At 46.6% G+C, this 119260-nt stretch overlaps 3 protein-coding genes and 1 pseudogene across 7 annotated transcripts; 1 reads left to right on the top strand and 3 right to left on the bottom strand.

Annotated features, from left to right (window-relative positions):
- Positions 1–1377: 1377 nt before the first annotated feature.
- On the bottom strand, positions 1378–70555 carry PPFIA3 (PTPRF interacting protein alpha 3). The gene is made up of 31 exons (XM_066631426.1): positions 70420–70555; positions 59674–59993; positions 44346–44447; positions 39133–39297; positions 38216–38290; positions 37200–37280; positions 35778–35996; positions 34070–34216; positions 33231–33365; positions 31893–31976; positions 31057–31188; positions 30461–30523; positions 30188–30267; positions 29096–29240; positions 25355–25539; positions 23757–23979; positions 19838–20004; positions 19240–19255; positions 17936–18050; positions 16896–16989; positions 16370–16451; positions 14686–14886; positions 14492–14554; positions 13528–13554; positions 10392–10567; positions 6964–7061; positions 6664–6839; positions 5970–6038; positions 5708–5879; positions 4934–5008; positions 1378–2848 (listed from the first exon to the last, which is right to left on the bottom strand). The coding sequence occupies exons 2-30, from the start codon at positions 59908–59910 to the stop codon at positions 4950–4952; spliced, it is 3588 nt and encodes a 1195-aa protein (XP_066487523.1). The 5' UTR covers positions 59911–59993; positions 70420–70555; the 3' UTR covers positions 1378–2848; positions 4934–4949.
- A 21751-nt stretch (positions 70556–92306) lies between these two features.
- Positions 92307–102857, bottom strand: LIN7B (lin-7 homolog B, crumbs cell polarity complex component). Its single transcript, XM_066628220.1, has 6 exons — positions 102795–102857; positions 102126–102244; positions 101532–101603; positions 98445–98654; positions 97167–97330; positions 92307–94808 (listed from the first exon to the last, which is right to left on the bottom strand). The coding sequence occupies exons 1-6, from the start codon at positions 102829–102831 to the stop codon at positions 94787–94789; spliced, it is 624 nt and encodes a 207-aa protein (XP_066484317.1). The 5' UTR covers positions 102832–102857; the 3' UTR covers positions 92307–94786.
- On the top strand, positions 92804–92923 carry LOC136655076 (5S ribosomal RNA; annotated as a pseudogene).
- A 2421-nt stretch (positions 102858–105278) lies between the features above and the next one.
- On the bottom strand, positions 105279–118910 carry SNRNP70 (small nuclear ribonucleoprotein U1 subunit 70). Of its 5 annotated transcripts, none has more exons than XM_066627636.1 (10): positions 118738–118910; positions 116986–117142; positions 116756–116818; positions 116469–116523; positions 116080–116144; positions 115817–115879; positions 114695–114776; positions 108100–108201; positions 107008–107095; positions 105279–106171 (listed from the first exon to the last, which is right to left on the bottom strand). In XM_066627636.1, exons 2-10 carry the CDS (start codon positions 117130–117132, stop codon positions 105517–105519), a joined length of 1320 nt encoding a protein of 439 aa, XP_066483733.1. In that variant the 5' UTR covers positions 117133–117142; positions 118738–118910; the 3' UTR covers positions 105279–105516. The 5 variants fall into 5 exon arrangements, with proteins under 5 accessions (XP_066483733.1, XP_066483731.1, XP_066483730.1 ...); XM_066627634.1 differs by having other exon boundaries at positions 118765–118910; XM_066627633.1 differs by having other exon boundaries at positions 118785–118910.
- Positions 118911–119260: the final 350 nt, after the last annotated feature.

Below are 119260 nucleotides of genomic sequence, written 5' to 3'. Positions count from 1 at the left end.
TCAAACCAAGCAGATGGCACACTTCTTGCATTATGGACTGGAGAAACTCACTGTGGGTTGAGCAAACACAGCCTTAGTAGCCACTTTCTATAGTTTAGAGCTAGCTAAAGTGCCCATCCTCATTTTGGTGGGAAGAGTGTTAGTAAGGGAAGGGCCTGTAGAGAGCCTTGCAGAGAGCCTGGGGTGGGAGGGTTACAGAGTGCTTCTGTGGGTCCTGACAGAGGAGACCAGGTTCAGCGCCCTTTGCAATGCTATCTAAAGGGACACAACTTGCTTTTCTGAACACAGCAGCTCAGAGCAGGATTGAGGAGGTTTTTAGCAAACTGCCCTCCAAAGACTTCAGCTTGCTCTGCGCACCATCACACTTAGGTCCACATCCTTTCCTGCACTGACACAGCAGTGCCAATGGGGCATATGCTGTATCCTACAGTTGGGTGGCAGCTACGGAGGCCTCCTTAAGATAAAGGGATGTTTGTTCCCTTACTTTGGAGCTGCATTGCCCTTATCTTGGTGCTGGAAAGTTGGTTAGGATTGCGCCCTAAGGCTGTGGGCATATGAGGTTGGCCCAGGGAGTAGCAGTGGCCTCAGCAATCACCCAACCCCTCACAATGGCCCTGTAGCAGCTGTTCATGAATGAGGAGAAAACAGGGGTGCACTCAAGAACACCACAAGGGGGGGGGGGTTGAAACTGGCCCTGTCTGAGCCAAGAACGAGCATCGAGCGTTGCCTTCGCTCATCTGTGTCCCAGAGGACAGACTGTCTCCCTTGGAATTCAACAGGTGCTATTAAGAATGGAGTCAGAAGCAAAGCCTCATCCTGGCTTCAGTTTCTTGGTGCAAGGCAAGAATGCACGAGACTCTTAGGCTGTGAAAAGTATGACAGAACAAGAGGGAGATCCTTCAGTCACGACTGCACGGTGGCGACCTCGGCCTCAGAGCGCTGTCAGTCAGAGAGCTCACATGCTGTTGAATTACACAAAAATCTGCAGATCCTAGAAAATGTTTTCAAACTTTGTTTTTTTTTTCCTTTTTTTTTTTTAAACATTTCCTATCACTCCGCTCCTGTCCCTCCCTCTCCCTTCACCTTGAGGCAAACTGGAGCTGAGCTGAGCAGGCTGGAAGATTTGTCCTGCTGCACCCCGGCCTCCTGCCTGCCCCTCACAATCTGCCTGATCGAATTATTTTTTTTGTCAAGATTGTATTTTTTTTTTCTTCCCCCCTCCCCACTTTCATGCAAAACAACCCCCTTTGGTTTGCCCTCACCCCCGCACACCCTCCCCAGAAAAAAATAAAAATAAAAGAATAAAAAAAAAATAAGCCCAGAAGGCGGAAAATATAAACATCAAATTAAAAAAAAATATATATATATATGGGCGTGCAGGGGAGAGGAGGGGGTGGGGGAAAAGGACACATTATAAATTAACAGAGAACTTGTAACGGCGGTCAAAAAAAGAAATTCAATTTACACAAGATTCCACAGCACAGATATACACAGAAAATACAACTCTTATATTACAATAGTCTTGGAGGGAGGGGGGGGGGTCTGTGTGCCATATCTTAGAAGTCCAGAGCTCTATTGCTCACCTCAGGCTGAGAACTCCCCCTTCCCATTTGAGTTCCCCAAACCTGAAATCCCCATTCCCTGCTCTCTTTAGAAATAGGGGGAGGGAAAGGCTCCAAATACTCCTATAAGATACAGGTTTTTTTTTCCCCCACCACTGAGCCAGATCTATGATGTATTCACGCTTCACCCCACCCACACACACAGGGGACCCTCCCGAGTGTGATTTTGCACTTCATAAATCCAGGCCCTTCTCTATGGTGGGAAAAGGAGCTACATCCGGGGGGCAGGGGAATGGAATTAGAAAATGCCACATGGGGTGGGTGGGTGAGGCTGTTTTGAAAGGGAATCCTTATTTGTGCCAAGATGCAGCTGCTTCTAGACAGAGGCGGTAGCAGCTGTGTAGACGTACACAGTCAGAGCTCTGTGATTTGGCCCTGAGGAGCAGGCTGCTGCAGGGGACGGGCATGGCTCTTCATTCAGCACTTTTCCTTTCACTCCCCAACATGAGTTGGGAGTTTGTAGCGGAGATATGAAAACAGGTCCTCTCTTACCTGCGCTCCCTCCTCCACCCTCCTTGTTAAGGAAGAGGCATGAGAAAGGGATTGGAAGAGGGAGAGAAATAGGGTTGGAGGAGCAAGCCCCTTTCTGACAATCATGAGGTGAAACAGGGCACACTTTGTAGCAGCAATGCAGTAAAATAAAATAAAGTGCCAAGAGAACATTTAGCACCTTGGGATGTTGGGAAAAGGAGAGAAGTTACCCAGGCTGGTTGGTCCAATCCGTGGCAACAGGAAGGCAAGGTGAGTCGACACCCCTCCCTGCCCAGACCCATTGGGGACAGGGAAAAGGGATGGGAATATCAGACTGCAGCGGAGGAGGGTGGGGGCGTAGTATATTTTCATTCACATTCTTATGCCCCTGCCCGGAACAACAACATCAATAAATAGACACCGGAGTTGAAGCCCCAGTTCCCCTGCACAGCTGGGGGGGGAGGCCCCCCTCCTTAGTTTTAGTCTTTTGAGTTTATCAGTGACCACAAGCCATTACTGCTGGGAGGAGGGGTGGGGAGGAGCTCTTTCTCCCTCTCTGTGTGTGTCTCTCTCTCCAGCGTCCCCATGTGCTCCCAGGTTCGGTCTCCTCCACTATAACAGTGGTGGCGATGGCAGCTCCTCACAGTCTGGGTTGGAGCACATGATGAGGAAGGAGGGGTGGTGGCAGCAGTGGTGGCGGCAGCAGGGAGTCTTCCTGTCCAAGGCAGGGTAACCAGACACACCTAGGACAGCATCTGTACAGAAAAGTGGGCAGGCAAAGAGAAGAAGTATGAGACAACTGGGCGGTACAGCAGTTAGAGCAGTGTTTTTCAACCAGTGCTATTCAAACCATGGCTGGTACTTGAAGTGGTGTCCAGTGATATGTGCAGGACCCCCAGACACCTGGCAGAGAGACCAGCAATGCAACACAACCATCAGCAGTAGGAGGTGAGTAGAGTAGGAGAAGTCAGCTCAGCAGGTAGAGCTTCAGAGTGCACTTTTTGCATCCTTGAAAAAGCCCTCCCACCCACCCTGTGCCTCTTACTGGTGTTTGTTACATTGCACCTGGCCACCCAGTCCAAAAGTAACTGGCAATGACATCATCACCAGTTACTTCTGGTGGTACTTCCAATAGGTGGACCATGCAAAGTGGTACGGTGGAGGACAGATGTTGAGAAGCTCTGAGTGTGTTAGACTTGTGGCCCAATCCTATTGGCTGTTTATGGCACCACTTCGTTCTGCTGTAAATGGTGCACTGCCACTAAGTGCATTGGAGTCACTGGCTGCTTTTACCATGAGGGCCACTGACAGACCTGGCCCCAGCCAGAGTAGGTAAGAAGGCGGAGGGCTGTGGGCTGTTTGGCGGAGGTTCGGGGAGGGCAGGAGCTGAAGTGGGTAGATCCCAGAGGCAGCAGAATATGCTGGGATACTATTTTTTTGCAGCTCAAGTCAGCCCTTTCCTCTCCTTGAATTTACACCAGCAAAATACCTTGAATAAGTCCAAGGAGACCCATAGGTGCCCTGGTGGCCTATAAAAATTTTTTGCTTGCCTCTTGCTGGTTGTCTGGTGTCCCCGTCCCGTCCCCCCCCCCCGCCCACATATCATACCATTCATGCTCCATTGGTGGGGCTGAATACTATGGACTGGCCAGGGATTGGGCTGTAGGAGAAGTTAATGGTTCATAATCCCCATCAACCATGAAAGTTCACTTTGGACAGTCACTCTCTCCCAGCTGAGCCTACTTCGTAAGGTTGTTGTGTGGATGCAATGGGGGAAGAATTTTGTATGCTGCCCTGAGCTCCCTGGAGGAAGAATGGGATATAGAGGTAACAACTGAAGAAGATATATCTCATTTGCTCCAGATTAGAGATGTGAGTAAGTAAAGAATCACCAGTATTGAGAAGTGCCTACTGTGTGATTATTATCATGGTTGTATCTGCTTTAATCCTACTCTTTCTCTATGGTAATCAGAATGGCATATATGGTCTCCCTTCCCTATCTCAAACAGCCCATCCACATACCCTCATCACTCCTTTCCTTGTTGTCCACACACCTTGTCCATCTTGTAACTTTCTTGTTACAAGAAAGTTGCTCCCTCTCTTGTAACTTTCCGGTGAGGCCTGAAGACCCTTCTGTTTAGACAAGCCTTCTGAGTTCCTGGCCTTTTAAACATCTTTTTAACATCTCTTAACATTTTTTAACATCTGCTCACAGGCCTGATCCTTTTCTAATTTGCTGCCCTGTGCTCTTACCTGATTAGTTTTTACCTGACTACTGTTTTTATGATATGTTATGTTTTAATTTGCTTTTAAATTATGTTTTTAACTTGTTTTAACTTTGTTTTGTAAGCCACCTTGAGTCCCTTCGGGGAGAAAGGCAGGGTAAAAATTAATAATAATAGTAGTAGTAGTAGTAGTAGTAGTAATAATAATAATAATAATAATAATAATAATAATAATAATAATAATAATAATAATCATCATCATCATCATCATCATCATCATCATCATCATCATCTTGAAGCCAAACTAGACATTATGTGGCCTTAACATCCCATTTTTGCTGAGATAACAAGGAACGTAGGAGCAGATGGGCAAACAGTGGAGAGATGCACAAATCCAGCTTGCTGATTTTCCCCAGTAGAACCCGGCCACCCAGCCCTTGCATGAGCATTATGAAGGAGACACAGGGTTGGGAATCTCATGTTTTCCCAACATCTGGTTTGGCTGACAGACAAGAAGTCATTAGGGCAAGGGCCATGTCCCTTCTGTGTTTCTGCACAGTGTCCCATGTAATGCGGGTACTTGATCAATGCTAGCAGTTCTAAGCACATACTGACCTCCGTTGGCTTGGCATTAACAGGAGTATGTTCGCACTGACATACTGTCTGCCCGTTGGCTACCTAATGAGTTCCCTGAGAAAAGAAGAGAGAAAGAGAGAGATCATACAATGTACCCCTTTGCCCTTCACAGCTCTGAAAGAAGACACACTAGCTAGCAAAGTGGACAGCTGAAATTGGTCACATTGGGAGGTCCAAGCATAGAGGACAGCTCCCTGCTGCTTCTTGGCTCCTCCCACCTGCATTCCATGCTGACACACATAATGTTTCTCCCATCCACAAGTCAGCCATGTTCTTGGTGGTTTTCCTGCTGGATAACAATGTTCAGTAACATGCATTTATGCAGCACTAAGACACAAGCCTGCCTGTCAGTTAACCCCATGTGGTAACAATTAAGGCCCAAATCCTAACCAACTTTCTAGCACTGACACAGCTGTGCCAGTGGGGTATGTGCTGCATCCTACAGTTGGGGGGCAGTCACAGAGGCTTCCTCAAGGTCAGGGAATCTTTGTTCCCTTACCTTGGAGCTGCACTGCCCTTACCTTGGTGCTGGAAAGTTGGTTAGGATTGCACCCTAAAAGGCATAACTGTTCAGTGATAAAGATATTTTGCACTTGCTCAGAAACACTCTTCTGCCAGATTTAAAGAGAGAGAAAAAACACATTCCTCCTGTCACCAACAAGTCCTACCAACAGAAACTGGTTTCTCTATTTTCCGCCCTGCCTCAGCACTCCAGTCCAGGCAAGGGTTTCCCCACTACAACACTTTACACACCCTCTGGCTGCATCTTACGAAGTTGCACCCCGGGTGAGGTAATGGAGGCCACGGAGGCTGTGCGGAAATTGGCTGGCAGCATCTCGGCCGAGTCGGGGCTGACACCGCGGAGGTCCTTCTCCCGGAACATCTTCCGCCAGGAGGGGGAACGACTGAATGTCTTGGCACTGTCCTGAGAGGAGGCACACAAAAGGTGTTGGGCACACATGGTAGGTCAGTTAACCTTCAAAAGCCAGAGCCTCTGGATGGAGAAGAGACTCACCTCATCCATCCGCCGGTCTGTTCCCATGCTGATGAGGTTCCCAAATTCTTTTTCCAAAATCTGCCGAGCCTAAATAGAAAAAAAGACAATTTTGGGGGAGGGGGGTGAGAGCTCCCCTTGCCCCCCTTTCTATTCTTTCAACCTTTGACTCCTCAGTTATTCCACAAGGTACATTTCTACCATACCAACTCCTCTCACTAAGTACTAAGGAGAGAAGAAAAGAGGTCCGGGGACCCACCTGACACATCAGTGTGGTCACAGGACTCTTTCTAAGAACATAAGAAGAGCCCCAATAGATCAGGCCAAAGGTCCATCTAATCCATCTTCCTGTATCCCACAGTGGCCCACCAGATGCCTCAGGCAGTACACAAGTCAACAAGATATCTGCATCCTGTTGCTACTTCCTTGCACCTGGCATTCTGGGATAGCCTATTTCTAAGACCAGGAGGTTGCACATACCCATCATGCCTTGTAACCTGTGTTGGACTTTTCTTCCATAAATCTGTCAAATCTCCTGGACAATCTCTAGGCCAGGTGCCATCACCACATCTTGTGTGTGAGTGGGTGGGCTTGTGAGCCTCAGTGACAGCCTCCAAGCACGGCCAAGACTCCCCCTTCCTCCCCCCTCAGAGTTGCTCTGCAGACTCCGGGGCTCTTCCCCCCCCCCCCCAGTCATCCTGCACCTGCTCCTGACCTGTGTGTTCTGGGTAGGGATCTGCAGCAGCAGGGCCAAATCATTGCAATCAAAGGTGTCATCCAGGGCAAGGAGGGCCCCGTGTACCCCACTCTCAACCAGGTTGTTGGCGAACTCTTTCAGCCCAATCATTTGCACCCAACACATCACACGCTCATTGGACCAGACCATCACATCTGAAAAGAGAGAAAGAGAGAAAAAGGAGACAGGCTTACCACCAAGTCCCTACTTCACAACCCTGCTTACTTCCATGCTCCCTGGTTCATTTCTGGACACCTTGCCTCAGCTCCGCACACATACCCTTGATTTGGTTCTGACTCTCTTCCCGTCTTCTCTCCAGTTCCTTTCGGTCATAGTTAAGACGCTTCAGGCACATAATCCCATAATGGAGGCTCACCCTGGCAGATAAAAGCAGAAGTTATACCTGAGAAGCAATGTAGCATAAAGGCTAAGGGACAGAGTTGCCAGCTGGTTGTTCTGGGTTCAAATCTCACTTCTTCCATGAACTCACCAGGAGGCCACAGTCAAATGATTCACCTTCAGTACGGGAAGGAAATACTGACCTAGCTTACTGGCTAACAGGGATCACTAAAATAATGCATAGGACAAAATTATTGAACACTCCAACACAGTAAGATGTGATGGATGTGTAAGATGTGACAAAGGCAAAACAAAAAATTGTTTTTGTTTCATTTGCTTTGTTTACTATTTGATTCATTTTGTCTTTATTTGCTTTCATTTTACATTGATTTCAGGGGTAACCCACCCCCAACATTTGATGCATATGGCATTTTCCAGCCAAATTATGTGAGATGTTCAGGATTTGCACTGGAGTCTGCAACCATCAGAGACGGGACACAAGGATCCCATCTTAGCAGTTTATAACCACATTAATATAACATCTCCATTCATTTTCATTTTTTACATTGAGTTCAGCAGAGACCCGCCTCGCCTTTTGATGCTTGTAACTTCAGTGCTTTCAGTCCAAACAACACGACATTGTCTGTTACCACGCGATGCAATTAACAGTGCAAGCCTCTGAACACTTACTCAGAAGTAAGTCCCACTGTGTTCGATAGAGCTTACTCCCAGGAAAGTGTGCATTGGTTTGTGGTCTAAAACGTCATTTCTGAAAATGTTTATAGGCAGTGGATATAAGGACACAGTTTTAGAGGTAATTTTAAGAAGGCACACATTCGTTTAAGTTTTGTGTTGAATTCACTATCAGAAATTGAGTAGCAACTCTGCTGCTTCAGGCTGCATTGTTTTCCAGCGAATCGGTATGAAATACTCAGGTATTCTATCTTTGCTTTAAGGCAACATAGCTGAAAAAAATCAGATGTTCAGGGCAAGAGTTTTTTAGTCTACGGGCAATCAAAAAGGGCGCACATCTAGCACAAGCTTTCATTGGAAGCATTGACATCACTAGGATCTGTGTCACCGGGTGCAGAAGGCCAGCGTATCATCTCCATGATGGACCTCCTTCCATGAGGTAGGTGGGGCAGTGCCCCAAGCAGTGGGCATGGTGATGTACCACTGCCACCCCTGTTAGTTTTTTTTGGCTATAACCTTTTATAGAATAGAGATATTTCAACGCACATTGTTTCATTGCATTCTGCATGAAATTACGCATTGCATGATATATAACATGATGGTGTTATTCAAAAATACCAAGATTTGAAAAATTTTGGCCAGTAGTGGTGTCACACCCTCCCCCCCATGTGTCTCACCTGGTATAGCCCACACCCCCTTAGCGACACCATTGATTGGAAGAAACCCAATAGCCCATTAAACCCAATTTTAAATAGAAGTAGAGCCAAACTGAGATAGGATTGAATGAGGCATGCTCTTTACTGCAGCTCCCATTTCCCCACTTGTTGGGAGGGATAAGACAGTGGAGTCTTTCAGCCACCAGACCTGGCAAATAACAGCACACCTTCACAGGCCTCAGGCCTCTGGAGGGTTCATGTGGGGCTGACCATGGGTTCGGGACTCATGGACAGTGAAATCCACCGGTCCCAAATCTGTGGATACAGTGGGCACACTGTATATCTAAGCCTTTATTTTTACAATAAAGGAATTTAAGAATAAACAAGTGAGGCTTTGTCAAATGGCCAGGTACTGCAGGGGGTGGAAAAGCCTTCTTGCACTTTGACTACATGCCTCCCTCTGCAAAAAGAACTAGCCCCAGATCAATGGCAGCAGCACACCAGAGATGAGCATATCCACAAGGACATACTATATATAAAAACATAGGCAAAGAGTGGGTTGCGGGCAAGCATCCCCAGACACATAGCTCTCTCCTCCTTGCTGAATTTCTGTGGTTACTTGATGGAACTGCACTTTTCACATACTTGGAGTACTTTTCTTTATCATCCATCCATCAATCTTTTTTATAAAAAGAGCATTTCCCCATAGGTTTGCTTCCACTTATGTTTAAGACAGGAGCATTAATGTGCAATATATTGTTATTCCTCTTTCAGGAAAATTACTCTAGGCTGGGTTTAAGATGCACTGCAACTCACAGAGATCCTTGCTATATACTTGGACCTCCTCCAGCCTCTCTCCCCTACCCACAACCTGGCTGTAATGACAGATATTACTTGGGAATGGGATGGACATAGTTGTGTCTCTCCCTCTAAAGGTGAAGGGGCTGGGTGAATTCCTAAAATCTCATAAGCCAGGGGTGTCAAACATAAGGCCCACAGGCCAGAAACAGCCTGCACAAGCTCTTTATCTGGCCCATGTGATAAGTGGGTTCTCCAGGCACCACTATCAGCTGCAAAGTGACACATTGGCAGAAGTGGCACTGCTGAAAAGGTAGTGCTGGAAGAGTTCAATTACCATGTGGGCCATGATTTTAGTAGTGCAGCTTCTGCCAAGGCGCTAGGAAGAAGAGATGGAAGGAGACCTCAGAAGGCAAGGAATGGTACAGAGGAAGAGCAGACCAAGAGGGGTGTGAAAGGAAGAAGGGAGGCACTGCTGAGATGCTAGGAGAGCCCAATTATCACATGGGCCACCATTTCAGCAGTGCCACTTCTGCTGAGGTGTCACTTTGCGAAGCACCTCTCATGCTTTGATAACTATCTCATGTGTGATAATTAGGCTCACCCATATCTTGAAAATACTATCATGATTTGCATTATTTTATCTTCTGTTATTTGCATTTAATGAGTTTCTAGGCGAGAACAAAGTACTTATTACTGGTCATCACCTGCTTAATGACATCACTTCCTGCTTAATATCACTTCCATCCCTCAGCAGGCACCATGAATTTGGACTGCTGTTTGAAACCCGTTTTGTCACTTCATCTTAAGTATTCTCAGCAGCCTCACAAAAACGATAGTTTACAGAGTCCTCTGTAAGAGGATAGAGCCATTACAAGTACATACAACTGAGCTACATTTGCAAAACAACAACAGTATTTACAACAACAACAGTATTTATATACCGCTTTTCAACAAAAAGTTCACAAAGCGGTTTACAGAGAAAACCAAATATCTAATGGCTCCCTGTCCCAAAAGGGCTCACAATCTAAAAAGATGCAACACCAACAGACAGCCACTAGAAAAGACACTGCTGGGGTGAGGTGGGCCAGTTACTCTCCCCCTGCTAAATAAAAGAGGAGCGCCCACTTGAAAAAGTGCCTCTTAACCAGTTAGCAGGGGTTATACAAAATATACATAACCCCAACAAAGGGGTGACTCAAGCCCTTTGTTTCCCCTCACCTGTGGAAGCTGTCCACCATTTTGAGCTGGCCCCGCAGTTCCTTCTTGTTGAGGTGGTCCAGCATCCGAGCATCCACTAGTGACTCCATGAAATAGCTGCGATACTGGGGCAAACCCAAGCTCGGCAGCCAATCGTTTCCCACCCACTCATGGTTCATATCGCCATATGCCAGGATCTGCAAAAACAGAGAAGGGAAGACACTGTGTGAGGGAAAGTGACAAACAGATGCACAAATAGGACTCACATACCCTGGGTCATTCATTTTCCCAGCTCTGTAACTTCTGGGCCTTCACTGCTTGCCACAACCTACCTGTGCACATGTCTCAATATTCCCATCTTACTTTGCAGCATATCGCCTATGACCTATTGTTCCCATCAACCAAGCCAGGGTTCATATCAAGCCCACCGAGCCTTTCTCCCTCAGCATTCTGCCACTTGCTCTCCAGAACCAGAACTGGTCTTGTCTCCATGACCTTCTGCCCTGTTACTCCTTGCAGACCCAACATCACATCCTTGGCGAGATGCACAAGTTGCATGTGCATTTGGAACATGAGCCTCACTACAGAAAAGTTGCTCAAGTTTTCTCTAAATCCATGTCACTGTAAGCTCAAAAAAGCAAAGTGCTTCTTCCTTGTGCACTCTCTTTCCTTGTCTTCTGGGTAATGTGCAAGACAGCACTCAGATACAACGTCTCACCTCATCCAGTCACAGATGGCCTCCCATAAACCCAGAAGGCGTAGAAAGAACAAATAGATACCCACCCAACAAGGAGAGGAACAAAAAAAAAGAGAGAGAACAACCAGATTGTAAAATAGATCTGCAGGCTTATTTTTCTTCCCTGATACTGCTGCCTCTGATGCATGACAAGGCCCCACCAAATGCACCTGTGCTAATAATCTTATTCATACAAAGCAACAAACAGAATTGCCTCGAACAAGCAATAGACAATAGGCCAGCCTTTCACATTAAGGGGGGACGCCCATTGGCTTCAATGGATTTGCTAGTTCAGTCACAGACTAAACAGCAGAATCAACATAATGGAAAGAAAAGCTCCCATTCATTCAGTGGCATGACAGAGTCTCATCAGGAATGAATTCTCTGAAGCCCCATCAAAATATGATGAGATGGGAAGGCACAGAGAGCAAATCAGCCCAGCCTGACCAGAGACCTTGATGCAGGGTCAACCAGCTTCCTTAGGTTTTGGTCCTCCAGAAGGGGGCTGCACAGACTTTACTCTGCACACATATTCTACCTTGCCACATATGCCTTTTACAATGACTGCAGTGCACCATTACTTTGCTGTGCTACCTATGCCCTACTCAAGCTTGGAAAGGAAGAGCATTTCAGAGTTTTGCCCACTCTGCCCACACCATCAATACAGAAGCCAAAGAATGCTACTGACCCTGCCTAATTCAGTACGTGGGATGTATTCATGTTGCTGAGTGTAGGGAGAGTGAGGTCATAGCTCCTGCTTTGCATGTAAGAGGGTCCCGAATTCAATCCTCAACATCTCAAGGCAGGGCTGGGAAAGTTCTCTGTGTGACAACATGCGGCTAGATGGACCAATGCTCTGTTCAAGGCAGCTGCATCTGTTCATAGGAGAATACTGAAAACCCTTTGTTGGGCATATACTGGATCCTCAAGTTATGGATGTTCAAGTTACAGTCATCCTGAGTTATGGGTGGCCACATTGCAACCCACGTTGCAGCCCAACTTTTGCACAGTTGCAGCCTATCTGTTCATGTGCTTTCACCTGTTCCAACTTACAGCACTGTTACCACTTACATCCATGCCGATTTCCAGACAAACCTCCGGAAAGGAACCAGGACATTCAAATCATGCCAAGAAATAAGGTGGGGACTTAGTGTACTCACATCAGCCTGACTGAGCAAAGTGGGACAACAACCTAAACAATCTGTCCACTCTTGGGGTTGGGGAAGGCAGGCCTGGCCCAAGATCCTCTGGTGCCTGGGCAGCAGTGGCGTAGCTACACGGAAGTAGAGCACTAAGTACTGCAGGTGCCGCAGTGTGCCATGTAAGTGACCCCTCCTACTTGCTGACAGGGCCACTCTGGGCAGCAATGCCAATGCACAGGAGCGTGTTGCCATCGCTGCCCAGAATGGTGCTGATGTTCAGTGGTAGAGGTAGCTTACACAGAGCATTGTGGCACATGCCGTACTTACCGCACCACTCTCCTGTAACTACGCCATTGCTGGGTGGCACACCAAATGCTCCCCCCCTTATCTGACAGCACATCCTCTGCCAGTTCTCCTCAAAGAGGAAGGCTGCAATCATATCCACACTTTCCTGAGAGTAAGCCCCACTGAACAAAATAGGGATTACTTCTGAGTAGACCTGGTTAGGATTGTGCCCGAAGTGTGCAGGAGAAATGGGCTAGTGTCTCCTCTTCCATTGTGTTGCCTCCTTCCTTTTCAAGGAGGAACAGTGGCAGAGAAGGCACCCCTTGCTAATCTGCTCCTTGAGAAGACTGCCTCAGTCAGCCTCATGGATGGGCAAGTTCTGGGAGAAGAGGATACCCAAGCCAGTGACTGGCCAAAGTAGCCTCAAACTTGGTTGTGTGTAACACATGAAGTAACCTCATGCCAATTTGAGTATGGAACTACTGTAAGCACACCGAAAAGCCAACCTTAAGAAGATATTTGCTAGATCAGACTAAAGGGCCATTAAGTTCAGCATCTTCACTGGTATTCAGGGGTATACTGTCTCTAAACCTGGAGGTACTATCATGGTTAATGGTCACTGAATGGCAGACCTCTCCTCTATATGACAATGTCTAATCCTAAAGTCCTCAAACAAGTGGACATTCTGTGGCAGTGAATTCTGTACGTTAACTAAGCATCACTACAGTCAAGGATAAATCCAAATCTGCTTTGAGAATGCCCCTCATATAAACAAGCATGGCAGAAAGACCTGTTTAGAACGAGCTGTAATAGTGCAGTGGCTAAAGAGTGTGAACTTTGAATCAGGAGGCTCCCAATTCAAATCATGCCTTGCACATGACGAGACAGCCTTAAGCAAGCCCATATTCTTCAGCCTCAGCTCAATTTTAATTCATACATGCACACACACAGGCATGCAAGGAAAGAGAAAGCCAAAATGCCCTCCCTCCCATACCTGCTCCCAGCTGATTTCCTTTGTCTCCTGGACAGAGGTTAAATGTGAAGCAAGAAGGAAAGCAGAAAGGAATGTTAAGTCAGGATTAGATACAGTCTGTTCACACGCAACTGCCAATAGTTCCAGGAGTAAAAGTCAAGGGCCTTTGTCATTATAAAGAGTTTACACTTTCCTGGTAGTACTAGTTTGTTGTGAATGTTATGAGTGAGGAGAGTCCCAAGGAAACAGTGAAAAGGGTCCCAAGGGAAACTAGGATTTAAAAAGTTTAAAAGGGATTTGAATAGAATTAAATTATTTGAACTAGGCTGCAATCCTATTCACACATACTTGGGAGTAAGCTCCACTGACTATAATGGGACTTACTTCTGAGAAGACACACCTAGGTCTGGACTCCTATTGTCTTTTCTTCCAAGAACAGCAAAGCCGCACAGAGAACAATGATGGATCCTTAATTCAGATTCCAGAGAGCACAATCTAATTATGACATTTTGGATCTGGCAATCCTGGAGTAGTGCTTAAACTAGTGGGGGAGGCAAGCAGAAAGGGTCTGGATCCCCTATCTTTCGTGGTGGCCCCCTTTGCAAATGTTTTTAAAAAGCTACAAGGGGCTATCACTTGATTAAAAGCGGGATAGCCATGAGGTGGAACTTGTGGGTTTCATTAAGAGCCCTCTATTCCCCCCCCAACTGTATGAGCCACAGAATCAAGACTGTACATCTGGCAAACAGTATTAACTATTTAGGTTCTCCTGGACAGAAATAATAGAGTGCCTTCATCAAGTACTCCTGATATGCCCTTATATAAGGGTGTACAGATTCCTCCACCTCAAAACAACCCGATTAAAAGCAGCCACTTGTGTGGTGAAGGATCTAACAAGCTTCCAGAAAAACAGACAAGGTCATCTTCTGACTTCCTGATAAGGACACATACACACAAACACAATAAATACAACAGCACCACTTACTGGCTTTGTTGTGGCCGTGAGAGACTCCATCTCTTCGTGCGTCATCCACACATTGCCGGTAGACTGACAAAAGGAGCCGGGGCGGGGGGGGGGAGAGGAAACAGAAATGACTGTCACGTCTTCAGAGTGGATGAAGCCATTCTGGCTCCTCCAAGCCCCACAGAGGGAGGCGTAAGAAGCAGGCCCTCACTTACCGTACGGGAGGTGGCAGGGGCTGAGGGACTGGTAAGTGACACCATCTCCTGAATTGCAAGGCGCAGCTTGAGCCGGTGCAAGGGGTTGCTGATGCCAATCTCTCGCTGGATTTCTGTGTCCGACAGGTTGGCCATGATGGCACCACTCTTGACGTTGGCACGGCAGGCCGCCACATACCAGGCTGGCATGCCAACCCACAGCTGCCAGAGAGGGAAAAACAATTCTAAGGTTATGCAGATACTGTGCCTGTGCAGGCCTGGGGGGAAATGGAAGGCCTTACGTCATCATCTCTTGTTCTGCACCACTAGCACTCCTCTAGTATGACCATCTGCCTCCCATTCTAGAAAATGTCCCTTTCACATACTTAAAAAGAAAAGAATTCACCCAGGGGGGTCACGTAAATCATCATTAATAACTTGGGAGCTTTTGCTAGACTGGCGTCTAGCCTAGACGCCTTTAAAAGGGGATTGGACGAGTTTCTGGAGGAAAAATCCATTATGGGGTACAAGCCATGATGTGTATGCGCAACCTCCTGATTTTAGGAATGGGTTAAGTCAGAATGCCAGATGTAGGGGAGAGCACCAGGATGAGGTCTCTTGTTATCTGGTGTGCTCCCTGGGGCATTTGGTGGGCCGCTGTGAGATACAGGAAGCTGGACTAGATGGGCCTATGGCCTGATCCAGTGGGGCTGTTCTTATGTTCTTATGTTCTTATGTTCTTATGCTGTAGCTACTTTGATATCAAAAGACACAGACTGAAGCAGAGCCGATTCCTACAGTTCTACTCAAATACCTACAATTCAGTGAAAGGCACATGTAACATTTTTTAGTCCCATCATACTTATTCCTCTCCATGGATGGAAGTTTGCAAAAGCCACCTCTGCCAATCTGAAGCTGAAGTTGGCTGTGAGTAGCACTGACTGTCTCTCCCCCCCATTACCAATTCCCCTCCACAATCCCTGCAGCAATTTTGCATTTTTTTTTAAAAGGAAGCTTTTTAAAGTTAATAAATGGCAAATGAATGGATAAATGCATGAGTGTTCATGCAAAAAGCAGAAAGACTGCCTGAAGCATTGAGGGAGGGAGGGCAAGGCCAATGACTGAGCCAGTGTTCATTGGCTGGTCTTAATGTCTGTCATTTGAGCAGCAAAGCTGGGCTTACTCTGCAGCTGATAGCTATGTTGGGAATTCTCTTTTTAGACGGCATCTGTGTTCACTCTTTGTGGGGTGGCCGCTGCGCTCTCTCTCTCTCTCTCTCTCTCTCTCTCTTATGTAAGCATTCATGAGGATGCTTGGGTTCTGTGTGCTGCCATTTTCCAGGGGCTCTAAATTGCCACCCCCCTCTCAACTTATTCACTCCTCCCTCCACCAAAACAACTCAGGATCTGTATATCAGTTGTGCCAGGTTGTCTAGGTTCTGTGACAAGAGTCCTCAAATGGGCTGTTTCTTTGCTTCTCCCAGGACATCTGGCTTCTATGCCCCCGCTGAGCAAACTTAGGGATATCCCACGCTGCACCTCAAAGATACCTTTGCATACATTGAGGCTGCATACACATTAGATTTAAAAAGCAGAGTTTAAAGTATGTTCACTGTGCTCCTGAGCCTCTTTTGGTATGCATGTGTGTTTATACCATACTAGCAGTTTGCTTCCCCGAAGCCTGTGCAATAAGCCACTCTCATTACCTCCAACCACGACACAACAGTGGGGCCATCCCAGGCAGCAAAAGGCAGGCCCTGCCGGCAAGCTTCCTCGAGCAGCTCGTGCCTGGGGGGGAAAAAAGCAAAAACAGATGGAAAGGGGAAGGAGAGAAAGGCCTCAAAGTCAGGGGATGTCTTCATTGGATTAAATATTCCCTTTCACCCTGGCCATGAAAGCAGACTTCCTTGGCTATTTCCATCCTTTTCAACCCTAGAGTCTTTTCCCCCTTGTTCATTTGTACATAACAACGCTGAGAATCACATCACACTAACTCTCATTTTATTGGTGGAAAGACAGAGGCTAGCGGCGTGTGGATATGTGTGTAGCTTTGCCTCATGTGGTCACAATGACTTCATGAATTGAGCTGAGCTCTGAACCCAGATCTTGAAAGTCTAAGGAAGCTCTTTGCCCTGCAAACATTCCACAACAAACTCACGTCCCCATCCTCGGCCAGTAACCCTGCATTCCCATTCTCTCCCCCCCCCCACCATGCCCAGTGACCCTTCTCACTTCTTTTTGTTCCTGCGATCCTTGTCCACAGGTCCTGACAACTTAGAAAGACCCAGAGGGTCTGCCGGAGACATCTCATCAGACGGCGTGCCAGCTACAGAGAAAGATGGACACATTACGCACACACACACACACATAAAAAAATATATCAACTCTGTTATCTCCTTAATTATCAACACAGAAAACTCAGAAATACTGGCGCACCAGAAGGATCAAAGGCAGCAGAAAAGGTGCTCTGTTCCTGTGTGCTCCTATGGCACAAAAGGAACTTTTGCCACCAGCTCCTGACTTTTTTTTGGGGGGCAGGTCAATCCTCAGGCAAAAGATGCATCAGTGGGCCCCCTCAATCACTGAGGGACAGAGAGGGGAACAAACTGTGAAGTCACCCACATAGCATCCACCCTTGTACTCTCCAGGAATCCCTGTGCAGCACAGAGGCTCTGAGGGAGAGCACCATTCATAACTGTGTGCCAAGTGCCTGGAAAGATGGAAGGCCTTCCCAAAGGCCTCATAAAAAATAATAACCTCCATTTGCAATGAGTGTCCCTTGCAACATGCAGAGGATGTGTGTGTGGATGGGGGGGGGGTCCTCAAGAGATTCAAATTTATGAAGACTGTACAACCTGTGGCATAAAGAGGGGGTGCAAACCACTAAGTTTTGCATGGTGCTTTACCACAACATGCAAGCGGTCCCTTCCCCTGGAGCCATTCTTGGGCTGCTAGAGAAAGAAGCTGTAGCAGCCAGAATGGCTCCAAACAAGAGGGGAAGGGGCTGCTTGCATGCTACAGTGAGACACCATGCAAAACTTAGTGGTTTGCACCCCCTCTAGCTACACCACTGTGTACAACTAAGTATATGGGGCAGTGCAGGATTTCTGGGGAGGGGGGGCTTGGGAGGTCTGTTAATTAATTTTAGATGCAGTTTCCTAGGAAGCAGAATAATGGGTTCTACAGAGAGAAGCAGAAAATATTTTAAAAGGGAGAAGAGCAGCAGGACAGAATAATAAACAGAAGTCCTGCTCTCAGTAAGGGAAGCATACCAAGCGAGGGGGAGTCACGGCCCAGTTGCCCCAGCCTCCCTTTCTCCTTCTTGCCAAAGAGGCGCCCAATGGAGGATTTGATGCTTTTCTTCTTGGTGGATTTGTGCAAGGAATCCTGGCTGCTGTTAGTGGCCTCTGCCCCCATGCTGTGCCCAAAGAAGGAAAAGGAGGCAGAAGAAAGGGTGGGGGTAAGAAAAGCCAGGTTTTAAAGTCAGGTTCTCTCTGGTAGAAAGACCCCTACTCTAAATGGACATCTTTGCCTTTGCTCACACCACCCCTTGTCAAACAGATTCAGTGCTCCAAGCTGATGCCCAGTCAACAACTCAACTGCTCCCTATGCCCAAATTCTGGATGAACATCCTTCTCCTTCCTCAAAACCCATCTTTTGGTACTAGGGGTTTTGTGTACTAGATGATTGTGACCTGGTCAAATGCATCCCAATCACCAGAGTCCCTGGATATTCGCATCCAATTTTTTTGGGTCCCTATCATTTGCATCCCACTAAGAAACTATAGCAAGACAAACTATAACTGGGCAACAAATCACATGTTATATATCCTAAGCCTCTTATTGCAGCCCTAACCCTACCATTGCATTTTAAAAATTAAAAAAGCACATCTTATAAATATTCATACATTGGGACACAAATATCCAGGATGGAGAAAGAACGGACGCAAGCGTCCAATTCTGGAACACATTTGACAAGGACACCCTTGTCCAGGATGCAGTGATCCTATCACAGCATATTCATCCCCTGTTTACCCCATGCCTCTGTTCTCTCTTTTGCAGCCTTTTTTCTCAGTTGTCTCTCTTTTTTAAATTGCAAGTTCTGTGGTGCAGGTACCTTTCCCCTTGTACTTTTTAAGGCACCATGCATGCTGATGCTGTAATATTTGATGATGAGAATGAGGAGACAGAAAGTCTTCCTTTCAAGCTCCACATCTTGCCTTTTGACCATTTTCTGACTCTCAACATACTGCAGCAAAGAGCCAAGACGGTCCCTCCCAAATTTGGTCTCCCTTCTGCTCTCACACTCTCTATCCTTGTGTGGCCGCCACATTCACAGAGCCAATCTAACGCCATACCTTGTGAACATGTTCACAGCAGTATTAAGTGTCTCCTGGCTATTGGCCCTCCGGGTTAAATCACCAGAAAACACATCTGGACATTGGCTCATGACATTGCCTGTTTCTCCTTCCCTCCCCCATATTCCCCTAATACCACTACCTTCACATTTGAGAATTCTCCCTGCAGCCAGCCTGGATGGAGTTCACTGCCAGCTAGTGTTTGTTTGACTGTATTACAGGACAGCTGCCCTGACTCAAACCTTTTTTTTTTTTTTTAATGCAAGCCTCTTGCAGGGTTCTTGCTTCTTTCCCCACCTTGACTTCCATATTAGCTCCAGAAGCAACACACCCCTTGGGAGAAGCTGAACGAGGCAAAGGTTCTCCCTTTCATGTAACTCCTACACAATAGAGATCCTGCACTTTCAGAAGCTGCACTGAAGGACACATTATGCATCCTTGAGCCCGGAGGTGCACATGTTGCCTTCCCCTATCTTTTAAAATGGTTGGCCTATTCCTTAAGTGTACCTTTTTTTTAATCAGAAAAAAGAAAATAACTAAAACAGGATATGGTTCCATTCACAAAGGAAAGGCTCTCTGCACATGCTCAGAATCGCTAAACTGAACTTTTTTTTTTTTTTTTTTAAGATCCATTACCCTCAGGGGTAAAACATACTCATAGGCACTTTGCCCTGCATGCTAGAATTTCTAAAATTAAAAAAGCTGGCTGCTTTACAGACTTCCAGTAATAATAATAACAAAAATATTCAATACAACAAAAATACTCAGACCTCAGATTCTTACCTAAATTTATGTCCTATCCACCTGCGCTACCTACCTTGTCCTCAGGTCCCTCCCATCTTCCAGGGATCCAGCCTGCAGAGCCAAGGCTTGGGTCATGCGCTCTAGGCGCATTGTACGAGGTGTGGAGGGAGCCGAGGGTTCGCACAATGCCAGGGCCTTCTCCTCAGATACTCGCCCTTCTTCCTTAGCAACATGGTTCTGCTGTGGGCAGAGGACACAACAAAACAGAGAGATTTAAATGGCACTGTTAGGAGGGGAGGCAATGCTTGCAACTTTGCGAGTCCCTCAAGTTGGGTGCGTGTGAAAAACTGCGAGCTTTGGAAGTGTTGCTGTGAGGAAACTGGCTCTCCAAAGGCATCTCATCACAGAGCTAAATTACACCTAAAGACCATCTAGTTTCAAGGTTGGTCCTCCACTGTACCACTTCACATGGTCCACCTATTCAAAGTACCACCGGAAGTAACTGGCAATGACATCGTCATCAGTTACTCCTGGGTTGGGAGCCCAGATGTGATGCAACAAACACCAGTAAGAAGCTCAGGGTGGACGGGAAAGCATTTTCGAGCACGGAAAAGCATGCTTTGGAGCTCTTCCCAATGAGCCAAGCTTTCTACTTCTGCTTGTTGCATCATGTTCCTGGTCTTGAAGCCAGACAGCAGGGGTCCAGGGGTCCTGCAAGTACCACCAGACATCACCTCTAGTACCACTGGTGGTACCCATATCACTGATTGAGAAACAATGATCGAGTTCTATATATTATCTCCTGCACAAACTGTCGGCACTAGGCTATTGACTCTCCTGGGACAAAGTCCCACAACAGCCCACCCCCTGCCAGCCCACTGAGCACTGCTGCTACCACCATTACTGAAGTTTCAGGGGTGGACCCCTTTATGGGCATGGGCCTTCAGTCAGCCTATGACCTGACCAACCTCTGATGCCACCCCACATACAGCAATACTTTGACTTTCATCGCTTTGTTCTTTCAGCAGTTTCAATTATAACCACATTTCAATCCATCCATGCGCTTTCCTGTTTTGTACGATTTCACCCAACTTTCCACAATGTTCATCAATGTTCTTATGTTTATTTTTCTTTTAGTTCTGTTAATTTAGGTTTCTCATGTTATACAGTTAGTTATTTATGTTTTTTGCCAGCCAAAATAAATTTGCAAGCTAAATGAGGCTATGCTTTGACATTCACCTATTTTTTTTTTTACTTTCATCCATGCTCTGGTCCCTAACCAGATAAAAGTGCAAGGTATTGCTGTGTCAATAGATGGATCAAAATCCTGGTATTTATTACAATAAGAAGAGATCAGTGTGAATAAGGGACCTCGCAAACAGAAGTACCTGGACAATTCAAGAAGCAGTTTGGCTGGAATAAGCAGGTCAAGCCACATTCAATGGGAAAGGCATTTCACACAGGAACATAAGAGAACAAACAGAAGGGCAATCTGTTGGATCTTACCAAAGAGGATCCATCTAGTTCAGGATCCTGTTTCCAGCAGCAGCCAACCAGATGCCTTCATAAACAACTGTTTATATTAGTATACAAGGCTTGGGGGCAAAGCACTTAATGTGGATCATTATGACAAGCTTGTAAGGCAGGTATTATTATGTCTGAATTGCAGCCTGGGGGGAGTTTGCCTAAGTTTGCCTTTCCAGCACTGGCATAGCGGTGCCAATGGGACATGTGCTGCATCCTGCACTTGGGTGTCACTCACGGAGGCCTCCTCAAAGTAAGGGAATATTTGTTCCCTTACCTCAGAGTTGCATTGCCCTTATGTCAGTGCTGGAAAGCACTGACATAAGGGGTTAGGATTGTGCCCTAAGTCTATCTAGCGAGTTCACGGCAGAGATGAGACTCAAACCAGGGAAGTCCTGATCAGCAGCTCAGCCATCACCAGCTAATAAGGTTCCCTACTGAAGAAACCCAGGCCTCCCCCTGCAACTGCTCTCCAATGCCGTGCTGTTTCTGAACCTGGCAGCTTTTCACGGCCATCATCTCTAACAGCCAATTATAAACTTATCTTCCACAAATGTTTCTGACCCTTTTTTAAAGCTAGGGGCTATTGTAGCAGGGAAGGCCATGCTAACTGTGGATTTTGTGAAAGAGTGCTTCCCCCTTGCTAGTTCTGAGTCATCTGTCAATCAATTTGATTGGGTGAATCCAAGTTCTAGAATAATGAGGAAACAGGAAAAAAAAAATGTCTCTCTGTCCACTCTCTCCATAACAACATTTTCAAACTTTATCATAATGATTTTCAACCTTTTTCCAGGCTCTGGCTCCTCCCACTCTCCAATGCTCTAGCTCAGCACTTTCTTTCCCTCCACATTTCGTCTTCCTCTCTGTTCCCCTCTTCCTTTTCCAATCCAGGGAGCAGAAGGAGGAGGAGGAATAATGGAGGCATGTAGGCAGACAGAGATGGGTTCCCTCCCCCCCATAACAAACTGCTGTCTGAGGTGATTGCTTCAGTTGACCTAATGGATGGGCTGTCCCTGCTCTTGACCTGTGCTGGGGATGGTAGCCAATCTGCAACATCCTGGGAATTAATGCCAAATAACATAAGAACATAAGAACAGCCCCACTGGATCAGGCCATAGGCCCATCTAGTCCAGCTTCCTGTATCTCACAGCGGCCCACCAATGCCCCAGGGAGCACACCTGATAACAAGAGACCTCATCCTGGTGCCCTCCCTTGCATCTGACATAGCCCATTTCTAAAATCAGGAGGTGGCACATACACACCATGGCTTGTAACCCCTTAATGGATTTTTCCTCCAGAAACTTGTCCGATCCCCTTATAAAGGCGTCCAAGCCAGACGCCATCACCACATCCTGTAGCAAGGAGTTCCACAGACCAACCACACGCCGAGTAAAGAAATATTTTCTTTTGTCTGTCCTAACTCGCCCAACACTCAATTTTAGTGGATGTCCCCTGGTTCTGGTGTTATGTGAGAGTGTAAAGACCATCTCTCTATCCACTTTATCCTCCCCATTCATAATTTTGTATGTCTCAATCATGTCCCCCCTCAGGCGTCTCTTTTCTAGGCTAAAGAGGCCCAAACGCCGTAGCCTTTCCTCATAAGGAAGGTGCCCCAGCCCAGTAATCATCTTAGTTGCTCTCTTTTGCACCTTTTCCATTTCCACTATGTCCTTTTAGAGATGTGGCGACCAGAACTGGACACAATACTCCAGGTGTGGCCTTACCATCGATTTGTACAACGGCATTATAATATTAGTCGTTTTGTTCTCAATACCTTTTCTAATGATCCCAAGCATAGAATTGGCCTCCTTCACCGCCGCCGCACATTGGGTCGACACTTTCATCGACTTGTCCACCACCACCCCAAGATCTCTCTCCTGATCTGTCACAGACAGCTCAGAACCCATCAGCCTACATGTGAAGTTTTTATTTTTTGCCCCAATGTGCATGACTCCACCGGGTTTCCATGCAATGGATCCACCTGGTTTCCATGAAAAAGGGTTTTCTTTGGCATGGCCTATAAAGTATTATTTATTTATTTATTTATTTATTTATTTATTTATTTATTTATTTATATTCCGCCTTTCTCCCCGAAGGGCACCCAAGGCGGCTCAGCCAAACAACTCATTTTTAGCAGCAATGGTCTCCAATATCCTAGAATGAATGGGCCATGGCAATCCACATTCAGTCCTTGGCACCTTCAGTTAAAAGATCTTTGAAAGCAAAGCTGGGAAGAACTATTGCTTGATGCCTTGAAGGGACACAAATCAGAGTAAACTATACTGGATCAGATGGACTCATAGCCTGACACACCGTTAAGGCAACTTCACGTGGAAGAACCCAAGCACTGGTGGGGAGGGACAGAGATGGGACACCTTTCAAGACACTTGGTGAGGCATCTCCAAGCACAATACCACGGGGAAGCACACAAAGTTCATGGTTTCTGCCCATCCTCATTCATTACGCACCATTTTTTCTCCATCACGAGCAGGGCTGTGGGGTGCTAGGCGGGGAGTGGAATGGCCACTGCTGGGGGGAGAGGGGCTAGCCAGAGTGGAGCTGGTGACCGAAGGAGGAATAGAAGCGCTTGAGCGGTAACGGCCCAAGGAACCATCCAAGCTGGCACTGGTCACCCGGCTCTCGATTTCCTCTGCTCGCTGTTCTGTGGACTCCTTTTCCTCCTGGATAAGCCTTGCAGAGAAAAACAAAAACAAAAAACCAGTGTGAGCTGCTTAGGGATAACAGAGGTCATGTGTTTTATATGATCTCGTTGTTCAGAACTCTTTGATCAAGAAAGTCTTCTGTCAGCCAGTTAATAGCCCAGTCCTATTGGGCTGGAACGCTGGGGAACAAGTGTTCCACCAGCAGCAATCGCTAAAGGGCTTCCAGCAGTGCGTGGAGCTGAATGCTTCTGGCCTGCCACCAGAGAGACCCTGTGCATGGCAGTGGGGTGCTGGAGATTCACGCAATAGCTTCACCCCTGCATACTGGAGATTTTTGCAGGATATTACCATAACAATGAGGACTGGAAGTTTCCCCCTGCCCCCCCCCGATAAAATTATTGCACACTGAAGCACTGAGTTCAGCAGCCCTGAAGTGTTTAGGCTGCTAACAGCATTTGGGGACTCTCAAAGGTTGAACAGTTCCATTTGGCAAAGAAGACAACAGATCAAAAAAAGGGCAACTGTTTTGCATGGCTGATTCAATGTTTGTATATGCTGTTGTATTTTATTGCTAATGTATTTATTCTTTATAAGCCACTCTGGATGTCCTTTAGGAGGGGGGTGGACATTGCCAAATAAATAAATAAATGCGGGGTTGGTGGCTATAGACCTGGTCAATTTATGCAACAGAATGAGGTGCTAAAACAGACTGTACCATTTCGGACTGCAGATGGAGGATCACTCCTTGCAACAGAAAATCAGCATAGCGGCTGAAATAGAACCCATCTTCCTGGTGTGCTAGATTTCTCTCTGCAGAAAGTTTTACATGGGAGAGCAACAAAAGCAAAATTCCCCCATTTGCAACAGTCCACACTACCATCTCACAGTTTGACCAGGTCAATTCCACCACATTCTTCTGTAAGTGTAGCCCAGGTCTGTGAACAGGGGAAGAGAGTCAAGGTGGTGATCTGAGAGTTGGACTAAGACCTGGAAGATCCAGGTTCAAATCCCCACTCAGCCATGAAGCTCCCTGGATGACTTTGGGCTAGTCACTCTCTCTCAGCCTCACCTACCCCACAGGGTTGTTGTGAGGACAAAAAGAGCGGAGAAATCATGTATACCACCCTGAGCTCCTTGAAGGAAGGGCAGTATAAAGATGTGAAAAATAAATGTGAAAATAAATAAGATGGGGTTTCCACAGGATGACAGAACTCACGTGTGCAGTCTAGGGATGAGTTCAGAAGAGGTGAAGAGAGTGAGCTGTACTGGGGAAACAGTCAAATCTTTGGAATGTTTGCAGGCCTGAGGGAGATTGGCAGGTTGACAGAAGCAAGAAGAGGTGCCTCCTGGGAAGGCACTTGTGTTTGCCTATTGCAAAGAAGCAGCTGGTCAGGACAACTCACTTGATTTCTTTGTTGATGGCTTCCAGCTGCTCCTGTAGCATAATGGCTAGGGTTTGCACATCCGCCTGCCCACTGGGGGAGAGCAGGTCGGCGGAGCTGAACAGGGGATCTCGCTCGTCTTCATCCGAGCCGTCCAACCCGCCCTCGAAAGGGCCTCCAGCTGCCTGCTGGGCCTGCTCCCACTCCTGAGAAGGCACCACCTGTGGGGGAAGGAAAAAGAGCCGTGACAAGGTGTGACCCAGCTTGCATGGGGCGGGTGAGAGTTTATCCTAGGGGCAGAGGGAAGTCCCTCACTTAAGGCCCACTTCAGGAAACAGCGACAGGTCTGCTACTGCTACCACTGAAACCGAGACCATGACTGTCCCCTGCCACCATCCCTAACCCCTGATACTGCTCTGCTGTGAGGGCAACCCAGCCCCCCAAAATGACATCAAAAGGGACACTCACCAGGTGGATGTCCAGTGAAAATTGAATTGGAGAAAGAAAAAGAGAAAATATAGTTATGGGGAACAGAAAGGAAAGGGACAAGATCCCTGCTAGGTTCTATTCACTCCACCACGTCCAGCCCCTCTAGCTCCCACATCTCAGCTATGACCTAGTAAGTCTCTTTGTCTTAGTCCACTCTCCAGAGGCAACAAAAATGTCCTCTTCAGTCTCTCGTTACACCTGAATATCACTGGCAGCTCTCAAGCCACTGAATAACTTCAGCCTTTCCCTTCCATTTTTCATTCCTCGGTGCTTTGTTTCCCATTAACTACCTTCAGGAGTCTTTTTCCACAGTGTCTCCCACCACAATCACCATGACCACACACTGCCAACTCACAACATACAGATCTCTGGGTGGCACACACCCCACCAGAAGTGCTTCCTCTTACCGAAACCACTGCCCTCAAACCCACCTCACCATTCCCTTTCAATCCTTGCAGTCTTTAGAAACACAAAATAATTATGAGCTTTCCTTCATCCAACAACACTTCCAACACTCTCCTGCCAAAAGTCACCTTGCACGTCACACCTCTTGGCCTTGTGGGCCACACTTCATAACCAAGCATTGCCTATCTGACCTCAGTGGCGTACCTGGGGGGAAGTCCAGACATGATCCCAGGTGTCATGTCTGGTGGGTGCCCCCCAGCCATGCTGCCCCCCCCCACTGGTCCTGCCTGCTGTCTCCCTTCTGGAGGCCTCTTAAGTGCTGAATAGACTGCACATGACCTCCCCAACCACCCAAAAAAAGACCCTTGGAGGGACAAAAAACATCACTTCGTTTCTTGGGGAAACCAGAAGTGACATTTTTATGCCCTTGCTTCTGAGAGCCTACCCAGTGGGGGGGGGGGGGGGCACAGCAGTTTGCAGTCATGGCACAGGAGCCAGGATTGTCACTGCCTAACCTCTTAAACTCAGTGGGTCTGAAATGCCGAGGTAGAAATAGAAACATAAGCTCTGTTATTTTTCTAGAATTCTGCATATCAGCTTGGATGCCTACACTTAGTTCATTTAGAGACTATACTGTTTTGGGGTGAGGTTTAAATGTTTGTTCCACTGTTTTGTCCTGCTCTGTGGAAGAAGCATGAAGAGCCCTGGGACACTGCCATGCTACAGCCCTTTGGTATTTCATCAAGTAGCATTTTCCTATGACTTTGCACTTGTTTTTGTGTCTTGCTCCCTTAATATCCCGCAAGTTCTGTTCCCCACAATTTCTAGAAATGGGCAGTACACTCTGGCCAACACTTCTTTTTGGAGCCTTGCAAGACATGCACATGATTGATAATGCGCATGTCTACAGCAAGACTGCTGTAGAAATCGTTACAGCAATGCCTCCAATAGTGCTCAAAATACAGTCCCCTAAAGTTGAGTGCTGCATGAAACTGTGCTGCTGGTGTTGGTGACAAGGCAGGAAACTGGCTCTGATTGGCCTTGTGCTACCCAGAATGCACTGCTCCCATTGGCTATAATAGCTGTTATCATACCCAGAATGAACAGAGCTGTGGCAAAACAGCACTACAAGAAGTGGAGTTATGAGAGGTATTACAATTGGAAGTGGATTTTTTGGATTTTGTCCTTCTGCTTCACTCAGATGTTCCAAAATCCAAAATCTCCATGTTCTGGTTTTGCTGTTACTACTATTACAAACCATATCAGTATAAGCAATTGCATGCTCATGTACCCAAACAGAGAGGGATGTCAATTCACCTGAGTCCACAGACAGAGTGGTCTTTAAAAAAAAAAATGGTTGAGTCAGCAAGGGATAATGTTTTTGAACAGGAAATGGAGAAGAGGCAGGGAACCGAGAGAGAGGCAGAGACCCACCATTAACTACCATGTCACAAGTCACATTCACAAACTAAGTGCTGCAATAGCTCCACATCTATCTACATCTCAAATGACAGTGCTGCAGCTGAGATGGAAGCTCCGACAATTAATGACAACAAGGGACTGGGAAACATGGACAGACACCTGAAGAAGCAAACTAACCTGGGAATGCCAGCCATGGAAATGATGCTCGGAGAAATGCCTGGATACTCTGCAGCAAATTAGTGAGTGACTTGGTGACTGGGGGAAACGGCTACTATGGAAGCACCCCTACACTTCAGGGGCACAGAAAAGGAACTGGCAAAGGGCAATGGTAAGTCGGTGGTTGCAGAGAAAGTACTACCCACTGCTGAAGAGTCCCCTGTTGGTTTCTAACAGGTTCCCCAGAACCAGGAGGCCTAGAAACTGTTATTTATAGTATTCAGCGGGGAGTTACAAAACTCTACTTTAGGAGTTACAACTGGCGATGGTAGCAACAGAGACTTCCAGAGCAACAGCTTACAGGCCTCTTTGTGGTTGTACACCCCTCCCTCCCATAAGTTATTTCCCTGCCACCTCGAACCTGTGATGCTTTCATTCCCCAGCCATGCCAGAATTGGATAGGGTGGAGGATGCATGACTATTGCCAAAAAGCAGCCTCACGTTTTGTTCTCCATGGGATTGTTTAGTGAAGGGGTGCCGAAGCTCATTTCATACAGTGGGCCAAAGAGCATTCACGATGCCTGCTGTGGGCCGGAGGTGATGTCGTATAGCAGGAAGTGATGCAATTAAACCCAAATGTGTACACATTTGATCCCGGTTGAGTATATGCCATGTTGGGCAGAAATGGCTTAAGCAGGTCATGACCAGAAATAAGCACTTTTTTTTCTTCACCTAGGAACTCATTAGCTACAAATGAGAAAATATCAAAATCTTGACTATATTTTCAAGATATGGGAGTGCCCAATAATCACACAGGTCACCCTTTCAGCAGTGACACCTCAGCACAGCGCAGCAGCTGAGAGCGCTGATGGGGGGTGTTGAGAGAACCTGAGTGCTGGATAAAGAACTTCTGCGGGTCAGATCCAACCTGTGGGTCTTATGTTTGACACCCCTGGTCTAGTGTACAAAATGCAAGCTGTGACATCATCACACCTACTCCACTTCACTGAAGCCACTTGCGGGGGAAGGGAAACTTGGAGTCCAATGATGTCACATCTCATGCTTTGTACTATCTGGGAGAACAAGACTTGTTATCACTGAGAATGAGACTCAGGACTACTGCTTTTACAGGCAGTCATGCACACTCAAGAATGTCCAGTTCCAGACTAAGACTCCCTATTAATCAAATGATGCAAACCCTAAATCTTATCACTGCCACCCCACACTCCCCACTGACTCCTTCAGTGCGGACGCTTTGTTTTCTGATTGTCCAACCCAGGAATTCCGTACCTTGGTAGCTTCATCCTTGACGGTCCAGCGGCCCTTCTTTGAACGTCTTGCCACACCAGCACTGCTGTAATGGTCCACGTGGGCCCCCACGGGCAGCGTGGGCGCCTGGGAGTAACGCAGCTCCAACGCGCTGCCCGGAAGAGACCTCCGTGGAGCAGGAAAAACAAGACCGTGAGCAAGAATGATCAAGTACAGGAGGAGAAGGCCCCCAGCGAATAAGTCAAGGGGCCCTTTCCCACCAAACCTCCTCAGTTCAAAAGTCATACTCTTCCCCCCAGTATAGCCCTTCTGGGCACTTAATGTTGGGGCAATAAAACAGACTTCCTTGGAATCCTGACAGAGATGGGTATCACCAATGAAAGCTGGTGGGAGAGGCATCCTAAGGCATTAGGATGACTTCGTGGCAGGAGTGTGCCAGGAAGGGAACTGAATCTCAACAAGGACCTTACCCCAAAAATCAATAGCGGGCACTACAGGGTTTATTACTATTATTTTTAATGAGGGGGCACACATCTGAAGCTATTTTCTACTGAGCTAGACCGTTGGTTCCAGTGCCAGTCTAGACCATTGGTGCCAGTCTCGACTGTTGGTAGACAGTGCCAGTCTGCACTGACTGGCAGCTGCTCTTTGTGGCAGGGACAAGCAGTCAAGGGAGGCAGACCTCAGCCTCCCCTGTGATTGCACACACGCTCCACCAGGTTCTGAGTGGTTGTATGATCATAGGGGAGGCTGAGCTGCCACTGCCATACGCTATAGTCTCTCTGTGAGACTCTACAAGATTGTCCAAGTCTCTCTGAAAGAATAGAGCTGTGGCATTGGCAGCTTAGCCTCCACTGTGATTGCACAGGCTCTGGGGCTTCTGGGTAGCCTCCAGAATTCCATGGCATGTGATGTCACCCAGGAGCTCCGTATGCTGATCCTCCCCGGACATGAACCTCACCACCTGCCGTTGCTTTTCAGGGTTTCAGCTGAGGGTCTTTCTCAGCCCTAGCTGGAGATGCTGCCAGGGCTTGAACCTGGAACCTTCTGCATGCAAAATATAGGCTCTACCACTGGGCTCCTGCCAGTCTCTACAGAGGGGAGCCCTCTTACCGGGAGTAGGTGGAGACTGGACACCCACGTAGTTGGTCTATTTCCATTTGCATTCTCTCAATCTCAGCCAGGAGTTGCTCCTATAAGGCATGTACACAGGAAGACATTGGTATTCAAACGTAAACGAACTGAACTCAAAGCTGTCACCACGCGCCTCAATCCTACTTCCTACTTGCAACTCTCTGCCACCTCAGCCACAAAGTCAGAATACCCTCTCCACTTCTGAGTTCCATCACACCACTCTCTCACTTGCAAATGCTAAGTCAGTCTCACCTTGTTTGCTAGTAGCTCATCCTGAACCTTCTTCATGTTGGCAATTTCTTCACTCAGTGTGTTCTGGAAGAGGAGGAGGATGGAGTGGGAGAAGCAGAAAGACAGTAAGAACATCAGGATAGGCCTCCTGTCAGGATCTTCCTCAACCTTTCTCTGCAGGCTCCATATCTTCCCCACCCACCCCAGCAAACGGGGAACCACACCCAAACTGGACCCAAGGCCTTCCCCACTAACGAATCAACACTGTAATGAAGAATTGGCTGAAAGAGTCTGCTGCATCATTCCAACTCTTGTGTTTTGCTGTATGTCCACCTCTTCTTCGCAGATGCCTACGCTGACACCAACTACCCCATCCACAGCCAATGCCACCCTGGAATCACAAGTTGGCGGCCATTCAAAAGGTCTAGGCAGCCTTCACATCCTTTTTCTCCAGCCAAAGGGTTAGAACTTCAGAGACCATTGTCCACTCCTTCCCTTGGCTCCTTCCCAGCTTACAGACATAAATGTAACAGGCACAGTTGCTCTGAAGAGCACTTCTCTGCAAACCCCAACTCATTACTGCTTGCTTCATCATGGGGCACAGCCCAGACATCTACCTTTTCCTCAAGGGCCCCCATTCGTTCCTTGAGGTGCAGCTGGAGGCGCTCGTTGGATTCAGACAGCAGCTTGTCTACTGTCTCTGAGAGGCGCTTGTTGTGTTCATCGTTCATTTTCTCCCTTTGGCGTGCCTGTTTTTCAAAGGAGGAAGCAGAGGTTGAGAAGGGCAACTTGATGCTCTTGTTAGCTTGTTGAACTTGTTAGCAGTTGTCAACAAGCTTCTGCCCTCCTTTCCCACTTAACTCCCAGAAATCAGCTCCCTCAGTCTCCTGCTTGCACCTAGTGACCATCTCCTTCTTTCTTATTTTTGCTTTACTCCCTTTACTGCTTTACTCCCTTTGCTCTCGCAAAAACCAGGCAAAATAGGCTGCCACGTTACAGATTTGGGAGCTACAGAACCTACTCCTGAGGTTGTCCCACTGAATCTATAACGTAAATATGTCAGATCTCACTTCCAAAGACCTGCCTACTACCCAACTGATTAAACCAGTAGTTTCTCATGTGTGCTGTTCTTTTCGCCCATGCCCAGCAGAAGAATCTCCCCTTCCAAGTCATAAAACTAAGTAAGTGACCCAATTGGAGAGAGCTATCTAATAACCCAATCCTATCCCCCACCACTGACAATGATGCAATGCTGATGGGGGGGGGGGCAACCAGAATGGCCCAGCAGCAGGGCATTATTTGCATCACTGCTGGGGCTTTTATGACAACATATCGGGAGATACACTATTGTAAAAGGCCCATAGGATTGGGATGTCAGTGGCAGCTTCTTCCAGCTGCTGGAGAACCAGCCACCCCTACCAAATTTTGTCTCCATTTCCCATCCTGCACTCACCCGTTGGAGCTCTTGGTTTTTCTCTTCCAGCTGGGCCTCAAGTTGACGCAAACGCTCCTCGAAATTCCCATGGCGTTCTTCTGCCTAGAGAGGCAAATGAAAAATCAAGTTAAGCCATGCAACGGTGTTGTTAGGAGAGTGCGGAGGTGCGTGGGTTGCACCAGGTGACACGCACAGGTGACACGCACAGGGAGGTGACAACTCTACTGGCCAAAATTTTTTAAATCTTGGTATTTTTGGATAATGTCATCATGTTATATATCACTCAATGCAGAATGTAATGTAGCATGCAATGAAACAAACCCCGTTGAAATAGCTCTAATCCAGTGGTATTCAAACTGGGGCATCGCGATGCCCCAACCTGTGGGTCCTGGCCTCTGCCCCCTTAAGGGGCGGGGGCAGCCAGGAGACAGGGGGAAGGCAGCGGCCTGATCCTGCGGATCGCGCCGCTCAAGGGGGCTGCAGGTGCTTGGGTGCACTTGCCCAAGCCTCCTGCAGCCTCCCGGGGGTGCAGGGAGCCCTACACAACCTTTGGCAGGGCTCCCCAGGTCAGGAAAAGGGAAAGCGGAGCGATCGCCCCTGCTCCGCAAAACCGGAAGCGGAGCACGATCGCGCCGCTTTTCCTTCTGACGGGGCTGCAGGGACTGAGGTGCATCCTCCAGTACCTGCAGCAGCCACCTGTGTGCGGGGAGCCCTGCGCGCGTGCCTGCAGGACGCCCCAGATCAAGGAAAGGGAGAGTGGGGCGATCGCGCTCCGTTTCTGCTTTTGCGGAGGCAGAGCAGATTGCTCCACTCTCCCTTTCCCTGACCTGGGGTGCCCTGCAGGCACTCGCGCAGGGCTCCCCGCACACAGGGATGGCTGCTGCAGGGACTGGAGGGGGCATCCCAGTCCCTGCAGCCCCCTGAGCAACCCGATCCTGGGGATTGCGTCCCTGCCTTCCCCCTGCCCCTGCTGCCTCCCCCCCGCCCCCACAAAGACTTACTGCGGGTTTCAAACTCCCAGAGAGTTTGAAAACCGCAGCTCTAATCTATCAAAAGTTATAACCCCCAAACCAGCTGGTATGGGGCAATGGTGCATCACCACTCCCACCGCATGGGGCATTGCCCTGCTCACTGCATGGGAAGAAGTCCATTATGGGGGTGATGTGATGGTCTCCCGCACCAGGTGATGCAAACTCTAGTGACACCACTGATGCCATGCCTTCTTTATCCTCATGTTCCACCTTCTTGAGTCCACTCTGCCCCACTTTCCACGCCTCCTGTTTCAACCCACCCACTGGCCACTTTCTCTACTCCTCTGCACTACCCACCAAATTACCCCTCCACAATGTGTAGTACCTTGTTGAGGGCAGCTACTCGCTGGGCCAGCTGAGCCTCAATCTCAGGCAAGGTCTCAGCCTTCTGAAGGGTCTGCTGAAGTTTCTGCTTGGCATCTTCCAGCCAGTCTTGTAGCTGCCTGTTCTTTTCTTCACTCTGCACAGGGGAAATTATTAAATTCAAAGGCCTAATCAAGGAACGAAACCCCAAGCAATTGTCCCAAACCAACAGTGAGGTATTGGACAGGTATTATGCCAGATGCAAGGGAGGGCACCAGGATGCAGGTCTCTTGTTATCTGGTGTGCTCCTTGGGGCATTTGGTGGGCTGCTGTGAGATACAGGAAGCTGGACTAGATGGGCCTATGGCCTGATCCAGTGGGGCTGTTCTTATGTTCTTATGACAGGGGACTATTGGAACTTAAGAAAAAACACACAAAGCCTGGATTGGTGATAAGGGAAAACAAATCCATCTCAACTGTCTATAGTGCTATAGAAGGTACTAGAACACTAAGGAACCCTCCAAGGCCCTATGAGCAAGGATGAGAGAGATGAGAAAAGCTAGCAAATGATTGAGAGATGCTAGGAGATAGCCAATGGAGCATCTCAGTCATTTAGTCCTCTGCAGCTATGAACTAGCACATTGAATATTGTAGGACTTCAGGAGAAATGTTGGGAAAAGTCAGAAAAAATGAGGATCAAGTTAAGATACCTTTACAACTATCTGTATGCTAAGGAAAGTTGTGGGAGAGTGCTAGGGAGAGGCAGATGCTAGCAGGGAGGTGCTAGGAACAGCCAAAGTGATCGGTCTGTATAATATGGGGCATCAGAAGATGAAAGACATGCAGGAAACGGGAACTCACTTGTCTGTACAGGGATTCCTTGCTGGCCAATTCATTCTCCAGCTTGTCATTGACATCATGAAGAGAGGTCGCTTCCCTCTGAGCACTCAGGTAGCGTTTCTCCAGCGTAGTGATCCGCTCCTCCATGTCCTCCCTTTGGGCTAGTGCCTACCACCCCCACCACACAAGAAAGAAGGGAACAACAGAGAAGTGACACATGGTAGGTCACACAGACACCACACTCCCTTCCGTTACTGAGAGAAGCACACGTAACCCCAGTATAGCCACTTCAGGCGCAGACTATGGGAGACTAGACAATTCCCTGTGACGTGTACACTATCTGCCCAAGCATTGCAATCAACTTCTGCTCACCACTGCAATCCTGCCCTAAGGGCCTCTGTTGTAAAATGGATAGTAGGTGGGTAGAAGAGAGACAGGGCCTTTTCTCATGTAGTGACAAAAGTTTGGAATAGCCTGCCGATAAGGTTTGCCTGGCACCACCACTTCTCACTTTTCAACAGGCAACACAGCATTTTATTTCAGCTAACATTTTTTGGATGTTTGCCCGTGGCCTCTGCAGGCTTCAGAATGGCCCCGGAGTGCAAAAAAAGTGACTTCCATTTCCCGCCAGAAACAGGAAGTGATGTTTTTGCCCTTATAAGGCAGTCTGAGCCCCAGGGAATCCCTGCCGGGCTTCAGGATGCCTTAAAAGGAGAAAAAATGTCACTTCTGGTCTCCTGAGGGAAACCAGAAGTCACTTTTTTGCACTCCGGGGCCATCCCGAAGTCCGCAGAGGCCGTCCGTGGGTGGACAAGTGCAACCTCTGTGCGCTTCAGAAAACCTTTCAGAACCCACCTTTGGAGGGTTCAGGTAGGGTCACGTTTGGCTCAACGTGGGTTCGGGGGACCCGCATTGAGCCAGATCCGTGGATGGAATATCCGTGAATAAATAGGCTCAACCTGTATGTGAAATTCCATGTATGGGTGTGGATGCTACTCTATTGAAAGGAAATACAGCTGCTGCTCAAACGTTTTGTTTTCTCTAAATCCACTGCCAATCAGTTTCATTCAATGACTCCAATGAAACTGTGGTTTTGGAGTTTTGAGAGAGAATACTTGTTATCTATGCACTCTCTCCATACAGTTCATAATTTTATAGACTTCTGTCATCCAAACACATCCAAACTGTGTTGGATCTGTGTTGACATCTGTCATCCAAACACATTGTGGTCTAACACACGGCTTAAGGGGTGCATGCGCACCATGAGGCCTCTTTTGGTGGCCCTTGAGAACCCTGTCACACCCACCCCTTCCTCCTGCTTTAGTGGCTTTTCAATCTTCCTGCTGCACCATTCCAGAAGGAGAAGCCGGAACAGTGTGGCAGGGAGATAGAAAAGCTCTGCTACACCAACTGCCTTCTCCTCCAGCTTCTTCTCCTGCCACCCAGCTCCAAACCCAGAAGTAATTGGTAGTGACACCATTACGTCACCGCCAATTACTTTGGTATTTGCACCCTTAGGAGGGCAGCGTACTGCGGCCCCCTAAGCGATTAGAGTTGAACCGCCCTGTCCAAACAGGAGTCTGAGATTGTATTCTGCTGCACAAACCAAACCAGTCATGAGTAATGAAGCGCAATGACATGAATGGGGCCTTCTGTGAGTCAGTGGTTCCCGACAGAAGCTCAGGCAGAACTGTGGAATAGGGAGATGGCAGATTGGCACTGCTGCTACCTCCTTGAGGTCCCGTTGCAGCTTAGCATTGATCTCTTCGGACTTGATGAGGTCCCGTTGGGCCGTCGCCAGTTCTTCCTCCAATTCAGCCATCTGCCGGCAGAGCAAGGTCAGCCGTTCCTTTAGCTGGGACAGCTCCCCTCGTTGGCGCTCCAGGACTTCTTCTAGCTCTGATTCTCGACCACCACGTCCCAAGTCAAGGGAGCCTGATCCATTGGCCTGAAGAGTAAAGGGGAGGGAGGGCAAAGGGTATAATTATATCACCCTTCCTCCCCTTCTCAATACACATGCAACCAACACCAACCACCAACACCCCATATAGGAAGGCCTATAAATCTGCCTTCCTAACCTTGCATGTGAAGGTCCCAGACTGAATTCCTGGTATCTCCAACTCAAGGGTCTCCAGTTCAAGAGTCTCAAGCAGTGGGGATGGGAAAGACCCTTGTCTTAAACTCTAGAGAGCTGCTGCCAGCCAGAGTAGACAATAAAGCCAGGTTATATGGACCAAAGGAGTTGACTCTGTATCTTCTTACCTTCCTCCCTTTGCAGAAGTGAACTGCAATGTCCTCTGAACACATGCTGAGTCAGACTACCGAAATGCTGAGTCAGGTCACTACCTACACTGGCTTGCTGTCATTCTACAGGGTTTCAGAAAGGTCTTTCCATGTTTCCCAGCCCTACCTAGAGATGCTAGGATTGACCTGAGACCTTCTGCTTACAAAGCACGTGTGATCTACCATTGAGCTACAGTCCCTGTGGTTAATTGGATATCTACTGCACTGTCCCTCCTTCTAAAGGGAGGAGGAAAGAGGTCCTTTCTAATCTTCTTTCTACTTTCCAAACGATTTTTATTTTTTAAGAAAAATACAGTAACACAAGGTTGCCAGGACTACTCAAAGCCTCCTGGACTCTTCAGATTTGAAAACAGCAGGAAGGAGAAATTGAGACATAACTGAGTATGGCACCATTCTAACATGAACTTGATGGGCTGGGAGGGGTCTTCCTGCATCGTAGTTAAAGGGCTAAAGTGTTATTTTGCAGTACCAGCACAACCTCCATAAGTCTATGGGGAAACAAGAGGTGACCAAGCCAGTTCAGAGTTTTACAAAGCCAGTTCAGAGGGAGGGAGGGAGAACCAAAGCTGGAATGGGCAACAAATGGAGATGAGCTGGGCAAACTTTGGGGAGAACAACATGGAAGTAGGAGACTGTGAAGGAAGAAGGAAGGGACACAAGCTGGAGAACAAAAAACAAACAAATGAAAAAGCAGAAGACAAAACAACAGACTGTTTGTCCTAGAAGAAACTTCTACATCCCAACAAATTGAAGTTTGTTCCCTGGTTCTACATGGGGACACTCAGAGTGCACGCGCCTGTTTCTGGGTCTTCCTATCCCCTTATGTATCCTTTTCTATAGCACTTACACAAATCTGGGCATCCCCCTCTTTGCTGGGGTCATCAAGACCAGATCGACGTCGGGCGAGCTGCTCTCGAAGGGAGAGGGACTGCAGATAGGAAGTGGGCATGGAAGGAAAAGAGCAGGCACAAAAGATGTAAAATTAAACTTGAATTGATGAACAAGATGCAGGACGCAACTGACCTGAGTCTTTTCGGTAGTACCAGGGAATCTTTTGGGGAATATATTGGCAATGTTAAATATCAGTTTAGATGGTGAGCCCTTTTGGGACAGGGAGCCATTTAGTTATTTGATTTTTCTCTGTAAACCGCTTTGTGAACTTTTAGTTGAAAAGCGGTATATAAATACTGTTAATAATCAGTTCACCAAGCTACACCAAAAGACGTTATATCCATAGCATCATGTGTTGCTACCCCATTCTGTGGTTCAGCAAGTCCTCATACCCAGGCATCCTGATTCGCTTTCAACTGACTTCTGGGAGGACACAGGACCATAGATCCAATAACTTTGAACTGGTTCTTGAGGTGAGAAAGGCTGGGTTTAAAAGTACAGGCTCTTGTTCAGGTGCACCCCTCCTTAGCTGATGAACCCCACAGAGCTGAAGTGGATCAAAGCAAGGGGAATAAATGGTATTGCAGGAACTGGGGGTGCGAGGTTTGACATACAACATTCTTATCCCACAATAGTACTCCACATGCTTGACTCTTATACCTTGGGAGCCCCAGTCTCCAATCTTTTTGTAAGGTAACCAATGAATAATATCACCAACCCCAGACATCAGCCTGCAAATCACATCCACTTCAGCCTCCACTTCCATTATTCCTGGGGACATCTTTGACCACAGCACGTACTCAAATCCTCCCACAATTGTCCCATGATCCCCTTGCTGGTTTCAATCCACCATCAACTGGAAACCACTGCTCGACTGTTGCCTAGGGCTCATGTGTGAGGAACAACACATGTCCCTACAAATCTCAGACACGTATGTTATTATTGCAAGCAGAGGGAAACCTTCCTTCATACCTCCTGATTGGACATTTCCAGCTCTTCCTCCAACACTGCAACCCGTTCCAAGGCTACTCTCAGCCGTTCTCGAACCTGCCACATATGGACAAAGTTGAAGAGTTAGCACCAATTGGGCAATACAGACATACTCATTCTGCTCCCTTAGGCCTACAGTTCCTGTCTCCCTGTATACAGAGTGGGGGAATGCAATTTTTTTTCCAACACCTTCACGACTTCCTTAAACCATTTTTGCCTAACATTGCATATACTCAACAGGGATCGAATGTATACACCTCTGGGCCAGGCAAAAATGGGTTAAGATAACCAAGTATTCTCCTCTCAAACACCTGAACAATGAGTAAGGGCCTCCTGACACACTCTCTATTCCCTCAAAGGCTCTGCTAACCCCTCAACATGGCACTGGGGTTCCTTAGGCAACAGCCCAGATTTTCACTCAATTTACATTATGCACTTTGCACCTCCACATGCATGACCTAAAATGTGTCCTATATTTTTCTCTGGCCTGCAGAACTACTGGTTAGTGGTTAAGTAGGTATGCTTGGGAGTTTAGTATACAGGGCTGGCCCCAGGAGTGGTGGGGCCCAATGTAAAACATTTTTGAGATGAGCAGCTGTGGTGAGCCCAGACCTGATGGCGCTGTATGCAAAGCACTTGTAAATAGGTGGCAGTGACTCAATGATGTCAACGTCAAACTGCTTCTGGGAGGGGTGGTCGGGCTCACACAGAGGCACTTTTTTTGCTGCCCTAGCTTGCCCCACTAGCACGGGACCACATCATGTGTGGGGCCTGAAATCAGCCAAATCGCCCTAAGGCCAGCCCTGTCAGTACAGTACAACTGAGGTTTCTAGAGAGCTTCTGGGACAAATTCCTCCCCTCATCTCATTTAGTTCATATACTTCCAACTCCTTTTTCACCTTCTCATCCAGGGCTTTGTGGTGTTCAAAGAGAGACTTGAGGGCCTTTAGCACCTCCACCTCACTGGAGACACCAGCCGGGGACTGAGCTTGGCGCTTCACCACTGTCATGCGGAGGGAGCGTTCATGTCGTGATACTAGGCATTCCAGGTGTTCCAAAAGCAGCTGGGAAAGGACAAGACAAGGGAGCTCAGTGGTTAATGAAGACACAATAAGGAGCACACAGCTGGAGAGGGAGTTTATGGACAATAATGTCCACAGCTCCTGAATGCCACGCAGACACTTCTGTGCTTTTCTAAGAAGGCCTTTTTCACATGGCCACCTACACCAAGTAGATAACCTTGAGGGTGTCCGTAACCAGGTATGGTAGCAAGACAGCTTTTTTTATCCAAAGGATTGGTTCCAAACTTATTGTGATCATGGTGCCCTGTTGCAGTGGCACAATTGCCTGGCTCTCCCAGGTGCCACCATCTTGAATTCAGTGAGCTCTCACAAGATCTCATGTGAAACGCATGTGATTCAAGATGGCGGCACCCAGGAGAGCTGGTCAGCTGCCGGGCATATCCCGTGGAGCCTCTGCAAGTTCGCTGCTGAGCCCTTTGGTGCTGTAGCACATAGTTTGGAAAATCACTGAGCCAAAGTAATGATGGACTCTATCAGGGAAAACAAGAAAAGGAGGAAAAATGTTTGCTCCTATTCTAAAAGGAAAAACAAAAGAAGCATCACCTAATAAACCTTCACCTAATAAACCTTCACCTAATAAACATTAAAATAATGAATAACTAATGAAATCTAACACACAAAGGACAAGTGAATAATTATAATTATTATTTATTATTAACAGTATTTATATACCGCTTTTCAACTAAAAGTTCACAAAGCGGTTTACAGAGAAAAATCAAATAATTAAATGGCTCCCTGTCCCAAAAGGGCTCACAATCTAAAAAGATGCAAATGAATACCAGCAGACAGCCACTAGAACAGACAGTGCTGGGGTGAGGTGGGCCAATTACTCTCCCCCTGCTAAAAAAAGGAGCACCCACTTGAAAAGTGCCTCTTACCCAATTAGCAGGGGTAATAAAAATATGTATTATAAATACATTGTAAAATTAAATAAACAATGGTAGAAGAGATCTTTGTTGAACCACAGATGAGGCATATGTTCATTTCAGTCATTGTCTATTGAATTTAACCAAGTATTTACATATCTCTATTATTCAGTTGTCATTTGTGTATTACGTTTCATTAGTTATTCATTATTTTTACTGTTCATTAAAGGGGTTTTATCGAGAGACAGAGATCAAGTGAATCTTTCAGAAGAACTCCAGAAGACTACAATGAGAGATACTCACATGCAACACACGAAAGGCACCTGAGTTTTGGTTGTGTGGTTTTTTTAGACAGGATGTGGCATCTCAAGACACTGCAGCCTAATTCACATGCAATGGCCCAACCAGGTTTAGTCTGTTGGGGGCCATGCCTTGGACTTGTACATTTCTTCTTGCCCTCAGATACTCTAAGTGCCACCCACATTTCTTGGTTCAGGCAAACTATAGCTCCCTTGTCTGTCTGGTAAACTATAGTTTGCCATGATGTCTAAAATAAACAAACTAGGGTTTCCACAAACTAGAGTTTGCCTCCAAACTAGAATTGGAAACTACAGTTTGAACTGGATTTCCAAATCTGGTTTGTGGTGCCCACAGTTTGCTTGATTTGGATATGTCAGCAAACAACTGAGAACTAGCAAGTGAAGAAGGGAACCAGAATGCTCTAGAATTTATTTATTTATTTATTGGATTTGTATTCCGCCTTTCTCCCCGAAGGGCACCCAAGGCGGCTGAAGATAAACATGCAGGCCTGAGCCAAGGCCACACAAATGGTTTGGCCATTATATGTTTATTTCATATATTTCCTGCCTTACTTCTCTCATGGAACTCCAGGAAATGTACATAATGTTCCCAAGCATTTCAGTACTGACTACAGCTTCACTGGCTTAGCTTCAGCAAGATGGCTTTATCTTATGCCCTCAGATCATGCCCTTGGACTGAGGGCATACAAATGAGGCCTGCATTATTTTCTTATGAATCCACTTAAGAAGTCTTCTGGGGTTGAAAATGAGACTACACTGTCTAAGTGTGCATGTACTCTAGCACTTATAGCCTGATCCGAAACATATTTACTCAGAAATTCAATTCTGGGCATTATAGTGTGCTTACTAGTATGTTAACAAGTGCAGCCCTGAAGTCCATCTGAGATTCTTAATACTTTCTGCACACTTCTCTTGCACAGAATGAATTGAAAATGATTTTCATTCATTATCACAGCCCTCTCAGTTGTGAGGAAGGTGACAGTTGTTCCAATAACAGAACTGATGTCAAGAGGTAGTGATATTTCCAAATGTATAGTTGGTCTGTAGCCAGATATAAGTTCTGAACTTGAACTTTGAGGTCTAAGTTGAACAATCTAGCCACTAGACAATGGTTTAACATGGACCAAATCCAGGATTGTTTTCAAATCTAGGTCTCAGCTCCAGAAAATGTGGAGTGTGGCATTAATGCATACACAGCACGAATAAGGTTATCTTTTCCAAGTTATTGTGATTTCATTCTGAAAAAACCAAGTTAAGATAATTATATGGTTGTAGTGCCCAGTTCTATTCAACTTTCCAGCACTGATGCAGTCATGCCAATGGGGCATACACTGCATCCTGTGGTGGTGGCATGCAGTCATGGAGGCCTCCTCAAGGTAAGGGAACATTTGTTCCCTTGACTTGGGGCTGCATTAGTTGGAAAGTTGGTAACATCGGACACCTAATACATAAAATGACATTGGTCCAAAACGGCTGCCAAATGGCAGCCAAAGCCTCAAGATCTCAGCTCTCTAGTCCTATTCACTGTTCCCCCTCACATGTTCAACAGGAGGGGAAGGTGGGACTTCCCACATGAGGGGAAGGTGAGACTGCATCCTCTGGCCACACCCCTCTGTATTGGAATCGCAGAAGATTCTCGAGGAGATAGTGTGGTGCTAGCAGTGCCCCCTTGCTCAAGATCAGCCGGGAAACCTAGGGTTAACCCCAGGACTCAAATTAGCAGTGGGTGTGCTGCACAGCTGCAGCCACTAGAGGCAGACAGGTCATTACAGGATTAAAAGCAGCACCTGAAGCAGTGAGAGCTTGTTGGTTGTAGCTGGAAAGAGAATGGAGGAGGAGACTTGTTGGCTTATTGGACTGACTTTCTGGCTGACTGTCTTACCGGTTTGCTAACTAACAAACTGAGGGCACAATCCTAACCCCTTATGTCAGTGCTTTCCAGCCCGGATTTAAGGGCAATGCAGCTCTGAGGTAAGGGAACAAACATTCCCGTACTTTGAGGAGGCCTCCGTGAGTGACACCCAACTGCAGGAAGCAACACACGTCCCATTGGCACCGCTGTGCCAGTGCTGGAAAGTACTGACATAAGGGGTTAGGATTGCGCCCTGACTCATGGATCTGCTAATGGACTGGCTTTCTGGCTTACTAGCTTGCTAACTAACGGACTAACTCACTGATCTGCTAACAGACTGGCTAACGGACTGGCTAACTGTTCAATGGACCTCTTGATTGACTAATGGACTGAATTACTGACTAATTACTGAATTACTAATTACTGAATTACTGACTAATGGGCAGGAGGTCTGGTCTAGAGGGTAGAGCCTCCATTTGCCTGAAGATTAACATCCACAAGGTCGCCAGTTCGAGGCCACCGGCACCGTGCGACCTTGAAGCAGCTGGCAAGCTGCAGCTGAGCTGTTCCATCTGCTCGGAGCGTGGGAGGATGGAGGCCAGAATGTTAAACCAGATCGGAGCGTAACATCTTGAATGTGGTGGTTCTTGAAAGAGAGAACCTTCTTTCAATTTGTAAAAATCCCTGCGTGGATTTAATAAGCCTGCCTGTGTAAACCGCCTTGAATAAAGTCTTGAATAAAGACCAAGAAAGGCGGTATATAAATACTGTATATTATTATTATTATTATATTACTGACTGGTAAACTGACTCATGAACTGGCAAACTGACTGTCCAAACATAGTCTGCTGAGTGGAGGAGAGCTGAGAGTATGAGGCTGTGCCTAGAAAAGCTACTGCTTGGAGAACTAGGGACCCTCAGCCTCACAGACAAGCCACCCATTAGTTACCTTCCTGCTGGCACTGGGGTTGGGAGATATACAGCTAGCTCTGCTTATGCTAGGGCGACTAGTTAGCTTGAAAGTGGGCATAAGTTCTCTAGGCAAAGCCTGGACCGGGAATTTGGCAAAACACCCTCTGACACTGACACTAACTGGTGACAACATAACCTTAATGTTGATGCAATTACCACCTGTGGTGAAAGAGGCCCCATGGGTGTGCATAGCCTTTCCCCTTTCCTACACAATGGTGCTGTGTGGTCAGATGACTAATCCTGCTTCCCTCTGAACAAGGAAATCAGTGAATAGGGCTCCCCTCATCTTTCCACCTCTCAGAACCTCACAGGATGTAAGTGTTATTAAGAATATACAACTTTTCAACAACATCAAAAAAAAAAAAAAGTTCAGAAAGCAGTAGACACAGCAAGATAAATGTTAATTTACATGTAGGTGGGCATAAATCTTGTAACATATAAAACTTAAAAAGGTTAATACAAAAAAAACCCCTAATCATATCCGCAGACTCAGATATCCACAGATTGAAAATATTCGGGGGGAACTGACAATGCTCCCGGCCATCCCCAATTTTTCTGCTCATCCTTTTCCTTCCCCTAAGGCAAAAGGATTGGAAGCTGATTCCAGGCACTCATGTTTTTCATCATGCCGGGCCCTCCTCTGCTTATTTTCCTCCACTATGGATACAGTACACATAACCCACCTTGGAATCGTTCCTGCTCCCTTATTGGGTAATTCTGCTCTTCTTCTAGCTCACCAAACAATGTCTCCTTTCACTGGCCACTCTCAAAACCAATCACTGTCTTTGACATAGACTGACAAACTTGTTGTCTGATAACAGGATCATTTACCTAAGCAATTTCATATAAGGGACGTTGAGCATCCGTATAGGGTTTGCTACTATCTGCGTTTTCAGGCATTCATGGTAGGTCTTGGAACGTATCAGCCAGGGATACAGGGCGGGACAGACTACTGTATGTTGTATGCTGTGGCTTTCAAAACCAGGTTGGAGCCTCCACCCCGTCCCTTCCTCTGCTCACCCGTGTGTTGTTACGCTCTGCCTTCAGCTCCGAGATCTCTTCCTCACGCTCCGACAGTTGTTCCCGGCACAAGTTCAACTCCTTAGTAAGCGCTGCAAATTCCTAGTGGAGAAGACACATGGTTGTGATGCAGCGAGGTAATGGAGAGGAATTAAGGATTCTTCTCCCCCTGCATGGACACTCTTTATTGAGTATCACATTCTCTTTATAAGTCGCTGGCACCCAAATTGGCAGGAAAATCATACCAATTCTATGTGGTCAGATGGCTGGATCCCTCATAGCGCTTGCATGAGGAAGAAAGAAGGTGATTTGTGGAACTGGAAATGAATTGCTTTAGACCAGGGGTGCCCAAACCCCGGCCCTGGGGCCACATGCGGCCCTCAAGGCCTCTCAATGTGGCCCTCAGGGAGCCCGCAGTCTCCAATGAGCCTCTGGCCCTCCAGAGATTTGTTGCAGCCCGCACTGGCCTGACACAACTGCTCTCAACGTGAAGGCAACTGTTTGACCTCTTTGCGTGAGCTGTGGGATGAGGGCTTCCTCCACTGCTTGCTGTTTCATGTCTGTGATGCAGTAGTGGCAGCAAAGGAAAGGCCAGCCTTGCTTTGTGCAAGGCCTTTTATAGGCCTTGAGCTATTGCAAGACCTTCATTCATTCATATGTTCATCTTTAATATATTCATTTATGTAATTATGTAAATTTATTTAAATTTTAAATATAAATTAATTCTTTCTTTCCCCGGCCCCCGAAGCAGTGTCAGAGAGATGATGTGGCCCTCCTGCCAAAAACTTTGGACACCCCTGCTTTAGACGATGGAGGGTTCCAATGAAAACCTGGATCTCCATGGCCAAAGCCAGGGAAGGCACTGGGGAGTTGGAGCTAGACATTTCACACATGCATGGCTTTAATAGTGTACTAGGTAGAGGCACCTTCTAAAGTGGTGTCCTACCCTTTTCCAGTGGCTGTAACTGGTATCTCTTTTGAGTCCTCTTTAGCTTGTGAGCCTTTTGGGGACAGGGAATCACTTATCTATTGGTTTAGTTAGCTACGAAATGTGCTTTGTGAACTACTTTTTGTTGAAAAGCGGTTTCTAAAAATTCTTAATAACAACATTAATAACCAGTACAAATAGCAAGAGTTTATTTTTTAAAAGGGGGAGATGGAGGAATAGTGCAAATGAGCAAAAGCAGGCACTTGCAATTGGATAAAAACCCGTCTTAGGGTTAAGCAAAAGGCAGACCTTGTAGTTAGCTAGCAAGAACAAGTTTCAGAGACAAAATGAAAAACAATAGCATCTTAGTGTGACTAACTAGATGCGATCCTGCCTAGGTTAGTACAAGCGTCCCCCAGTATCTGTGGGGGCAGTGGCATAGCGTGGGGGGCACAGGGGGTAGTTGCCCTGGCTGCAAAATTCTTAGGTGTGCCAAATTTTGTTGTGATATTAAGAATCTTTTTAACTATCACTGTTTCAAATGCCAGTTGTGAAAGAAGTTTCTCAAAACTTAAATTAATCCAAACAAATCAGATATCTACAATGAGCAAAGAAAGAGCGATAACCTAGAAATACTGTCAGCCGAGAGAGATTGCAATGTAGATTTCAATACTGTTATTGAAAATCTTGTACAAATTAAAACTAGTTGATTTTAAATAAATTTGTTTACGCTAGTATTTAATTCATTTTATTTTAATTACAACAGTCCACAGGTTAGGGGGCTCAATACTTGCTTTTCCCCAGGCACTGGCAACCCACGCTATGCCACTGCATGGAGGATACACTCTGGGCCCCTGTGGATACCAGAAACTGTGGATAAAGGGGAATCCTATCTCCCCTTATCCATACCCCCTTTTCTCCACCCCTGTGCCCCATTACTTTTGTTTATATTGATGACCTTTGCATGAAGGCAAAATGTTTAAACAAATGCTATAAGCATAAAGCTTACAGCAAGCAGAGAAGGCAAGCAGCCTGCAGTAGGAAAACTCTTAATGTTCCTTGTAGGCTGCAGGCTACTTGCCTGCTCCACCTGCTATAAGCTTTGTGGTTATTGCATGTGCAAGAAGATTTTTCCTTTGAATGAAGATCATCAACATAAAAGTAATGGGGTGCGGGAGGGGGGGAGCCACTTGAAACCATGGGTAAGTGGATCTGTGGATACTGCAGGATACCTGTACTTACTTCATTGTAGTAATTTCAGCATCTCCCCTAGTCTGGGAGATGAGCTGCTTCCCACAATACACAGGCTGACATGTTGAGTGTCAAAACCAACAGCCTAGAACAGTTAGTGCTTTGCCTTAAGTAATATTGATTAGGAGTGTTCAATTGCCTCTCTGGCAGGAAGGGTCAAGACCTCCTGAGCCTTCTTATCTGACCTCCAACCTGTTCAGGAAGGCTGGAGTGCTCAATGAACTGCCACATGTCAGTCTCAGTAGATGGGCTGGCTAGGGCCTTTTGTTTCTCCCCAGCTGGACGAAGAAGATGAGCAGTACACAAAATAGCTGAAAACGATGGACCATGCAGTCAAGCTATAATGGTAGAGGGGCCCAGAATGTCTCAGCTGAGCCCCTTTCTGGTTAAACCTACATAGGGGAATAGGGGGTTCACTTCCTTACAAGTTTCTAATTCTAATTCAAAGTTTCTAATTAGAAACTGGCTTACCAGTTGTGGTCTTCAAAGTTTGCCCAGTTTGGATGCAAAGGCAAACTATATATACCACAGATTATGTTAATACTGTTAATAAATTAGGAAATGAATGAGGGTGAGAATCAGAGCACATGAAAGGAGGGTGGGGAAGGGAACAGAGAAGCCTGGGCTCAGCTGTGACTTTTGAACCAGATGCACAGTAAAAACCAGTCCTGACCAGTGGCCAAAGTTCTATATTCCTGAGATACAGTAACAACAGCTTGTTTGGGACCTCCATTTCATAAAGCACCAAGTTCTGTGTCTTCAAAATGATAAGCAGAAGCAGAATGTGCTTGTTTAAAAAAGCATCCTGTGAACCTAGCTTTGACTTCCAGAGGAATTTCCACTTGGGACAATATATTGTCCAACCACTAGATGGAGATGGTCACTAGGAATGGATCAAGCTTGTGACTTCCTATGGAAAGTCCAGGCTTGGCTTGGGCAGGACTGCTGTGCCTTAAAGCAGGGGTGCCCAAACCCCGGCCCAGGGGCCCCACGAGGACTCCCAATCTGGCCCTCAGGTAGCCCCCAGGTTCCAATGAGCCTCTGGCCCTCTGGAGACTTGCTGGAGCCCATGCTGGCCCAATGCAACTACTATCAGTGTGAGGACGACTGTTTGACCTCTTGTATGAGCTGTGGGAAGAGGGCTCCCTCCACTGCCTGCTGTTTCATGTCTGTGATGCTGCAGCAGCGGTGAAGGAGAGGCCAGTCTTGCTTTTTGTAAGGACTTTTACAGGCCGTGAGCTATTGCAAGACCTTCATTCATTCATATAGGTTCAATCTCTAATATATTCATTTATGTAAATATATGTCAATTTATTCAAATACGAAACGTCAATTAATTCTTTTTTATTCCCGACCCCCGACACAGTGTCAGAGAGATGATGTGGCCCTCCTGCCAAAAAGTTTGGACACCCCTGCCTTAAAGCAATGATCTTCTTCACACTTTTAAGCCCAGCCTGGAACACAGCATCTCTTTCTAATCTTTGATCTGGACCAACACACATGAGAGTGAATACCAGATCTCCTGCATTTTTTTTAAACTTAAAAGCACTTGGGAGTAGTTAGAAGGCAAGAATAGGACAAATCAGATTGAGGCAACAGAGAGGAGATGCTTAAACCTTCTCCCAATGTTTTCTCAATAGAGATTCCCCACATAGCCACTATTATCCTTGCAGCAGAAAAAACAGATACCTATACTGGGTCTATTTTTTTTTCCCCCACCAGAGAAGCCAAAACTGACAGGGAGTCATTTTGACTGGAAAAATGAGTTCAACATCCTTCCCCCACCTCTAGTGCCTTGATCAAAAAGGGGAGGGGGCTAGTGGATCTCCCCTGTCACTGTTTTAGCCTTGGATTAGGAAAGGTAAAAGAGTGACAGGGAGTGAGCACCATGTCTCCTTCCCTCCCCAAAAGTGGATTGTACTGCTGGTGGTGTAACCATCTACTTTGAAGACCAATGGCCAATGCTTCTGTAGATTGGTGGTGGTGGTCAATCAGTAGCATAGCTAGAGAGAGGGACAAAATGGTAAGTACTGCAGGTGCTGCAATGCGTCATGTAAGCAGCCTCTCCCACTTGTCATTGGAGCCATTCTGGGCAGCGACGAACCAAACAGAGTGGGAGAGGTCACTTACACGGCGCATTATGGTGTCTTCAGTACTTACCATTTTATCCCCCCTCTAGCTATGCTTCTGGGTCAAGGAGTTTCTTCCAGGGAGGGTTTGCTCTTCTGCCCTGCTGAAGAGAAGCAAATATTGGCTGCTGTCTGCTCTGGACATCAAGCATAGGTTGTAGGAATTTATAGGTTTGTCCCAGGGTCAAGGACTTACATATGAAAGCCCAACCCAGGAGTGTCTAAAATCAACTTCATTCAAATATAACTGAAGGGGACTCGTAGAAGGGCTTTCTTGGTAGTGACCAACCCATCCATGGAACGAGCTCCTCAGGAGGTTCACTGTTGTCTTTTTGTTTCATCTCTCTCTGAAAATGAACCCATTTGCTAAGGCTTTTTCAAATTCTGTCTCATTTCTGACTTTGTTCATGTTTCTCTGTGGCATTGCTTTTATGAAGTTTTGTACAATGCTTGTTTTTACTTCTTTGCATTTAAAATATGCTGTTAGCCATCTTGGGTCTCTGTGGGAATGATGCAGGATATAAATCTTTCAAAATAAATAAAATAAATTTAAGTATTGCCGTATCTTAGAGTTTAATGACTTGATGGTAGCATAAACTTCTGTGGACTACAGTCCACTTCATCAGATGCATGATTATCCTAAATTGGCAGGTATATACAGGGGTGTCGTGGTAAATTTTGAAGTGCAGGAGTTTGTCATGAAACACACCCCATAGCCACGCCTCACTAAGATAATACAATCACAAAAAGTCAACTTAAAATGTCTTCATAGGAACTGTTTCTTTTCCTCACAGGTATTTCTACTTCAGAAGTTGTTATACGTCTTTAAAAGATCTAGCTCATTCAACCCAAACTCCTGGAGTGGGTTGCCAAAACAAAATAAAGGTATACTAGAGGGCTAGCTTCTACAGGTTTTCTTAGAAGAACATTCCACTGTATTCATCAAGACTTTCTCCCAGGTAAATCTGAGCAAGAGGGTAACCTTAATCCTACTTACTGTCTACTCAGGCAGACCTTGGGAAAGATGATAGTCTAGAGTAGACTCTAGAGCAGGGGTGTCCAAAGTTTTTGGCAGGAGGCCCACAAAATCTCTCCGACACTGTGTCGGGGGCCGGGGGGGAAAAAGAATGAATTTACATTTCAAATTTGAATAAATTAATATGCTAGAGGTGGAACTTATATGAATGAATGAAGGTCTTGCAATAGCTCAAGGCCTATAAAAGGCCTTGAACAAAGCAAGGCTGGCCTTTCGTTCGCTGCTGCTGCTGCATCACAGGTGTGAAACAGCAAGCAGTGGAGGGAGCCCTCACCCCACAGCTCATGCGAGCAGTCAAACAGTTGGCCATCATGCTGAGAGCAGTTACTTTGTGCCAGTGTGGGCTCCAGCAAGTTTCTGGAGGGCCAGAGGCTCATTGGAGACTGGGGTCTCCCTGAGGGCTGCATTGGGAGTCCTCGAGGGCTGCAAGTGGCCCCAAGGCCGGGGTTTGGGCACCCCTGCTCTAGAGCAGTGATTTTCAACCATTTTCGTCTCATGGCACACTGACAAGGCACTAAAATTGTTAAGGCACACCATCAGGTTTTTGACAACTGGCAAGGTACACCATGCTGCCAGTGGGGGGCTCACATCCCCCATTGGCCCTATTAATAAATGACCTTCCCCCAAATTCATGTGGCACACCTGTGGACCACTCACAGCACACCAATATGCTACGGCACAGTGGTTGAAAATGGCTGGTCTAGAGGCTTCCTTTTCATACTGGAAGACCACATTTATTTATTTTACTTAACTAGCAAAGGCATACATTTTTATTCAGCATGTTACAGTTCTTTCCCTAAAGAGCTCTCAGGCGTACGACACGAGTCACTGGGCAGTTCCCAGTTCACCAATTACTGAGCGACAGGAAATAAATTAAAGTCGCCCCCCCCCCAATCCTGAGTGGTGTTGTGTCGTGAAATAAAAGGTGGATTTCATATTTGTGGATAAATATGCAAAAGGCCACAACTGGTATTCCAAAAGGCCACATGTCTTAAAGCTGAAGGTTCCCCGGTCTAGATATTAACATACACCCTAAGCAAATTTCTCAGTTTGCCTTCTGCTAAGCCAAATTGTTCGTGGTCCTTTGAAAAAAGCTTCAAAGGCATTGAAACTGAGCACTCCTGCTGATCACATAGTTGCTTCTGCTGTAAGAGAAGACCTGGAGAAATTTATCTCCTGACCACACTCTTGGGTGTACATACACAGGAATATAGTGTGGTAGGGGAAAAAATGTAAACAGTTGAGGAAGAATCTGATCCACCATGCATTTAATAAAGTGGACTACAGCCCACAAAAACATGCATGACAGTAAACTGATCAGTTTTATAAGATGCTACAAGGCTCCTGCTGTGTTTACTATATAACAGGTAAACCCCTACAGAAATTGTACAAATTTATTCATAAGCTACTTTACAGCCTGCTTTAATGTGTGCCTGCTCAGTAGTAAGTCCAATGAGGCTTACTCCCAAGTAAGCGTGGATAGGATTGCAGCCTTTAAGATCTAAATGGTGGGATCTATATCCATTAAATAAATATGATAGACATGCTGGACAGGAGCACTAGTTCACCCAGCCCCCAAAACACATGATCTGATTGCTTCAGAAAGTTCTAAGTTCAGCTATTTTCCCTTATCAGACTGTCGCCTTCATAAAATCAGAGCTGAACAGAACCCACTAGCTTGACTAATCCAAGCCACTGCCCCATCACAGAACACCCACAATTGTAGTCCCTCATTGTTTTCCAGACACCTGCTCAATTTTTTTTCTTGTTGAAGCACTATCCTGGGAGTTTGAAAACTTCCTAGGCAGATGCTTCACTGCTAAAGATCTTTGAGCATCTATAAATGTACTTTATACAGGGCTCCATATTTTCATTTCTTCAGAGTGAGTCAAGCCCCCCCACCCGCCACCTCCTCACTGCCTTTGCAGAGCATTGGACAGATGTATTCACCCAGCCATTCATAAGCTGATTCAGTCATCTGTCTTGCACCTCCTCCCTACTTGCTTCAGGTGTCTTTTTAAAATATATATATTAGGCAACACTGGAATGTTTATTCAGATTTGCACATTGCCTTTCTTAAAATTAAAAGGTTGGAAAACTGCCTGGGTGAAGGAGGTTGATGATGTTACCAGTGCCAGTCAATCAACCCTGTGCACTGCAGATTCCTGCTGCAAAAACACAGAACCAGTTTTTCTTGAGCTCCATCCTTCTTGCTCTCTGTAGTCTTTTTTTTTTTTTTTTTTAACTCTGCTGCTTAACTATATTGGCCTCCTTCTGGGCTTGCCTGTACCTTTTCTAATCTCAATACGTATTCTGAAGACTTTGTTATGGTGATTGTAAATAACTCTTCAGGAAGCCAGGAAGGTTACGAGCCTCCTAATTGTACTTCCAGTTTCTTTTTGAGCCAATCCTTTCTCCTGACAAATGTCTCCTTTTGAAATTAAGTGACTGTTGCACTCTTTGGGCAATCTTCCACTCTCACATGTTTAATCTGATGGCACTGTGGTCAGCGCTTCCGAGCAATTCAATAACACTTCCATCTTGCACTAGATCTGACACCACTTAAGGCCAAGTTGTGTGCGGCCCCTCCTCTTGTCGTTTTCATGAGGAAGTGTTCCAAGGAACAATAACTTACTGCATCTAGGAATTGCTTGCTGTCCTGATGTGAATTTATATTTACCCATTTTGTTTGGAGAGTAGCTGGGAGTCCTCCATTATTATACTTCAGCTGTCTCCCTGATTTCTTAATTACTTCCTGGAAACAGTGCTCCTTTCTTAAATCCTATCAAGGCCCTACTCCTCAATGACTTAGAGTCCAATCCTGAGCTCGGTGTACCGGTGCTAGCCCAGCACTGGTCAGTGCCGGGCAAGTGTCAGAGCCTGTGGGCCACCAAGTAACAGAGAGGTAGATGGGGGGAGGTGAGGAGGAGGTGTTCCAGGGAGGGGGGAGGGGGCAGGGAAGAGGCATTCGGGGAGGGGAGGGGCAGGAGGGAGGTGGGACTGGTGGAGCTTTGCTCTATCAGACCCAGAGCCTCCGTGTCTGGTTGCCATAGAATTGAGATTGCCGTAGAATCAAGTAGCACCACTGCGGGGCTACTCACTTTACCCGGAGGAAGAGGATGGCTGCCTGGAGCAGCTGGTGGCTGCCTGGAGAATGCTGGATGTGGCGGCAGCCATTTTCGGCACTGCTGCAGCCCTGCACACCAGGCAGCTCAGGATTGGGCTGTTAGGGCCCAATCCTATCCAACTTTGCAGCCCTGATGCAGCTGTGCCAATAGGACATGTGCTGCATCCTGTGGTGTGGGGGTGGTGAGGGCTCCTCAAGGAAAGGGAACATTTATTATTATTAATTATTAACAACAGTATTTATATACCGCTTTTCAACTAAAAGTTCACAACGGTTTACAGAGAAAAATCAAATAACTAAATGGCTCCCTGTCCCAAAAGGACTCACAATCTAAAGAGATGCAAAGGAATACCAGCAGACAGCCACTAGAACAGACAGTGCTGGGGTGAGGTGGGCCAGTTACTCTCCCCCTGCTAAAAAAGGAGCACCCACCTGAAAAAGTGCCTCTTACCCAATTAGCAGGGGTAATTTATTCCCTTATCTCAGGGTTGCACTGCAGTTGCATCAGCACTGGAAAGCTAAATAGGATTGGGCCCCTTAGATTGGTTAATAAAGCTGACTATTATAACCTCAAATTCCTTCTGCCGTTGCCTGGCCACCCACCCCTTGCATTCTATTTGTATATTTGGTTATTTCCTGTCTGTAACACTTCACATTTGTTATGGCTGAATTTCATTTTGTGACTGCCAACTCAGCTCTCAAGTTCATGAAGATCATTTTGCATTTTTTGGCCTGCTTTCCCTATTCAGGTTTGGCGTTGATGTGTAGCATAAAGTATCAGGCAGACCACATCCGGCAGGGAGCTAATTCTCAGAAACACACAGCACAAGGTTAGCATCCTAATTAGGTCTGTCACTTGATTAAATGAATTGTTGTTATTATTAACATAGCACCATTGATGTACATGATGCTTTACATACAGTGAAAACACACAAGTCTCTACCCTGAGGCCTCATCTTCTAGATCAGGGTGTCAAACATAAGGCCCACAGGCCGGATGCAGCCCATGGATGCTCTTTATCTGGCCTGAATGGTAGGTGGGCTCTCCCAGCACTACCATCAGCTGCTCTCAGCTGCTGAGCTGAGCTGGGCTAAGGTGTTACTGCTGAAAGGGTGGCCTGATTTACATATTTTCCGTCATTTGCAGTTAATGAGTTCCTAAGCACAACAAGCGTGTTTATTTCTGGTCATCCCCTGCTTAATGACGTTACTTCCTGTCTAATGACATCACTTCTGGCCCTCAGCAGGCACCATGAATGCTATTCGGCCCACTATATTAAAAGAGTTCAGGCCCAATCCTATCCAACTTTCCAGCTCCAGTGTAGCCACAATGTAGCCCCATGGTAAGGGAACACATGTTCCCATACCTTGAGAAGGCCCCAGTGACTGCCCCTCCACCACAGGATGCAGTGCACACCCCACTGGCACAACTGCACCAGCATAGGAAAATTAGATAGGATTGGGCCCTTTGACACCCCTGATCTGGACACTGACACAAAAGAAACAGCAGAGAGAAGATAAGGGAGGTAGAGGGAAAAGTAAACAGGAGAAGCATCAGCAATTGTTTAAGAAGTCCTACAGCCCAATCCTATCCACACTTTCCTGGGAGTAAGCCCCATTGACTCTAATGGGACTTACTTCTGAGCAGACATGCACAGGATTGGGCTGTTAGTAGACATAGCTGCATAAATGTGCATGTAAGAAAATTCATCTCAGCAGAGGTCTTGGTTTTCAGATGATACACATGTGTATCCATTCAGAATGCCTCTTCTGACACAGGAGAGAATCCTCTTCCTTTCTCTTGAGTGCAAGTAGGACTGCTTCTTAAGGTGATGTTTACCACCTGCAGTTTTACAGGTACTTGCATCTTAAAAAATTATAATAATAATGTGAAGTCTGCTGACTGATTAATCAGGGGTACCTCCTTAAGGTTTACTAAATGCTGCAGCCCTAATCTTAATAGTATTTATTCATTTCAGGTCTAGTCACAACTCCCCACAAAACACTCCCCCACCAGTCCTCAAAATACATTGGCCAGCAGCAGCACTCAAGGATCCAACTCTCTATGTTTGTGCTATAGAATCCCACACACTCTCCACATGGGATCAGAGCAGCAGATGGAGAGAATTAATGTGAAACACCTGGACTTATTTGCACAGCTATGTTTAAGCATACATACAGAAATGTACTGGAAAATGTAGAAGCGTAACTTATTCGGCACACTTAAATTATTGCATGCTTTTTAAAAAATATTGCACCAATTTCATCAGAATCCACAAACTTGTGCAAGTCCTGTGGGCCTCGCCATCCAGATTTTCCCTAGCTTATTTATAGCAATAAAACTGCCAACACATTATCAGGATATTCTCTGCATCTTCAAGGCTTAGACCTTACTCTGAAGCGGGTGGGGGGAGACACACAGACATGCTCAGACTTCTAACCAATCTGTCTTCCTCCTTCCATGCTTAATTCTTAAAGTTTGGGGAATATTCTAAGGTTCAAGGTGGATGACCAGCAAATGTACATCCTGTCGCAATGTATTTCTCTTGTTAGAGGCGTCCTCCAGGTACCAACAGATCTGGTATCCACCGATCCAGTTATCCATGGTTCCCCAGGCCCCATTACCTTTGTTTAGCTTCATTACATTCACAGGAAGTGATAACGTGTCTTGCTTGAAGCTTTCTGCTTATAGCAAGACACGCAAGCAACCAGCCTACAGCCTAGAAGGAAGATTAAGAGCAGACAGGAAGCAGGAAGTTAACATTCACTCTTACAGCCCAATCCTAACCCATGCTGGAACAGGGAGGCCAGGTGGCCTGCCCCGTATCCAATGGGGGGGGGGGTTGGGGCTGTCTGCGGCTCAGTCCAGGGCAGAGGGAATTCATTCCCCCTACCCCAGGTAATGTGGCAGCACCCCAATGGGTCTACTCAGATCTGCACCACCTGAAGAGGTGGCGCAGATCTGAGCAGCCCAGCACTGCACCAAGTTGCCTGGGAGTGGGGTTAGGATCCAGCACAAGGGCTCCATCCCCCGCTCGACCCTGGCCTGCCCACTGGCCTGCTCTCTCCCTGCTCCGGAACGCCTCCATTCTGCCCTCCATCCCAGAACCCCAAGCTAGCCCGACACAGCCAGCACAATCTCACCTTTCCTCCGGTGCAATGCAGCCTTTAGAGGCCTCTTGGCTCCTGAGTCATTGCAGAGGTGCCTTATGGCACTTTTGTGACACTCTGAGGCCGGTGCGGGAGACATGCGCCAACCTAACACAAGGTTAGGATTGCCCCCTTAGTCTCCCTTCTAGGTTGCAGGCTGCTTGCCCACTTCTCTTGCTATAGGCTTTCTGCTTATAATGTTTGTTCAAGCAACAAGACATGTTTTCATTTTGCGGGAACGTAATGAAGCTAAATAAAGGTTATGGTATCGATATCTGGTATCGATGGGGAGGGGGGGCAGGAACGTATCCCCATGGGTACCAGGGAATATCTGTACTTTACTGTTGGCCATCTTTGCCTCTGGAACTGCAATGGTTCCATATTCACCCTTCCAATCCACTTGTGACTTTATTTTTTCCGTACTTTGTCTTTCCATCCCCAGAATACATGAGGAGGCTAATATTCTAATTTAAAATGCATCAACATCATTAATACACAATCAACATGAAACAGTTAATAGCATTTTCAGGAGTGCTGTGTGGATCCAGACAACAGCACTAGGGAAGGCTGGTTTAACAGTTCCCTCCCACTTCATGACATTTTCCTGAGGAAAATCCTCCCCTGTCACAAATAGCTATTTGTCCTACAAGTGGGGAGGAAACACACGGGTAACTGGTGTTTGGCACCAGGGCAGGGAGGGGGTGGAATAGGGAGGGGAGAGGTTGGAGATGGGGTGGGCAGACTGAGCCCAGGAGGGGCAGATTGGATCGGGGGTGCAGCGATATCGCTAGTGCAGGCCTGAGTTGACCCATTGCGGCTGCTAGGGCTTACACAGGGGCAAGGGGACAAATGTCCCCTTACCCCAAGGCAACCTCCAGTAGCTGAAATTTCCCCATGGGATGCAGAGTGCCCCGCATTGGCAGCGCTGCGTGGGAATTTAGTTAGGTTGGGGCTGCATCACCTGGCAGGACAAAGTTCCAAACAACACAGTCCTGGAACGTGCTGGAATCCCTAGCATGTATGCACTGCTGAAACAGAGACACCTGCGTTGGTTTGGTCATGTCGTGAGAATGGATGATGGCCGGATCCCAAAGGATCTCCTCTATGGAGAACTCGTGCAAGGAAAGCGCCCTACAGGTAGACCACAGCTGCAATACAAGGACATCTGCAAGAGGGATCTGAAGGCCTTAGGGATGGACCTCAACAGGTGGGAAACCCTGGCCTCTGAGCGGCCCGCTTGGAGGCAGGCTGTGCAGCATGGCCTTTCCCAGTTTGAAGAGACACTTGGCCAACAGACTGAGGCAAAGAGGCAAGGAAGGAAGGCCCACAGCCAGGGAGACAGACCAGGGACAGACTGCACTTGCTCCCAGTGTGGAAGGGATTGTCACTCCCGAATTGGCCTTTTCAGCCACACTAGACGATGTTCCAAAACCACCATTCAGAGCGCGATACCTTAGTCTTTCGAGACTGAAGGTTGCCAACATCCTGGGCTGACATTTGGTTTCCACAGTGCATGTGGAATTACTACAAAGGAGTAATTTCTTGAGACAATGGAAGTAACATTCATCATAGTGTTAAAACCACACAACAGAGTGAGATCACTGAACAACCAGAAAGAGCCTTGGTGCAATGGGGATAGCTCGGGAGTGGGGAGAAAAGCCTCTTTGCCTCTCAAAGAAAACGCGCACCTATTAGAGAATACATGGACTCTCATGCGGTAAAGCAGACAAGCACTCTCCATCCACCAAGTTAATAGACAAAAGTACTAAGGCTGCCAATTGCTTAGAATTTATAGCTGATTAATCACCTGCATCTTAACTGATTAATTGATTAGAGGTGAGGCAATGCTGTGCATTACAAAACCTCAATACGTCTTTTAGACCTATGGAAAGGAATATGAGATTACTAACGTAAATGAACGCAAGCTACTGCTCTCTGCTATGGGGAAAACCCATCTTCTCGACATTTTTCTGGTTTCGCTATAACAGTAACATACTAGCTTCAGAAACAAACAGGTATCTCTTTGATACAATAATATCACCTCTTCACAGCTCAGTCCTAACTAACAGATACGACAGCAGAACAGGTTTTCCAAAAAAAAGAAGTTCCGCTGTCGTAAATAGCTGTATGGCAGCATGCACAGCATGCTACTGGTGGCCATTTTGGAATCACCACTGCAAACAGTGCCAGTGACGGCAGTCTGCAGCCGCTACTGGCTATCCGCGGAATTGCAGCTAAGCTAGTGCAGGAAGTAGGTGGTGGGAGGGTTGGGGGAGAGAGGAATGGAGGAATTTCTGGGGAGGGAAGGCAGGGGAGGGAGTGGATTCCAGCATCGCTGCCTTGTGCCGGGATCCTATCCCTATTCCCTCTCCTTACTCTCCTTGGACTTAAGGCAGCAAAATAGCTGGTGAAGATTCAAGGAGCCTCATTGTTCTCTTTCCCTGAGGAGGCCTCCATGACTGCTCACCACCCGCCCATCCCGCCCCGGTTAGGTTTGGGCTGTAAATTTACCAGCTCAGATTACTCAGCTAAACCTTTAGTTTAATTACAGATTGATTAAAGTCCACAATCCTAAGGAATACTTTAAACGAAAGTTCCAAAACTGCACCAGCAAATCCTGCCTCATACCAAGACAGGTCAGCGGCATTATCTGATAGGTGCCTGGGACAGTCACACACACCTTGATCACAGAAGCACTAGATGTGTTTTGGAAGCGAAGTTCTGAATGTTAGCAAGTACTTCTTGATGTGCTACAAAAACCTGGGTTGCAAACTGCAGAAGTTCTACAGGAAAACAGTGCATATTGCAAATTATAGGAAGAGGCTGAGAGTACAGTACTTCTATACCCCAGCGTATCACCTGTACAACCAAAGGGGTTCATTATAGTTTAGCCACTGCGATTTCCAACCGCACTATGTAGCCTGCCCACCAAATGGACACAATGTTATTTCTCCATGTTCTTTTCCAGGAGTTTTCCTTGGTAGTCTGAAACAGTAAGGAGTTACCTCCAAGATGGCACTCCAGCATCTAAAGGTCATTCATGAATTCACACAATCCAACCATAGTGGTGCAGACAGAACTTTGATCCCAGCCTTACACAAAAGCAGGATCTGCCCTCCACACAAGCAAACAAAGTCATCCCAAACTAGAGTGTATCAGAGGCAGGCAGCATGAGCAACTCAGGTGGGTCTTACCAGGTAGGCCTGCAGAGCAAATGGCTCCCAGGTGATGCAAGAAAGGTCAACCATGCCACACGTAATAAAGGAAGGACGCTCCAGACTCTGGCCAATCTGAGCAAGAAGTGGTGGACACTTCTTCCAAAACACATACATCAATTGGCTACTAAAGTATGAACACAAACTGGGGGGTAATTTCAGGGTGCAGAAATCTGATGTATTCTATCTGCCCTCCAACTCTTACAAGTTTCCGGTATTTTGGCCTGGGCTGGTCCACGCCTATCTGCACTGTGGTCAAACAATCAACCCCAGTGAAGGAGCAATGTGGAAATGGGGTCCTCTTGCTTCTGATGCAGCACTAACAATTCCAGCAGAGAAGCAGAGATCCCCCTTTGAAATCATGCTCTTGGCAAGAGCCATCTAGATTCCAGGCTTTTGCAGCTGTCAGCGCTTCCACATTCCAATCTGCAGCCCATCAGCCTGGTTCTCTCAGCCAACCCTTTGCAACCCATTTGCCCCCTCCCATCCTAACCTGTGGAAGGGCAATGTTGAGTTGGCGCTGGAGGGACTCCTTCTCGTGACCCAGTTCGCGCAGGCGGAGCTGTGAGGTGGCCAGGCTTTCCTGCGTGTCGCGCAGCGTCTCCAGCAGCCGCTCACGCTCATTCAGCATGTTGACCATGAGCTGCTCGAAGTTGGCGTCGTCGGCCCCGTAGGCCGAGCCACGGCGGTTGTCCTCGTTGATGGTCGGCATCACTTCGCACATCATCATGCCAAGTGGGGTGGGGAGGGGGCGCCCAGAGGGGGCTCCTCAGGAAGGAACAGACAGCTGTGAGGGATGTTCAGCCCCAGATCCTGCAGGGAGAAAGAAGATATGTCCATCAAAACACCAGAGAAAATTGAGGTCCTCATGACTTCTCTATGAGGAGACTGGACAAACAGTGGCAGGATATTGGAATTGCTGCAGTTGTGGAAGGGAATTCATCACTGGTCTGGGGTGAGTGGGAACCAGAACATTTTGGGTGCAAAAAAAATGTGAGTAGAAGCAAGAAGCAGAGTCACAGTGTTTCTAATGCAGGATTCCCTAAGCAGGATTGGGGTTTTGGAAGAGGAGAATTATCTAGAGCAGGGGTGCCCAAACCCCAGCTGGGGGCCATTTGTGGGATTCGGGGACCACCAATCTGGCCCGTGGGGAACACTCAGTCTCCAAAGAGCTTCTGGCCCTCCAGAGACTTGCTAGAGCCCGCACTGACCCAATGCAACTACTCTCAGTGCGAGGGCTGACTGTTTGACCTCTCACATGAGCTGTGGGCTGGGGGCTCCCTCTGCTGCTTGCTGTTTCACATCTGTGATGCTGCAGCGGCAGCAAAGGAAAGGCTGGCCTTGCTTTGTGCAAGGCCTTTTATAGACCTTGAGCTACTGCAAGACCTTCATTCATTCATATAAGTTCCATCTCTAATATGTAAATTTATTCAAATTTGAAATGTAAATTTTCTCCCCCCACCCGGCCTCCAACACAGTGTCAGAGAGATGATGTAGCCCTCCTGCCAAAAAGTTTGGACACCCCTGATCTAGAGCAGCAATTTTCAACCATTGTGCTGTGGTACATTGGTGTGCCACAAAAGGTCCTCAGGTGTGGCGCAGGAGTTTGGAGTACAGTGGTTGAATATTGCTGAAAAAACTCTTCTGGGTTCTGCAGCTCAGGTTCTAGGGCAACTATCTGTAGTAACGAATTGTTCATCTCTCTTCTTCCGCCAGCAGAGGAAGAGGGACAGACAATTCATTACTACAGACAGTTGTCCTAGAAACTGAGCTGCAGTATCCAGATAGGCCTCCCAGAAGTGACATCACAAGAGGTGAAGACCATAGAGAGGACCACAGAGAAGAAAAATGAGAAGAAAAATGTTGATAGTCGCTGATCTAGAGACTGAGGGCTGAGACTGTGAGTTGGATGTGCCAGAATGTCATGAAGTCAGATGTGGCAAGAGATACAGTGAACTGGGAATGTTGCGTTGTCTACCACAGACATGCTGCCGTGGAAGGGAGAGGCTCCAAACGAAATCTCAAAGACACATGCATGTGTTTGCGTGTGTGCTAACTTATTACAAATGGAGATAAGGGGATCACAGATTATTCTACTGCAAACATGAGGTTCTTGCACCACAACCACCTCCCAAAGCGAAAGTACTAGTTCTGGATTAGCACCAGAGTGGTTAGGGGAAAGAAGAGTCAGTGAGATTTGGCATGTGGGCGGACGAGGAGAGCAACCATTGTCATGGGGCAGGCATGAGGTTCAGCTGGTTGGAGAACTGGAGCTGCCAAAATCCAACCCAACCCCACCCTACCTTTTACTTCCCTCCCCTTTCTGGGGCCATTAGCTCCTGCTCCCTAAAGCAACAGCATACCTGCTTCCTCAAGTACGGCCAATGTGCCATTCAGCCTGGTTGCAAATGCACCTGGCCTCCCCACACCCTACCTCCCCTGCACCTGGCCCTCCCCACAAATGTTGCTGAAGAAGAGACAGGCGATGCTATCGATGCCCTCTGCTGCTGCCCCCTCCCACAACATCCTACCCTAAGACATTGAGGCCCAATGGACACAAATGTCAACTCAGCCACAACAGTCTTATCAGATGGTGCTGGGCAATGGATATCCCAGACACACTGCCCGGATCTGTAAAATCAGTATAAGACCATCTATAGAGCCTTTTTTTAAAGCATCCCAAACACTTTGCACACATTGCTGAGGTAATAATCGGGATCTTCTTTTCAGTCTAGAAGGGCAAATTAGACCTGCCCTGCAGCACAATCCTAGGCATGTTTACTTGAAAGTAAGTCCAATTTCATTTAGTAAGTCCAATTTCCTCCAGCTAAGTGTGCATAGAATTGCATGGAAAGAGGGGGTTAATACCATTTGTGTGCTCAAAATGCTACAAAATGTTAAGATGTTGCATTCGACCCAAATTATGCAAACATACTCCCTTGGCGTCAAGTAGATTAGGTTTGAAAACTCTGATCCCAAACCTCCACTGCCTTGTGGCTACATCCAGTTATGGAAAAGGCTTCAGGAGTCAACCTCGAGGCAAAATCAGGAGCCGGAGTCCCTGAGGCAGTTCATGGCTGAACACAGTCACGTTCTGGCAACTCCTGCGACGCCGCTGGAACCAACCGTATTGGCCTCTGCCTTTCCATTGGACCATTTCAGTGACGTGGAGAGGGGGGATTTGCTGCATGGGTAACAGCCTATCCTCCATACCTACTTTACCCAGGCTTCACGTACTGGAGAGGACGCTGTTCCAGAACCACCATTCAGAGCGCGATACCATAGTCTTCTGAGACTAAAGGATGCCAACAAGGAAGGACTACAACCCAGCATTTGTTTCACACCGACGACGTGCTAGGTGCTGTACAGAACACTGAAGCAAGATGGTCTCTGCCCCGGGGGCATCTGTTCTTCACTACAGAGCTGCAATAGAGAGGATTTTGTGTGGGGCAACTAAGAACAACAGATCAGAAGGTAATGAGAGGAGAGGCATTGCTGGAGACCACAGGGGTCTTAAGGAAGAAACTAAAGGAGACAGAAGGACTTCCGCTGCAGAGTTCTCAGTGGGAGCAGAGCAGACTTCTAAAAGGATGCAAGCTCGTCCTGATCCTGTTGTTTGCATTTTTATAACCCTTTCCCCCCACTCCTCAGGCCCCTATTGCTTGTACTACTGCCCCCCCAACCTGCTACCCAGTATGCTACCTCTACTCTGTTAAGCCACTGTACCAGAGAAAGACATGCTTGTTCAACTGATCTTCTCACTCCTGCCTCTGGGCACCTGCACATCAAGGTGATACAAGACCTCCCTCCAAACTCTCTTTCTTTGGCACAGCACCTGTGGATGCCCTTTCCTTGTCCACCAGAGACCCACCATTTGTATGGTATCTCTCGTCTGAAACCCTGTTGAGAAGTTCCTAGTCCAAGTCTCATCCCAGCCATGCTGACCCCAGGTAATGTTGGGTATCCCTTCATGATGGTTTGCAGAACAGACATGGCCCCCGTAGGGCTTATGTGATGACACCTACATAAGGGGTAGCTTTATACAGCGCTCTTTCAGAAGCATGGGCACCCGCGTGTGTGTCTGTTTCGTTACACACATAGATGGACAGACACTGCTGCTGACCCCAAAGCTTAATCTTTGGTCTCTCTTTGGACCCTTCAACCACATTGCAAGGCATATCAGAAGGAAAAAGAACTAAGTATGTATCTGCTTCAGAAAAGTACACACACACACATGTGGATTATTCAACTTATGTCCCACCATTCTTCAGAGAGCTCAAGACAGAGCTGTAGCTCAGTACTTTGCATGCAGAAGGCCCCAGGTTCAATCCCTGACATTTCCAGGGTAAGGCCAGGAAGGACTCTTACTAAAAACCCTCCTGGTTGATACAGCTAAATGGTCCAAGGGTCTGTCTCCACAGAAATCAGTTTCATATACTGTAGGTATTCCCAGACAGACTCCCCTCTAAACACTGACCAGGACCAGGCCTGTTTATACTGAGCAAGGCTGCCACATCATATGCCTTTCAGCTGGCCCCTTGCTTGAAAACTGGTTCTGTAACATATAATACTGATCAACAATAAGAAGTTCTGGCCAGAGCAGAGCCCTCCACAGACATGAAACCACATGTACAAAAATTGCACTGTGTATGTGCTGGAAGAAGAGTGCACTGGTAGACCGCATCATCCTACTCATTAAGCCTTGCCACATGTTCAGTATTTATCTTTAGTGATAAATGCTGAGCATGGGGAGAATTTCTGCCCTTTGAGCCGCCCACCATGGAGTGTCACAGGTACAGAACCCCCCCGCCCACATTCAGCATATGTTGCTGAAGACAAAATCAGACACAGGAGTTGTGGGGCTTCTTGAGCACATCATTGAAGGGCAGGGCATAGTGGCATGCTCTTCCCCTTATGCTATCTTGTACATGTGACTGCTTATCTGGAGAAGGGCCTTGCAGAAAAGAGAATGGAGTTGTGGCACAGAGTATCTCCCTTAAATCCAGAAGGCCCTTAGTTCAGTTCTTAAGATGCCTCCAAGCAGGACTGGAAGAAGACCCCTGCCAGAAACCCTGGAGAGCAGTTGCCAGCCTGTGTTGGCAATCCTGAAGTCAATCCATGGTCTTGCTCAGTAGAAAGCTGACTTGAAAGTTCCCTCAACTGTCAACCTGACAGAGATGTTCCATCCATGAAGTTGTCTAATCTTATTTTAAAGCCATCTAAGCTACTGGCCATCACCACATCACCACTCATATGCCTTCAAAAGACATTAAAAACCAAGATATCAAGACATCATAGATATACAGAGTCATAAATACCAAGATCCATACAGGTATTCACATACAGAGACCCACTAGATAGCATCTGTTCTAGTCTAGGCTACCCTACACTCACATTACTCCTAAGATGTGTTTATGAGATTTTCTTCAGAACCCCTCAAAGGAAAGAAGCTCTGCAGCCTTCATAAACACCCGATTAAATTTCTGAACTTCGCTTAATATCCAGAAAGCAATTTCTAATGTTTAACCAAACTCTGCTTCCCTGGAGTGTGAAGCCACCCCCCAAATCCATAAATTCCAATTCACCATCCTTCCGCACACAGTAATTTAGATTTGTTTTTAAACTGTATTACAAACAAACAAAGATTAACATTCCTGCAGTGGTAGGGAAGGCTGCTCATCTTCTCAGAAGCATGGCTGACAAGATGGAGAGATAAGATTGGATTTTTTTTAAAGAGGAGTGGTGCATACCTGGAAGCTGCACCCCTTGACACAAAAGCTCTTATAAACCTCAAATATATGGAGATTCCTCATTGGTAAGGAAAAGAAGTTCCGTACATGACTAGAGGCACATCTCTCCTCCAGCCAGACTGCAGACTCAGAATGAGATTTTTACTCCAAGTACCCAACACTGGCTGCTGAAATTACTTCCAGAGCCCATAATCTGCACTGAAAGTATGCCTGCTTTTTGGCCTGCCTGCTTATGTTACTTGGCTCTGTAAAAGCTCAGTCAGAGATGTCCAGTTTCCCTAAAAGAACAAGCTAGGCAGATCCTGCTCTATATTCCTGCAGGAATGCCTAGGAAAGACAGAAATGCTTTTGAAAAGATTAACAAAAAACAAACTCTTGCCAATTCAAGGGGCCAACCCTGCCGTTGCTAACACATACTAAGTCTGAACCCTGAGGAGGCCTGGTTCAAATTAAGTCCCGCACGTACAGAAAAATAAAGCCACCAAAGTCAGTACTGTATGCACCGAGATTGTGCATGCAGCTCTCAATGCCTTGTGCCCTTCCTCTCTACCCCTTTATGAAGCAACACGAATTGAAACAGAAGGTTCATCAAAAGGGGCGGCAAGCACTGGGGACCTCAGATGCGTGCACAGTGAAAGACACCAGTTCCAAGCTCCACACTTGGACAGCACTCACATGCCTTCAAAAGACACTAAGAACCAGTGCTGCAGCTAGTTCAGGGAGACATGCTAGGGTCTAAAATGTAGGCAGAGGTATACATGAAATGGTCAAACACAGACAACGAGTGCATCAAGCACACATACTAAATTCTTCTCTTGCTTTTGGCACACCACAGATCAGCAACTTTGGTGCATTAAAGTTATACAAGACGAGAGATTTCAAGGGATTCACGCACAAGAGCTATGGATACAGAGGCTGACATGAAAGAGATGACAAGGCCTTTATATCCTTTCACTCACACAACACAGCAAGCAATAGAGCTGGTAGGAAGGCCTTCACACCAAAACCATACACCGCACCAAACATTCTTGGTATCTGACAGTACATGCTCCAAACAAGCTCAGAATTCAGCTTCAGACACAAAAGTGGACATCCTAATGATATTTCTGGTTTGTTTCTGTTTTAAAAAATTTGTAAGTTACCGGCCCTCATGGTTGCAAAGCCTAGAGGAAGCTCAGAAGCCAGAGGAGGCAGGGAAGTGGTCACTAGTTGTGCCAATCTCACATACTTCCCAACCTCACATCACTACATCCTCCTTTTCTGCTTGTCATTCAACCCTTGTGACTAGACATTCCATGTTAGTTGACAAGAGCACCACTCTTTGGGAGCAGAAATATGGGAGAAAAAAGTAAAATTAGTCCAAGTCATATGAATTTAACTTAAAAGCAGAAATTGGTTGAAGAATTTGCATACCTTCAGAAGAGATACTGTATAGCAGTGGTTCTCAAACCTTTTCATATAAAGCTGTACTGGAGCATGCACATGTTTTTAGAAGCAGAATCTGTCAGAATCCACCAAAAGTGATGTCATGATGGGAAGTGACATCATCAAGCAGGAAAACTTTTAACAATTCTAGGCTGCAGTCCTACCCACACTTACCCAGGAGTAAGTCCCATTGACTATAATTGTTAAAAGCATATACATAGTAGCCTGTTAAAAGCACAGATCTGTAACATTTTTCCAAATGCAGTCACATACCATGGTAGTATCAAGTCTAACATATTAAAAATAAAATATTGAAATGAATGGGGACCCACCTGAAATTGGCTCATGACCCACCTAGAGGGTCCCAACCCACAGTGTGAGAAACACTGCTGTATAAAATCTCACCAATATCTCACACAGTTAGGTGTGTATAGGTTTCCACTCAGGCCCACAAACAGCATCACAGTTTGCTAAGTTTGGGACATCTGTGATGGTATATGCATGATGCACACATGCAATGGAGCCAACTTCTGCTCACATGCACATGGACATTTTTTCATGTTGGAACGCAGATTTGGATTCACATGGTAGCCACACCATTGGACACAAGCCACACTGATAGCAGCTCCACCAGTTCCATGGGTCAAATTCATTTCTGTGGCTACAACTAGCAAAGGTGTCCATATAAGCTGCGCATCATGAGCACCCTCACTAGTGCCCCAAAACTCTTTATATGTGCAAATACAGGTATAGGATATATAAGGTGCCATACTTGTACTGAGGTGTGCAAACCAACAAACGTGACTATGCTAGCATATGTGGAACCACATCTGTACTTATCTCCATATCCTAGAAGTAAAATGTGTACATGTGTTGCAACTACCACATCATACAAGTATGACAACGGGTTAGAGAAAGAGTAGGTTTTTTAAAAAAAATACTTTCAATTCACTATGCATATACCAGTCTATTCAGAACCACAGACTAAGCTGCATTCAGTTTGACATTGTTTACATAAACCCCACACCAAAAGGTGATACCTTGCACACAGATCTGAAGCACACATGTGCATGCTCCGGTACAGCTTTATATGAAAAGAGCTTCCAGTACTGATGCACTCATTTTAACATACTAATGCTATGAATTTCACATAGCTATCTTCTAACATGTACGCACACTCAACGAACCATGTTGAAACAATTCTGTACAATAGCGTGTCAGCTCAGAAGTGTTTGCAAGGGGTTGGGTGCATTTCACTCTGTTATCATGCGCATGAAGGACTAAGACCCATGTTGGCATTCATGGGCACACACGCATGTATGCTCCCATGTGGTATGACTGCCTCTTTGTACCACAATGTACAATGATGATTGTCTAAGCATAAACCTGTGTCAACAAACATGCGCCATTTCACTAGTGTAGCACTCTCAGTTCACTTAAGTGAATCAGATCAACAGCTTGTATGAGCTTGTATGTGAAAATCTGATGGTGTGCAAGTTTGCTTATGAGACTGCCTACATGATGCTAAAGCATAGGAAGCTGCTTTATCCGAGTCAGATCCTCAGTGTTGTCAAGATTGACTGGCAGTGGTCAATCAGGGTTTCAGAGAAGGGACTTTCTCAGCCCTACCTGGAAATGCCATGAGATTGAACCTGCAACCTTCTTCAAATAAAGAATGTGCTCTACCATTTAACTACAGTTCTACTGAATTACAACTTCCACTGAGCTATGTCAGTTGCCTGATCTTGTTTTGCATACCTACGCCCAAGTACTAGATACAGGTGTATCCCATACAGCTATGGCTGATCAGTGAATGTGAGGAGGCAGTGGAAAGCACAGAAGCTACGAAAGCCCATCTCCAATGCATCCATCACTTCAATGGCAATACAAAAGCTGCAGGAGGCTAGGAAGTGTAGCCCTGGAAATTCAGAGGACCTCTGAGCTGTAGTGTAGCTCAGGAGCTATAATGACCTCTGAGTCATAGTGTAACTCAAGAACTATAATGTAATGCCTCCTGTTAGACAGAGCGGGGGGCTTTGACATTCAACCTCCCCAAAACAAGTGACTATGACTTATAACTATAAAGTTGCGAATGGAGCCCATGTGTTGTCTCTTCTATATCACATAATCCATTGAGATTGTGGTCTAATATTTTGAAGAGGGGGTCTTGGCAGAAGCAGATAAATGAAGAAAGAGGGTAATTGGGAAAGCAGGTGCAGGTTTCTAGACTGACTTAAAAGAAACCCAGTACAGGTGTTAGGGATATTCACACTAGGAACATGTTCCGATATGTCGTTCAACAAAAATGGAGTCTGGAGGGAAGGGGAAGAACAGATGAGGTGGACTGCCTGGTAGAGGGTAATGGGGAGCAATCAGAGAAGGTGCAAGACCATTGGTTAACTTAAGATGAAAGGTGGAGGAATAGATTGTTGGGAAATGGAGTATCAATGTGCAGCTTAGCTATAATGGGGATTTGGCTCCACAGGTGTTGGATGTAGGGGCCACAGAAATAAGGATACATGTGGGATGGCATCTGTGGGAACAGACAAGAGGAATGAAACTGGATTTGGGTCAGACATGAGGATCTGGAATGGATTGTGGGTTCACACCTGGTCAATGAAACAGTCGGGTACAACTAGGTTGAATGATGCATGATCTTTGGTGGGTGTAGAGGTGGATTGGGGTGCAGACCCCTTATGACAGAGGTTTTCAGAGATGCAGTGTAGGTTGCTGGAATCAAAGAGTGGGGAAGGATGCCGGACAGAGCGAGAGGTGCAGTGATGGGGTGGGCAATATAAGCATAGCAGAGCTTGGGAGAGTGCCTGGGGGACTTTGGGGACATTGGAGGAATGAATGCAGAAAGAGGTACGTATGCTGTAAGTTATACAGCATAAAACTGGGGGTACAAATGGAGAAGAATCGAGTATAAAATGTAAATCGGAAATAGATGAGGGGGTGGAAATAGATGTGCCTGAAGTGGGGGCAAACAGGGCTCAGAGGGTAACTGGGGACAGCTGAGCAGAGCACTAAGAGGCTGGTCAGGAGACCTGGTGAGAAAAGGAAATGAATACATTGGCATGGGTTGGAGTGCAGGGTGGAGGCTCTTTGAAAAGACATTGGTACTTGGGGACTAGGATAATGGAACCAAAAGAGAGGCAGGTTTGGATAGAACTGGGAATGAGCTGCTGGTGGGAGCAGAGAGGCCTCCGGAGCAAAGAAATAAGGCAAGGATCTTAGAGAGCTACTGACATGAGACAGAGATGTGTGCGGCGCAAGACAACGGAGACAGGGGCACCAAAGGCTGCTGCTAGCCATTAGGGGCAGGATCCCCCACTTGTGATGTGGGGTGGCCGACAGATGACCAGGGCCAGGTATCAGGAACAGGGCAGCTGGGCATCCATCTGCAGACTATAGGGGTCTGGGTGGGGAGGGGGAGATGGGGGGGCCGGAAGGTGACTCTGGCTGGGTTGGGTGGAAAAGGCTTGGAAGGTTACAGGAGAAAGGAAGCTGGAGCAGGCTGCGGGCTTTGATGAGGGGGACTCGGGGAAGGCTGCGTGGTCTGAGTGGAAGCGGTGACAGGTTGAGATCTCTCGTGGGGAAGGGGCTGGGGCGCTGCAAGGGGAGGCAGACGGGGCCCTGGGAGGTGGCATTGGGTGGAGGAGTTAAGTTGGGGGGATGTTCCCGGGGGGGGGGGGAGCTGGATGCCGTGGTGGGGGAGATCTAGCGGGGGGTGGGCGGGGGGGACGGGAGCAGGGTGCGTGGGGAAGCTGTGGGTGCTTCGGGTGCAAGGCGAAGAGGGGAGATGGTGGCCGTGGCAGGGGCGCCCTGGGGAGCGGTGGTGGCAGCCCTGGGGACGCAGGAGCCGGGGGTGCAGCTGGGGACAGGCCAGCAAGGAGAGAGGCAGGGAGGCGAGGATGCGGAGCAGCCGGGAGAAGACTGCTATGCAGCGCTGGGGCGAGCGGAGACCCGCGGGGCGCAGGCTCTGGAGGGAGCCGCACTGGAGAGGGGCAGGAGGGCGGCTGCAACGGGGAGCGGCGCTGGGGGCTCCCGGGCTCGGTCCTTACCTGCCTTTGCAGCAGGCGGGGGAGGCGGTGGCGCTGCTGCTGCCGCTGTTGCGCTGCCGGTGGTGCTGATGCAGGAGACGGGGACCCTGGATGCAGATGCTCCCCAAGGCTGGTCCCCTCTCCAGCCTTCAGGGATGGGTCCCGTCCCCAAGGGGGACCCCGCTGCCCAGCATCCCTCCCTCCCGGCCGGCCGGTCGGCCACCGCCTGGCGCCCCCCCTCCAGCCCGCCCAGGCAGATTCAGGGAGCGAAAAGGAGGAGAAGATCCCACCCCTCCGCCCAGCGCAGACCTGGGCGCGCCTGCCCCTTTAAGAGATCCCTGACTGACAAGCGTTGGGCCCAACGAGTGCTATGCATGGCCCGGGACAGCCCCCTTGGTACCACCCACGCGTGGAGAAGGGAGGGGGAAGCAGGGCTCCGAGTGGCAAGGGGGCATAGCCAATGGGGGAACTGGGTGATGGGCGGGGGGGGCAGGAGAAGCCAATTGGGGAAGCCTGGAGGCGTGGCTGGATTTTGGGATGATGTCATCCGGTGGTTCTCTAGGAAAAGGGAGGGAGGAGGAGGAGGAGGAGGAGAACGACCAGATGCATCGCAGGTAAAAAGGAGGGAGGAGGGTCGTGCACCAGCATGCACGAAATCAATGCGATGGCCAAAGGGAACGTCCCAGTCCATGTGAAGGGGACGCCACAGTCCGGTGGCAAAGGATGAGACGTTGCACCACTGGGGGGAAAATGCACCAAATGTGTGCCAAGAGGGGGAGAGGCACATTGAGAGATGCACTGATTCATCCCTCTCAGGGAGAGAGGAAGAGGATGGAGGGATGCACGCAGCACCTGGAAACACACCTCCACCTGAGAAAATGCAGAAAGACCACACGGAACATCATCCACCAAGATGCCCAACTCCGTGCAGAGAGCATCAGACCTACAGAGCAGGGAAACCGTCTCTGGAAATGCACCACCGGTCCATGCGACAGAGAGAGAGAGAGAGAGAGAAATTTATCAAGCCACCCACTACCTGGAGATACACCACCACTCCGCTTTACTCAGGAGCAAAAACATGCACCTCAGGGAAACCTGGAACTGGGGGAGGGAGGGGGGAAGCGTAGGGTGACACATCAAACCACGTGCCATTGAAAAATGCACCAGTTCATGCAAGCCGGTATTTTAAAAAATGCATTGATCCATTAAAAAAAAATGTGGCCATTGACACAGCCTTGAGAAATGCATCCATCACCCCGAAGAAAGGTTTGTGCAACAACCGATAAAAATTCATTTTGTGCAAGGGAAAGGAAAAATAATAATAAAATGTCAAACAATGCCCCCCACAAGGTAAGGTGTTAATTGTTGGCACTGGAGATGAAATGTGCTAAGGCTTAAGACAATCCCAGGAAAGACGCGGAAGTCTATCAAGGCATGCCGTATGGCAAGGTGCAGAAATCAATGCATGAACGGCAAATCAGTGCAAGGCAGAAGATAATTCAGTGGGGAGCAGCAAACCATGCATCATTGAGGGCCTTTCCAGATGGCGGGGGGGGGGGAAATAACACATTTTATTCTTGGTGCAATACAGCGAGCTCTGAATCAACATGAGCGTATACCATTCCCAAATGCATTGGAGGAACAGAGGGGTAAGCCTTTCCAATGCTTTTTTTTTCCTTTTCTTAAATCAGATAGGTGTGTGCTTCCTTGCAGAAGGGGGAAGGAGGCAGCAAAGAACACAATTTAAAAACAAACACAAACTTTAGGTAGGAAAAGAAATGGTGACATGTTCATGAAACAACAGAACATTGTCGCCGGAGGAGAGATGGCTTTCCTGGGGCTTGTCACTTTTCCTTTTGTTTTTAAGCAGCTTCATGAGCTCTCCCCTGTGTGTGTAATACAACTGGGAAGCACTCCACTTCTGAAAAGTTTCTATTTTAAAAGTTGAAAAATGGGCATGATGTGTAGGCACTGGCCAATAAGTGCCTATGATGCTTCTGCATCTGAATGATTGCAAAAAAAAAAAGCGAAGATAATATTCTGACGATATTTTTTCCTGGCAAAATGCAGTTTCTCTTGAGGGAGATGCTGTGGTTTGGAGAAGGCAACATCTGGTTGTCATGGGGCTTACTTCCAAGTAAGTGTGTACAGTATAGGAATGCAGCCCAAGTCTGTAATAATAATTATCTGAAGATGCATGCAAGCAAAGGTAATACCTTGATCCTGACAGAGAGTGTGTATGTGAACTTTGGTCAGGATTAATATTTAAATACATGCATTAAACTGCACAGACCCCAAAGCCAATCTGGGCACAGGAAGTTAAAAGAAGGAAGATGTGCCAGAATATACACAGGAGAGAAATGTCAGATACCAACCAACACGATGCCTTGTTCTGCCACTTACAGAATATGTCCACAATGCAAAGATGAAGTGACATAAGGAGATGGAGCTGTGTGTAGAATCACAGCCAAGGAAATGTACACATTCAGGTAAGCTGCACAGCTGGGGCACCTATCATGCAACCAACAGAAAAGAAACCATTAGGGTAGAGATTAAACTGCACGTTCTAATTCAATTCATGTCCATCCTGTTTTCCCTGCCCCTCCCCAGCCTTGTTTCATAGGCTGGCAACCTGAAAGATTTTCAGAGATTGAAATGCCACAATGCACATGCCACTGGAAAAAAAAAAAAGTATGATCAGAGAAAAGCATCTTGGAGAAAAAAGGAATGCTCCGACCCACCAGAACTGTCTTGCTGAATCAGATCAAAGGTCCATCTAGTTCACTGTGGTTTCTGGCAGTGGCCTTTGAAATGCCTCTAGGAAGCTCCCAAACAGGATGTAAGCATGATAGCTTTCTCAGAAAAGTATGTGGAAGTTCATTTATCTAGTAGTTGTTGATATACCTGTACCCTGCAAGCTCTGAACTTGTATTGGCTCAAGTGAGGCTCTTTTGAGTCTGTGGGAGCATAATGAGACCTTAACACTCTCATATATCTGTTATTTATTTAGGATTTTCTGTTCCACTTTTTTGACCTATGCAGGTCCACAAAGTGACCCACAACAATAATAAAGATCGGAAAACTATGGAAAGCCAGCCAAAAGTCCATGGAACCCACAGTAAACAGAAAACACACCTCAATAGATTCCCAGCTTCCTCTGAAATGAAACTGTTTAACCAACACCTGAGAACGGATAAAGGAGGGGCCCAATCCTATCCAGCTCAAGAGCAGTGGCACTAAATGCCCACCACTGTATCTTGTGCTGGATACAAGCAGGCTGGAGGTTTCCTTGGGGGAAGGGGACTATAAAGCCACAGTCTGCTCAATGGGGCTTCTCGAGTCTGTGCCAGCTAAGTTGCTGGTGCAGACTCTAGAACCTTTCATGTTGGGCTTTCAAGCCGGGATAGGGGGATAGGATTTAACAGAGGAAGACTCTGCTGGTCCCACCCCCTCCCAGGCCTGTCAGTTCCAGCCTCCGCCCACTCAGAAACACTTCCCCCTCACCCACCCTTCCCACTCCACCACATTGGTTGGCACTCAGCTTCACCTTATGTTATGTTTGTGACATCCAGCGCTGGTGCTGGGACTGCATTGCTGGTGCTGAAGTCCGAGAGGTTTGGCCTGTAAGATAACTTGAAAAGAAGATAATTTTTTAATTCACAATTTTTAGATTGCAAATCCCTCTGAAACTGAACTATTGGTTCCTTTCTTTGCTGTTGATGATTTTGATCATTTTTGTTGGCAGTACTATATAAATATTAAAAATAATAATAATAGCTGCATAAGGGAAACATAATCGCAGATCATGGATACCTGAGAGAACAATCTGTTTAGCAAGTGGGTGGTACAGGGATTGCAAACTTTCTTTGATTTTCAATATTGGTAGACAGGGATGCTATTTAGGGGGACGGGAGATGGTTTCTTTTCCCCACCTTCCATGTTTCAGATAATATGTAATGAGTCTTTAGGAAGACTGCTATTTCTGACCCAACAGGTCATTTGAACACTGTGGGGCATAGCTAAACAGGGAATCCTTTAGTTTGAGAGAGGCTTTAATGTTCTCTACGACATCTTTTCAGACTACAATTTCCAGGATTCTTTGGGGGAAGCCATAGCAGTTACGCTGTCATAAAACCAATAAGGGTTTGTCATGTTGGTATATCCTATGACTATACTTATAAATAATAGAAAGGTCTGTGGGTCACTTATGCATGCCAAAAGCACAAATCCCCTTGCTTCACAAAAGGGGGAGACCTTTGTAGATAACAGTGCAACAGTAGTGAGGTATTTTTAAAAAGATCGCAAATGTTTGCAAATACTGTTTTATTCTTAATATAGCCTATGGTAGGCCTTTGGCCCTTGCTATGAATATTCCTTTTCCTGGGATAGTTTTATCTGCCCCACCCCTTGCGGCCCCCAAAATCTGAAGGAGTGCTCCTTTTGGTAAATGGGGTAGATATTCAATATCTTAATCATTCCTGCATCAAACACTCTCTTCCCAATTTCTGCTTGATTCTCTCTCTCTCTCTCTTTTGTGTCTGGTTTATTTTAAAAATGTCCTTTTTATTCCACACCCTATCTCCATAGCAGCAATAGGTTAATTTTAGACAATGCTCACTAAGAATTCCTTAATGTGAAGATCTCTCTTCCGGATCATTGGTCCATGTGACTTTGGGGACCTATCAGTCTGTTTTGAAGCGGCAGCAAAGGCAGAGGAACCTGAAAGATGGTCCTTGTTTTGGTCTTAATTTGAGGTCAGAAGACATCCCAAAAGATTGGAGTCATAATTTATACCCGAGGCCAGGTTGCTTTCCAGCTCCATTTCCCAGAAATGCTAACTGCAGTATTTTGTATTACCAGTTTTGGGCACCAGCAAATGTGTCTAGTGAGTCCTACATGTTCCATATCAACTAGATCAACTTTCCACAGTACAGCTTATTGAGATCATCAGCTCCTTGGAACAGGTTGCCAGGATCCCTCTCACATACATCATTGAATGACAGGATTCCTGGGTTCTATATAGAACTACCGTATTTTTTGCTCCATAAGACACACCTGACCATAAGACGCACCTAGTTTTTAGGGGAGGAAAACAGGAAAAAATATTCTGAACCAAATAGTGTAATAAAATATTTAATAAACTATAACAGAATAACATTTGAACCATGTAAAGTGAACAGCAGTCAACAGTGGCATTAAGAACCATTATCACCATCATTAACAAATGGAGAGACTTAAAGGTTTGAGTACTCTAGTTTTCTGGAAACCCCAAGAACTCAGAATTTATAAAGCTCACAAAAGCAGGTGCACTCAAATAGGGGATCACATTATCTTTCTGCTACAATGATGTTCTGCCAAATTCCAATCCACTGGGCCTCATGCCCGCTTAAGGCTGATCAGTCCCCCTTGTGCAACTCACCAGTGCAGCAAGCAAAAGTGAGTCCAGTTCTAATCTGCAGATGCCAAGTAAATCAGTCCCATCAATTAGAGTTGCCAAATCAGAGTCCAGAGCCAATAAGCCAAATTACAGTCCAAGGTCAGGTTCCAGGTAGGTTAGTCAAATCCGTCAGGGTATCCAAGTCCAGTCACAATCCACACTCAGATTCCAAATTCAATAAACCCAGTCAGTCTCCTCTCCTACCTCCAACCTGCACTCCTTCAAAACCCACAAACCCTTTCTGCCTCAGGTACTCCTTATATCCCTGAGGGCCCTATTGCCTTCCAGTGGCTGCAGCTGTGCAGCACACTCTGCTGGATGCCCAGGCCTTACCCTTAAAGGGGCCACTGCTGACACCACATCTACCTCCTCGCCAGTTCTTCCGTGATTCCAATACAAATGAACAAGTGGAAAGTCCAACCACAACTTGAATTCTCAAGACACAACAAACCTCTGGATTTATGGTGATTTACCTGGGGCTTGTGCAATAAGCAAACACTGGCATTCTGACCAAGAAGACAGTTTTTTCTTTGTGATGGGGGGGGGGCTTACATTCAGATGCTGGATGAGGTGAGTGAAGGCACCTCTTCCCTGCTGTGTGAGTGTGGGGGGGCAGAGCATCTGTGTGTGTAAGAGAAGGGGGCAGCTTGTGTGTGTGTGAGAGAGGGGGAAAGTGTTTGTGTTGCAGAGAAGTTGTGATGCTCCAGGCTTGGGGGGGGGGAGAGAGAGAGAGGCTGTGATGCTCCAGGCTTTGGGGGGGGGAGAGAGAGAGGCTGTGATGCTCCAGGCTTGGGGGCAGAGAGGATGTGATGCTCCAGGCTTGGGGGGGAGAGAGGATGTGATGCTCCAGGCTTGGGGGGGGAGAGAGAGGCTTTCCTGGGAGTAAGCCCCCCTGACTCTAATGGGACTTACTTCAGAGTAGGCATGCACAGGATTGGGCAGCAAGACTGCCACCTCACCCACGCTTTCCTGGGAGTGAGCCCCACTGATTCTGAGACTTACTTCTGAGTAGACACGCGGGCTTGGGCTCCCCCCCCAGCCAGCTCAGCCTCTGACTGCCCGGGGAAGCAGAGCAGAGTGAGCGGGCAGGGGGTGGGGCCAGGGCCGGAGGTTTTTTATTATTATTATTATTATTTTATTATTATTATTTTTTTGCAGTATTCGCTCCATAAGACGCACACACTTTTCCCCCCACTTTTTGGGGCGGAAAAAGTGCGTCTTATGGAGCGAAAAATACGGTATATTTTTCACATTAATATACTGCCCTTTCTCCAAGGAGCTTAGAGTAGTGTACATGGCTGTCTCCCTCACAGGGCCAGACTTAGGAGATGCGGGATCCAATTGAAAACATTTTTACAGGGCCTCAAGTTCACAGGCAAGGTTTGTAGAATCTATTTTAAAAAAATTATTAGTCTTTATATCTCTATGATAGAATGGAAAGCAATCAAAACATGCAGTCAAAACTGTGTGTAAGTTAATGGACCAAATGCTCTAAACCAGTGGTTCTCAAACCTGGTAGCACCAGTACCCACTTTTTAAAATGACACTGTATCAGGACCCACCTAGCTTTGTGAGACTTTCAAAAAAGTCTACAAAGAAATAATATTTTAATTTATGTATTTACAAGTAATTTTTATTTGCAAAAAAAAAACACAACTTCATCTATTTTTTGTAATGAGGCAGCCCTCATGGATATTCTTGAGGGGCTTACTTATGTGACCCAGGCTTCACCTGCCCCACTACCTGTTATTGATAGGCTTGGGGGGGGGAAGCATACCAGAAAAAAATATGTTCAAACATTGATCTGCCTATATTTACACAATTTTGCAAACTCAGCTCCTTGCAAACTGGAGTGCAGCTCCTTGCAAACTGAAGGAACTCAGCTGTTTGCAGGGCAATTAGCAGTTATCTGATTTTTGAATAGCTTGGGGTTTGAGGTAAAATTATTTGATCTTTCCTTCATCTGTGTTTCATTGGAGGCTCTGCAGAAATCGGGTTGAAACCCATCAAGTGGGTCCTGACCCACAGTTTGAGAAGCGCAGCTCTAAGCATAGTTTAATATAAAATTGCGTACAAGACTAGCGTAGGTTACCCTAGCATGGGGGCCCCTTAGGTGTGGGGCCCAATTGGCTTAAAGCTGACCCTACTCCCTCATCATATCTTCACAACAGCCCTGTGAGGTAGATTCAGCTGAGAGACAGTGATTGGCTCAAGGTCACCCTGTGAGCTTTCTGGTTGAGTGGAAGGCCTACGTGGTCCAACATTGTAACCACTAGGCCTCCCTGATTTTCAGAGTTATGCTTGGCATTTACAGCACTGAGCCCATCTGATTTTTGGTGCTGTAGTTGCTGTGGTATTTGGGTTATCAGTGTGTCTGTCTCCTATGGTCCTTCGGCAGCTCTAAAGTAATGTCTCTTGTATAGACAGTAGGGGCCCTTGAAGTCCTAGATTGATCCAGGTCTTAGAGCAGGTAATACCTCCTTTTCTCTCTGCCTTCAGCATCTCTTCCAGGGATGAGTAGTATCATTCTGACCATTCTCTAGACCAGTGTTTCTTAAACTGTGAGTCAGGACCCACTACGTGAGTTGCTACCCAATTTTAGGTGGGTCCCCATTCATTTCAACAGCTCTGATGGGCAGGCACAGCGAGTGGAGGCAGCATCAGCAAGGGTGCAGCAAGCCCCCGCCCCAGGTCAGTCACTGAGGTAAGCCATGGTTTACCATAATCATGGTTTGCCCAATTTAGATGTCATGGCAAACTATATTTGCTACAAACCAGGAAGCGTGGGAAGGAATTAAGAGCATACAACGTGAACATGAGCTGTTCACAGTAGCAAAGCCATGGTATAGCTTTGTCATTACACAGGGCAGGCTGACAGTTGAACAGGTAAAACATTCCCCCTGGCCTCTAGGCCTATGGGATGGTGAACAGCCCATCTTTAGGACGGAGTAGGATGGGGAGAGTGAGGTCTGAAAGGAAATAGAAGGGAATTGGGGGTGGGCCACTTGCATCTCAAGGCACAAAGAAGCAATTCAGATCTTGGGTAGAAGATGTAGAATGAGTTTCCTGTGTAAGCAGAAAGTTTTGTATCTCCTTTAGAACCACTGAGCGTCAGGGCTCGTTGCCAAGGGGGTGAAAAGGGCCGCTGTGCCTGGTCACACTTTTTGAAGGCCTGACCTACATATGCCGCAAAACGAGATGGAAGAATGCTGAGGCAGTAGAATGATTTGGACCATGGGGAGAGGGTACCACTTGTGCATATTCTCCATTAAAACAAAAACTGCCCATATCCTCCCTGCAAGTAAAAAAACCTATCCGTGGGAAGGGTTCTCATCCAGCCCTTTCTTCTCTGTGCTAGTGTCCTGCTTGCCAGGAGGGTTGTTGGTTTTAGATTGGGGAGCTTTAAAAATGTGATCACCCCCCCCCCAGCAGTCTACTCAGGATTGTACCACCTTGTTCTGCTGCCTGTGCAGACTAAGCTGAAGCTGCTACTGCTATGGCTCGTCGAGCATATTCCCATACAGAGAGTCCCAGAGGTGCCAGGGGGGAACGCAGACTTCAAGGATAACAAATGTACTGAGAAATTCTGTTGTATGTATTCCAATTGGATCATTAACTGTGTAAAAATTAAAAACCTAAGGTGGTTAAAAGCAAGCCAACGCTGTAATCAAATGATGGCTCAGAAAGGGGGGGGGAGAGATGTGCATACAGAGACTGAAGTATGAAATGACATCTAGATGAATAGAGGTTAAACAAAGATGATGCCGAGTCAACTCAAATGCACACATGCACAGCTCTCCCGGCTGTCAAAATGCCCACGGCTGGAGTTAGACAGGAACTGCCTTAGAGAGAGAGAGAGAGAGAGAGAGAGAGAGAGAGAGAGAGAGAGAGAGAAAGAGAGACTGAGTACCAGCAAACTTCACTATAGGTTACTTGGCTGAGTCTTTGTTCCAAGAAGGGCTGAAGATTGAGGGTTCAACTGAGGGAGGTACAACTGATACTTATCGCCAGTGGGTGATGATGAGACTGCCACTCAAGGCAGGACCATGGCAGAAGACACATTCAAATCTTCCATCTAGAACAGGCCTGATGTCGAGGATCTGAATAGCTGGGCAGCTTCCAAGGGCCTTCAGAAGAGCCTGCTGCTGACTCAACTTCTGGGCCACCTTTGTGACACCTCTCAGCCTGCTGCTGAGACTACCTTTGTGTGGCGGTGTCAGAGCAGCTGTTGAGTTCATTTGGGCCTCCAACTTTTGGAGGGCCCAAGGGCAAAAGCCCTATGAGGGACCCCCAGTCCCTCCATGGAGGGACTCACTCCATGCTGTGGAAAAGCACATGCCCATGGCACCAATCTTCCCATGGTGCCCTGGGACTGGGCCATAAATGGGCCACGGGCTTCATTCACTGCTGTTGCTATAGTAACAGGAAGCAGCAAAAGGAGGATTTATGTCTGCTGCTGCAGGTTGCTGCCATCTGCTCCCCACTGGACCCTGAACACCTCTGGCTGGCTTGCCGGGTGATGGTGGGGAAGCTGCACTGTGGCAGCAGGGTTTGTACAATAGCACCTGGGGAAGGAGAGGACGGCCTACTACTGCTGCCACTACTCCCCCACTGCTTATTAGTGAGCCAGCCTGGAGCCCAGGGTCCAACAAGGATGCTACTGGGTGGTTGTGGAGCAGGGGTAGGTAGCAGCGGTGGATCATCCTTTGTCTCTGGTTCTGTTTGTGGCAACCCCAAACTCAGTGTCAGGGATAGAACATCCTGGAATTGTAAAATCGCAGTGGGGGAAGATGCCCCCCCCATCACCTGCAAAGCATCCCTATGGGCCTGGCTTGCTGGATCTTGGTAGGGAACCACAGTGGAATTCTCTGCTTCAGGGGTTGGCTGATCACAGGTGTAAGCCCTTGTGTGGGATCGGGTCTTCAATAAGTGCCCCACCAAGTCCCATGTGTTGAACTGCCCTTGCTTGGGGCCCCCCTAAGGGCCCTTCGGCTCCTTGTCGGGGTCCATGGAAGACAGTTTACTGAGGGCCTCCTGAAGCCTGACACTCTGGTCTTGAGCGCTTGCGTTCTAGAAGACCAGAAAATGGAAGTGGCATACAGCCAGATATTGCTAAAGAGCCTGAGGAAATGACTGACAGAAATGTACATGTGTGTTATGTATAGTAGAGACAAGGTCCTTATGCAATCACATTTTCATATTTAAATTGTTTGTTGATTAAGCGATTGCATTTCTTGTGTTCTGTTGGTGTACAGACTCTTAAATTAACTAAATATAATTTCTATTGGGGGGGGTGCTTTATTATTTTTGTGAACCTCTTCAGCTCAACCTGGTTCTAGAGAAGCAACATACAAATATCTAATCGAATTTAGTGGGGGACACTCTGTCAGATCCCTACCAGTGGATGTCAAGCTATATCAGGGATGAAGGAAATTGGTGTATTTGGGGACTTTGCTGGCATTGAGGCTAAACCTTCCCCTACTAACCCTAGTTAAGTTTTTCCTATCCTCCAGTAGCCCCTTTACCAGACTTCCATTTCAGTTCTGCAGTTGATTCATGTGCTGCAACCCTTCTGCCTTTTCAAGAACCCAGGAGTCCAGACTCCCAAGCTCTTTCTGCTACATTCCTCTCCTCAACTAGAGAACCAGGCAAGCTGGCTTGCCCTCCCTTCTCCACACCTGATATTCAAGTCAGCAACCCAACCTGTCAAACCAACCTGGGAAGGATAGTAGGGTGACTCATGCACCCATTGGGCAGGGAGCAGCATTTTTTTCTGGAACAGAAATGAAACTTTGCTTTCGAAATGGCACAGGTTTCATCAAGCAAGCTCAGGCCTGCCTTTCGTGACCATTTTCCTGTGCGGAGAGCAGAGAGGGCAGGATGTCCTGGGAACCTGCCATTAAAGACCTATTTGGAACCTAAAGTCTTTCGGGCCTATTGGCTACCTGTTTCCTCCTCCATCCCCAGATTGGTGCGGGATAAGGAGAGATGGTTGAATTAGAACTGGGCACCTGTTTTTCTGAGGGCCAAATCCACGAGTGTGTACGAGGACGCAGGAAAGGAACATTCCACAATATATGCTTTTTCATAGGGTGTCCCCAGCAGCCAATCCTAATGTCCATTTTCTGCCAGGTGTATTAGAATAAAAATTGTTTGGTGGTGCAGCTGTTCTCACATTACGAAGTAGGTGTGCCTTCATACAAGAATGAAGAACATAAAAACCTTTAGAGATGAGCTGGAGGTCTAGCAAGGGACACTAAAAGTCAGGATTCCAGGACAAGGGACCTTTCAACCAGGGTTGGCCCACAACCTTCTGATACCTGTGCACTAAATGTTATCATCTCTTATCCAACGGCACACCAGCTGTCTTCATTGCTCCTCCTCTGCTTCCTCCCTGAATTCAAAAAAGAAAAGAAAAATTGAGTGGAAGAGGAAGTGTGAAGGACAGTGGTGGGCAGGATATCTCTGATACTCCAGCACTCTTCTCTACCAGTTTTGCTCCATTCCTGTTTTCCTTTTCAGATCCAGGGAGCAGGGAAGGTGAAGGTAGTATTGCTGCTCAAGTGACCACATGAGGCAACCATCTCAGTCAGGCAGTCTCATAGAAAGGACAGTCCTGTTTCCAGCTGTTCCACTTTTGAACCAGTTCAGAGGGAGAAGGTATTTAGGGCTACACTCCCCCCCCCCCCATTATCCTGTTTGTTTTGGTCCCCACAAGCATATATTTCCAGCAAGCTCAATTGGTTCTACACTTTGACTCTGATAAAGAATTAGGGTGAACTATTCAATAGATCTATGTAATAAGAATGTATACCCAAAAAATGCCAATTTACTGAAAAAGGGTGCAACTGATCTGGGGTAATAATGTTGCTCCAGGGGAAATATAATACATACCATTAAAATATGGCGCTTCTTTCATTTTAATCTTTATATAAAATAAATAATAAAGCAATCGTTATTAGTACTGCTAGTATTATAAATATGATAATATTGAATATAGCAGGCCTTTAATTCTTTCTGAAATGCTTGCTGCTGCTGCCACCATACTGACTGAAATCTGAAATGCAGCCCCTTTTCCAGTCTGAAGGCTGATCAGTTTGAAAGCTTTGTTCCGGTCCATTTCACTACATTAATTAAGATATCCTAAATCTATTGGAAATAATTGAAGTAAAACTTTCCAGTGGCTAAGCTTGTTAGATTCATTTATTTAAAAGATGTATACCTGTATGCTGTTTTTCTGATATTCAAAGTGGAGATCAAAGCACTCTGGGTGCAGCTCTGTTCATATGCCAGTTTGCAAGTTTATAGTCAGCTTCCGTTTAGCAAAGTTAGGCTGGGCCTACACTTGCAGCAGAACTAGTGGGTAGAATTCTACCAGACTGGTTGGCAACCGAAAGACTATGGTATAAGCCTACAGCACCCGGTATTCCCAGGCGGTCTCCCATCCAAGTATTTAATATTGTGCGGTATGCAGGACCTGGTTAGAGATGTAAACGTTACTGAGCCATTGGGGAACAGTGATCATGCAGCGATCCGTTTTGACGTGCACGTTGGGGGAAGAATACCAGGCAAATCTCTAACAAAAACCCTTGACTTCCGACGGGTGGACTTCCCTCAAATGAGGAGGCTGGTTAGAAGGAGGTTGAAAGGGAGGGTAAAAAGAGTCCAATCTCTCCAGAGTGCATGGAGGCTGCTTAAAACAACAGTAATAGAGGCCCAGCAGAGGTGTATACCGCAAAGAAAGAAGGGTTCCACTAAATCCAGGAGGGTGCCCGCATGGCTAACCAGCCAAGTTACAGAGGCTGTGAAGGGCAAGGAAGCTTCCTTCCGTAAATGGAAGTCTTGCCCTAATGAGGAGAATAAAAAGGAACATAAACTGTGGCAAAAGAAATGTAAGAAGGTGATACGGGAGGCCAAGCAAGACTATGAGGAACGCATGGCCAGCAACATTAAGGGGAATAATAAAAGCTTCTTCAAATATGTTAGAAGCAGGAAACCCACCAGAGAAGCGGTTGGCCCTCTAGATGGTGAGGGAGGGAAAGGGGAGATAAAAGGAGACTTAGAGATGGCAGAGAAATTAAATGAGTTCTTTGCATCTGTCTTCACGGCAGAAGACCTCGGGCAGATACTGCTGCCCGAACAGCCCCTCCTGACCGAGGAGTTAAGTCAGATAGAGGTTAAAAGAGAAGATGTTTCAGACCTCATTGACAAATTAAAGATCAATAAGTCACCGAGCCCTGATGGCATCCACCCAAGAGTTATTAAGGAATTGAAGAATGAAGTTGCAGATCTCTTGACTAAGGTATGCAACTTGTCCCTCAAAACGGCCATGGTGCCAGAAGATTGGAGGATAGCAAATGTCACGCCTATTTTTAAAAAGGGAAAGAGGGGGGACCCGGGAAACTATAGGCCGGTCAGCCTAACATCCATACAGGGTAAGATGGTGGAATGCCTCATCAAAGATAGGATCTCAAAACACATAGACGAACAGGCCTTGCTGAGGGAGAGTCAGCATGGCTTCTGTAAGGGTAAGTCTTGCCTCACGAACCTTACAGAATTCTTTGAAAAGGTCAACAGGCATGTGGATGCCGGAGAACCTGTGGACATTATATATCTGGACTTTCAGAAGGCGTTTGACATGGTCCCTCACCAAAGGCTACTAAAAAAACACAGTCAGGGAATTAGAGGACAGGTCCTCTCATGGATTGAGAACTGGTTGGAGGCCAGGAAGCAGAGAGTGGGTGTCAATGGGCAATTTTCACAATGGAGAGAGGTGAAAAGCGGTGTGCCCCAAGGATCTGTCCTGGGACCGGTGCTTTTCAACCTCTTCATAAATGACCTGGAGACAGGGTTGAGCAGTGAAGTGGCTAAGTTTGCAGACGACACCAAACTTTTTCAAGTGGTGAAGACCAGAAGTGATTGTGAGGAGCTCCAGAAGGATCTCTCCAGACTGGCAGAATGGGCAGCAAAATGGCAGATGCGCTTCAATGTCAGTAAGTGTAAAGTCATGCACATTGGGGCAAAAAAATCAAAAATTTAGATATAGGCTGATGGGTTCTGAGCTGACTGTGACAGATCAGGAGAGAGATCTTGGGGTGGTGGTGGACAGGTCGATGAAAGTGTCGACCCAATGTGCGGCGGCAGTGAAGAAGGCCAATTCTATGCTTGGGATCATTAGGAAGGGTATTGAGAACAAAACGGCTAGTATTATAATGCCGTTGTACAAATCAATGGTAAGGCCATACCTGGAGTATTGTGTCCAGTTCTGGTTGCCGCATCTCAAAAAAGACATAGTGGAAATGGAAAAGGTGCAAAAGAGAGCGACTAAGATGATTTCGGGGCTGGGGCACCTTCCTTATGAGGAAAGGCGTTTGGGCCTCTTCAGCCTAGAAAAGAGGCACCTGAGGGGGGACATAATTGAGACATACAAAATTATGCAGGGGATGGACAGAGTGGATAGGGAGATGCTCTTTACACTCTCACATAGTACCAGAACCAGGGGACATCCACTAAAATTGAGTGTTGGGCGGGTTAGGACAGACAAAAGAAAATATTTCTTTACTCAGCGTGTGGTCGGTCTGTGGAACTCCTTGCCACAGGATGTGGTGCTGGCGTCTAGCCTAGACGCCTTTAAAAGGGGATTGGACAAGTTTCTGGAGGAAAAATCCATTATGGGGTACAAGCCATGATGTGTATGTGCAACCTCCTGATTTTAGAAATGGGCTATGTCAGAATGCCAGATGCAAGGGAGGGCACCAGGATGAGGTCTCTTGTTATCTGGTGTGCTCCCTGGGGCATTTGGTGGGCCGCTGTGAGATACAGAAAGCTGGACTAGATGGGCCTATGGCCTGATCCAGTGGGGCTGTTCTTATGTTCTTATGGCACTTCTAAATGCCTCCTGCATAAAAAAGATCCTGCGAGTAAATAACTAGAGTGAAAGGGAATATAACCCGGCCTTTTGCTCAGTATGCTCGTTTTCAATTTGCAGGGAAGAGAACATAAAAAATGGCATCCCTCCCACTTGCAGTGTGAAGTGATGCAACCCATTCTCCCACCTCACTCTACTGCTTGTGTGGACCAAGGCTGATCTAGTAACTTTGGCTTACCGTTGTTTAATTCTAAACATGCTGCGGTGGCTACTGGCTGACCATTTCTTTGTTAGGCATCGTATTGGTTGCCCAGGATGGTCAACTTACATTTCATCCACAAGATCACTATCTGATACAAGATGCACGTGCTGCCGCAGCACATTAGTGTGCTGCTAATGGTCCACAGGTGTGCCGCAGGAGTTTGGGGGAGGGTCGTTTATTAATAGGGCCACTAGGGATGTGAAACCCTTAACAGCAGCATGGTGTACTTTGTCAGTTGTCAAAAAAGTATGGTGTGGTTCAGTGGCGTTGCTAGGGGGTGCGGGTCGCACCGGATGATGCGCACAGGGGGTGACACGCTAAAATTGTGTTTGTTAGGAGTAACCCCATCATATTATATACCAGTGGATGCGGAATTTTGAGCGGAATGCAATGCAAGAAACCAGAGTGAAATATCTCCTTTCTGTCAAAAGTTATGGCCAAACAACTGGAGAACAAAAAGTGTATGGATCCCTATGGAAAGTGAAAGTGAGCCATATCGTGCGTTTTCTCACGAATAGGCAAACTTGTCTTAGTCCATCAGAAAGGGCAGGCTGAGAGGAATCCAATCCAGAATGGTCCTGATCCAATGAATGCAGCCCCCAAAAACAACTGAGAAGGAAGTCCCTCCCTCCAAGCAGATGAATGTATTGAGCCCTATGGAAAGCGAAACTAAGCCTCATGGTCGAGTTTACTCGTGAGTAAGCAAACGTACCTTGGCTGGTGTGGAAGATCAGGTGAAGGAAAGTGCAGGACTACCAGAATGGTCCTGATCCTATGCACCTGCAGCTAAACAAGTGCTCCAGAAGGCAGCCTCCCCCCCCCCCCCACTAAAAAGGATCAAAACAGAGGCTTCAGCTGATAAGGTGAACCTTTTTGAGACTTGCAAAGCCAGTTGGATCCTGATAGTGATATGGTTTAAACAGAAGTTCTTAAATTGAACTAGACACTGGGTAGGGCTGAAAACCTTACTGGTTTTGGAGGCGGGGGTGTTATTGCAGGCAGGCTACTGAAGAAATTCACTTGGTGGACTAGGGCTGGCTTCTGCTTATTTAATTATTTGTTTTACTGTAATTATTTATACTTATTTATTTTAATTTGCCTGATGATGTCACTTCGACCATGACATCACTTCTGGTGGGTCTTGGACAGATTGTCATTCTAAAAAGTGGGTCCCGGTGCTCAAAGTTTGAGAACTGCTGCAATAAGGTGTTAGTAAGTTGACGGGGGGAGGGGGTGACACCACTAGTGACTAAAATCACTAAAATCATAATTTGGAAGAATAATACCATCATGTTAAATATCAATCAATGCGTAATTTCATGCAGAATGTGTTCTATCTTTGTTCTATCAAAAAGTACAGCCAAAAAAACAATAGGGGTGGAGTGATGGTACATCACCACGCCCACCACCTGGGGTACTGCCCCGCCCACTGCATGGGAGGGGACGCGCTGGCATCTCACACTGGGTGATGCAAACCCTAGTGATGCCACTGATGTGGTTTGACAATTTTAGCAGCTTGTCAATGTGCCATGAGATGAAAAAGGTTAAAAATCACTGTCCTAGCAGTTGGGAATATGAATAAGCTCTCTGCCAGAGTTTGGAAAAAGTGATACCCTTGGCTCTGGGTGAAGCAGGCATGCGTGTGTGAATATGAAGACACTAAGACAGAACTGAGAGTTGTAACCTGAGATTAGCTAAAATTGGGGGTAGCCCTTGGGGGAGGCTGCCCATGTCACCCTCAAGGGTGGATCTTCCACCATATACAACATTTGTTTGGCTCCATGTATAATCTGCTGGTCTATTCGCCCAATATAAATATTATGAAGACACCTTAAGCCTGCGGTGAACTCTCATCCAAAGGAAAATAAATCCAGTAGCACTGCCCCCAGTGTCCCCAGCTAACCACTCAGAGAAACAAGGAATACACACAAATATCATCCCAGGTTGATGGACATAGATTAGAAACAAGACCTTTTCATGGTTGGCAACTCCCCTTTGAAACTCCCTTCCCAAGAATGCCAGCCAGTCCTTTCAGACTGTTAGGAAATGAATTCTTATTCCAGAAGGCCTTTTGATTCCTCTTAGTACAACTGAAAATATCAGCAGCTTATTTAGTGCTCTTTATGTTAAACGAGTCCCAATAAGGTGCCATGTTCTGATTTTAGCATTGTTTTATTAATTTATTATATTTTATTGTTCTGATATGATAAAAGTGGGCCTTTGTGAAGGCTGAATGGCAGGACAGAAGCATTCATTTTAACAAATACAAATGCTGCATCTCTCTCTCTCTCTCTCTTTTAAGCATGCTAACCTGAATATCATTTACCATCTAGGATAGGCTTAGCTGGCAGAACTGGTGGAACAAAACTTTACAAACAGCCCTTCCTGTTGGTGAAATACAGACTCTGCACCTATCTTGATTAAACATTAAAGCAACATCCTACCTCAATGTGCAGACACACAGAGGCGTATTCTAAGGTGTGGCAGATGGAGACACGTGCCTTGGGCACCACTTGAGGGGCGGCGCCACTGAGCAGCAGCTTCCCTGTCGACTCTCAGCTTCTGTGGAGCTGTGGCAGACCTCTGAGCACCGCACTGTGCTTGGGGGCCTGCAGCAGCTTGGCAAAAGCTGAAAATTGCCAGGAAGCTGCTGGAGAAGGAACAGGGGGTGGAGGTGGCAGTCACATTGCACAGCTGCTGCCACCCTCCTCTGAACCTGGAAGTGATGTCACACATGACATTATGTCACAATGTCATGTGACACTATGATGTCACCTCCCCAGGCAGCATTGTCTCTGGATATACTTCTGCAAAGACACTATGAACACATGAAGCTTCTTTACAGTTCATCTGTCTAGATCAGCAATTTTCAACCACTGTGCCATGGCATATTGGTGTGCCACGAATGGTCCACAGGTGTGCTATGGGAGTTTGGGGAAGGGTCATTTATTGATAGGGCCACTGGGGGATGTGAGCCCCCCACCAGCAGTGCCATGTGCCTTATCAGTTGTCAAAAAACTAATGGCGTGCCTTAACAATTTTAGCGCCTTCTCAGTGTGCTGTGAGATTAAAATGGTTGAAAATCGCTGTCTAGATCAATAGTGCCTTCTCTGACTGGTAGCGGTGCTCAGGCGCAAGTCTTTCCCATCACTTTCTACCTGATCCTTTCAGCTGGAGATTGAATCTGGAACCTTCTGCATGCAAAGCATTGTGGTCTGCCACTGGGCTATGGTCCTTTTTTTCCAGGCACACATACAAAAATTTCCACCACAAACAGAACTAACACTAAAGAGAATGCAACTATATCTGAGAATGTGCTGTTAATTCTAAAGCTCTGTCCATTGGCTTTCCAGTTCTTGACATAAGAGGCAACATTATGGAACCAAGTCTGACCATCCAGCCTTTTTTGGTAATGAATCTGCCAACAGTAGTGAAATGAAAAAAAGCATCTTCGTGTATTAAATGAGCACACAGCTCCTTGTCTTAGCGACTGGGGGAAACATGGTACTTGATTTAACTACCACCTTGAGATATCAGGATGAAATTTGGTAGGTCCACTTAACAACATAATTCTCCATTTGAAGTTTTGCCAGCAAACCCTGCATACAACGTGAAGAAAGAACAGGTGGAAAATACACTGTAGTGCAGTCTTAGAAGCAATGCCTCTTAAACACTATGCTTTACTAATTTATTTATGTATCACACTTATTATCATGCTTACCCTTCAAGAAGCTCAGAACAACTTACAGAGAGTTCCCAGGTAGTCTTCTAGCACAGACAAGGCTGAGACCAGCAAGGCAAGTGACATCCATAGGGCCAGGTGGCTGGCAGAGACTCTGCTAAACTATGGGTTCTGAAAGGGGAAGGCAGATCTCCCTGAAGAGCCTTAAGTAATTGTTATGGGAGCACAATTCTCTGTTCAGACATATCTCTTGCCAAGGTATTTGTGTCTCTCTTAAGCAAGCCAGAAAAGGGGATTTCTGACACCATCCTAGTCAGAGAAGTTGTATGAACTACATACAGTTCACATTGGAAAGTTCATCCTGACTTAGCACGATTGAAACAAATGGAGAAAAGTTACAACTCACTCAGATTTCACTAATTTCAACTGGACAGTCGACACTAACTTTCTTTAGATCACTGGATCTCAACCCGTGGTCCATGGAGTCAACGAGACCCTGAGAAGTGGTCCACAAGTTCTCAACAAAAAAAATAGATTGCCTTTGATTACTTACACTGTCTCCTTAGAGTGTACCCCCCCATGCGCCACCTGAGAGGGTGGAGAACTCCCCTGCGGCCACAGCCATTAATGAAGTGTCGGCAGTGGCAGTCTGTTCTCTGCCCTCACTGGTAGTCCATGACGGAGTGCTTGCTTGGGAGACGCTTCCCCACAAACTATGAGAAAGGGTAAAGAACAGACCAGCAGCCGCCGAAAATAAAAACAGCAACCCACAAATCTCCTCTATAAATAATAAATATCTAACAAGTCTCTAATAAGTCTTCTCTAATTATTATAAATTTAATTGTATTTTTGTGTGTGCAGGGGCTGAGGGGTTGCATGGGGTCCACAATGATTCCAATTTTTCTCAGTGGTCTATTGGCTCTTAAAGGTCGGGGTCCACTGCTTTAGATACACCCAATCCTGACAGTCAGGCAAGCATCCAGGGGGTGAGCACCTATTTATTCAGGCCCTCTCAATCATGGCACAGCATCCAACACCGTTCTTGGCTTCAGTTTAAAGATCCCCACAGCCAAAAGGCCTTGGATGTGGGTTTCTTGCATGTCAGCCTCCTACAGCTAACAGCTTCTGAAACTATGAGGGGGTATTAAAGAGCATTTTCCAACACAGCTTAGGAGCCTGCTGTTTAAAAGGAAATGGGAGTAAAAATCCTGCTAGGCCTAACCAAGCTCTTGAGGGCACCTAAATTAGTTCTTTGCAACCAGGCCTTTTTCTTTTCTGATTTCTTCCTCCATCCACCCAATTATTACCCTGGCCTTGCTCCAAGGAACGCAGGGGGTAGTGCACACACACACACCCCCCACAACAAGCTTGTCTTGCAAAGTATTCTAGGAGAAACAGTAACTAGTCCAAAGTCATCTGCTGAGCATTGCAGGGATTTGAACCCAAGTCCCTATCCAACACTCTTAACCATCATACCACACTAAGAGCATAATCCTGAGTGCTCAATTGGCTGGTGCAAGTCCCCTGCATCAGCCCAGGAGGGTTGTAAACATGCTGTAAGGCATGTCTGTACCTCCTTTTGAGTGGGGGAGGCTGCTGCAAGGACTCACGCTGGCCTCCCCATGCCAGACCAAGACCTGACAGAGGTAGGTTTGTGCTAGCAGCTGGCTGCCAGTGTGGGTGTTTGGGAAGGGCAGGAGAGAGCATTTTGAGGGCATTCCAGGGCAGGTGGTGGGTGGACTGGGCCCCAGAGGACCAACCGGCCTCTGACATTTAGGCCAGATCCTAACCTCCCTCGTGAGCAGCCTGGCCTAACACTGGGCTGCTCAGATCTGCACCAGCTATTTAGCTGGTACAGATCTGGGTAGCCCCATTGCTGTGTCTGGGGCAGAGCTAAGGGTAAGGGGAAAAATATCCCCTTGCTCCGAGTTGTGCCACAGTTACCTCCAACCCTGCACTGAATACAGCACATGCCTGCCAGCCTGCCTATTCCAGCACATGTTAGGATTGGTCTGTGAGGCAGCACATCCATACGTACTTGGTTGGGAGCAAGTCCCATGAAACTAAATGGGGCTCACTTCTGAGTAGACATGCATCGGATTGTGCTGTAATTAACTTTGGAGCACATCCAAACATCAACCATGAGTTGAATCTGTAGGTTGTTGCATGTTTTTTTTTAACAGCTGAGTATATTCACTACCACCCCCTCAGCACATATCCTGAAACACAAAGTCCCAATTCTGTGACAAAAAGTACAACTTAAAATGAAATATTTTTATCCCCCAGCAAAAACAATTAAAATCTCATCTTTCACTTAAACCAGCTATTTTCAACCTTTTTAATCTCATGGCACACTGACAAGGCACCAAAATTGTCAAGGCACACCACCAGGTTTTTGAAAATTGACAAGGCACTCCATGCTGCCAGTGGGGGACTCACATTCCCATTGACTCTACTAATAACCTTCCCCCAAATTCCTGTGGCCCGCTCACGGCACATTAGTGTGCCGTGGCACAGTGGTTGAAAATGGCTGACTTAAACCCTGGGGGGGGGGGCAGGGTCTGCTATATGCCAAGTATGGATCCTGAAATTCTGCACATGGAAGTACAACATATTCAAATCAATTTGTTCCTTGTGAGGAATAAGAATATCGACAGTCTTTTGGTACAACATTTTATTGAATTCCAACGTTCAGAACAAGATTTATTATTTTTGCCATTGAAACATTTTCCCATCATAAATGCTGCTGAATTGATCTGAATACGGTTTTTCTCCAATGCAAAGCCATTTGGATCTATAAGAAGCATAGAGCCGACATCTGAACATTCAATGTAATATTAGATCGGAACGTTTATTTCTCCGTCATGGCCTTCAGACACGCAAAAGCTGCAAATTTTCAGCCAAGCCATGTAGACTTCAGCTGTGACTCCTGTGCACCAGGCGGTTGTGTGGGGAGTACAAGTACAGAACTCTTTGGGGTGTGGTAGTGGGGTCTTTTTTTAAATACTAGAGTGGCAAGTGAAAAACTGAACCATGTAAAGTTCCACATGTAGCTCTGGCATCCACTGCAGCGTATGGCCATAGCATGGCTTTAAGACAGCATGGAGAGGCTGGAAACCTCAACAGTCATATATGGAAGAGGGATATATACACATACTGTATAGCAACTGTTACCCTGCAGATGCCTGATCTCATCTGATCTCGGAAGCTAAGCAGGGTTAGACCTGGTTAGTACTTGGATGGGAGACTGCCTGGGAATACCGGGTGCTGTAGGCTTATACCATAGTCTTTCAAGACTGAAGGTTGCCAACCATATGCATATACTAGATGCATCCAATTGTCATTCAAGGCTCATTGTATTTGCAAAGGTTTATGAAGCTGGACTCCCAACTTCATCCCCCAGTGCCTCACTTTTGCAGGAATCCTTCCCTACTCTCTTGCACAGAGCAGTAAGAGCTCCACCTGCCAGCTGAAAGATAAAATGCATCATAGAATTTCCTCTTTTAAAAAAAAAAAAAATCTTGTCCATAGGCTTCTTCACTTTGAGGGTTCTACCTTTGGAGTCAAAAGGGAGAAGAAGCCATTTAGGGCCTAATGCTATCTAACTTTCCAGTGCTGATGCAGCCACAATGCAGCCCCAAGGTAAGGGAACAAACACTCCCTTAATCTAAGGAAGCCTCCGTGACTGCCCCTCAATGCAGGATGTAGAGCACACCCCATAGGTATGGCAGCATGAATGCTGGAAAGTTGGATAGGAGGCCTGCCAAGAGAACCTAGAACAGAGGCACATCATATTCATTGTGGGCAGGGGCACAGTATAATCTGTATATCAGGGGCACAGTATAATCATTGTGGGGGCAGGGCACAGTATAATCTGATATTGTGTTTTACACATTATTATTTACAATTTCCATAACACTTGGCAGTCCAAAAAGTGCGTCACAAATTCTAATCTCACTTATCCTCACACCAGCTCCATAAACATGCCTGATCTCGTCTGATCTCAGAAGCTAAGCAGGATCAGGCCTGGTTAGTACTTGGATGGGAGACCGCCTGGGAATACCGGGTGCTGTAGGCTTATACCATAGGCTTTCGAGACTGAAGGTTGCCAACCAGCTCCATAAAGTCAATCATTTTGGCTTCTGTTTTATAGACAGGATGCTGATGCTGGGAACACTTGATTTCACAATGATATCCAGTGAGTTTAGGGTTGCCAACTCTGACTGGAGCTGTTCCTGGAGATTTTTTCCCCCCTCTAACATGGTGTTATGTTGGACATTCCTGGAGGTCCTGTTAAAATCTCAAGTTTTGCTTTCAGTAGTCACCTCGAGATTGTTGCCGATTCCTGGACCCAGCCAATCGTGAAGGGTTGGCAACCCTAAGTGAGCTCTGAGGTCCGAACTGGGGTTTCTCGACATCCCAAACCAACATTCTTATCACATTCTAATATCACAGCTAAAGAAAAATTGGGTTGGAGAGGTATAAGCATCTCAGAATAATCTCCTTCACTTGCCCTCCTCTTTTATTGTTAATTGCACTGTATTGCCATCATTCCCTCCAAGGGACTCAAGGGCAGCACACATGGGTTTTCTCCATTTTATCCTCACAACAACCCTGCGAGGTAGGTGAGGCCGAGAGATACTGATAAGGTCAGCCAATATGTTTCAGGGCTGAGAAGGAATATGCACCCAGGTCTCCTTGGTCCATCAACACTGAAAGGCCCTTCTCAAGGGCAAAACAACCTCCAAAGTAGGGAAGGAAGCTGGTTAGACAGGGATCCTTCACCCAAGACTGAGATGAAACCTCCTCTGTAGAAGAGGCAGAATTTCAATGAGGAACCTCCCCTTTTCCTCTTTGATGTCCCTCTGCCACCCACAAGGACAGTCTCTTGGCCATTTGGGAGTACCTTCCCCAATTCACAAAGGGTGGGAAGGATGGACTTGCACGGACACACACTCACTCACACATAACATCTTTAAATAATAGGATTGTGAATAAATACTGTACATAGAAGCCCCCCTCCCAACAAAGGGGAGGAAGGCAGATAAATATGTCTCCTGCTATACAGATAAAACCATCGTGGAGGGTGGGGTCAGGGAGAGTCACAGGCAGGTCTCCAAAACACGAGAAGGATGCAAATTATCCTCTTGATTCCAAGGATCTGCAGAATGAAAAAGAGAGAGAGTGTAAATTTCAGCCATGAGAGCAGGCAGGAAGGCAACCAAAAAGATCTTGCAACCCTAAGCAGAAACCAATATAAAGCCTTCCATTGGGTGTCAGGAGTTGATAACCTTGATGGACTCCATGCAGTTTTTCCCACTATTCTTTGCCCCTTTCCCTCTGTCCCTTGACCTGGAGCCAAAGTAGATACTTGCAGAGAAACAGGCATGTTTCCAATCATGTGCCCCCCCACTCCCCACCCCCAAAATGACAGGAGTCCAATTATCCTTAGGATCACAGTCTATGGCCCTGTGACAGTTTAGGCATCAAGAAGGAAAATGGTCAACGCATGATTTGGATTTACGCATGACTGTCTGACAGTAAGAAGATTCCAAAATCTGAATGTCAGATTTGATGTTGGGGCAGGGAGCAGCCACAGATGTGTTCTAAGGAGTGCGGATCCTACAGGATTGATCTGGAGTCTCCACAGAAATCAGCATCAATTGCCAGAAGACTACTGGAAGCAGTCATGTAGATTTTAATAGTGCAACCCTGGCTAAGTAGCATTATCACATGTGGGGAAAAGACTTCCAGGAATCACTTCAATCAGTTTTTACCAAACAATCAGGCCTAAGTGACAGCTACGTTTTGGTTCCAAAAGTAACTTCTTCCCCAATCCAATGGTCAGATAGCAACTCATACACACCTGGACTCATTTCACTGACTTTATACTGGGATATGCAAGTACCCAGTGGGTACTCTAGGTACCCTGCAAGTACCCTATGGTACTGTAGATCACAGAAGAAGGAGGGCTTCTGTAAGCTGCCTTGGGTGTCCAATTATAGGGGGAAAGGTCAGATAAAAATATCTTAAATCAGTGGTTCCCAAACTCCTACAGGGGAGTTGAGAACCAGGTAAGTGTTTGCATGGGCTGGGAAGGTGGCGGGCAGGGGGCAACAACAGTACTGCAGAGGCTGCAGTACTGCTGCCGCCAATGGGCTTTTTTACTTACCTGGGTGGGGCAGTGCAAGATCCTGGAGGCTTGCAGCCCCCTCTAATGTCCTCCTGCAGCTCCTCCTGTAGCTTGTCTACAAAGCCAACTCCAATCTAAAGCTACTTCCTGTTTTCCCAGATGTAACTTTAGATAGGAGATAAGGGCTTTGTAAACAAGCTGCAGAGAAGATGAGTGGCCACTGCAAGCCTCTAGGATCCTGCAGGAGGCCTGTGCTGCCCCCCAGGAAGTAAAAAAGCCCTTGGAAGCAGCACTTCTGCAATCTCTGCAGCACTGTTGCTGCCATTGCAGCTCGGTCACTCTCCTTAAGGGTGAATGCCCTGCTTTTGGTTCCCCTGGTGGGTCACAGTCCACCAGTTTGGGAACCACACAATCAACACATTCAGCTGTTGCGCTGCTGGAATGCCCTACCCAGTGAAACTCATTTGGTCACCTCATTGATGATGTTTCTTCATTTGGGTAGACTTTTTTTTTTTGTTTTGCTGTGCTTTTAGTTAGAATGTTTGTCTCCCCCACACCTCGGTCCCCCTTGTTGTGGTTTTACCATTTATGTGCTGCCTCTTCATTGTCCGTTATTATTATTGACTCCTGAATCCTGTTTTTGTTTGTTATTCGGTCAATGTTTTTTTATTCATTTCTGTAACCTGCCTTGCTGGGTGAGGGGAACACTCTGAGCTCTGACAATGCTCAAGCAGGAGATGGAGTTGTGACTCAGTGGTAGAGCATGGCCTTGCATGCAGAAGGTTCCAGGATCAATCCTTGACATCTCCAGGTAAGCCTAGGAAAAGCCTCCTCCTGAAACCTTGGACAGCTGCTGCCAGTCAGTGTAGATAATATTGAACTAGACATCAGAGTTTTCCAATCTGTGAGAAACAACCTGATTTTCGGTAGGTCGCAAGCCTGCCGAGGTCAGGACGCTGCAGGGCACATTACACACTTTGGGAAACACGATGCAATGCGGCCAACATTGAGGAGAGTGTGTGACTTGAAAGTGATTTCTGGGTCATCCACCATTTTACCCTGCAGCTCCTTATCTCGGCAGGCCCCAGATGCACCGCGGACGAAGCAGTGGAAATTTGGGAACCCCTGAGCTAAACCAATGGTCTGACTCAGCAGAAGACAGCTTCATAGTTGATGGCCGTCCTGCCACATATCCTCAGCATACTGCTTCTGAGGAACAGCAGCTCCCCAAAGATACCACAATACACCATCTGGGCCAATAGTAGGAATGAAGAAATTAGAAACCTCCTTATAACCATCTGTTCCTTCTACCCCCTCCTCCCCCCGAAGGGGTATTATGGTTCCCTTTAGGAAGCCACGGTCCAGAAAGCCTTGGTTCATTCTTACGAGTAGCTGTTGTGCTGCTGCCGGCGCCGGGCTGTCCGCATCTTCTCAAAGCGTGCCTCCATCTCTTCGAGTACTTTGGGTGTGTAGCGCACCACCAGCTTCACAGTGCCCTGGGCTGCTTTCAAAAGCTCCACTGCCCGTTCGTGCTGCTCACCCTCCACACTCTGTAGAAAAAGGGCAAACAGTGCCATGTGATAAGAAGAAGGGCGAGTGGGATTGAGGCAAAGGTTCCTGCCCCACTGCCAACCTTAGAACCTAATCCCATGCTGCATCTTCCTTCATCACTTCTAGAGCCAGTGACTGGCGGTCACCTTGAAATACCCAAGGAATATGATCTGCTACCACATTTACTGACACTGGCACCATCCATCTCACCATCTATGAGGCTGAATAAAGTAGTCACTTCATGTAACAGCTTGGTAAGGGGTGCCTGCCCACTTCCACCATTCCTTTTCATCCAGCTCCCTGAATTGCGTAGGAGGAGATTTCCAACAGTGTACCCCAACACTCTCAACTCCTCCATACTTCCTTTTCCACACCATTTCCCTTTTTCTTTTCAAATCTATTGGATGAGAGGAGAAGCAGTGGCAGCTGTTGTGCCACTGGGGGGCACATCTGGTGCACTTCCCCAGGCGCAGTGAGGTTTTGGTTGTATTCAGACCTATCCATCTTTATTAATAACTGCTCTAGAATGGCCAAGGCAGAATTCAGACATGCAGGTTCAACAGTGTTTTTATGAGAACGCTGAGGTCTGCCAACTGAAGCCAGGTGCAAAATGATTGCTAAGGGTAAACAGGCAGACAAAAGAAATGGTGTCTCGGGGGTGGTGCCACTCATCTACAACACTGCATGATGGGATAACCTATTTATTTACTTCATTTATACCCTGCCTTTCTCCCCAAAGGGACCCAAGGCGGCTACATGTACAAGTATTTTTTGCACCAATCCTTACACAGATTCCCAGTGGTCTCCCATGTAGCACACAGACTAGATCTGAAGTGTAGCTTCAACAGTTGTTCCCAAACCCCTCACTGGGCTCACACATGCTAAATCCAAGGAATGTGGCTAGAAAACAGTGGCGGGCTTGCCCAAGACTACCAAAGAGTAGAGGACCTGAAGAGACCCCGGGATCTCCTAGCTGCAGGCCAAGATTCCAATGATGGGCTGCCCAGTTCTCCATCTAAACAGAGAGCTGGAAACAAGTTAAACAGGCTTCTTTCATTCCTTTAAATACACATTCACGAAATCTCCCATGTTTTCCCACCACCTGATACTCACCACGCCATTGACCGACAACAGCTGATCTCCACGCTTGAGCCCCCCATGGCGGTCAGCCACACCTCCTGGGATGATACGGGAAATATAGATGGGAGAGTTCTGCTCCTTGCCCCCCATAATGTTGAATCCCAGGCCTTCATCAGTCTTGGGCAGTTCCACAACCCGTGGGTGAGCATGGCCTTCACTCGCTGCAAAGGCAGCCACTGTGGCCTGAAAGAGGAGATTTCAAGTCAGCATTTCAAACATCAATTATGCTACCCAAGTCGATTTTGGATGCCAGTCCCTTTTTAAAAGACAGTGTTCACACTGCTCCCCACACAATTTCATTTCATTTCTATCCTACTTTTAATCTGAAATATACGGGGTTCACAAAAGTATACAAAAATGCAATAAAATAATAAATACAAATAACAACAAAAACAATACGCAGCAAGAATTTTCCAAATTAAAATATAAAATCCAAACATAAAAATCCTTTTAAATAGCAAACTAAAACACCTTTTTGAAATAAAGTTTTCAGTGCTTACGTACTGGAAAAGATATGTCAGGGTGGGGCACATGTTAGGAAAATGGACCAATGGTCTGACAGCCCAATCCAATCCAATTTTCCAGTACTGGTGTAACTGTAGTGCTGCCCCCAGGTAAGTGAACAGATGTTCCCTTACCTTGAGGAGGCCTCTGTGTCTGCCTCCCCACCACAGGATGAAGTGCAGGCCCCATTGGCACGGCTGCACCAGCACTGGAAAATTGGATAGGATTGGGCCCTGAATCAGCAGAAGTACATTTTTTTTAAAATTATTATTTTTAAGCTGTTTTGTAAGTTTTCAGGCATAGGCTGTGCATAGCACTGATTGGCCAGTTCCTGTCACTAACTGCTATCCTACGTATGTCTACTCAGAAGTAAGTCCTATTTAGCTCAATCGGATTTCGTTTCCTGTGTCTATAGGCCTAAGAACCCTTGCTGCCACAGCTGCCTTTCCTCATATCTGAAGAATTTCTGCACTTAAAAGAAAAAACAAAGTTTATTTTCTTGTTTATTAAACAGGCAACAGCCCACCTGAAGGAGGGGTAGCAAGACTGATAGCGGCGCCAAGATTCAATTCAGTGATATCTTGTATTGGCACCCTTCAGTCTCGAAAGACTATGGTACCGCGCTCTGAAAGGTGGTTCTGGCACAGCGTCTAGTGTGGCTGAAAAGGCCAATCCGGGAGTGACAATCCCTTCCACACCGGGAGCAAGTGCAGTCTGTCCCTGGTCTGTCTCCCTGGCTATGGGCCTTCCTTCTTTGCCTCTTTGCCTCAGACTGTTGGCAAAGTGTCTCTTCAAACTGGGAAACGCCATGCTGCACAGCCTGCCTCCAAGCGGGCCGCTCAGAGGCCAGGGTTTCCCTCTTGTTGAGGTCCATCCCTAAGGCCTTCAGATCCCTCTTGCAGATGTCCTTGTATCGCAGCTGTGGTCTACCTGTAGGGCGCTTTCCTTGCACGAGTTCTCCATAGAGGAGATCCTTTGGAATCCGGCCATCATCCATTCTCACGACATGACCGAGCCAACCCAGGCGTCTCTGTTTCAGCAGTGAATACATGCTAGGGATTCCAGCACGTTCCAGGACTGTGTTGTTTGGAACTTTGTCCTGCCAGGTGATGCCGAGGATGTGTCGGAGGCAGCGCATGTGGAAAGCGCTGTTTCCTCTCCTGTTGTGAGTGAAGAGTCCATGACTCGCTGCAGTACAGAAGTGTACTCAGGACGCAAGCTCTGTAGACCTGGATCTTGGTATGTTCCGTCAGCTTCTTATTGGACCAGACTCTCTTTGTGAGTCTGGAAAATGTGGTAGTTGCTTTACCGATGCGGTTTATAGTGATATAAGCCCTGTCATTTCCACTATGAAGCCAGGCTCATAACACAGCAAAGGGATATTCTGGGACCTCTTTTTTTATATTACATCTGTGTTCAACCAAAGATCATAGGTCCTTATATCCTTTAGATTAAATTCATGGAAAGAAAGTTTGTGCCCTAACTTTCATCACATCAGATATCATCATTCAAATTAACCCAAATCTATGCTTATGCATTAGAGATAGCACTGAGCATCACATTGAAAACAAAATTAAATTCTACGTCCCAGCAAGTTAAATACAAAGAAAAGCCTGATACTAAATCATGTAAATTTGCTCAATTTGCACAGTATCTTTAATTCTGCATAATTTACTCTTGTTTTCTTAGTTACAGGGAGGGGTAACGTGCAAAACCTGAAACACTACTTCCACCTACTGGAAATCTTATTTAGTCACACATTTTCAGGTGTATACTGTATTGGCTGCTATAAGGTCAAGACACTTGGGATGCAATCCTATATATACCTTCTTGAGAATGAGCCCTACTGAGCACAATGGGTCTTACTTCTAAGTAGACATGCAAAAGATTGTGCTGGTGTTTTTGTTGTTGTTTTTAATGAGCTAAGAAATTAAAGCTGAGACTCCAAGAAAGATATATTGTACACTTTTTCTGTGTTTCCAACATCATCACAGCAGACACTCAACCATGTCTACACTGGATATAACTAGAGGTGTGATTTTTTTTCCCAGCAATAACAAAATAAAAACACACAACACTACTTTCTGTAAAAAAAAAAAACAAACACACACACACTCCCACAAAATCTACCAAAAAATCAACTATGGGAATCTGTGAAATATAATAATAATAATAATAATAATAATAATAATAATAATAATAATAATAACAATAATAATTAGCAGGAAAAAAAGCAGAACTGGGGAGTGCATGGGCAATCTGCAGCTGCATCTGCTGAAACTATACCACCTACATCACCTACTTGTACACTTTTAAAGCAATTATAATTGATAATAATTATAGTTTATAAAAATGCACCCTTGGAATAAAAACACATAACACTGCTTTCTGCACTGTTCCCCTTGGGAAAAAACAAAATATGTGAAAAATTAAAATATTTAAGAACACCTCAAGATAAAATCCCAGTCCCTTTCCAACAAGCATGACACCCTTCCCTGAAACACGCCAGGGCGAATGGGAGGGTGCAGGAAATGTAGCGGCAGGCTCTTCCAATACCTTTGCTGTGGCATGAGCACGAATTTCGGGGCTCCCCGTGATATCCAACGTGTCATACAGCTGCTCGTAGACCTGCCCAAGAGAGACATAAGATCGTCTGTGGAGTTCCCAGGTTTGGACTCTGGGAACCCAATATGGTACAAGGAAACTACTGTGAGTCAGTCCACTTTTGAGTTGGGGGGACAACAGGAAACAGAGTCAAATAGAAGGGACACAGAAGCAGAAATACTGGCTGCTAGGAACTGAAAGACATTCATAGTGTTAGAAGGAGACTTTTGACCACAGGAAATGAAATGAAATGAGATTCATAGAGTTGAGAGATTTGGACCACAGGAAAGGGAATGTGTGTGTGGGGAGGGGGCTGTGAATTGGTATTAATGCTCAGGGGGCTGCAGGAAGGGAGAAAGTGATGAAGGTGGAAGTATATGGAGCTGAAGGGGGAAAAGGTATCTGGGAAACTAGAAAAGGATACAGGATGCTAGGAGGATCCATGTTATGAAGCAATCAGAGAACGAAGGTGATGCAAGAAAAAAAGAGATAGCTCTTGGAAAAGGATAGGGGAAGAGGGGGATCAGGCAAGGGCCAAAGTCTCACCTCCCGAATGGCCGAGCAGAATTTACTCTGTAGTACCCTCTGAAGGGCTTGCAGTTTCTGGGGTGGCACCTCCCCGCTGCGCTGCAGCCGCTCCAGTAACTCAACTGCTCGGGCCACATCTGCAAGAGGGAGCAAAAAAACATCTGTGCAGGCGAAGCAAAAGGTGGGGGAGAGATGGAGCGCCCCACATCACAGCATCTTCCACCACCAGCATCTTCAATCCTGAGCCCTTCCTAGCAGAAATAGCACCCAGGGAGAGGAAGAAGCTCCCAGCTTGCCAGCCTCCAGCCTGCCTTTCCAGGGAACTGCTCAGATCTGCTATGCCAGGCGTCATCTCCACCTTCCAGTGGGGAGCAGCCAGTCCCCGACCTTCCCACCCCCTACTGCGCCCAGACGCTTGCATCTGGTTGCCCTCCAGATGCCCCCGCCTCCCTTGGCCACCTAGATGCTGGTTCTACCCACTCTCAGTAGCCATCGCTGCGTCGGAGACGGATGATGCGCTCAGGGTGGGGAGGAGGTGATGGTGGTGATCATCACATCACCCCTGACTCCCTGCCGCCTCCTCCTCCCCCCTCCATCTATGGGGATCCTGATGCTGCAGCAGCTCCTCTCCCACCGAGCGCGTTTGGACCCCCGGGAGAGGATCCCACTCACCTCCCCGGCGCTTACCCCTTTCCAGCCCTAGAGGTTCAGCCAGCGCTGCCATCTTCGCTCTCCAGCCCCGCCGCCGTCTCACGTCAAGCGTGGAGAAGGGGGGAGGGAGGGAAGCAAGCCAGCGTCCTGGATTTGCAAGCTGACACGGAGAGCCCAACCCCGGGCTGCTGGTGCGCGTGTCTGGCTGGGCACGTGTGCCTTGGGAGGCGCCCTGCCTCCAGCCCCGCGCACCACCTGGGAAGCTCCGGCTCGGATGGGTGCGCGGGGATCCACCCGAGCGCAATGGACTTGCTGCGGGCTCCCCCAGCAGCGTCCCCGCTTGCCCTCCTCTCCCCCCCCCCCCATCCAGGCGCTGGTGCGTCACTGCTTCCCCTGAACACGGGTCTTTCAAGGCCACAAGGAGGGAAGGCCACTCCTGACACTTGCCCAGGGTGACCAGATGTCCTCTGTTGTAGCCTCATGTCCTGGAAAAGAACTTAAAATGTCCTTCTTGTGAGTAGGTAGGTAGTGCCTTCTTGTAATTTAAATTTTAAATTTAATATAGTGTTTAAACTAACCACATGAAATCCCTAGTCAAGTGTTTTTAGCTTTTATTTTGTCATGGCCTACATTTGCCTTGGATGTTCTACATTTTGGGGGGGCCTTGTCCTCTTTTACAGTTATGACATCTGGTCACCCTGCACTTGCCCCCTACTCTGCACTTACCCCCAAGTAAGAAGCAGCCACAACTTTACAAGGAATTTTATTCAGCCCTCATCTGCCCAGGGGGCGCAACCATTTGAACTCTGAACGCCTGATCATCTGGAAGAATCAGGCCCAGTTGCATAGGGAAGGGTGGGGATGAGGAGCAATCTACGTAAAAACTTATAGGTTTCCAAGATCTTGAAAGAGCTCGTATAAAGCCATTTCTTCCCAACAATGCATATATGCAACAGGGATCAACCTGTGGGGTGGGCAGAAATGGGTTGTGCCTAAGACTTGCTTCTGGAAGTTAAAACTATGAACTTTCCCTAATAGGTGTACAAATTTACTACTGAAGTAGCAGCCTATGCCTGACTCACTCTGTCTGCCCACATTCATCACATCTACGTTTTAACAAAAGCTGTATTAGTTTTTTTAAAAAAAAATCCTGCTATGAGAAAGGCACGTCTAAGCACAATAGCATACTGTAGCCAAGTAAAAACCTAGGTATCTGAGCTGTTTAGCATGCTCTTACGGTAGGGCTTCTAACATAACATACATAAGAACATAAGAACAGCCCCACTGGATCAGGCCATAGGCCCATCTAGTCCAGCTTCCTGTATCTCACAGCGGCCCACCAAATGCCCCAAGGAGCACAACAGATAACAAGACACCTGTATCCTGGTGCCCTCCCTTGCATCTGGCATTCTGACATAATTCTAGTTTAGTGTGGTAGTGTGAAGATTAAGAACCTGAAAGTGGCAAAGCAATGCAAGGTGCTTTCATTGTAGCCCAACCATTCTATATTAGAGCTCATCTTCAAGGAGTCTTTGCTTCTCTAATCATTTCTGCACAGCTTCAGTCTCCATGTGACTAGTTACCATCAGACTTCGGCTCTTGCTGTGAACTACCAATGCTAGTACAGCTGCAGGTACTCTGATTTCACACAGCATGGTACTGGATGCAGTATTCAATATACCAAGAATGGTTGTATACTTTTAGAACAAGTTTCTAGTCCTTATGAGGTCAAAGTTATGCTTGAAAATGTATGGCCAGTGTCTGCTAAAATCTTAAAAGCCATAAAAGTAACTCAAACATGTTCAGGAGTTGAGGACTGCCCTTTAGTGCATTACATAACTCACTCCCCCCCTGAACATAACCAGAACATACCACACAAAATAGTCTAAAAACTAGAACTAAGCAAAATAAGAGAAGTTATTTAAATTTGTTTAAATTGCAGAATTCTACAGTTGCTGGTTTAGGATTTGAGGACATAATTGTTTTTGCGCACAATATACAGACTTGACATCTTTTTCTATTCCTAAACTCAGAATTAAATACCTTTATCTTAGCTATTTCCACCTTTTGTATAATTGGCCCCCTGTAATTCTACCTTAAAAAATTTATTCCAGTATTACACCCAAGACACTAATGCCATCAACAGACCAAACCCAGGTCACCTTTGTTTCCCTTTTTCCTTTCCCCACACAGCAGCTGCCCTTTGAAGTGTAGTACATGATCTTAATTTCCTTTGAGCACTAGCTCAAGTCTCTTCTCTTAAGAATTCGCCTATAACTACAGTACAAAATTTCATTGTCTAACTGTCCACGTCCAGCCTTTTCTGCCTCCCTTGTCCTCATTTCACCAACAGCAAAATGGTGGAATGATCATTCTGTTTCCAGAAAAGGTTGGAAAAATACTAATTTATTTGATATGTAACTATGGTCTTCATTGTTGATCTTCTCACACCAGCAGCCTAGAAACCAGTTGAGTGTATCTTCAAACATCAGTCCCAGATATACAGTTCACAGGAAGGAGAAACATTAACACCACTTTATTCTTGTTTAAAGAAAAATATCCAAGTACACAAGGGATTGGTGGAAGGTTACACAGTTAGAAGGAGATGGGCTAAGAGCAGGCAGAACTTAAACTTACCCTTCTAAACAAAACCAGTTAAAAATCAGTTTTCTCAACTGGCTGACAGGACCTCGTCAGTTAGGCAACCCGGGAGACAGAGCATTACCCGGTCAGTGTGGGGCAAAGCAGTCTCCAATCGTCACTCCATCGGGGGTTCCATCATGTATCCATTCTCAGTGGACATGTAGCCATCAGCCGACTGCATGGATTCTTGGTCCAGGAACATATCCTGGCTGGTTTCCTCCAGGGCCTCTCCCATGCCATTGTCCTGCCCCCTGTCCTCCCGTTTATCCCCCCCACCCCGCTCTCCCCTGTCACGCTTGTGCTCCCGGTCACGATCCCTATCTCGGTCCCTATCACGACGACGCTCTCTGTCACGATCCCTGTCTCGGTCTTTATCACGATGACTGCGCCGCCGATCCCTCTCTCTATCCCTGTCCCTCTCCCGATCCCTGTCCCTTCCCTTTTCTTCCCCTTCTGGTTTCACCTCCAGCCCATCTATACCCATATCGCCAAGAGTAGCCTCTTCAGGCTGGGCGTCGCCCACTTCTGGCATCTCCTCCTTCTTGTCCCTGTCACGGTCCCGATCCCGCTTGCGGTCCCTGGAACGGCTACGCCGCTTGCGCTCCCGGTCCTTATCCTTGCTGCGTTCCCGGCTACGTTTCCGTTCATCCTTCTCTCTGCTACGTGTTCGCCTCCGGCGCTCCCGAGATCGACTGCGACGGCGTTCCCGCTCTTTGTCACGGTCTCGGCTGCGGTCCCGGCGATCACGCTCCCTCTCACGATCCCGATCCCTGCCAGCCAGGAAACGTCAAAACAAGCTTTGTTGACAAGCAAAATTATCTTATTTACCACAACCTGTGCTGCGTGCACAACAGCAAGTCAACATTATAGACACAGCAACACATCTGTACAATAAACTGATTTACTTGTCATGACTTCTCTCAGGGAACTGCAACAATTCTAATTCTATGAAGTGTTAAAATCTCTCTCCATCCCTGACACAAAGTTATAACTTCTGTGGTTTTCTGAGGTTAAACTTGTTCAGATCAAGTTTTCAGCAAGGTTGTGGTTTAAATCTATTCCATGGAAACATACATAAACCAACTTAAGACAAATTGAATAAAAGGTTAGCAATCTGAGCAGCTGCCATCAGGCACAGAATCCAGTTTTCTAGCTTTTTGGGGGGAAGGGGGTTGCTTCCCTTACAATTCAAAGAAAAAACAGACAGCAAATGCAGAAACGTCTGAAACTTCAATCAAACCCAATCTTCCATTTCCTTCTCCTTGTCAGTAAAAGCACATTTTAAAAAAACAAACATCAAGGTAAACACCATCTGGTTTGCACAGATCACATTGTGCCAATTTTAAGAGAGATCTGGGGTGGTGCTACGACTGAAAAAACTGACATTTTAGATATCAGGATACTTGTTCGAACTTCTTAAGCCTCTGTTCTCTTTACACATACAGCTGGAGTCACATAAAACTCTGAATGGGAGTAGCTATCAATAATTCTTCTGTCACAGATTTGTCTGTATGTCAGAAATACAGTTGCTGTCAAAGTCTAATATTAGAGCAAGGTGGTGTTTCCATCAAACCCCCTCCCCCTTTCACCACACAGCACAGCCCACCTTTCATCATATCGGGAGGTATCATCCCGGCCAGAGTGTCTGATGTTCACGTCAGCACCACCCCGACGGGTACCACCAAGACCACCACCTGCAAAAGGGAGAGAAAATGGGTTAGCACTTTCCAGTCTGAAACTGTCACCTGGAGATCAGCCAGGTGGGATTACAGACAAAATAACAGTAACATTGCTCACTACACGCCATTCAATTTAAGCAAGGTTCCATTTTGAGTCTCACTCTCAAGAGATTTATGCCAATAAAGGTCTACTGAACTGAACTGAACTCTCAAGAGATAGCAAAAGCTTCAACTCTTCTGTGAGTCACATATGCAGAGGGAACTACTTTTTCTGCCAAACAGACTAGCAGAAAAGGGGAAGGGGAGCCAATCCTACTTATAGGGATCAGGCCCTGACCAGCCCCCGGCTGTAAAGTTTTTTTCCTTACAGAATCATAGCTTCAAATGATTACTCCACTTCACTCTGGCAATATTGCAACATAAGGCTCACACAACAAGATGCACACAACAGTTGCTTATCCAATATTCCGTTGAAAACCACCAATTAAGGAGATTCTTCTATCAGTTGCAGGGGAGCAATGTGGGAAAACAGCATGCCTTGCCCTTCCTGCAGCAAAGTTCTCTTATGTTCTTGATAGATTACTCCACGGACAGCTCTTGCAGTTGAGTAGAGCTTAAAAAAAAATTCAGACTAGTCTACTTTCTTCTAGTTAAAACCTGCTGATTCTTGTTCTGTCCTTGGCAGAGATGGTCAACAGACATTCCCCCTCCTTGCACATTTAGAAAATATATTACTCCTACCCATACCCTTTAATTTCCTTCCCTCTAGGATGAACCAATTTGGGCTCAGCAAGCTTCACTCAGATTTTTTTTATTACAGCTTATTAATTTTCTAACTGTCAAAAATGCCTTCTGATGGTAGTGATCAGGACACAATACTGAACTAGTAGTCCAGCATCGCAGTTATTTCCAGGGCCTTGAGGAAAAATGTACTTGCTAATGCATCAATTTCAGCCTCAGTTGAGGGCAAGGGAAAAACCAGAAGTACGTCTGATGAAAAAGCTTCTGCACAAACTTACCAAGTCTACGTGGGCGCCAGCCTTTTACTGTCCGGCCTCTTTCCACATCAACCAGCACCCGCCTGCCATCAATTTTTTTTCCATCGGCGTGCTTGTATGCCGCTGCAACAGATTAGGAGGGGTATCCAGGGGGAAGGGGAGGGCAAAGGGAACTGCCATTATCCACAGTGCACATGAAAAAGCCCACCCTCCCCCAAAGACCCAAACCACACATAAAAGATTCCAGGAGGAGGCTTCTATGGCCCCCAATCACCCCTTGGGTGAGGAATTGCTCCACATCTGCTTAGGGAGGGTTACTTTATATTCTTCCAACAAAATAGTGCTTGCCTTAATTTAAAAAGCCAGGACAAAATCTACATGAGTGTGAAAGCGGGGGGACCCGCAAACACATCTCACAGGATGCCCAAACACAGCTGAATCAGTCCCACCACACTGGCTACAAATCCCTTAAGTTGTGGAGCAACCCCAGCTCCACCCTGCAATGCAAACCCCCGGCCTCTGCTGCAAAAAAAAAATAAAGGTTATTGAGCACTAAAGGACAATCACACTACATACACCACTTGCCCAGAGGGAAAAGGCCGGGTACAAACAAGCAAGCCCTCCAGCCCAGCCCTCTTGAGAGTGGGCCAGGCTCTGCCATTCCTTCAGCTAAACCTCCCAACCAGCCAGTCCCAAGATTGACCATGTCAAACCCCCACCCAAAGCAAGAGCTCTTGTCTTTAAATAATTAAAAAGTGAAGGGGAAAGGGAGGGAAATATTCTTTCCATTACAAGGATACTGGAACGTTTGGCAGGGAAGAGAATAAGGGTAGTATACACACACGCACACACAGAAAACAACACTCAGGGAACTGGCTGGCATCCTCCCCCAATATCCCCAAGCCCACTTTAACCCCCTAACCCACCCTTGTTGTGTTATCCCAGTTACAAATCTCTAGGATGGTTTTGGAGGAAGGGGAATGTTCTCAAGTCACTTGCTAAGGGAGGGGGTGGGGCGAGCACAGCTAACAAGTAAAAAGGAAATAAAAGCGTTTACCTGGAGAAACTACTTACAAAACCATTGCAACTTTTAACTCCTCAAACTCACTGCATCGGGCGGCTAGCGCTGGGGCCCGAGGCGCAGCTCCCCCCTGCCTGGGTGCCCCCGGCTGGGGCATTTTGGGTTTGACATTTTAGCTGCTGAGCCGACCTTCCCTGCCTTACCTGTCTCAGCAGCAGAAGTCGGACACTCAGACCCCCAACCCTGCCAGCCCCACCCCAGCCCCCCATCCTCTCCCCATGCCCCAAACTAGGTGAAATTCTCCATTAGGAACTTACAGTTTATGCCTGTAGGGGTCTTTACACGCCTTGTGGCCCCTCATCCCCCAACCTACTAAAGCCACCTTTTGTGGCAGTTAACAAAAGTGCAGCAGGAAGCCCCGGTCAGTCAAGCAGCACTAAATCCTACACGATGATCTTGTAATCCTTTTAAAAACACATCAGTTGCCAAATTCCAGCAGCCAAACATTTCCTACTGTACATTGATTATCAACAAAACTCTGCTGTCAAAAGAGTCCAAACAATTCTCCCTCTTTTGTGGGGAGACACAGCTGTGGAAACTTTCAGGAATGAATGTTATGAAATACATTCATCAAAATGTGCCATGGAGAAGGGAGAAGAGAATGTGTACCTTTTTTTCCTGAAGAAAAATTACAATGCTGGGGAAATATTTACTTGTATGGAATGGCACTTTCATTTTAACAACCAGCAAGGTTCACAGAGTCAGGCACATGCATGCGTATATTAAAAAGAAAGGCAGAAATGTTCTTGTGCAAAAGATGAGGGGGTAAAATAAGTGGAAATGTCTCCCCTCATGAGTGTGTGTGCAGATAAAAAAATAACGCTGCATTCTTCCCTTCAGCCATACATGCATACTTGAGGGGAAGGTTTTTCCAAGTTTAAAAAAATGGCAAGATGCTCCCACAAGGAGAAACTGGCAAAAAAAGTCCCTTCTCATAGGATTACATGATGAACATCTTCCATTGTACACGCATTAAATGGGAAGAGATTACTACTTCCAGGAAAAAGTGTGTAGAAGCTATCCAGGTCAAACAAAAGTTTCACGAAAATACTGCTGGCTCAAATGTTTCCACCTGTTCTAGTTTACTCTACAGCTTCAGACGCTGATGCAGAAGCACAACACAGGAAAACTTTGGTAAAAGACAAAAATCAGGAAGTCCAGAAACCAGCTTCTTTGGAGAAGGAAAATGTTTTCCAGCAGTCTGTCATCCACCCTGTCTGCCTTTTTTTATCGTGGAGATTTTTCAGCTACTAAAAGGGAGTTTTGGAAGATGGGGCTTGACAAGATCATCACCGTCACCAAGTCAAACTCTGTCCAATAACCAAAAGATGTCATCTTGGGCCTGGAAGCCACCCAATATACTGAGAACAAGCAGCCAGTCAATTTGGATGTTGGGGCATGATGACAAGATCACCATCCCTTACAAGCAAAGAGCCTCCAACTTAGTCTCATGGCTCATCTCCAGACAGAGCAATCATTGGACCAAAATCAGCAAGAGGCAGAGGGCAGGGACTCTGCCCTTTTATCCTAAGGAGACGATGCTGGGCCTTTTCCAGTGAAGAGGTCAATCCATGGTCAGGAGAGTCCCAGGCTGGCTTACCTGAAATCACTCTCTGTACTGTATCTTACCTTTCTGGGACATTTTACAATTAAACACAATGGCCCTAGCACAGTTTCCAACTAAATTTTCCTCAGGTCCTTCAAGGGTTCTTAGGGGATGTGAGCAACACCATCTGATAGGATGGGGAAACCTCACCTAGAGCTACCTTGATATCGTATTATAACCGGGCTCAACATTACCCCAAAACCTTTCCTTCCTCTCTTTCTCTTTGACTCAGTGCTCCCAATTCAAAGCTTCTCTGGTTCAAGAAACTCTTAAGCGCTCCTCCTCTCTAGGACAGATCAGTCATCTGCCCAAGTTACTACAAAGGATGAGCCAAATGCATTCATTTTTAAATACAGAAATTTCATCACACGATGAGACATTCCTGTAACTTTTTGTTTTACTGATATAACACATGGTGACAAGTAGCACAGCTGTTGAAAGCGTGTGCTGTGACTGTACCTCTTCTGCACTTTTTAATGGGACACTAACAAAACCCAAATAAATCTGCAAGAAAGTACTGGGATCTTTCACCTTGTGGTCAGGAGCTAAATAAAAAAACTAACACATGAGTTTATATCACACCCATATGTAATGAAATGTACTGTATCTACCTTTGTGGGTTACAAAAGTCATAGGACTGGAGCTGGGGAAGGAGTTTTAATGTGTGTCAAAGTCAAGCTATGCAAGTCCACAAGGGGTGGGTAGTGAAAACTTGCCATCTACCACCACAGGCAGCTTACAGCTCCAAAACTGAGCTGCCAGGTGCTTTCCTTTTTTCACTAACAAAGGAACTAAGATAAGCACTTAGTTCTTCCCTCAGATTCCAAGGCCAGCAGTTAAACTTCAAGGACAAAAATGTTTTCTTTTTAATTATCTTGCCAGCCCAGCCAACAGTGTCCCCCCCCCCCAAAAGCAGAAGGTACTAGTCATCCTTATGCTGCTAGTTTTGACATTCTAACCAAGACCTTGCCTTGCAATAGCAGACAAGCCAAGTCAAGATTTTTGTGTTGGTTCCCTCTAAAGAGTTTAAAAAACCAAAGCCTCAGTGCTACAAGGCCTCTGATAGAACATCAGACACAACGAAATCAGGGAGGTAACAGGGAGCCCATTTCAAACAAGAGTTCCAAATTTTAGAAACCCTCCTTCTTGTTGTCCTAGCTACAGTCTGCCGCAGGCAGGGATGAAGGCTCCAAATACTACAAAGGCTGGAAGAACTAAACTAACAGGAGCCAGACAGAAAAGTATGTAACAAGAAAACAGCAAGGAATGTGTGATGTATCTGAATTTCCTTCTCTATAAGCCATCAGGAACCCAGCAACAGTGGTACTGTTGGCTGCTTGCATATTAAAACCCACTTCAGGGGATCAACAATTTGTAACCTCTGTTGAGACAGACATTCCAACTGTGTCCCACTTGCAGGTTCACTCTGGCCTTAGAAAGCCACACCAGGGGTAGCCAGAGGAATCCATTTCCAAGTTTTGTGCCCCAAATCTGGCTAACTACCCACCTGTCCAATACCTTGCTAACTAAAAGCAGAGCTCAAATATCCTCAGTCCTGCTTGCTATCAATTGAAAATCCAAGAGCGCAGGCAAAAATATATGCTCCCTCCTAAGAAACACACATCAGCCATTCATAGTTTATGCATATAGCACACTTTGGGAGTATTTACCAAGGTATGCTGCAGCATACCTCTGGTAAGTTACTTTCAGTCGATGCATTTTGGCACCTAGAAAGAATTCCCTGGTACAGAAGCCAAGGAATAAAATGTGTGTGCAAGCCCTCAGATGCTTAACTTGAGTGACCTGATAATGGGGCAAGACATTCATCGGCCCAAAACCAATAAGTTAATTTTTAAATTCAAACACTGGGAATTACAGGCTCTGGAAGCATTTGTGATGAAGGTTAGGCAGTCTTTGACACTGCCTTGCAAACAACTGCCCTTAAGGGATGGCTACTCACTTCTTCCTAAGACTTCTCTTCCTACTCAAGCTATTGTCCCTGTCTGTCATTCCACACCCAGTGCAACAAGTCCAGATGCATCTCCAAGAAGAGAGCCAGGTACACAGCATGCAAAGAGGCTACAAAGGTTACAGGCACAGCTCTCTCATTTTTTCTTAGAACTGCTGATATCTGCAGCTAGAAGTGAGAAAGAGCGCTGTGCATGTAGAGGGCATACTGCAGACCAAAACACAGCACTATAGCAACCACATGATTGGCTCTGACCTTGCAATACTGGAGATGCATCTTGAGGCAACTCCTACTGGCCACAGATAGCCAGGCACACTCCGAGTTATACTATAACCACCATATAATTCACGCAACACTTTAAAAAAATAAATAAAACAGTGTCTAATCTAGGGTCTACCATCCCCCACTCTTCCACAGAGCATAAAACAGTCCATCAGCAATTCTAAAGTATATCAGTGAAGAAATGCTGAAAGTTTCAGATTTGCATAGGGCCCATTTCAGTGTTTGAGTGTTTTAAGGATTAACATAATCATGAAAAGATCTCAAGCATGTGACCTCAAACATGAAGTGAATGATGCTAAATCAACAAGGCAGAATCAAAAGGAAGCATCTGTGTGGATCTAGCCAATCTGAAAAGCTATGTTTTTGCAATGTTCACCAAGTTCATCTGGGATGGGGGTTCCTAAACAACTTCTCTCTTGACTGCAAACCATTTATGCCTTTCATGCTTGACAGCTGTCAACCTGCACCACTAATAGGGGAGACTACAAAATGGCACATGTGTGGCTTGGAGAGGGAGGGTTCACTCAGGATATTTGAGCCCTACCGTGGAGAGGGTGACCTAATCTTCCCTCCCTCCCCATTATATTCAGGCTACAAATTATAGGGCCAAAAGTAGCAAATGAGGAACCTATTTCTCCTCTCTCTACACAGCAAGAGAGAAGTGCAGATGCCAGAAGAGAAACAGATTCCCCTTCTCTCTTCCCTCCACCCTCCCACCAACTAAGCTGTGTTACCTAGCTCCTGCCTTTGACCTGGCTTGTGTATAGAAGTGTGTTGGGTACTGCGGTTTCTTACCAATTATACAAACCCTTATACCAACCATACAATGAGATGTTGTAAAGGGGAAGCATAAGGATCAGCTGCAAGCCAGCAGTGGCAATAGCCATCAGAAAGGTGGCTGCAGTGACAATAAGAACACAGAATTAATACACCCCGCTCACAACACGCCTCTCGACAACAGCATCTTTTCAAAAACACAGCTACAGGTCAAAGTTACACTTGCTTTAGAGCTTCTTCACTGCATTCATTCTCCCTTTTTAAAAAAATTAACAGAAAGGAGATGGGCAACAGTTCAGAGTGAGGGGGGAGCCCTTACAACCCCACTGGATCCCATAATGCAAGCAATAACTCTAGCCTGCCCAAAAAAGATGCTGCCATGACGGGTTGCCCACCCTCAGCCTTTAAGGTTTCCCTTCCCCAAACACAAGGGAGTCGCGATGGGTAAAGAGGAGAGCTATTGAACTGTTGCCTGTTACTTTAGCACACACATTCAACCAGTTGCACCCTAGTTACGTTAATTTTCACCTTTGCAAAGAAACTAAAGCAAAACTCCTAAGGAAGGGGTAGTATACCTAGAGTAAACTGAGATGCCCAACATCAAAGTTTACATTAAATTACTACATCAGCAAAGAGGAGGTGGCAGAACCTCCTCCCCTTGGCAATGTTAATAAGATTGAAAGGATCCCCTTGAAAAACTATATAGGGCTAGATTAACGGAACTTGGGTGCTCGCCAAACCAAACCAGGCTCCCCCACTGTTTACTTACCTGGTGGGGGGAGCCAAGCCCTCAAATAGCTCAAGGGCTTTGAAAAGTTAAGACCTATAAACAGTACTTATAACAGAAATATATTTTTATAACAACAAGACACAAAAGTATCCCAGGAAAAGATATACTTACAATGCATGTCACGCTCATGCTCATACTCAATGAAAGCGTAGCCACGTGGCTTGCCGGAGCGCTTATTGTATACCATGTAGATCTGAAAAGGAATTCACAATGATGGAAAGAACTTCTCAATCCACACACTGACAGATATTTTCTCAAGATGTAATCCCCCCCCCACATTTTTATACATGATCCCTTCCCTGCTTTTACCCTTACAACAATCCTATGAAATGGGTGAGGCTGAGCAATAGTGACTGGTCCAAGGTCACCCAGGATGCTTTGCTGCTGAACAGGGTTTTGAACTTGGATCTTCCAGGTCTAGACCAGAAGATCCCAAGCTGCTACCACCATCCTGGCTCTCAAGTAAATATAGTAAATAAAAGTTTAACACAATCATCACTTCCTTAGCAAATTGGTGACTTCTGCTCACCAATATATAAAAAAATACTGCAACAGTATGGGAAAACATATGTGCCCACATTAGATTCCAAGGTCCCCTTTACAGGGAAGCCTGAAATTTCCCACTGGTCTCTTTTTATAGGTCAGTAGGACAGGAGCATCATTACAGAAACAAAGGAGAGAGGGAGAAAAGGGAACAAAAAAGAATGAAGAATGATTTAAGACAAGCTATGTCTCACATGTGTCAGCTCTTAGGAAATAAGAAAATTTGTAAAGAGAATTTAGAAGCGAAGTCATATTTTTAAAGAGAGGAATGTCTCCTCCACAACCCCCAGCCTATAATATCTATTTGGCACAGGTTTTCAATGGCATGCTTCTCCAAATGTTTAAAGAATCCCTAATACAGCAAGAACTTATGTATGAAGCAAAATTATCCTTAAATGTTTTAAAAAACCTTTATTGGAAGATAAATATTAGGATTCCTCTTCTCAGAAACAGTAAGACAAAACAGGCTTGTGAGGAGGAGAAACAAAGCAGGAAACAGGGTTAAGCAAAACAAAAATATCCTTCCCCACAAGCAAAATACTGATTTGTAAAACTCATTACCATAGGATGTTATGGTAATTGTTTGTGTATATTTAATACACCTATGAATGTGCAAGAAAACAGAGTGAACCAGCAGCTAACACGTGAGTGGTGTTGGTTGGTTTGTACTGAATACACATCCCTACTTACTCTTTTGATAGGGCCATAGACTTCAAACTCTCGCCTCAGCTTGGATTCTGTTGTATCGTAGTTCTGGAAGGTAAATGGAAAGTCCAATCAGAAATAAGCACAGAAGTCATAGTAGTGGAACACTGAAGACATAAACCCTCCTAGAACAACTGAAGAAAATATTTCACTTTGTAACCCAACATCTCTAAAATAAGTCAGCTAATAGCAATATATTCTAAGTCAGTCAATATATTCTAAGTAGGGAAAGAAGAAAGGTCACTTACAACTCTGGCCACAAAGAGAGTCTTGAAGGCATCTCCTTGAGCATTGGGATCATTGTGAGGGTCCCCTGATTGGAAGAAGAACAGGATACTGTATGAGAAGTGAAGAAAAGAATGCAACTCTCTCCTCCACTTTCCTGTTTCTCAAGCATGCAAACATTAGGTGCTGCCACAATTAAAGTGACAATTATGAGCTTCAGTGTCACCATATGGAATAAAAAAAGCTTTCATAAGCAGAGACATTTTTTTCATTCACGTATCCATAAAATGGCTTTTAAATGTTTTTGTTACATACTGCTTATTTCAACAATGTATTTTTAGTAGAAAAGTAATGCAATTTTGACAGTTTCAAACAAAATGCCAAATGGACTCCTCCAGTCTCCCCAACTTACACATCTTCAGCTCACTCTCAACCTCTTGCTGCCGACGTTCAATCTTTTCTCGCCTCTGCAAGGAAAGGGGATGGGGAAAAATTTGTGAAGGAGAGAGAAAATTTCTTTTCAGACTAACCACCCAACAAAACACAAGTCCTTGTGAACTCTACAGGGATCATCCACTATAGTTTCTTAGAAAAGGCCACAGGCACAAGATGGAGAGAATCTGTGGTATTCTATTAAAGAGGTTAAAGACATACAGTTTTTGAACTACTGCTGCTTTAACTCACATGCACCATGCCTACCTTCCGTTCCATCCGTTCCTCCCGCGTTTCTGCACGAGTGGGTGGGGGAGCATCACGTGGGTCCTGGAAGGAAATATCATTTTTAATAAATTTAACAAAGAACACCATGGCATCGACAGCACTGAAAAAAGCAGTTGCTGCGACAGCCATCCTAATTCTGCAGGCTCTAGCCAATGCCTCTGCAAGTTACTGCTTGCCTGAAATATCTTGGCTGATATTTAAGTACGCACCTCAAACTCTCGGATGTAGGGAGCAATGCCACAGTAGGGCTGATTATGATGCTTCTCATGGGGCAGTTTTTCCAAAGGAGGCAGGTAGGGAATAGGATCACGGGGAGCAAATAGTGCCAACAAATTTGGGGGTAGGAATTGCGTCATCTTGGAAAATCTACCATTAAAGAAAAGAAAGAGATCAGACAACTGAAAACAGGGCAAGGGCAAGTAAATGAAGACCAAGAAAACTGTTAAGCCAAACTAATGAAAGCTCTTTGTCTCTTTGTTAATGAAAATACTTTAGTCACTAGCCTCTACCACTTGCCCAAACTGTGGTCACCACCCTAAGATGCTCTGCTACTTCCAATCTCACATGAAACCATCCCAATGTTTCTGGGTAACTTCCACCCCCCTCACTGTTTACACCATCCTACGTTATTCTAGCCAAACTGTGTCTCACTCTTGCAATCCTGCAGCACTTCTTTTATAGCCCCTATTATATTACCACATCCAATTTCTCCAACAAAACCTCTTATCCTGCTTCACACAATATTTCTGCATTACCTAGACACTACACTATTGCACACACCTCGGCCCTCCACTTTCTCTTCATGAGTGTCACTGTTAACACTGCACACAGACCCGTTAACCTGTGTATATGTCAACAATCTCCTATCTTCCTTAAGAACATAAGAACCCTGCTAGATCAGGCCCAGGGCCCATCTAGTCCAGCTCCTTTATCTCGTAAAGGCCCACCCAATGCCTCAGGGATCATACAAGATACTTTCATCTCGCTGCCACTCCCTGCATCTGGCATTCTATTTACCTCACACACACACCCCCCATGATGACACCAACCTGTGGCTTCGGTTCAACTTGGACAACTTTAAGCTCTCTCTCCCCCTTATAAGTAAAAGCCTGCATGGGAAACCACACCACTCTAGCAGCTGACGAAGCACAGTAAGTTTACAAATCAGGAAGTTTCTAGTGTGAACCTTAGCCTCTTCCAGGAACCGAGGCCGCCATGAACCAAGGCCAGAAATAAGTGAAGTGTACCACTTCAGATGGCAGGTGCCACTGTTCAATACTCCCTCATGTTCAAAACTACCTGCAATAGAAACACACACACAACAACCCTAAGGAGTGTGGCTCTAGCCAGAATACTCCCTGCTGTGCACTAAGCTTGCACATACAGGGTGGCATGCGTCTGCTGCACAGGAAAAGGCTCACATACAGGGCGGCCTGAAGTGGTACAGCCCTTCCTAGGGAGAGGCTCACACACAGAGCGGCCTGAAGCGGTACAGCCCTTCCTAGGGAAATGCTCACACAGAGAGTGGCCTGAAGTGGTACAGTCCTTTCTACCACCTCTTGACAGCCTCACTCTGCTGTACTCAGTAAGGGCAGGACTCAACGGCTCGCCGCACTTCCTCCGTCTGAGCCCCCCCTCAGCTGCAACCAGGGGCGACGATACTACCTTGCAGGGTTGTAGTGAGGTCAACCACACAAGAGGCAGAGGCGCTGAGCGTCCAAGGGTCAGAAGCGCTGGAGGGTGGAGAGACGGCAGCCCCTGCAACCCCCCCCCCGAGCCTCTCCAGGCTCACCTCTCTCTCCCTCTTCGCCCCCCCCAAGCCGTGGTCGACCTTCGGCCCTCTCCGCCCCAAACCTCCCACTACTCGCACCAGCCAAGCCCCTCCCCCACTACACGCGGCGCGTGCGAGCCCCTCGCGTTTCTCCTCTCGCGCCCCCCCCTCCGCGAGACTGTGCGCGCACCCGCGCCCAACGCCCTCCTTCTCTCACGTGCGCGCCCCCTCACGCACACACGCTCTCTCGGTCTTCCCCCCCGCTCTCCACGGCGTTTGCTGCGCTCCCGCTGCTCGGCGACTCCCGCCGCCTCAGGCTCGTGGGCCTACTCCGCGCTCCTACTGCGCATGCGCGGCCCTCGCGACCTTCTCACCGTTCCAAGATCCTTACGCCTGGGGGTCTTCTTTCGGCGTGTTTTCACCGTGTGAGGTGATCCTTCCGCACAAGCGGTTTCCGTTGGTCGATGATTGACAGGCGAGGGAGATGGAAAAGTAGTCCCTAGGGGGGAATAAGAGTGAGGGGAGGCAGGGAGCTGAAGGCAAAAGTAACATCATGAGCTTGGCCTGAGCTGAGGAGGGTAATTAGCTTCTTGGGTAAATAGGCTAAGAACTGCTTTATGTGTGTCACACACTTGAGTCAACAGTGGCACTAAGGGAGCCCATGATACACCTTGAGACAAAAGAGAGCCCAAGCTAGGCAGGTCTACTCAGAA

The sequence above is a fragment of the Tiliqua scincoides genome, chromosome 5 (assembly GCF_035046505.1).
Source record: "Tiliqua scincoides isolate rTilSci1 chromosome 5, rTilSci1.hap2, whole genome shotgun sequence".
NCBI lineage: Eukaryota > Metazoa > Chordata > Lepidosauria > Squamata > Scincidae > Tiliqua > Tiliqua scincoides.
Note: the sequence above shows the minus strand (reverse complement) of the source record. Positions and strands in the feature narration are given on the sequence as shown.

What these genes read in the sequence shown, in the direction of transcription:
- PPFIA3 (XM_066631426.1), bottom strand. Translation starts at nt 59,910, where the DNA reads ATGATGATGTGCGAAGTGATGCCGACCATCAACGAGGACAACCGCCGT. An exon ending in TGCAACGGGACCTCAAGGAG is followed by an intron (nt 34,217 to 35,777) that starts GTAGCAGCAGTG and finishes TGGGGGTGGTAG; the next exon opens with GCACTAGCCCAAAGGGAGGA. An exon ending in TGGGGGCCCTTGAGGAAAAG is followed by an intron (nt 30,524 to 31,056) that starts GTAGATGTCTGG and finishes CTCCTCTTCCAG; the next exon opens with AACACACTGAGTGAAGAAAT.
- LIN7B (XM_066628220.1), bottom strand. Translation starts at nt 102,831, where the DNA reads ATGGCAGCGCTGGCTGAACCTCTAGGGCTGGAAAGGG. An exon ending in ACCTCTAGGGCTGGAAAGGG is followed by an intron (nt 102,245 to 102,794) that starts GTAAGCGCCGGG and finishes TCCCTCTTGCAG; the next exon opens with ATGTGGCCCGAGCAGTTGAG. An exon ending in GTGCTCATGCCACAGCAAAG is followed by an intron (nt 98,655 to 101,531) that starts GTATTGGAAGAG and finishes CTCCTCTTTCAG; the next exon opens with GCCACAGTGGCTGCCTTTGC.
- SNRNP70 (XM_066627636.1), bottom strand. Translation starts at nt 117,132, where the DNA reads ATGACGCAATTCCTACCCCCAAATTTGTTGGCACTATTTGCTCCCCGT. An exon ending in AGGAACGGATGGAACGGAAG is followed by an intron (nt 116,524 to 116,755) that starts GTAGGCATGGTG and finishes CTTTCCTTGCAG; the next exon opens with AGGCGAGAAAAGATTGAACG. An exon ending in ACCTCCCGATATGATGAAAG is followed by an intron (nt 106,172 to 107,007) that starts GTGGGCTGTGCT and finishes CCTGGCTGGCAG; the next exon opens with GGATCGGGATCGTGAGAGGG.